Here is a 143303-nt window from a genome sequence, read left to right as displayed (position 1 = left end):
TTTTTTTTATCTGGTCTTCTTGTCTTGTTTTTTTCATATCTCATCGTGTCATATCTCATGTGGTCCTGTTGTCTTGTCATGTCTCGTTTTGTGGTATCCCATCTTGTCTTGACAATCTAATCTTTTGTTGTTGTCTTGTTGTCACTTCTCTCGTCTTTTCTGGTGACAGCTCATCTAGTCCTTTTTTAATATTTCATCTGGTCTTCTTATCTTGTTTTTCATATCTCATCTTTTCTCATCTTGTCTTGCCGTATCTCAATGTCTTGTCTTGTATTATTCTATCTGGTCTTCTTGTCTTGTTTTTTTCTCATCCGGTCCAGTTGTCTTGTTTTGCCATGTTGTGTATGGCCCACTTATCTTGTTGAGTCTTGTCTTGTCGAGTCTTGTTGTGTCTTGCCTCGTCATATCTCAAATTATCTTTTTTCTCATCTTTTTAACCTCTTTTCAACACATTTTGATATTCATAACTCAAACCTTTATTTGTTCTTATCTACACATTACGGATTTTTTTTTTTTCACTTCAACTTACCCTTCCACTGTCTTCCTTTTTTGTGAACATTACCATATCTATTGAAAAAGGACAATATGACAGATGAGCCAGGGAATATCCAATATTTCTTCACCTTCAGGTTTTCCTGCTGTTTCTGTCAAGTTTGTAAAAAATAAGTTTGAAAAAGTAATTACGTGGGATGTTTGTGATGGTGTAAATATGGCTTCTGATATTCTTTATTTTGAGAGGTTTTTTTCTCTCTCTCTATTGTTTGTGGATTCCATTGCTGAGAGGGCAATTATCTTGGAACACTTGTTCACTGATTGTAGAGATTTAACCTCTGTCACATTCCTGATTTGCTGAAGAGCAGGAGGTCATATTGTGTCTGACTCACACATTGGAAAATACTTAAAGGTTGCTTTTGAATCAAAAGGCTCCCAATGGAGACTCAATCTGCCATTTTCTGATCTGTAGAGACTATTTCATAGTGTGATTCTGTAACAGTAATGGGACAGAACTGTTTTTGCTGTCTGGACACAATATCTTTTATTACAAAATTTAGAAATGCTGCAATATCCCTCATACTCATTAATAATATAGACATTTTGTACAATACTGCACAATTTAAACATTTTTAAACAATTTTTAATAAATTAAATTCAATAACTTGAATATTCTGAAAAAAATATACAAATAATTAGATCAAATTACAATTTTTTTTAACATCATATTTAAAAAACACATGCTGCAGGGTCCAGACACATTTGACACATTACTCTTGGGAATGCGCAAAATTGAAATAGCCCAATAAAAACTTGTAATGGAAACACCTGAATTTCGAAAAAACAAATTTTGCTGAAAGGTTTTTGCTAAAAGATTTTTGCACTTTCATGAGGAGGTTTTTCAGATGTTTTGATATTGAACTATATCAGAAAAAAGCATTACACGTCACAGGACGTGACGTACTTGGTCACATGACCACTTCTCTTCGAGGAAATCCACTTTGATCTCATGACATGTCTAGACTGTCAACTGCCAGTTTTTTTTTTTTTTTTCAGAGGTGTCTGCTGATCGCTTTGATGTTTCCTTTGAAGTATCCTTGACTTCTGCATAGTAATTTCAGTAAGATTCTTTTTGTCTTTGCTTTGAATATTATGTTAAGGTTTCATTTATTCAGACAACTGTTCATTAGGAAATCCACTTTGATCTCCTGACATGTTTCGACTGTCAACTGCTAGTCTCAGTCAGAGACATCAGCTGATCGCTTTGATGTTTCCTTTGACGTTTCTTTGACTTCCGCTTAATAATTCTTAATAATAATCAAAGCTTATATCACCCTATATAAATAAAGATTATGATATCATATTATTGTACATACTTGGGCATATTTATGAAATACACAAACTCAAACCTTGAAACGTACCTAAAGATGGGTACGAGTTTGGCCCCTAATCAAAGTCTCAAATAAATATCCCTGCATATTTATAATATGCTTTAAGTGACAAACAGAAATGTGGTGTGGAGAACAGCAATCCATTCATTCCTGACCACAGAAAAACAAAGAAAGGCAGTTTGTTCGTCTCGTGCCAAAAGAAACAAAGCCTTTTCATCCGTGTTTAATATCCAGCTTTATTCTCTCAGCAAGGTTAGGGTTTCATGGGAGCTAAAGTGCAAGTTGTGGGGTTTCTTCATGCTACAAAAATAAGATGAGAAATAGCCATTAAAACCCTTCTCCCCAGAGGTGTGAGTCTGTTAAAGCTTGATCCAGCAGAAGAACGGAGAATGGAGTTAATATATTGAGGTCCATTAAAAGCTGAGGCCCCTCCAGCCCAGAGGTGTGGTTGAGATAAGAGCTCCAGGTGATCTTTCCACTGACTTCAGGCACTCGCCTTCTGTTTTCTCACCTCTCTGTGGATTGGGTGCGTGTGTGCGTGTGCAATACGCTTGTGCACTATGCATGCATGAATGAACGCCACCCTATACCAGCCTGATGCCTCCAAAATTACTCCCACCTTTGACTCTGACACCATTTTAGTATCTTCACACTATTTCCCCATTATATATTAACCATATTTAGCTCCTTAGAAGAAAATTGTCGCCTTTTCACTTTTTGCCATGCATTTTTTAGTGTTTTCTTCCTCAATTTCAGAAGGTGTCGGCTTTGGACTACTCTGGAACGAGTGAGGCCACCTGGTTGTTAGTGAGAAAAAGAAGAAAAAAAACAGATAAAAACTGCTGAGAGTCAGAGGACATATTAGGGGGAAAGCATATGCTAATAATTCATTCAAGGACAGAATCCAAATGGTGTCACTTTAATCCTCCTTTCCTGCCTTTATGTGTTTCCCTTGACCCTCGGAGACTAGCTGCTCAGTGAAATAGTGGTTTTTAATGGATATTATTCAGCAGCAGCCCCAGTAAACACCAGTGACACCTGACTCTACTCAGACAAGAAAGGGCAGGGACTCATTTTTATTTTTTGCAAATCGACGCTTTCCCATAATACTGGTCAAAGTCCAGGTTAATTGGTTATAAGAAACAAAATCCACGTAAAGCAAAATATTAAAGTAGGAGATCTAAATGGACTGAAAGGTAAAGTAATGGATATTATCCGGATTTTAAAATGATAAATAATTAGGTGGATTTATTCATCCATCTTCTCGTGCGTCTGATGTTTCCACAATACCCACGATCCCCAAAATAAAGGTGCCAGAGACCGGGGACCCCCACTGTACCTGAAGGTGGTTGAACACAGACATGAACATTGAAGAACAGTCATGTGGAGACAGGACCATCTATAAGGGGAATAAAGGGGAGAGATTTTTGGGGTTCATCCATAAAGTCAGCAAAATGATGGTCCATTGTTCTATGAATCTGTGATAAACACATTTATTTATTTATCTGAATAATATCCACTGTTATCCAGGAAGATTATTATCATTTGTGTCATAGTATATAGTCATCTTAAAGATCTAAATCCTTGCTTTAATCAGAAATCAAATGGGTTTAAAGTGACCAAAAAGAGTGGAAAAGGTGGTGAAATGAGATTTGAAAAACCACAGAAATTGGTTAAAAAATGCAAATTAGAGTGGCCAAAAACAGACAAAAAAAGTGGTAAAAAAAAATATATATATATATTGTCAATATTGGAACAATTAGTTTAAACTGTTCAATTGTGAATGTGGTTAAATTGGCAGAAAAAGTGGTAAAAAAAAAAAAAAAAAAAAAAACTCTAACCAAAAATTTCAATAAACAGTACTTCTACTTGAGTATATAATATATCAGTTGCTGATTTTAACCCATTTTTTTTTTCTGAATAAAACAAGGAAATACATTTTTTAAATGACTTTACTAATGCGCAATAAATAATAAACTTCCTGTAAAGGTACTAGTGAGCAGCACTTTCGTCCTCCCTCCAGATGTGGCGCTACGTCCTCGTTCTCTCCCTCTCTTCGCAGCTCTCGTTGACTCATTAAAACACAGAAGGAGGAACTTTGATCCTCGCTGTCAGCAGCCGTCGGTGCAGCAGCTTCCCCTGCATCGCTTTATTTAGTTTCCGTGTGTGTTTGTGTGTCGTGCCTTTCACAGAAATGTGGTTTATTTATTTGCTCAGCTGGTTGTCGCTGGTCATCCAAATCTTATTCGTCACTCTCGCGATAGGTGAGTGTGTAACGTGGGAATCTCGGGCAGCTACATTGCTAATGCTAGCGGGCCGAGCTAAAATATAAAAGTTGATCCTTGGGAAGAAAAAAGGGCAGATTTCTGTACTTGTTTTCACACTTAATGTGAGTTATTTTGTATAGTATGACCCGTAGTTTTCCCTTTTAAACGAGTCAAAGGTGGAAAAAAAGGAATAGCTAAACAGTAACTAGCAAACAATTAGGCTTATTATTTGAAGTAGCGACTTCTAAAGCAAACATGCATTAATTTAAATGTTAATACTTTCATCAGATCTGCAGAATTAGCTTTGTATTTTATCGCTGGATTTTTATTTTATGTAGACTTGTGCCTAACAGTAAACAACCTAATTTCTGAGTTAATGCTTTAATTAAATGTTTATTATAATGAAATATTTTCTCCTACAATAACTAATTGATTTGTAAAAGTAGTAATACAAATTTAAAAAAAGCAATAAATCAAAAAAAATAAATGAAAATTTTAGTATATGTCTATGAGCAAGCAACACCAATTCACTGCATAGATCAGTTCAGGGCTTTTATTTTGACATTTCATGTTTTATTTTTAATCTATTAATTCAAACGACTTATAAGGGGAAAAAAAATGTGCATAGTAGGGAAAAAAACAATAATAATAGAATTGAATAACAACCTGCATATTAATTCCCATTTTCAAAAATGGTGCAGTTTCCATTATTGCTTTTCCTTTATTTTAACCATAACCCTAAACTACGTTATGGACTACTAACCCTACCCTACGTTACGGACTAACCCTAACCCTAAACTACGTTACGGACTAACCCTAACTGTAATCCTAACTCTAAACTACGTTACGGACTGATTAACCCTAACCTCCGTCACGGACTATCCCTAACCTACATTACGGACTAACCGTAACCCTAACCTATGTTACGGGCAAACTCTAACTGTAACCGTAACCCTAACCTACGTTATGGACTGGTTAACCCTAACCTACTTTACGGACTAACCCTAAACTACGTTACAGACTAACTAACCCTAACCTACGTTACGGACTAACCCTAATCCTAAACTACGTTACGGATTAACTAACCCTAACCACACGGAATGGTCACCTTCTTTATTTCACTTGCAAAACAAACTACAGTTTACATGCAAACCAGGCTGTTTCTCTCTATCCTGAAGCTGTTTTTTTGGGTTGTTTAAAGTGTTTAGTTGTTGTGTGTGTGTGTGTTAACTTCACTGTAGTTCAGTTACATGAATGATGTTAGGTGAAACCTGTCAGAGCTGCTTTCTGTCTATACACGTTACCTGTCCACGTAGCACCTGGAGCAGCTGCACAGCAGGCGTGTCTGTGTGTGTGTGTGTGTGTGTGTGTGTGTGTGTTAAACTTTAGCTCACGCTGTAGGGGAAATCAAACATCCAAACATCCTCCACCGTCAGGGAAGTGTTGGTTCAGTGCTCTCAAAAACATGAGCTCAGTATTGAAGGTTTTTGTTTTGGTTTTTTAAACTAAATGACAGTTTTGAGTCCACTAAAAATGTTTGTCAGTCATGAAAAAAACTAAAAAATATCAAATGTGTGGTATCTTATCCTGTCATTCATTGCTGTTGGTTTGTTAATGAGAGATTTGTCTAGTGACTTTTTACAACATTCAGTCCCACAACCTCTTATCAGAGCATCCTGCCAACAACTGTTGCAGAGATGAGTGACATTTGTCATTAGCGAAGGCCACAAAAATTAGATTTTATGATCCGAGGGCCAAATGGTCGACATTCATGATTTAGAATAATGACCAACCTGAGCATTAACACATGAAACAAAGAATTGTGCATTTTGGTTTCCTCAGAATTAGAATCAGAATGTTTTATTGCCATTGTTGATGAACAGAATTCACAACTAGGAATTTTTTTGGCTTACAGGTGCTTAAATATATATATATATATATATACTAAATAAATGTAATATAATATATACAATAAAAAATGTCAGTGCAGGTTAGTAAGGACATTCTTTTGTTGTGTATTAGTTTTTTGTTTTGAAGTCATCTTTGTGTGTTTTTGTCATTTACTGTGTTGTCACTCATCCTGTACACTTAAGTTGTTTCTTGGTATATTTTTTGTTTCAGTCAGTTTGTGTATTTTTTTTTTAATCAGTTTTATGTGTGTTTATGAATTCATTGTATGTAGTTTTCCATTATTTTTGTGCGTATTTTTAGTCAACTTGTGTGCTTTTAGAGTAATTTTTGTTTTTGTTGTGTGATTTTAGGAGTAATTTAATTTCTGTGTTTTTGTTGTGGTATTGTATGTTGATACTCATTTTGTCTATTTTTTTGTGTCGATCTCTGAGTTCACACTCATCTTGTGTACTTTTGTTGTTGTTTTGCATATTTTTCTATTTTATTGTTATTTTTGTGCATATGTGTAGTCTTGTGTGTTTTTCAAGTCATTTTGCAGGTTTTTGTTGTCGTTTTGTGATTTCGGAGTCATTTTTGTGTGTTTTTGCTGTAATTTTCTATATTCCTCTTTTTTTTTGTGCATATTTGTCGTTTTTGTTGTCGTTTTGTGTGTATTATTATTATTCTGTGAATTTTTTTGTGGTTTTGAAGTCATTTTTGTGTTTTTGTTATATTTTGTGTTGATAGTAATTTTGTGTGAATTTGTTGTTTTGTCGTGCCTTACTTTTTTATGCATATTTGTAGTCTTTTGTGCTTTAAGTCATTTTTGTGCATTATTTTGTCGAATTGTGTTGTTACGTATTTTGTGTGTATTTGTTGTTTTGTCATCCCTCATTTTTGTTGTCATTCTGTATATTTTTTGGTTGTTTTTGTGCATATTTGTCATTTTTGTTGTTTTTTTGTGTGTTGATAGTCATTTTTTAAATTTTTGTTGTTGTCGTTAGTGTTTTTGTGATCATCTTTTGTGTTCATAGTAACTTTGTGTATGTCTGTTTTTGTTGTTTAGAGCCCATATGAAGTTCCCAGTGTTCCGTGTCTGGCCTAAAAGGTCAAGTTTAAGGCATTTATTCTTATTTAATCGTCGCTCTCCTTCCTTGTTTATGTTCCAGCGGCCGGTCTGTACTACTTGGCCGAGCTGATAGAAGAATACACCGTGGCTACCAGTCGGATAATAAAGTACATGATTCTGGTGGGTGGGTGGATGAGTTCACAGTTGTTACCTGAGCTGTTAGCATGAGCTGCTGTTTTTGACGTGTGTGTGTGTGTGTGTGTGTGCAGTTTTCCACAGGTGTGCTGGCAGGTCTTTATGTGTTCGAAGGCTTCCCCATGTTCATGGTGGGCGTCGGCCTCTTCACCAACCTGGTCTACTTTGGTTTGCTGAGGACGTTTCCCTACATCCTGCTCAGCTCCCCCAACTTCATCCTGTCCTGTGGTGAATAAGTCGCTCCTACACATTAGACTTTACAGACGTCGTCACGGTCCTGCTTCACCTTGTTCTTGTTTTTTTCAGTGCTGGTGGTCGTTAATCATTACTTGGCGTTCCAGTTTTTTGCACAGGAGTATTATCCTTTCTCAGAGGTAATAACTCCATCACATATATGATTCCACAAGTTGTTTCAGACGTGAAAACAAATTAAAACCCCCTTCCTGTGTTCTGGCTGCAGGTGCTGGCCTACTTCACCACCTGTCTGTGGGTGATCCCGTTTGCCTTTTTTGTCTCGTTGTCGGCAGGAGAAAATGTGCTTCCTTCAACCATGCAGCAAGGAGGTACGTTCAGACTGTTCACCAAATACACCCACCAATCCCTTTTAAACGTGGCACCATCTAAGTTCTTGTATCTTACTGCAACTAATTGGCGAGTTGCCGCTGCTGCGCGACATCAAGGGTGGTGGTGAACTGAGTAATGTTGTGAATGTTAAGATTTATTATGTTAATGGGGAAATGGTTAGAGAGAATGATTATTTTCCTTAAGTTGCAGCCACCAGATATTTATTTGGACCAGCATAGGGCGGTGGTAACCCTGTGTTCGGTTGGGATGAAGCTATTCTGTGGAGTGAGGAAGAGATGCTATGCTAGCAGACAGAGCTAATAGAAAAACATCACTTTTACAGATATTCACGTCATATTACAGATATACTTTCTGTGCTAAAGGGGTGAGGAATCATTTATGAACATGTTTAAGAGTAGAAGGCAGCCAGAAAGAGAGTGGTAGGCGATTCCGCCCGCCGCCTACATTTCTGGACATCATTGATTATCGAATCAATTTTTTCTTACACCCTTATACGATTATATGACTTTCTTTGTAATTTCTTAGTTTCTAAGTAAGTTGCTGATAGGCGTAATGGGGGAATCTCCTTCCACATGGATGGGGAACTTTCCAACTTACCGTCTGCGTCTCTTTATTTCAGACGACGTGGTCTCCAACTACTTCACAAAGGGTAAAAGAGGAAAAAGGTCCGGGATCCTCCTGGTGTTCTCCTTCCTGAAGGAAGCTGTGCTGCCCAGCCGGCAGAAAATGTACTGACGAGCTCGGACGTGGCCACACGGCATCCACTCTTCTTTATAGTACGTGTTTATGTGTCGGACACTAATGGGAAAGGACGGAATAGGACCAGGAACAGGAAGGATGGGACTTAAACCAAGCAGCAGCCAAAAAAAAGGAAAGAAAGCACACGGGAGACTGAAAGAAAGACTGATTGACCAATGGATGGAGGGGAGCTTCCTGCAATACGAGCCAATGAGTTTACAGCTTCTGTCTTTGGGTCGTCTGTTGCTACTGACTGCTCAGGATGCCCACTGAGGACGTCCTTATTTTAAAAGCTTTGGTATTAAATCAAACAAACATATGTAGGTTTTGAATATAGCGACCACCACATACCTGTGAATGACTCGGACGGTTCTTTCTTTTCATTCGTTCTTAATTTTATCACTGCACAAGTTTCTATTAAAGGCAAATTCATTTTTAAATGCAACATATCCACTGTGGAAAAATGCCAGAGAAAATAAAATCTGCTAAAGGAAAGTTTTCATATTGACCCCGACATGATCGATTGGTCATTGGCCAACACTGTGCCGTGAATGACTTCCTACCGTCTTCTTTCTGGACTCTTTAAAAAGATTTGTCTATTGATTCTGAAGCGAACTCTGTATTCAAAGGCAAATCTAAACGCTCATGACAAGTCAGAAAACTTCACTGATTTTCCAGTCTCGAAGAGAAAAAAAGCCACTTGTAAGGTTTTCTTCAAACGTGGAAGTTACTCGCCACTGGTTTGCCAACGATGGTGTAATAAATGATTTTGTTGAAAATAACTTTGGAGTAAGATGGTTTTTAATCTAAAAACTGATTTATTTTTCATTATTATTGTTGTTCAGCTTCGTGGCATTGAGGGGAACCTGTTTAATGACTGACCATTCAGTGGCCCTGAAAACGATTCTTTTATAGTATAGGCGTTTGTTTAGATCAGGGGTTCTGAACTTTGGAGTTAGGACCCCATTTGGGATCGCGAGACACTGGAGGAAGGTCGCCAGATGCCTTCAAGAAAGTAAGAATGTTTTTTGAACAATTTGAGCCCATTTTTGCTTATTTTTACCCTTTTTCTGCAACTTTCTTTTAACCTCTCTTAACCTTTTTTTTAAATGCTTATTTTTTTCCATTTTAACCACATTCAGGATTTGTCATGCCCATTGTTTTTATGTTTAAACTAAATATTCCTACTAATGTGCCACTTTTGGCCTTTTCTTCGATAAGGGACATCATGTGTGAGTGAGTTCTGTAGTGAGGCTTGTTTAGGGCAGGGGTTCTCAAACTTTTTTCTGTGCTTTATTTTGGGGGTCGTGGGCTGAAAAGGTTGAAAACCACTGGTTTAGATAAACATAATCAAAAATGAATTAAAAAAAAAAAGTATAATTAATGGGTGCGGGGATTAAAAAAAATCTAGGTAACATTTTAAGGTAACTTTTCCTCCACTTTTGGCACAATCGGGTAGAAATTTTAGGACAATTGCAGTTTGTCGACTCGACTTAAGATTTTTCTGCACAAATTTTCAACAGTGTAGTTCTTAAGGGTGGGGCGAATATTAATTCATGATATTTTGCAATTTTATGTGACGATATAAAACATTTATATTTCTAATCGCTTTGATGTTTCCTTTGAAGTTTCCTTGACTTTCGTGTAGTCATTCCAGCAGGATTCTTTTTTAATGATATGTAAAGGTTTCATTTATTCAGACAATTTTGTTTATTCATGTAATATTGTTCATGGAATTAAAAAATAATCTTGCTGGAATTACTACGCGGAAGTCAAGCCTCTGACGAAGACTGGCAGTTGTCAGTGAAAACGTGTGGAGATCAAAGTAAATTTTCCTGAAGATCAGTTGTCTGAATAAATGAAAGCTTAACATATTATTGAAAAAGAAGACAAAGAATCTTGCCGGAACCATCATACAGTAATTCAAATGTTTGAATCTACACGTTTTAATACACAGAAAATGACTTTCGGAGATGAATGTTGTCGTTGCGGCATGACGTTCTCATTCAGTGTGTGTGTTAGTGTGTATGTGTCACTTTGACTGGCATTATGCATCCTAAATCCCACTTGGCTTTGTCTCAGAGGGGACACCAGGTCGACAGGAATGTGCACTTTGACCCCCACCGAGGTGTGAAGTGCTTCATGAAGGAAAAGAAAAGGACAAACCCACACACACACGCACACACTCACAGACACGCACACGCACACCTTTAGCTGACATGCCACAGCTTCCAGTTCACACTCCTGCTGTTGGCGACTCCTCACCTGGTTCTGGTCCCTGGGGCCAATCAGTCAAAGGTGACCCAGTTCACTGAGATTTTCTCACCTCTCGCTCACCCCTGTGCTCTGATGCAGGAGCTTTGATTTTAATACGTTAGAATATTGGTTTTTCCTCACTGCTTTAAAAACACTATTTCTGCTTTACTGACAATATTAGAGATATATATAATATTATACAATTGTGAGGGGGTCACCAAAATCCATCAAGAGACGTAGAATATTTTTCTGAAAAATGTTCACGCTTTTTCTTCAACTACCAAAACTGCCATATTTTAACCCAATTTCATCACTTTTTCTTGACATATTTTTGCTCCTTTTAAAGCATTTTTGCTACTTTACTCCCATTTCTGTCACTTCATCAAATTTCAATGTTTTTTCTGTACATTTTTTTCATTTTCAAGACATTTTTGACATTTATAAACCCTTTCCACCATTTTTCTACTTAAAGTCACGTATGTTGACCCATTATTGTTACTTTTAACCTCTTTTCACCATATTTAATGCTTATTTTTGACAATTTAACCACATTCATGATTTATCATTCCCATTATTTGCCAGTTTAACTTAATTGTTCCATTATTGACAATTTTAACCTTTTTTTTAAATCACTTTTTCTCTTGTTTTTTGGCCACTCTAATTTGCAACTTTTAATCAATTTCTGTGGATTTTCAAATCCCACTTCACCACATTTTCAGTCACTTTTTAACCCCTTAATTTTTTTATTTAAACAAGGACTTACATTTTTAAGATGACTATATACTATGGTCCAAATAATAAACTTTCTGACTTTATGGATGGGCCCCAAAAAGCTCAAAAACCACCTTCAAGTACAGTGGGGGTACCCGGTCTATGGCACCTTTATTTTGGGGGTCGATGGCTGAAAAGGTTGAGAACCACTGCAATAGATTACACCCCACAATGCAATTAGTAGCATCACCCTACACTTTCAGTGCAACCAAAATAGTTGACTCTGCTAACTTTCCCCACTTATTCTACTGTCTCACCCTGACTCCCTCTCCCCTGTTCCTTTCCCTTTCACCAACATGTAACACTGCCCTTTCTTTTTATATTTAACAAAGTGTTTCTTTCCCTTCCTTAGTGAGGGCTGGTGATGGTCACAATTATGCAATCAAATAAATGTATTTATTTAATTCCAATAATAAAACATGCATAGCTGTCACAACAAGGTTTCACTACATGTAGTGTTGACGTTCGAGAGCATGTGCAGACAAGGTGTAAAAAAACACAAATGGTCATGTGACTTCAACCTTTTGAAAAAGTTTAACAAGTTGCATTGTGGGATTTTGAGTCCCGAAGAAGAATGTAAAGTTAGCGCCAAAGTCTAAAAGTGTTTTTACTTCATTCTTACTGTGATTTCTTTTCTTTTTTCGCCAGAGAAAGAGGACAGTGATTAACTGGAAGCCATTTTTGTTCTGATTTGTTCATGGTGTTCCCTGTTATGACATCACTTTGATTATGGCCGTATTCTGGGTTTTTTCTGTGAAAGCCAAATTATCAACATCTGCATCACATCAGTCAGTGAAAACAACTGAAATGTCTCTTTGGCAGAGTTTGTTGTAGTGGAAGCAAACAGGTTTTAAATGATATACAGGTACGGTTAATAAACTGTTAGTCATCGTCTATTAGGTTCTTTTTGAATTTCTCAGTAATGTCCAGGCTCCAGCACCTCAGGCAGATGCATGGCCACCTCTGTCCATGGGGAGGGGCCCCGGCCCTGAGGGCGTCCTCGGTGCTGGACCTCCTGGATGTCCTGAGGCAGGAAGTCCATCCTTGGGGGGAAGTCTTTGGGGAACAGCACCCGCTGAAGGACATCCTGAGGCAGGTTGGGGGCCGGCCGGGGGGTGTGGTCCCAGCTGGAGGACAACTGAAGCACCTTGTTTTTGTTCCTCCACATGGTGACGCTGGCCCTGAGGTCGGGCTCGTCCAGGGTCTTCTTAATGCCCAGGAAGATGGTCCAGGGTCTGACAGGCTGCCTGAGGGGGGAGCTGATGGACTCATGAGGGTCTCCAGGTGGGTGTTTAGTCTCACTTAGAGTTTCATGTCCATTTTCTGATAAAAGGCACTTGGTGTGGTACTGGCTGAACTCCCCTCTTAAGGTGACCCCCTTCAGAGGAGGCAAACCCTTCTTATGTGTCCACTCTGTCACCTTCTTCTCAACAAGGGCCTGGAAGTGAAAACAACATGCAACATTTATTTGTCCTTTGTTTATTGGAGAGGAAAAACTATAGTGTGTTGATTTAAAAGATTTCAGGTATTGTATATACAGGGATAGGTAGTCAAACACACATTAATGACTAAAACACACACACAATTACAAAAAATATACAAAATAACTCTACATACAGTAACTCTAAAAAATACACACAATAACTACAAACACACAGAAATTAATAAATAATACACAAAAAGATGCAAAAATGAATTAATAATGACTCCAGACAAACAAATGGACAAGTGAAATGCAAAGAATAACTTCACAAATGCACTAAATAACAGATATGTGTATTCAATGACTCCTGACATAAAAAAAAAAGAAAACAAAAACACACAATGAATAAAAACTACACAAGAAACACAAAACATCATTAAATGACTCCAGGCATACAAATGGACAAGAACATTACAAAGAAAATCTTCACAAATAAACAAAAAAATAATAATTTAATGACTCATGACATAAAAAAAAGGAAAACAAAAATACACAAAATAACTCTACAAACACACTAAATATCATGAAATAACTCCATACATAAATGGACAAGAAAAACTTAACAAATGCACAAACAGACTGAAATTGTATTTAATGGCTCCCGACATAAAAAAAAAAAAAGCAAAACAAAAATACAGGAAATAACACCACAAATACACAAAAAGGACTAAGGAATACACAAAAAAACACAAAAATGTATGAATGACTCCAGACATACAAATGGATAAGAGAAAATACAAATAATGATGATTACTCGTACTGTGGGAGTTCAGTATCTGTGTAATTTATACCAAAGAGCAGTAAAACATTTATGAGCTACTTCTAAGTCTAATGAGCTCTTATAATTATATCTACTAAAGCAGACCTTTCTCTTCCACTGACTGTTTTTATCCAGATCCACGAGGTCTCTGTATAAAGCCTGGAGCGACTTCCTCTCGTCCATTTCCTTCTTTTTCTCCGCCTGCCACATGCAGTTTTTCAGATACCTGCCAACACACCACAGTCGTGTCACCCACATGTCACATTTGTAAAAAGTGAACTCCCTCTGACCCCGTGCACTAGTGCGGTGGCCTCGTACGTACCTGGCTGTTTTCCTGTGGCACCAGATACGGGCGATGTCCACAGGTGTGAGACCCATTCTGTCCTTGGCCAACACGTCTGCTCCATGGTTCACCAGCATCTCCACATGGTCCAGGTGACCCTTGGAGGCAGCCAGGTGTAGAGGCGTCTGGCCCGAGTCTGTGGTGCACCTTTTAACCAACAATTCATCTACACTGTTGTATCTTATGGCTAGCATTCCTATCAGTGAAAGGTACTATAAGATCAGGAATGAACGGCACATTTTAGCATCTTTGGTTTATTCAGGTGAGGGGATTTGACCAACCTTTGCCCAAAAATGTGACGATAGTGTGCTTTTATTTTGAGGGTGGTCTATCTTTCATGTTAATCAGACATGGGCAACTGGTAGCCGGAGGATAACATGCAGCCTTCAGTCATATTTTGGACAAGTAAGTCACAAGAAGACACAGAACGACAACAAAAATACACTAAACGACTCAAAAAACGTCAGAAAAATACATAAAATAAAACAAACAATACAGATTACGACAATAAAAATACACAAAAATGACTCCAAAAGCACAATATGACAACAAAATGTACAAAATTCTTCGCAAAACACACAAGACCACTACAAAAGTACCCAAAATGACAGAAAAATATACAGAACAAATACAAAAATATTCAAAATTACTCAAAAAACACACATTACCACAACAAAAATGACCCCCAAAATCCAAAACAACAACCAGAATACACAAAAATAACTCGAAAACCACAATATAACAACAATATGCACAAAACTGAAAACACGCAAAAAGACAAAAAAAAATAGAAAAAAACAACAGAAATACACAGAATAAATCCAAAGACACAAAAAACAACAAACACACACAAAATAGGAGTAAAATATGCAAACATTTTCACAAAAACAGACTAAAACCCTGTGTTCTTTCCTGTATTATTGCTCACATTGGTCATTATTCTAAATACTGGCATGATAATGTGGCCCGAGGATCAGACAATAACATTTTTGTGGCCCTCGCTGTGATGAAAGTTGCCCAACTCCATGTTAGAAGTTGAACAAAGCCTTACGCGTCGACATCAGCACCGTGCTCCAGCAGGAATCTGAGGCAGGCGTCGGCGTTGGAGCTGCAGGAGGACACGACCATGTGGAGGGGTCGGTGGCCCTGGAAGTCACTGTTGTTGACCCACTCAGAGCCAGACTCCACCAGGACCTTGATCTTAGAGAGTTCCCCATACAGGCACGCCACGTGGAGCCTGGAGCGGCCCTGGACCACAAAACATATTGTCAGTGTCTTTACTAATTTGGTATTTTTCTAGGTTTTTTGCTCATTAATTGGTATCCTTTTTTTGTCATTTCCATACATTACAAAGGGCCACATGTTTTGCCTCCCAGTTACATTGATGTATACAGTATATTGCTTTAAATTATTATTATTGGGTTTTTTTTTTTTGAGTCATAAAGTACACTTTTGTAATGTTTTTTATAGTCATTGAATAATTTTGTAGTCATTTTAGGTATTTTTTTGTCATTGTCTTGTTTGTTTTGTGAATAATTTGGTGCATTCTGTTGTCATATTGTGTTTTTGGGATCATTTTTGTGTATTTCTGTTGTAGTTTTAGGGTTTTGGGGGCTATTATTGTGTATTTTTATTGTTGTAATGTTTGTTTTTGAAGTTGTTTTGTGTATTTTTACTGTTTGGGTTTTTTATTTTTTTTTTGCTATTGTCTGATGTATTTTTCTTTATTTACCTGCATTTTAGTCATAATTTTTGCATTCACTGCAGCCATCGGTCTGCTAGTTGCCCAATTCTGATGAATATGAATACTGGTTTTTACTCATAGATCTCTGTCTTACTGGGGGCTTCAGAACTCTAAAATGTGCCTTGATAACAATTGTAATTGACCCCAACCCTGCCCAGTAGCACATATTATTGGACAACCCTCAGTTTGCTGAAGCTGTTGAATGAATTCACATTTTTCATTCATTCACTCATTTTCTGTGTCTGTATATTCTGTCTTATTTGCGACTCTGGACAGAATGCAGGTCAATACATAGAGACAGACAATCACATTCACACTCTAATTACAAACTAACATACTGTCATTAGACCAGACCTCTAATAAACACCCAAAATGACTCCATGAACACACAAAATAACAGAAAAATACACAAAATGAATTAAAAAATACTCCTGCAACTGTGAAAACGAGCAAGCGGGTCAGAAAATGGATGGACGATGGACTCCAAAATAATTCCTAAAATATTAGAGGAAAAAAGAAACACACACACAAAAAAAGTTCATAAAACAACTATGAATGACAGATATATAGACAAAACAAAAACAAATAGTCTAAATGACCCATAACACATAAAGCAACAATAAAAACACACAATATGACTCCGAAAATACATTAAATGTCAACATAAATACACAGAATGACTCCATGAACACAAAAAACATTACAGAAAAATTCACAAAAGGATTTAAAAAAAACAAATATTAAAAGGTAAATACACAAAAGGATGGAGAAAAAAAAACACACACACAACTCCCCCAAAAGCTCATTAAATGATGAATAACAGAAAACTATACTAAACGAAAACAAATATAGTCCGAATGATTCATAACATAAAGCAACAAAAATACACAATATGACTCAGAAAATACATTAAAAGTCAACAAAAACACACAAAACGTTAAATATATATACAAAATGAGATTCAACAATAGACTAAAGGAGGGAGGCAGAATAAGAGAACATGCAAACTCTTTAAGCTAGCGTGTTAAATAAACATTAATGCAACACCAAACCATTATTTATATCTGTATGACTTATTTTATGCCATAAAACGTAGCTTTTATTAGTGGGCCTACATATGACGTCATATGACGTCATAATGTGCCAGATTAAATAAAGTTTATGTTAATTAGCTTCACCTGCTGTCAGCAACAGCTGAATTAAACATCAGCTAAAGTGTAGCCTTAAAGCTCCAAATGTGCACTTTTATTACTTTCCTCTGTTATTACTTCAGTATATCGAAGTTCAACACATTTATTTGACCGTGTTGAGGGTTTTAAACCCCACCTGTCTGTCGGGTTTCCAGGCCTCGGTGCCTGGCTCCACTTCAGCGGCTCTTGCAGCATCTTCAGCCGGGAACAGGCGCCCTCTGCCCGGCACAGCACCGTGGGGCGATGCGCTACGGTGAAAAGAGGCAGATGAACCCCGTACTGTAAGTTTTAAAGTCATTTTAAATGTTCAAATCGCTGATGGACGATGTATTTGTGAACACAAAAGGCAATTAAAAGTTATAGAAAGCTTATTTAAAACAGCTTGTTTAAACATTGTAGCTTTTTTAACACCGTAAGCACAGAATAATATCGGTATTGTTGCCAGTTCCGACAGTTTTACCCATGTTTTTTCCGCCTCCTCCTCCTACCGACTTTGTTGGCTGGCTCCATTGGTTGCCCCGGAAACCTGGTAACTAAGAAACATTGAAACACAATTGTTAAAAACGGACGCATTTTGAGCTTTTAACGGTTTAGAAGTTAATTTAAGTTTAAACTGCAATGTCACACTATAAGATGTAAATGAATAAAAACGAAAATAACTTAAAAATGCATTCGTTTGCATACATCTAACCCACATTTGAACTTATTTGTTTTTATTTTTTTTGTATTTGATAAAGCTTTGGGTTTAATAATTTAAAAAAAAAAAACTGTTCCTGCTTATTAATGCAAGTAAACAATTAAACTAATAATTAGTAGTTTTTACTCATTACAGAAATTTAAATTGTGAATTTTTGGCATGTCTGACAGAAAATTGTAATTTCAGTTGATTCAAATGTTATATCATACATATTTTTAAATTATTTTTGCTGTCTTGTAATAGGGCATGGGGTGCCAAACACATTTTAGTTAACGGGCCCCATAAAGTCCAGTCTTGAGTGGCCAAACCAGAAACACACTTATTTTTCCTCATGTAAACAACTGTATATACACTCCGTAAGGTGGCTGAGCTATGTATTAATTAAGTGGCTCAAACCTCTATTCCCCCCCCCCCCCCCCACAAAGTGTGGAATCGGGATATAGGTTTGAGCTCTGTCCGTCCGTGTTAAAGTGAACAGCTTTTCTCAGAAACCGTTTAAGATCGGATAACCAAATTTAGGGTATCAATACCTTGATGGAGTTCGAAAATGAGAAGTGCGCAAATTTTTTATTCCAGAGTTATTGCCCTTGTGCCGTGCTTGTAAGTCTTTAACCAATGTGAGTGAGCCTCCATTTAGCCTGGAGTCAAATCCAGGACTCGTAAGAACAGCAAGTGTATATTCAATTTTAATGACCAAAGTCTGTATGACTGTGAGGGGCATTTAGCTGAAAAAAATAAACACAAAAAGTTGGAAAACAATTGCTTTACTACATTTTTTTTTTTTTAACCAATTGTTACTGACTGACGTTATATTGTGGTTTTAAACAAATCGTGTGTATTCCTATTCTGCCACCTTTTTTAATTGAAATGGCATTTATTCCAAAGTGTTGTCTCATTAATGTTAATTTACTGAAACTTGACAATATGTAGTAAGGGTGTAAGAAAAAATAGATTTAGTGATACATCGCAGCGTTTCACCACACGATTAATGTATCGATTCAGAAAATGTTCAAATCGATTTTTTTAATCTTGTTTTTTTAACAAACAAAAAAAATCCCAATTTAATCGTGCTAACATATACATAGCAGGTTTACGCCTGGTCACTAGGTGTCAGTGAACCACATCAGACCTTGTTAACTTACCTCAGTCCTCAATGCATTTTAGCTTAATTTATTTTCATAAAACATACTGGGCACATTTATACATGTACAGAGTGTGGTTACATATTTTTTTCTTTAATGAACTTAACAGAACTTTTTTGAAAAATGTAATTGACAGTTTGATACATACCATTTGTTTTTGATATTGGTGCTTGAATTACAGTTAGTTATCAGTTTACTTGTTTTCGCAAGTTTGAAAATTTTTTTTAATTGTATTTCATACAATTTTGTACTTGTAAAGGTGAAATTTGTAATTATTGATACCTCCATATATCGTATTAGGATATGTCGTATCATCAGATTCATGGCAATGCACACCCTTAATATGTAGCTTCCATTACAGTAACTCAAACATAGAGTAGTAGACTGCTGTCATGCTTTTCTTCAATAATCTCTGATTTACTGACATCTCGACTCAAGCCATGGGGGTCACAGAATAAAAGTGTTCACTAGTCTTTTCAACTGAGTTTAAAAGCAGGTTTCTACTTCAATCCGTGTAAAAGCATGTGACAGATAAAGGCGTACAAGCAGCTGCAGGCATGCTGGAAATGGACACTTCATCACGTGGATGCCTGAAAGGCCGTATTGAGCGTGCATTACGCCTGCCTGCACTTGGCCTTGGTAAAGCGGATCAATGGTGTTCAATAGTGGCGAGGCTTCCACACGTGGGCAGAGCCGTTATAATCTCCATGTCTCTGTGGGGCTGAAGGGTCGATGGACTCACTGGACTACAGGACGCCTCCATCGCTGCTATTGACCATCTGACCTCAGAGTGAACACAGTGTGATGGACTGACATTTAATGGAGCCATCGCGTTCGCTCTATGAGAGAATAATCAGACCCTCCAGGAATTTGCGACGTTGCGATCGCAACTATTAATGCAAATTCTTCCGCAATTTTAACCAATTTGACTAAAGATTCTGGTCGATTTGGCAGCACAATGTGGCTGAAGTTTGTCCGCCTTGTGTAAGCCACATCATCATTTGAAGCTGGCAGCCACCACTCGCCGCTGGGTGTCCCCCAGTGTGAGCGGAATCACCATTTAGTCTGGTTACAGACTGTGTCTCAACAGCCAAATTGGCTCTTTCAAGCAAAATAGTGTCTCACGAACGCAACTGTTTAATGAACTTCTGCTGATCTAGAAGGACTTTTAAAGAACATAACCTCTACTAATATGTATTATATTTGATGGAGCTTCATTACAGGTACCATCTAAAACGGTAACAGTGGTGCTTGTGCCCCTGTTGGTATCTCCGCGCGCAAACATACAAATTGCTGAACACGAGACTCTTCTGCAGCAAAAATCATGAGTGCATTGATTAGATTCTCACAGGAAAAGAACCAGTTATTTATTTTAGGATTTTTTTTGTTTTTGTTTCAAAAACTTAAACTGATTCTCTGTAATAACTGTAATATTTTTTGCACCGGAAACCTTTAAAATGTGATGGAAATAATCTATATCCTCACATTTATTACAGTCATTTGTTCATTAGTGGAAGGCTTTTATTCAAATCCAAAGCCATGAACTTCATCATTTTCCTTGTAGTCGCTTTGTTCTTTTCACTGAAAAACGCTCACAGTGGGCCATTGGTTTTTTGCTCTGCTAGCTTTAGCTTTAGCATTAGCTTCAAATACTGCATACTCAGCAGTGTGGTGGTTTCTTAAATGGTGAATGAGGTAGCGTTTTGTTTGGAGCTCCACCGGGACTTATTTCTGCATTAGAGGAATTACAAATTTTGATCCTTTCTTTTTTTTTTTTTTTTTTTTTTGTCATACTACCGAACTGCCGACGACATGCTAAGCTAACCGTGCACCAGGTGGAGTTTTTATCCTGTGTAGTAGAGGCATGTGCTGCACGCACATGCACACATGACCTGGTGGGCGGATTTGTCAGTCATATTACAGCAGATGGGGACAGTGGCGCACTGAAAAGATCGCTAAATCGGCACAGATCGATCAGTGCATCCAATAAAAACTATAAATAATAGTGATGTAACGATTAATCGTAAGGCAGTTAAAAATCGATTCATAGGTATTACGGTTCACATCAATTCTGTGAAAATTGAATCGCAGTACTTTTTTTTAAACAGCAGAGGGCACTATCCAGAAGTGTTGGCGGCGAGCGAAATCTGCTAATACTTTTTTTCTGGCCGCCTTCTACTCTTAAACATATTCATAAATGATTCCTTACCCCTTTAGCACCGAAAGAATATCTGTAATATTACGTGAATATCTGTAAAAGTCACGTTTTTCTATTAGCTCTGTCTGCTAGCATAGCATCTCTTCTTCTCTGCAAGATATCGCATGCCAACCGACCACTGGGTTACCAGCGCCCTCTGCTGGTTCAAACAAATATCTGACCTAAATACAGTGAAATGACTTTTTTTTTTTTTTTAAGTCCAATTGTTAAGGCACACAATACATTTTCAGTTGCACTTTTAAAAAGAAAAATAACTATTATGCAGTTTTGTATTGTTTACTATAGAACCAGAATTTAAATAATAAGCTTCTTCTTCATTTGTATTATTCCTTTATTTATTTCATTCAAGATTTATTTTTAGTTAAATTGCATTGTTTTGAATAGTTTATGAAGGGTTTCTTTTGACAATGAAAAATAGTATCGTATTTTCCCAAAAAAAATAAAGGAATATTTTTCAGTCATTTATATACAGTCCCATTTTGTAAAATAAATCGTGAGAGAATCGTATCGTGAACCCAGTATTGTGAATCGAATTGTATCGGGAGTTGAGTGAATCGTTACATCCCCAATAAATAAAAAAAAAATACATTAAAAAATTCACAAGTTAATGTAAACAGGTCCTTTACAAACACAAATAAATGTGAATACATCAACATTAGACACATTTAAAAAGGCTGCAATAGCTGCTGACTCAGAGAGTTCATGAGCTGATATTTTATGGAATATATTTGTGCATGTGGGTCAATCTATTAGTATTGTTGTATGTACAGTAATTCATTTATTCCCTCATTTAAAATAAAATTTTCTAAAAAAAAAGCACATGAAAAGCAAAAATAACTCCATCCGTGTTTTTACTGTTGCTGAATCTTGTTTCATTTATTTGATAATGAGTTACATAAAGTCATGATTGATCAATAACTCTCTGATTTCCTATAATTAAACCAGATCAAGCTGATGATTTAATCATTCAGTATATTTTGGTGTAATAATCACAATAGTTACATTAGTCTAATGGGACCAGCTTTGTCTGTGAACACGTGAAGTATAATTAAAAAATATTGCATTTCACAAATTGGGATGGATGAATAGTGACATATTTAATTATGCTAACATTTATTTCACACAACGTGTGACATGTTTAGCTTTTATCCTTCCATAGTAAAGTGTTAAATCTGACCATAAACCAGTTGGCTTTATGACAGTAAGACGTGTTCTTTTTATTTGGTTTGTTCCTTATTTGGAGTGGTTAGCATTAGCTCTTAGCTCAATCTGTGTGTCGGTGGGTTAGCTTAGCATAGTTAGCTTTAGTTGAGTTTCCAGTTTATAATCGTTGCTACAGGTTCATCTCTGTCCCCGTGTTTGTGGAACTTTGGGTGGATCTGACGGAGGAACTTGAATCGGTTCCCTTTTGGATGGTTATCTGGTTTTAACAAGTAGTGGTCCATGATGTATCGCAGCACAGCAGCTTCTGGTAGCTGAAACGAGCCCCTCACACACACAGACAGACGGCGGTGTGTGAAGGGGGTGGTGGCGGTGCACATCAGAGCTTCCGTAAACAACGTTCTGCTCCAGAGAATACTAAGTTGACAACAAACAGGGGCAGTTTTGGCCTGCGGAACGCGTTTTTTTTGGGGAATTCTTAGTTAAATTGAGGCTATCGCTAATTTCTGACATGGAAATTTATCGTTTACATCGTGGGATGACAAATTCTTACCGGTGAGGATGTTTTTGATGATAAATCATAAATGACAAAGTATCACACATTCCTACTTCCTATCCTATATGAATGACATTGAATGCAACCAGTAGTGGACAAAGTTAAAGAACTTGGAAGCTCCAACACCTTTAAAAAAATCCTGGCTTTGTACAAAATTTTTAAATTGTATTTTTTCCACAAATCCTAGAATCTTATCAGCCGAAATTATTGTCTCCTTGTTCCTTGACTGTGTGGTTGTGTTCCTGGTGGTCACTGAAGGGTCAAGGACGAGGCAACAGCCCGCTGTGAGCTGTAGTCCCACGACCTTAAGTCTACGTCACAACATTGCAGCTCTGAGCTACTTTGGTGACGTAAGCATTTATGGGAGGTACTAAAAGAGTACTTTAAACCGTGTGTGTGCGTATTTATGTACGTGCACAGCCCTGCTTTGGCCTTGGCAGCTTCTTTATGACCTCCATTTCTAATGTAGCACATTTGATGCTTGGCTTTCAGCTCAAGTGCATTCACATCAACCTTTGATGTGACCTGCTCCTCCTGACAGATGCAGTGTGTTTGTGTGTGTCAGGGTTGGGGCCAATTACATTTTTCAATAACCCATGTTCAATTACAACTCAATTACTTTTATGTTGACCGACATTTTTTAACCCTATATTGCAACAATTTTTAGGGTTAGGGTTGAGGTTAGGTTCACGGTTAAGTTTAGTCTTAGTCACGTGACCTTTAAGTTAGTCATCACATGTTGGACCAGTGTAGCAGCTTTATTAGGAATTCAGATCAGGCACGGGCGACTGGCCGCTCAGGGGCCACAGGTGGTCCTCTGTCTAATTTTATGTTAGCCTTCAAAATAAACTCACAAATTGACTCCAGAAAAGTACACAAAAACCTGAAAAATGCATGAAAGGACCAAAAAAGCACAAATGCACAAGAATGACAAAAATGTACAAAACTCAAAAAATGACAAACTATACAATAAATCAACAGAAACTCCCAAACTTCTTTTTTCTTTCCTGCATTAATTTAATTCAATTCAACTTTATTTATAGTGCTGTTTATTACAACAATAGTCATCTTGTAGCACTCATTACAAAATGTAAAATTCTTAAGAAAAAACCCAACAATTCCACAGTAACAAGCATTCGTGACAGTGAGGAGACATAACCTGAAACAGAAAAAGAAAGAAGGGTGAGGATAAAGCACAGACTGCAGAAAAACATGTTACAGTATTAGCAGGTCTTCCTGCAAACACCTGGTGCTAGACTATGTGTGAGTGTATTAATGTCTCTGATATATATTGATATGTGTGTGATTGTCTTGCCTCCTAATATGAGACATGTGTGACTACTTGCTTTGTGAGCGTGCACACACCACATACACACATGAACTAAAGCTCCTGCAGAGCTGATGCGCAGTAGGCTGATCTGAAGCTGCTCCAGGCGACCATGACTATGAGATCATTTCCCAGCAGCCTCGCAGCAGGTCCGATGTCCACTCGCAGCCCGATCTGCTCTCATTGGTTAATGCCTTTTTAAGTCTCTTACTGTGACACCTGACTACAGGATTAGACGTCAAGCAGGGGAGCAAAGCAGTGGAAATCACATTTGGTCACAGAAACAAAAAACTATCAGTGCTGTGTAACTTTGGGCCAGTGGTTGTCAACCTTTTCAGCCCGCGACCCCCAACATAAAGGTTCCAGAGACCCCCACTGTACCTGAAGGTGGTTGAACGCAGACATGAACATTGAAGAACAGTCATGTAGAGACAGGGCCATCTATAAGCTTTTTGGGGTCCATCCATAAAGTCAGCAAAATGATGGTCCATTGTTCTATGAATCTGTGATAACCACATTTATTTATTTATATGAATAATATCCATTGATATCCAGGAAGTTTATATTATTGCGCCATAGTATATAATCATTTTAAAGATGTAAATCCATTTTTTTTTTAAATTAGAAATAAAAATGGGTTAAAAGTGACCAAAAATGGTGGAAAAGGTGGTGAAAAGGGATTTTTAAAACCACAGAAATTGGTTAAAAATTGCAAAGTACGATAGCCAAAAACAGACAGAAAAAGTGGTAAAGGTTCAATGTTTCAATATTGGAACAATTAGTTTAAACTGTTAAATTGTGAATGTGGTTAAATTGGTAAAAAAAAAAATAAGCATGAATTATCGTGAAGAGGTTAAAAGTGACAATGGGTCAACATATGCAACATTAGTGTTTAATTTGCTATAATGTCTTGAAAGTGGAAAAAATAGGTTAAATATGGCAAGTTTGGTGTAGTTCTAGAAAGGGTAAAATTGGGATTGAATTGTTAAAAAGAAAATCTTAGTTTCTTGTAGGCATGTGGCGACCCCTACCAGTGTCTCAAAAGGGGTCCTGACCCCAAGGTTGAGAACCTCTAATTTAGTCAACATGTTTTTATTATTGTAGTTAGGCTTCAGTTGGTTTTGATGAGAAACATTTAACACTGCACTGCATAAAATATGAAAGAGAGTTGATAGTTTAGTTGTTTCGGATCTCAGGAGTTCATATTTAATTCCAATGACAAGCACAGAGGAAGCCTTTTAAGCAGCAAACGTCGGCCCAGAGCAGTGAAGGCAGAGGGAAGAGTTTGATAATCCACCATCACATTATCTCTGAGGCCTCTAAGCTCCGCCCCCTGTAAGTGCACTGATGTCTTCTTCATTCTCCTCCCTCTTCCTTGGATTCTCTGTGTTTCATTCCTCTTACTCCTCCTCATCCTCTCTCTATCAATCTTTCTATCTATCTCCCTGTGCCACGTGCTCAGCCAGGCGGCAGCGCGCTAATGCACCATGGCACATTCTGTAGCTCGCAGTCACAACGCGAGCGGGCAGGGCTTTACGCAGTGACCGCACGGCGACCTCCCTCAGCATCACTGCTCACTGTGCTGCGCCTAAGCCTGAGAGGAAAGGCTCTCCAACTCCAAGGTGTCAGATCAAGTGACGAGGAGATGAAATAAATGCGAGAGGATAAAGACCGAAGATGGCTTTGTGCCACGCGATTAACGTCCGTCGCGGGCGTGTGTGTGTTTCTGTGTGTGTGCATGTGCAGATTCACCTACAGACGATGAGCAGGGCCGACCTTTACACACACATGTCCTCCTCCTTTTTAACCCCCCTGAGGTCCTGACAGACGGCCCTGCCATCACACCTTCCCATGATCCTCGGCTCCTTTTCCACATCTCCTGGAAGTGTCCTTCTCAGGCTTCACAGCTCAGCAGAAAAGACCAGAGGGGAGGAAAGAGAGAGAGAGCGAGATATGAGGGCTGAGATGGTGAGAAAAGGTAGAGAGGGCCAGAAAGGTCAGAATAGTGAAGGTGGAGGAGAAAGTGGATGTTATCTGAACTCAGCGACCTCTTAAAGAAAGGTGCTTTTCTGGGTTAATCTGTGAAAATGCTCTGTTTATGAAACCACCACCAGCTCCGAGCATCAGAATCACACACCGATACATGCAATATTGAGGAAGAGTTGGCAGTAACAAGATTTTCAGTGACACAAAGACTTGGAAACACTTGTACTTTAGCAGAATAATGACGACTTGCATCACATAATGGTCCGACATGAGAAGCTTCTCTTTGTCATTAAAGCTGTGCAGGTCACGCGGAAGACTTAAAACTGAAACAGGCTCATACATTATCAAGGCTGCTTTTCATTAAGTTATTATTCTCCCTTGTGTTTGTTCCATTATATCATTAGCAGGAATGTCACAAGATTTTGCAAAATAGAAAAAACGCTATTTAAAAGTCAAAGGTTCACCAAATAAAACAAAGTTAAAAGAGAACAGCAGCGCAATGACATTTCCTGCTTTCCATAGCAGCTTAGAGGCTGCAGTGTTTACAAGATGGTGGACAAAGTGGATGTTCCATAAGTCGGTTGTGTATTGCATAAGCCACAGTGCAATGCATAAGAAGAAGCACAGACACAAACAGTGAATGTTCCACCACCACGGTGTACATTTTATGACATCTTTAGGTCTCAGAGTGAGGTATCAGGAAACAAAACCTCCGTCAGATGAAACGACGTCACTTGTCATATCAAACGTCGTCAAATGACACGGCATCAGGCTTCAAAATAAAAGTCATCAGCCTCAGGCCTTAAAACACGACATGACGTATTTTGAAGGAACCGGAAATAAACATGACATCAATATGCGCTGCTTCGGATACATGAATAAGTTGAAATCTTTCAAATTCAGTGTTATGTGTTTGTAGTTATGTTTGTGACTCTGATGTTGTATCATATTTTGTTATTATTGACCTCCCCATGTGTTATGAGTTCAATTATATTGTTTTCTATTCATTTTTAAAGGTTAAGATATATCAGTTTGATTTAAATATGTATGTATGTATTTATTAAACAATACATTGATATACAACTTACTTCATTATGTGTACGTCCGTTTCCTTCAAAATAAAACGTCATGTCGTGTTTTACGGCCTAAGGCCGTCGAGTCTTACTTTTATTTTGAAGCCTGAGGCCGTTTCATTTGATGGCGTTTGGTTTGACGTGACGCCGTTTCATCTGACAAAGGTTTAGCTCATACCTGATACCTCACGCTGAGACCTGAAGATGTCCTCAAATGTACACCATGGTGGTGGAACATTCACTGTTTGTGTCTGTGCCGCTTCTTCTGCATTGCGCTGTTTGGTGGCTAATTGCCCTCACCCCTGCAGGTTTCCACTGACACTGTGACCCTGTGATATGACGGTCTCTCCCTAGCTATCCAGGTCATGGAGCATTGTCCTGTCCTGGTTCATCAGCAGGGCAGCGTTCCACATAGCGCTTTGTTTCCTCTCACACAGCCTGATTATATCATAAATCTCCATGTCGGTTGGAATGATGGGGAGTGAAAAATAAAAAATGCAGGTCGGACAGTGATACCCTCACAGGCGCAGTTTCAAAGCTCAACAAACCTGGTCAAATGCTCCTTTTTATAAAAGACGTCATCCCAGCAAAGCTTTTGAGTCTAAAAACAATGAGAAGTTATTCAATGCACCGCAGTGTCACTAGGCTGATTTCCACCTTTTAAATAATTCAGCCGTACAGCGGTTAATAGGAGGAAAACTTTGAAAATCATTTGTGCTGACAAGACTGATGCAATGCAGCCTGGAAACCTTTTGTATCACATGTTGATCTCTGTATTATTGATGCTGGAGGCCATGGGAGGGAAAAGACTTTTCTTTGACCCTGATGGTTTTACATCCTTTATGCATGTATAAATAAAAACACTGAAAGGGAAGAAGGAAGTTAAAAAAAAAAAAAGCATGTTTAATATCTATCGGATTATGTTTTTTGGGACAATTGAAAGTAAATGTGTTCATATTTCCAGTTTTAAAAGCTTAAGGCGTGGTGATCGTGTACAAAGAAATGTTTGCTTTTCAGGGAGAAAAAACTGGATGAAATGTCTATAGATTCATGATGGTGAGCACTTGTGACATTATCAGGTTAATTATGGGTTCAGGAGTTCAAGAGGTGGGAGTCGAATTCCCCTTACAGCAGATCTATAATCAGCAGCAGATTCAGGCCACAAAGCAAAAAGAGGTGACGCAGCTCTAATGGAGTCCTTCACTTAGGACCATAAACTATCTGACGGGTAAGTTTGCAAGTGAAGGATCTGGAAGTTTCAGTAATCTCTCAATGTTAGAACAGAATCCACCATCTTTAGCTTTAGACCAGCGGGTCATTCAGTACCAGGCTGCAAGGCAGGCACAAAGTTTTCTTTTGAAAAATGCGTACTACTTGTGCTTGATGCTATGCACCTTGAATAGCTTAATGCTCGAGCATAACCCTGTGCTAACAAACCCATCAAAACTAAGGCAAGTATGATTCGGATGATGAGTGTTCATTTCCCACTGAAGTATACTTCCAAGTTTCCCAAGATGCATTTGTGAAGCACACTGAGCCGCCTTTGAAAGTTATGAAAACATTTTAAGTGAGAAAGTGACCAAGTAGAATATCAACATGTGCTCATTTGATCCATTACAGATCCAGATACAGCTTGATATTTTCCTCATAAATGGTCTAAAAAAAATCAGCCAAAAATTAGCCTAAAAAGCCTTCTTCAGACACAATAAACCCAACCTGACAGCGCAGCTTCTATTACGGTTATTGTCTTTTTTACCCTCTGTAAATTTTAAGAACGTAAAAAGACAGTTTTCCAAATGTGAGTAAAAAGCACAGATATTTGTGTAAAAGGAAAAAACTTCACCAAAATAAATACTCGGATACCTTAAAAAGCTAGGTACACAAACAGATTTTGGATGTAACGTCAGTCTTTGTTTTTGTCCAGCTTATGAGCTTTTGTATGGAAGCTTGTGTTTTTCTGTAGAACTCAATATTTGAGCGTGTTTGAATCTTTGTATGTGTGTGTTTTCCTGTATCGTCTGTTTTGGCATCGGTTGCATTGTGTTACAGATACAAATGTGTTGTTGGTCACTGATCTGATGTGTGAAAATGACACGTGCAATGCTATGTGATCTTATTAGACCTGAAAGCGTGTGGATGTGGGACGTGCGTTCATGCGTGCACACAGGTTTGCACACGCGCTAATGTGTTGGGGGTCGTCTCGTGTTAATATGCTTTAACATCCATTGAGGTGGGCTGTGATCTGTGATCGCTCTCAGTCAGGTGAGGAGGTGTGAGACGGCTTGGTCCAAAGTGTGAAAAGAAATGTGAGAAGTCTGTCTCATCTCAAGGGTCCAACCTATGACAGGAAACATGCTTTAATCAAGTTACAGTTAATTTATTTTGGACTGTTTGCTTTGTTTGGTCACACAGTCGATCAGCTAGTTACTTTGTTTTGTTCGAAGACAAATGACAAGCATCCAACATAAACGTTTTGAAAACAACATTTTTTTTTTTGTCGTTTTGTGTATAATTATTGTCCTTTTATTATTGTGTTGGGTTCTTCCAATTTTTTGCATACTGTATTTGGAGTAATGTTGTCGTTTTGGAATCCTTTTATGCATTTTATAGGGCCCTATAAAATCTGTTTTATTTTTTTCCAAATTCAGTTTTATTTTTTCCCAAATTCCGTGTTATCCACTTTAATTTTTTTAATTCCGTTTTTTTAAGAAATATTTACATTTTTTTAAAAGAAAATATTAGTTTTTACCTCCTGTGAGGAAACAAAATAAATACTAATGAATAAAAAAAAACTAAACAGAAATGTATGTTCAAAATAAAGTAAGATACAATTAAAAGGTAGATATAAGTTGTAGTGACATGGATTGTTCTGACTGCTTCTTTTTAATTATTTATGTCATATAAAGATGTATGAGAACAGCATTAATGTCACCTGATTTCCTCTCAGGGATCAATGGTTTACTGAATCTGAGCCATTTAATGATTAAGTTTTGATCACCTTAGTTTAAAATAACTTAATTTAAATGATCCTATCTTCTGTAGCTCTGATGAGATGTTCTAATAATGTTGCTCCAATGGACTTTTAATTTGTAAACTGGAAGTTCCCACTGAAACGGTTGTACTTGAGGTAGCTTGCTGACTGTGAATGTGTATCTACGAGGCACGGACAAAAGGCTGGAATAAAAAGAACTAAAGGACAACACGGACTGAGTTATTCTTAATTAACCAGGCACAACAGTTCTAACACTGAGCAGGGGAAGATGATTAAAGCTGATCACGTTTTCACGGAGCACCGCTGCGCCACGCGTAACACTGACGGAGCTTTACAGGCACAGCAAAGTTAAACGGGCACTGGTGGCTCTGTGTTTAGGTGTCAGTGATGATTTGCGTTGTTTTTTAGACGGTGTGCAGCCAGGACAGGAGGGGGGAGGATGGTCCCCGGAAACATTTCTTGCCCCACGGTGATGGCGTTTCATGCCGATTCTGTCCATTTCCGTGTTTAACTATTTTCATTGGGCGATTCCGTTAACGCAGAATATATAGGACCCTTTATCATCTTTATATGCGTCTGTTATTGTGTTGGGTTTTCCCCTTTGTTTTGTGTGTATTTGGAGTAATGTTGTGTATTTTTTGTCATTTTTGTTGTAGTTTTGTGTATTCTTATTGTCCTTTTTATGTGTGTGTGATTGTATAAACGTAACGTAAAGTTTTTGAATCTGTTAGACCCCAACAGTGTTGTGCAAAAAACCTACAAAGAAGTGCATCACAAAATGCTTGTAACAGGAAAAATACAGTATACCATAAACATGAGGTTTAATGCGATCACCGCAGATGCTTCTGAAGAAGACTGACAGATGACAGTCAAAACATGTCAGGAGATCAAAGTACATTACCTTAACATTTTAATTTAAAAAAGAAGACAAATTTAACTTGTTTTGTATAAGGTAATCGAGTTGAATGTAGCAGCTGAAAAACTCTTCATACTTCTCACTTTTATAATCTCAAGTTATTTAAAATAAAAATGCAAAATTCAGGGAAGTTTGAGGTAAACTGAAGCTTTGTGTAAAAAAAAGAAAAAAAAAAAAAAGCATCCTCTGATCACAGCTAATCAGAAGCTGAAGCTCCTATCATCACTAAAAGCAATTACACACAGCTAAAGAGCTAACGCTGACACAGTGGCTCCATGGATGTTGAGGCCATTTGGAAACATCTGGATAATTCGCTGCCCTTCATCTGTCGGCAGCTGCTGGAGCCTCAGCCTTTTATATCATCGCCGTGCAGAGAGGATACGACATCTCACCTCAGCTGCTGCACAGGCTTTTTAAAAAGCAGCAGTTCCCTGTTCTCCTCTGACCCAACGGGCTATGAAGCCTGGATCCAGGGAGACCAATGACTACCTGTTTTTACCCTCCAGTTCATACATTCATTCCTGTTTGGTTTGTAATGTAGAGTGTGTTCTTTCAAACTCTGACATGATGTTAGGAAACGTGTGAGATGTTAATGGGTCGTCACGTTGCTGTGCAGACCAAGTGGGAGGTGAATTGATTTTGATCTTTTGAAGATGAGGATCATCTTCTTCACATAAAGGAGCAGGTGTTTGTCCATTGCCAGCCCTAAGCCGGTCCTCGCCCCAGGCAAAGATTTTTAGGTGGTCATCACACTGCACAGCCACTTTAGATATCCTCACACAATAACGTCAATATCTTTGACTTTGATCATTTCTTATATTCTTAGAAAACAAGAACCCAATCAAAATAGTTACAGAAAATAAATAACAAAACATGTATTTATTTTTTTTTGATCAACACTTAAAATTATTTAAATGTGTAAATAAATAAATAATCTAAACAAAATGTAAAAAAATTAAAAATAAATTATTCATACAAAACGAATAAGGCACTGCACATAAGATATTGTAGAAATCAGTAAAGTATGAGCGTAATTTCAGAAATTAAATATATTACTATTTATTTTTTGAAAAAGAGAGCTCCAGTGGTGCAGTTAAGGATTAGTTAAAAACAAAACCTTCCCTATAACCCCAGAGAGTAGATACAGTTGTTTATTATTATTATTATTTTAAGATTAATAAACCATAACATCTACTTTCAATGACAGGTAACTATCTGCACACTTAAAGGGATCCTCCACTGTTTTTACTAATGTGGCCTAGAATTTTTGAAATGTACTTATGAGAAAATCTACGTCTAACAGAACACATTGATTTTGCACCATATTTGTTATATTGATTTTTCAAAATGGGACTACTTTGCAGTTTTGGAATCACAGGATTGATGTCACACAGCCCCACTGCCTGTAAACATCCCATTGTTTTCTATTGGAGTGAAACATTCAGCTTAATTTGATTTCAAGATGGCGGAACACAGGCTTTAAAACGGTAAAGTGGTCCCATTTTTAAAAGTTAATAAAATGAATATGGTGCAAAATAATGTGTTTTGTTAGGTAATGATCTTCTAGTAAGTACATTTCAAAGATTTTAGGTAGATTCAAGAAAGTGTCGAGTATGCAGAGGTTGTTCCCAAGTGTCTTTTCTTTTGGAAATCAAAATATGGTCACCCTAATTTTGTGCATCGTTTACTTGTGATTGTTTTGTGTGCTACTATTGTTTTTGTTTTTTTAACGTCCACTTTCATCTCGTCACCTTTTGGTGGTTTTTACACTAACATTTGTATCACCTGTATGGGCATCAGTTGCGGCGTGTGGCGTTAAACATGATGTTGGTCACTGATCTAATGTATGAACATTGCTATCACATCATACATGCAGTGTGATGTGGGTGTGAGATGAGACGTGTGTATTCACCTAAACCAGAGCTCACCATCTTTTCTGAAACTGTGAACTACTTCATAGGTACTGTATCTTGAAGGTCTACCAGTTCGAAAAGCACTTCTTTAATACAAAATGTTCATGGTTTCACTTTAATTAGAGGGTAAGACAATAAGGAAGGCTAGCAGTAACTTAAAAAAGGTAAGAAATGTTGAAGTTAAACTTTATTTATCCTAATTTATGCACTTGTTTAATTTATATTAGTTTTCATACAAAATTATAATCTTCCTATTTCACGAGCTACTAACAACTTTTAAAGTGTAAGTCCACCCCCAGGTTTTTACTGACCTGCCACTAAAGGGAAATTCAAAACAATGCCTAAATTATGGGCATTGCTCCTGGAGTAGTTAAGACACGCCCAGCCACAGCAGCCCCACCCCCACAGCGCTGCACAGCTCTGCATGTTCTGCAAGAGCTACTAAGAAACAACTTTTAACTAGTTGTATAACATGTAACATTTGTATAATGTAACGTTTTAAAAAAAAAAAAAAAAAAAATATATATATATATATATATATATACACATATATACATACCACAACCCTCATATGGTCCATGCGGGCTACCTGGTGCCTGTGTTGGTGACCCCTGACACGTTTTCAGGAGCTTGACACACAGTAGATGGAGCTTTGGTTAGCATGATGCTAACAGGACGCGAGGATAAGATGGCATGAGTATGTGCTTTAGTTACAGATATGTAAATGTAACCATGTCGGAAATAAACTGAATAAATAAATAAAATAAAATATCTTTGGACATGTCATGGTGGCGGATGGAGGAGCATCACCTCAGGTCCAGTAGCAGGCCTCTAAGCCTCTGACTGGAGCTGACAGCGGTTGATACATTTGCTGCTTGGCACGTCGACGTCATTGATCTGAAAAGGAAAAAACGTTCTTAATTTGCTCCCTGTTAGAGCTCCGGTTCACAGCTCGGTCAGCTTTCCCTGATACTATATTCCCCGTTTGTTTCAGTAAAGGTTCTCCCGTCACATCGCATTTAGGTCAAGATGCCTGTGAACTGTGAAAGCACCGCGCAGAGGGACTGGGCCAGGCTGGGGGCTCCTGGGTCCTAAACTCCACCAGGGTCAGGGAGCTGATGATGAGAGAAAAGTGAGATTCAATCACTAAATCTCCTAAAAATGTTCAAATAATCTTGATTTTTATGTTTGGAAAGCAGCAGCAGCACCTTCTTGATGTTTTTCATATTTTAATTTGAATAATCAAACATGAGCAAAAGTTTGCAAGCGAATGCATGAAAGAAGCACAGAAATATTTAGCTCACTTTTAAATGACTATGAATAATAAAGGGTTAAAATCGTACCTGCAGTGAAAGCTTTGGCTGCTCCTTCAGGCTGAAGTCCTCCAAGCAAAGCCAGCGTCCGTCTCTGTCGTCTTTATGCTCATCCCTCCTCAGCAGGAAGGCTCCGTTCTCTCTGTTGGCCCCTGATTTTATGAATAATTAATGACAGTCAGAAGCTCAGCTGAGCTGCCTAATGAGCGCATGCACCATTCACACGTAAGATTACATGAGAGCTTTAATTCCACTTCATTCAGAATAAAAAATGACCTTGTAAACACCTAATTCTGAATGAAAATGTCCATTCTGGATTAAACTTAAATCCGAAGTAAGTGGCTAGTTTATTCCGATTTTAATTCAGAATTTGTGCTACCACGCAGGTTCCACTTTAGTAAAAATAACAACTCGACTCAGGGCAACACCTGTAAAATGATTATAACATGCACAGGAGGGTGCACGACAAACATGATCATTGTACATTGTATACATTTACATTGTATACACTACATACAATCATTAGAAATCGAGGAAACAGAATCAGAACCGGAATCGTTCGAATTTCAAATATGCCCAACCTTATTCTTTGATCTTGTAAATGTTTACTCCACTTTAAATGAATTCCAGTCATTCTGCGCATGCTCGTCTTGTTGCCATGACGCGCTGGTGATGACATAGTTCATGATTGCAAGCGCTGGAACTGGACCTGAGACTATTTATTTAATAAATGTATGAAATATTTAGAATATTTGGATATAATGAAAGGGTGGATGGACAGAAGCATAAACATGTGGACATTCACGGACATCAGCAAACTAAACAGGCTTCATCGGGGGACATGTAGCCTACAAATGTTGATGATCGTCTGAAAGTCTCCTTCCACTCAACATCCTGTAGATGGAGGTAGAGCAGCTGTTGCACTAACCGTTGGCTTTGATTGGCCAAAGTATGGTCATCTGCCTGCCTTTTCCACTTCTCTACCTCCCTTCTCCTCCTTAGCTGCTGAAAGTGCAACAGTATGTTATTGTCGAGATGCTGCTTTAAAAATATCAAAATATAAGTGAAAATAGTTCTTATGTGGTCTTCTATGTTGTACCTGAAAATAAAGGTTTGTTTTGTGTTTTTTTTTTTTTTTTTACCTCTGGTAGACGTGAATACGTCACGTTCGCCCCTTGTCCAATCAGAACCCTTCCCAACCCCCAGACCTAAAGCGGAATTGAATAAAGGCGAATAAACGTGTTTCCCATGTAAACCTCAATTCGGAAATTACTATTTTCATGTAAACACGAAAGAGAATACTTTGATTCTGAATAATTAATTCCAAATTAAAAAAACATCATCTAATTGTGACAACTGTTATTATTATTATCATTATTATTATTATTATTCCTCGTTGTGTGAGCCTAATTTAGAGGAATTAGTTTTGAATCTGTGCTACGGTTTTTGAGGCAAAGATGGAAAATACTCCAGAGAGCTCGTTGGGAGTATTAATTTGCTTAATCGCTCAATTTGTGTGCCAGTGGTGCTACGCTAATGTTTGCTTTCAAACCAGCGTGTGTGTGTGTTGATGGAGTGACTCAACTCGCTCCGTTAGAGGTTTCTTCATTATCACATCGAGGAGCTTTTTTTCCATTCATTGAACAGCAAATTGGTAGCGTGGTGTACACACACACACACTCTGCCTCTGTGTGACTCACAGTGAAGCAGTTAAATGGAGGTTAACACGTGGTGATGCAGAATGCAAACATAATTAGGTCACATTAAGTTTATGAACGACTAATATTTCTCCTGAACAGTTTATTTAATATTTTTTCATCCCCACTCGCCTGATCCACGCTTCTTGTTGCTTTGTGGCTTTTTCACTGAGCTCGAGGATGTTGACATCAAAAGAACACACAGAGTCTTATTTAAAATTGATGGAACTGCTACACTTTCTTCTACTCCTGTACTATGCACAGATATGCTACACACCAGCAGCAGGAAACACTTCATATGTTACAACCTGGCCTTATTTTTTATTCATCCTGTGCTCTTTCAGAAGATAAATAAACCAAGGGTCATTTATTTTATGTTGTATTTATCAAACTATTTATTTTTTTACCGTGTCGTATAAATATATTTTAAAATAAAGGGAAGGCAGTTTCCTGCTGCGTTCAATTGCACTCAGAACCAGGCTAAATCCGACAGAACGAATTGGAAAAGTACAATAAAACGACCCTTGAGCTCGCTACCCTGAATCGTGAATTCGGGAAGGATCCAAGCCTCCAGAGGCTTAGCAAAACGGCGGTGCACACCGTTAGAGGTAAACAGCCACTTTCTCCTCAACTTTTACTTTTAGCAGCATCTAATTTAGCATTTGTTATTAAAAGTGTAGAATAACTTTGTAGTGGCATTTTCATTTGAAGGCAGCTCTGCGTAAGTAGTGATACCTGTATACTGTAGTTTAATGACGCATGCAGGTGCTTTGAACTCATATATTATGTCTCTCTCTGTCTTACTCTCAAGTAGCTAATATGTTTCCCCAGCAGGCATTTTTGCACCTCAATCGAACGCAGCATTAAACCTTAGTATTCATCGAACTTAAAGAGTAACAAAATCATAGGTTTTATTTGCACCCTTCGCAGCATCAAATATAGTCCACAGCATGATTTTAACGAGCAAAAATGACAGTAAAGATATATAATAGTAGGTCAAACCTCATACATTTAGCGCCAGATGTTTAGCAGATTTCACGTCAAAATTCACATCCAAAGTTGCATTTGTCTGCAATTTTGTTACAGAAGCACAGATTTCTTCATTTTTTTAATAAAAAATCTAACTGGTTTTTAGTTTCCTACTCAAGGTAGTTGTTTTTTGGTTGTTTTTTTTGTTTTTATAAATGAGAGATTAGCCATTTTCCATGCTAAAGGAAGTTGTTCCTATTATTGTCTCCTACAGGAGAAGGTTGGATTAGATACCAGGACACAAAAACACAGTTTTGTCTTCCTTCTCTCTTGTCCTCCATCCACCCATTCGACAGGCAGCAGCTGCAGTTGCCAAGGCAACAGAAGCAGATGTTGCGGGGTGTAGCCCATGTGACGGCGTTTGAACTGCTGACCCCCGGCCTTAAAAAAAGAAGTGGCAGTAATGGATATGGATTCCTGTGTGTGTGTGTGGCGTACCTTATGACGCTCTATGCATTTTTTATGATGTGGGTTGACTTGCTCAAAGGCTCTGGGGCTTTGAAGCAGAACACACACATGCATCATCCTCACAGTATAAACATTATACTTTATCTCCACTCTGTGTGTATGTATAAATATATATGGTGACATGCAGGCTGTTTTTAAAGCAACGGGTCTTACTGTCAACTCACTGCTGTGGACATGAATAATACAACCAATCAAAACGTAGTAAACCTGAAGGTAATCCTGTTGATTTGCAGACTTCCATAGGAACAGAATGACCTAACCAGCTAGTTGTGACTCATAAATTTAACCCCAGCCTTAATTTGAAGTGCCAGGGCACATATATGCATTAAAGGCTCAGAGCGCCACGTGAGTCACTGCAACACTGGAGTAACCACGAGGGCCTATAGCTGCATGTTAGCCATAGGCTTTAAAGGCTGACGTACGCGGATAAGTGGTCGACCAACCGTTATTCTATCACCATCTTTATATATGCATCATTTATGTCACAAATGTTCACTGACATGTAGCTCTATATATCGGCTTCTGTCACTGATCAACAAGAGATGGTAAAACTGACCTCTGAATGAACTGTGTGATTAAAAAAAAAAACTGTTAAAATTACTAACAAGCTCTGACCAAGGCTGCATCCGAATAGTCCCTCCTATCTCCTTTCCTATCCACTTTTTCTTAACCCCGTGGATGACGTCACAGGGTTAAGGACAGGTGTCAGGAGACTTCCTAAAGAAGTCAGGGAAAGGAGACCACGTTGTTTTGACAATCAGATGCACTTCCACTAGGTGACGTAATAATCAGACGGCCGCAAAGGTTAGTGACGTCTGCCATGGTGAAAAAACTACAAATTTCCGAAAATTGACTAGAAAAAGCGCATTTATAACACCGTAAACTGATATAATCTCAAAAATCACAAATCAAAGAATAAAAGGCAACCAAGCTACGAGGAACAAAAGTGAAACAGAAGAACGTCACATTGAGGATGGTTGCTGACACTCACCTTCCACTCACAAATCAACATTAGTCCAAAATAAGTATGATTTTATGAAATTGTTACATTTATGCAAGATACAGGCCAACATATTGTCGTAGGCAGACAAATGTACAACAGCACAAAGCATTCCTCGGTGAATGAAATGTTATAAAACGTGACAAACAATGTCTGCCGTTGAAGAAAAAAGGTATCAAAGTGCAGTAGTAACTTACACAATAAGCATCCTTTTGCAGTCTTCATGAGTTTCTGTGAACACTCGGACGAGCTTGTCCCTTTAAGTGTTGTCGCCGCAAGGAATTGTGGGTCAGCATTTTCTGGTCTTTTTTGGTAAAGGATGCATCAGTGTTTCCTTGGCTAAAGGAGGTTATAAAGAAAGCATTGAGCCTGCTTTCCTTAGCTTTTAGAGAATTGGAACGCTCCTTATCATGGCCGCCACTTAAATATTAAAGACAGGAAATGTATAAGAAAGGAGGCCAGGGTCTGCGGCTCTGCCACCTCGGGGCTTCGGTCTGGCTGGGTCACAATTATGCAATCATATAAATTAATTTATTTAATTACAATAACAAAACATGCATTGCTGTCTTAAAAAGATTACACCTTGTAATGTTGACCTTTGACAGTATGTGCAGACAAAGTGAAGAAAAAACAAAAAGGAAAGGAGATAGGAGGGACGATTTGGACACAGACCAAACCTTTGAAATACTCTGTCTATTTGAATATGTGCAGTCCCTCATCCAGATTTTGTTCAAAGTAAAAATTACATCAAAAACATGACTCTATGTAAGTTGTGGATATCTTACTTTCTCCGAAATCAGTAGAATTCCACCAAAAGACAACGGGACTTGCAATACTATAGTATTTGCAGTAATACTGCATCCAAAAAAAAACATTCCACAGATGTTGGGCAAATTACGCAGTAAATTTTAAGAAAAGTAGTCGCAAATTCAAGTAATTTCACCCTATTGCGTAACATCCCGAATATTACATGCAGTAGTAATTTTGTTGACAGACTGTCAGTTTTCGTTGACTAAGGAATACAAGAAATTACTCAACAATTAAATGCACACAACTTGAACAACAAGAAATATCCACAAAATGCCAGAAATGCATGAAAATATGCCATAAACACTAATGAATAAAAAAAAACTCCCAAAATTCCAGATATTTACACAAAAACTGTACAATGACAAAACCACACACGAAGACAACACAGAAACACAGAGCCGCTGTTCTTTCCTGTAAATAATCCTCTATTTTTTTTTTATGCCCTCATGTGAAAATTAGAAATAAATGGAAAAAAAAGTTAAAAGGCAGATAAGAAGATGATTTGTGTTTGCAGTGAAAATGGAATAATAGGAAGAGATAAAGGCAGATTAATTGCTGTCAAGCTTTTAAAAGAGCAATAGGAAGAAGTGTTTCTTAAACCAAATCTAGAATATTGAGGTTTCTACATTAGTGACTGCCTTTAACACGTCTACGGAACAATAGTCCTTCCCCGCCTGACTAAATTATACCTACGCAATCAATCTTTCATCGTCCCCTCACCTCCTTTCAGATCTGTGACTCCCACTCAGTGCAGCAACATTAAACTTTCATGGCAGTAATTGAGATAAAGCCAAAATGGAATCAATGCACTTCAGCCTAATCCCGGAGGAAAGGTGGAGGAAAGTGTCACATGGTGTCAGACCGCTCCCATTATTTAAGGCTTCTGGAAAACAGGATTGCTGGAGAATTATTTATGGATACAGATACTTTGTTTTTAGGAAACCGGAACCAAGTTGTGGTTAATTACATTTTTTGTTTTAATAGTAGGTACTGAATTAATAATAATGATAACATCGTAGTACATCAAAAAAATCCACGAAAAAGAATATCATCGTGCATAAAAGAAATTCTACAAAAAAGAATTATATTATTGTAGTACATTAAAAAAAATCCACGAAAAAGAGTAACCTTATCGTAGGTACATAATAAAATCCACAAAGAAGAGTGAAACCTGAAACCAATAACATCATTCTTCTTCATCACTTTGTTTTTGTGTGTCGCAAGCTTTTAGGGTCACCGTATTTTCCAGTTATTTCTGTGTATATTTATAGTAGTACTTGTGTGTCTTCAAATAATTTTGTCCTTTTTTTTATTTCAGTTTGGGGCCCGCACAAAATCAGTTTGAGGTCCGCCTGTGGCCCCCGGGCCGCCAGGTGCCCATGTCTGTACTAGAGCAGAGAAACGCACAAACCAACAAACAGAATCAGTGAAATAAGCTTAAGCTTTGCCCAGGGGTGCACGTTCATGCATGTGTGCGTCTCTACACTGTACACATCAGATGTATTTAGAGCGCGTTGCCTACAGATGGGACACTGTATGTACCACAATAAGGCGTTCTTCTTCTGTGGTGAACTTTTGACCCCCGTCACATCTGTAACTACATTATACTGCTTTGACGATGAATCGGGTGGTAAATAATCATAGAAAAATAATCTGCTGCTGGACGACTAACAGGAAATGAAACGGAGTGGAAGAGGATGTGATGTGGATTGACAAAGTATAAAAGTGAGGAAAAGGAGAGGGAGGGCAGCGTGGGCGGAGGAGGACGAGTTAAAGTGACAATGGAGTGGAGATGGACACGTGGTGTTCTGACAGCCACCTTCAGTGGGGACGTATTTACAGTTTTCAAAACCCCATTAAGTTCAACAAACATTACATCACAGGATAATTGTACAGTATTTAGAATAATGACCAACATGAGCATTAATACAGGAAAGTATAATGGATTTGTGACATTTTATGTTTTTGGAGTAATCTTGTATATAATGGACTCAATTTTAAAAAAAATCTAATTAATTAGAGACTTTTTAAATTAATCAAAATGAATCTAACAGTATTTGACAGTAAGCAACATTTTTCCAATTTAAATGGATTTTATATTATGAGTGAATTAATGAAAACAATAAATGAGCTTAAACAACAAAAAACTGTTTATCATTTCCATCACCGAGTGCTAACATAAAGTGCAATATGAATAAAAAATATTATGATTGCCCAAACTTAAATTTAAGTAAGTTACAGTATATTCATGCTTTTCCGGATTTTTTTGTAAACTTTCTAAAAATAAAATAAATAAACAGAACTTAGTACAGAACATTGCAGAGAAACTGAACAGTGTAAAATAGAATATCTGTTGCACAATCTATTTTAAACATCAGTTTTTTTACATAGCAGTTGATGAGGTGGGTCAGACAATGCTATCTGTAGCAGCGCTTCTAGCCCCGCCCACATTCTATACCACCATCATTTATCCACTTTGTTCATTTTTCACTCATGCACTCATTTTGGCTCTCTCTTTGTCATCTTGTCCAGTGTGGATTGGAAATACTGTCTGGTCGAACGAGGACCGTTGTTTGTGCTAGCTGCTACATGTTTAGCATTGAGGTGCTAGCTGCTACATGTTTAGCATTGAGGTGGGAGCGGAGCCTAGAAGAACTCCGGGGTTCTTTCTTGCACAATTTGCACACAACTGAGCATTTTTTCTCCATCCGGTGTTCATTTTAAAAACCCAGGAAACAAAGGAATGACTTCTCCTCAGGTTCTCCCATTTGTGCATCAGTATTATAGGTATACAGAGAACTCGTGAAATGAGAACGGTTCCACGCTGTTTGGAATGCAAAAAAAAGGCGATTGTTTTTTTAGTGCGTTATTTTTCAGTAATTAATTAATCGCAATTAAGGCAAGTTCCAGCCCTAATATATATTTTTTTCATGTTTCATTTATTTATTTTCATTGTGCTACTCTCCTTTATCCTTCTACTGCTGTAAAAAAAAAAAAAAAACCTACATGTGGGATGTATAAATCTGGTCAACTCTCTTTGTGGTTGTTTCTCTCCTTTCCATCAATCCTCCATGTTTTTCCCTTTTTTCCATCCTCTTTCTCTTTCTGTCTTTTCCTTTCCCCTTCCTCCACTATTTTAACTTCTAGGGGCAGCTTTCTATCAGCTGATTTTGAATAAATTTCTTGTTTACCATCAGTAATCTGACTTTAAATATAAAAAGAGGATGAAATGACTCTCTGTCACTTTCCCGTCCGCCTGAAGTCACAGGTTTGATCTCCTTCCTTCCCCTCCTTTGCTCCTCACTCCATCGCTATCATCCATCAGCCTGGAGGCTTCTGCCACCATGAGCTGATCAGCCAACATAGCATCTCCTCTTCCTCCTCCTCCTCCTCCTCCTCCTGCTGCATCCTGACCTTCAGCTGAACTTGGCTCACAGCTCCAAGTGCACGTGGCTAAATGTCAAAGGTGGGGTGAAGAAGCAGCAGGTTGAACTTTTACACATTCCTTTGCTCAGGTAAAACGTGTGAACAAATATTGATTTAAGCATCAATCAGAGGGCATGGGTGGTCCTTTTTTAACTTAAAATCTCCAGGAAAACAGGTTAAAGTACTTAATAATAGTGCACGGCTGCAGATATTTAAACCCCTCAGTAAATAAATACTCGGTATGTGTGTATGTCGCAGCTTTTCTTCAAGTGGTGGAAGAAAAGTGAAATTACAGCAATAAAAATAGGACTTGTACTTTTGAGTGAGTTCAACTTAACACTTCACAGCCTGAACAGGCAGACAGAAGTGTTGGCATGCAGCGTTCACTTTTAGAAATAAAGGAAAAAACAGGTCCTAAAAACACATTTGAATTTTGAACTGAGAACTTTCCAGAGAACTATGTGTTTACCAACCATTGGAACAATGGTCATAAACACACTTCCTTTGCTGGCCTGTGGGGGCAGCAACATACTTATACTGCATTTAGTGGACTAGAAGAAGAACAACAACAAGAAGAGGTAGGAGTGCGGATAAGTGCCTAGCTGCAGCCGCTACAAACCACGCTCCGTACAAACCCCCCCCCGCACACACAATACGCCCTATCAATTGCCCCTGATCCATTACCTTTCCACTAACCTCAACCGCTACCGCCTCCACTTCCTGGCTAAATTCGAGGTTACATTGAAAAATTGCTTGTGTGGGCGACGCGTGGTTTCCCCTGTCGCACATGTGGGAATTTTTTAATAGCTCAGCGCATTCTTTACAATGAAAAATTGCTTGCGTGGTTTGTAGGGGGCGTCACTTGTACTGTACCCGCGGTTGCAGGTGGGTATTATTGGGAGTCAGTCCCCAGGTCAGAATCTAAAGCGTAAAAATAAACAACGCCAAACAAATTTCATTAATCTTTCATATGTATGTTTTTTACATTTCTATCATTTTTATAACCATTAACTCTAGTGCTATATACATATAAGTGAACCTTCAGTTCCTCAATGGGTCGTTGGACTAGAGGCGTTCATAGTGCTATGGTTGGTTGTGGATGGCCTCTATAAGATTTTAAATGTCCTAAAATTCTGTTATTAAATGATACTTTAATTAGTTTTAGTTTGGTTTGTAGTTTTCAGATGTTGGCTTAAATATTAATTTCCCTCATTTAGATTCCTTACTGTGTGCCTCGCTGAATGGGAACCTTCAGTTTGACTGGAAACTCACTCTGACAGCCTCTCACTCACAACCCCAGCAGCCAATCGCCTTGCTCTCCACCGGGCTAGCAGCCAATGGGACAGCTCAGCCCCTGCGGGAGCAGGGTCTCATTAGCTAGATTCCAGGACCTGGCTTTGGCCCACTGGACGCACTCAGTCGGAAAGGATGCAGTCCGGAAGAGGAACCGTCATCTGCTGCATCATCTCCTCTTCCTCTGAGGGAGAGGAGGGCTGTCAGAAGAGCAGCTCACGTTTCTTTTCTGCCTTTTCCTAAAAAGCCTGGCAGTGTTTGTTTAACCTTAAGCGACCTTTAACAACTCCACTCTCAAAATTCACTTTAGATAATGGCTAATTGTATCCTACAGCTGCACTGCCATAAGGAACGATGAAGGAACTCTACCCTTCCCTCAGTTGTCTGTCTCTTCCATAACCTTAACCATTGCATAACTGTTCCCAGGCAAGACTTGTCCGAGACCAGAATGCACCAAGATAAAGACAAGACCAAGACTTTTGGGAGTTAGGATTGAGACAAGCCAAGACTGAGTCAGGACCATGACGAGGTTGAACAGTCTCTAATTTCAGTTTTCTTTTAGATATATTGGACAGACAAAAACAAGTCATCACTAACTTTTAAAAAGTTTTCTCCCTCTAAATTCTTGCATAAAGTAAATCCTTGTATGTATTTGAAAGCCACTGATAAGTCCAGATATATTTTAGATCTGAAAATTAGATCTTTATTTTTTCAGGGGAATGAGACCTAAAGTAAGTGATCAAAGGTATTTCTCACTAGAAATAAGATTATCATGTTAATGAAAGTTGAAGAATAGCAGATCAGTGCTGGTCTTCATGGAAAATCCAAAGTCCAGAGGCCAGTGTGAGAACAAGATGAGCCTGAGTAAAATGCTCTCAAGTCCAAGACAAGAACAAGACCTTCAAAATCGGTCTTGAGACCAAGACCAGTCTTTAGTGCTACAACAGTATTCCATAAATCAGTGACAGTCAGTCAGGCAAGTGCCCATTCCTGATACTTCTGTGTGTGTGTATTTAACCTTTGAGAAGTATCTCAAGTCCAGTTGAAGCCCATCAAAGCCTCTCTGACACAGTGGAGCAGCAGCTCTTCTTTGATCTCCTCTCATGCCTGAAATCGGGTTCACATTTTTATACCTATAGACCCAAACATACTTGGGTGGAACTTATGCGGAATGGACTCCGAGGAAAGCCATGCGGAAGGCCACCAGGCCAGTGAGTGCAAGGCTCAAACTTTTATAACAGCGCAGACTCTGCTCCACATACCTGGTGTCACATGAAACACTGCTCGGCATGTATTTTTCTTTTCGACCCACATTAAATGCTACACCGTCTGGTGAAGCGAAGCAGGAGAGATAAAGACAAGCTTTGAGGAGAGACTGGCAGACTAGCTACGAAAGTACCGACACCTTTCATACACGTCCCAGAAGGAGTACAAGGACTACAGAGAAGCACTAAGGATTGCCTGGAATGAGTATGTTTGGGCTTTAAGTCTTTGTCAGCATTTATCATTTACATTCTATATTGTGAATAAATTACCCAGTGACCGTGGCTCAGATGATAGTGGTCATTCTCTGATTGAAATTGGGGAGTTAATTCCCAGACTATACTTTTCCCAGTGTTACATCACTGATGAGGGGATGCTAGGATCTGATAACTGTTAAACAGTTTTCTTCATTACCTAAATTGTTGCTTTATATTCTACCATTGCAGTAATAACTATTAAAACATTTATGACCTGTAAACTATACAGTCCAAACCAGGGTTTTTGTTGGTGGAGTTTCAGAAGTGCATCTTTAAATCCAGTCATGTCTATGAAAACCTGCATAAATCCAATTGAAATGACAACTCACATCTTCTTTGACAGTAAGCAGCTGCACATTTTACCTCTAATGATACATTTCCCTGCAGAAAATGCACAATCAAAACCTGATTTATCCTAAATCACTGTGTTAATTACGTAGCGTCCATAATAAACCGGGTGTATTAAAGCCACTTGAATATTAATGGAGGTGTTAAAGCAGGATCACGTTTGTTTCCTTCTTGGGTCAAGTGCTGCGCAGACAACACAGTGTAGCGAAGACCATTATTCAAATGAGAGTGCACAGACCTTAATAGAAATCAGCCAAACCATTAACTTCTGCTTTCACACAACCCGGTAATTTCCAGCATACGTGGACGTGATTGACTTCGTTGCTGTTGCTGCCAATCGCAATGCATGCAAATGTGGCTCTGTCCACACGGCACAAAGGCCTGATTCGGCACCTTTAAAAGGCTGCAAATAAAGAGAGGTGAGGTTTAGCGTGTCGCCTTAATCTGAACTAATGCCAGCTAAAAGCAAAAGAGCCAGAGTGGTTTTTATCAGCCAATGTTGGCCAGGATTCCGCTCTGAGCCAAGAGCCACGGTGATGGGTTTCAAATGCAAGGAAGAAAAAGTAAGATTGCTTTTAGGATCAAACTTTATCCAGAGGACATGTTCTTTATGTTCATACTTTACATTTTAAATCGTTCTTCAGTCTCAAAGTTAACAACATTAAACCAAGAAAGCAGGAGAGACACTGGACTTCCAGGGGGAGGAGAGGGAGAGGATATTATAGGGATTCTGAGGAGTAAAATTCAACCAAAAACATTTGCGTTGAAGTAGATAAAATGTCGCCAACTGTTCTTTGATAAGAAATGTTAATTGTTGTCTTTTGGCTGCTTCACAAAGACTTATTATGAACATTATCTGACTGAACCCCTAATATTAAACATGATATTTTGATAGAGCTGCGATTAAAGTTAACTACAGGTACTCTTTAACAAGTTAGTAAATTGGTTAACGTGAGCTTGTAAATGTAAAAAGTACATGCAAGTGATGCTGGTTAAAATCAAAACTTATATAATTTACACTTTAGATCATCATCAGAAGCTGAATATTAAAACTTTACTAATTTGTGTCAGAAATGTCTTTGCAATAATCAAGTTTTAGCCTCAAAACACACTAATATCCCTTTGTGGGCATCAGCATTTTGGAGCTTTCAGACACTCAGCTTTCACATGTGATTATTTCTTATTTATTTCCAGTCCATTGTTATTTTACGTTGAAATAGTATTTCAAGATAAGATTTCGTCCAGTTCCTTGAACGTTATGACGTTATGCCTGAATAGTCTAGATGTCATTTTACTTACCCTACAATGCTTATTTCTGGAATGTATTTGTTTTTGGGGTTTTTTTAAAACACGTTTCATATTTGTAGAAGAGTAAAAGTGGCTTGGTTGCTACTTAGGCAACTTTTAGCGTTTCTCCAAAAGTCAAGATGGCCTCATGGATTTTGATCTGTATCCATGATCTCACTGACATCGAAGGTAAAATAAAATCTATTATCCTAGGGGTTTTTTTGCTGGATTTCTAAAGGTATATTGAAGATGGTGTTTAATTCGGTGTCAAATCAAAGGTCATAGGTCAAAAAAAGTATTGCATGACTTTCTATGTCTTCTAGATTAAAGGTTCTAGATTGGCCAAAATCCATGACATTCTTTGACTTTTGGAGAGATGCTAAAGTTTGCCCAAGTAGCCACAATGCTAATTTTACTCGCCTTACTATATAAACCATATTTCAAATAAAAAGCTTTACAGTAGTTAGCGTTACAAGGTCTGAAATGGAAAGTATACGGGTGGCTAGTTGCGACTAGACTAAAGAAGACCAGTTTTTGATGTTGGGGTGCAACTTTCGGCAATCTTCAGATCTACGCGCGCCTTCCAGCTCAACAAGAAAGACACCTTAAAACAGGAAGTCTACGCTACCAGGGCAACCATTGGACACCTTTAATCTCATCAAACCAGTGTGAGTTACGAGAATGGGGAACTTCCTTGAGTAGTCACTACATCAGTTTGTCAAACACGTCAACCTCCACAAGCATGAGTTTAAAGTGTTTTTTATTGCATCTGCAGCTTCTACATCAACTTTCATTGCTACCAGAAACGCTTACAGAGAAGAGTCTTTCAGTTAAACTGTCTTTGTCATTTGGGTGTATATCTTTCAAAGTTTAAGACACACCGATTTATAACTATCTCCAAATTTCTCTCTGATCTAAAGCCCTTGGAAGATTGATTCAAGCCTTCCTGACTCATTAAAGCTAAACCACTTAAAACCAAGCCTTTCATGTTTAACAGAAAACAGAAAGCTAGGCGCTCTAATCAGCCTGAGCTTATAATTAATAAAGCCAGATAGCACTGCTTCGGAGTGTTTGTGTGTGTGTGCACTTACAAGTTGTAAAAACACCACCGCTTGTCAGATAACATGGCCAAATTTCTTTAAAACATTATGCTGATTGTGTGAAAATTATGTCCGCATCAACTGCAATTTGACATCTTTCCCTTCCTTTGATTTTCTCTGCAGACACTTTTGGAATCGGTCCCTCCCCGCAGAGACGATCAAAAGGAGCTGAGATCCATCTTGACAAAACACCCTCTCATCTCGCCTCTGAAGGCGAAGCGCACACTGAATGGACAGATTAAATAAACATTGCAGCCACCTTAGATACAGACCAGCACTCTTACTACATAATTATTAGGCTGATGATTGCACATCAGTGTTTTTTTGGATGCTGCATCTGCCTCCGACGATGATGGAAGTTGTTGTGTGTATCCACATATTTTCCCCCGCCTGTCAAAAATTGCATTCAGGCAGAGCCTTGGTCCTCTCATCAAGAGTCATAATTTACTTGTCAAAGCAGCAGTCCTCTCGACATGCTGCAGGCCCCCCGTTGTTATAATTGCGAGGCAGTTTGGTTCTCCTAAAATGCCTCCAGTCAAGATGCAGCGGCAGGCCCCGCTAGTCAGGCTTTGTGTGGCCTTCTCTTCAAAAGTAACCATTTACACTGGAAAATGGTAAAACACGACTAAAGAAAATCCATTTGACTTGATTCACTATACTTACACCATCAACTACTCATGATCAAAGGCTTTAAGCAGGCAGCAGCTCACAGAAAACCGCACACCGACACAAGGTCCCCATCTGCTGGAGAGAAGAAGTACTGCTCATCAGTGTGAGTAACCCTACGTTTGCTTTGTTGGATGAGTTAAAACGGCTCATATTAATGTGGCAGGTGACTTAAAAAATCAGTTTTAAACTTTGAAAATGGGGAAAATAATCAGATTTAACTTATCATTTTTGTTTAATTAGTTAATATATTTTAAAATATAAAAATGAAAAGCTTCACCTTCCTTCAAAAGATTATAAAAATAATAAATAATTTTGTATAATATGTTCAGGTTTCATTTATTCAGACAACTTTTTTCAGGAAATTTACTTTGATCTCCTGGCATGTTTTGACTGTCAACTGTCTGTTAAGGCATTTACAGAGACCATCTTGTGACAGGGGGCGTGGCCAGCCTGAGACCTCATTAGTTGGTCACGGCCAAAAATAACTCATGACAGTTGACAGTCAGAACATGTCAGGAGATCAAAATGATTTTCTAAAAAAGTTGTCTGAATAAATTCTGTGCCAGGCACATCTTGATAGTAAATTGTTATTTCAGATACATTGAAAACTTGTTATAAAGTCCCTTCCTTTGATGTAACCAACATGTCTATGATTGATGTTTCTTTTGAAGTTTCCTTGACTTCCACATAGTAATTCTAGCAAGAATATGTTTGTTGTCTTTTTGAATATTACTCTATGTTTTCATTTTAAAAAGAAGGCAAAAAGAATTGCTCGAATTACTACACGGAAGTCAAGGAAACATCAAAGCAATCAACAGATGTCTCTGAGGAAGACTGGCAGTTGTCGGTCAAAACATGTCAGGAGATCAAAGTGGATTTACTCAGGAACAGTTTTCTGAATAAATGAAACCTTTATATATTGTAATTTCCATATAGCCAAAACAGAGATCTCAATATATCTTGAATCTCGATATATGGCCCAGGCCTAATTTCCACCCCTAGACAGACCCAGCTCTGATTTTTAGTTCATAATTCTTTCATCAGTGCAGTCAATGTGGTAAATGGACTAAATACATTCCAGGGGAATTTGCTGCATGTCTTTGTCCACCACACACCAGCACTGTTTTTGAAGTTCATGTCTGTCCTAAAATCTGACCCTTCGAACCCGTTGCGATGCTGAGGTTGAAGTTTATTTTGGTTTCCTCTCTCCCTTTTCGCTTCCTTTCTCTGTGCCATCTTGATTCCTTTGAAGGTTGTCACCGATTTCCGCTGACGCTGCTGGTTTCCTCCTCTGATCCTTGCTGTTTGCAGGTTCTCCTTATCTGACTATCTTCCTCTTTCCCTTCTCTTAATGTCCTAAACATAAGCTTTTCTTGCAGACTTCCTTTTTCAGTTTATTCCTGTAGTTTTGTTTTTGAGTTTTGAAAATGTCTTCACTATTTTCAGTTAAGGTGACTTCATAAGGTATGAACTAATCCATTTCAAGTCTCCATAGCCCCCATGGACAAGCAAATAAAAATAGATGATCAAGAAAATAGTTGAATAAATTAATTCAATGGATAATTGTATACATGAATAATAGATTTAATAGATGGATAGATGGATAAACAAGCAATTAAATGAATTAATAAATGGAGAAGTTAATAAATAGAATTCATACATATAATTAATAGATAACTTAAATTAGACAAAATAAAGCAAATAAACTAGCAAATAAGTGAATAGATAAATGTTGAATTAATATACTGTATATATGAGAGATAAACAAGCAAATATAGATCAATAAATGGATCAATTCATACATAAAACATAAATTAAATAGATAAAAACATAAATCGATCCATAATACATTCATATATATATATATATATATATATATATATATATATATATATATATGTAATAGGTGACAAATAAATGCAATGAATATAAAAAGCAAAGATAAAGAATAGACAAGCAAATCAATCTATTAACATATTTAAATAATAGATGATAAATAAACAAGCAAATATGGGTGAATAAATTATAAACCCCCCAAAAAATATAGGTGAAATAACAAAACAATCAAAAAATCAATACATAAAACACACATTGAGCTGAGGTTCATGTGAACTATCTTCATGTATACATTTTCCATAACCTGTGTTTATTTCCAGTATCAGAACAAAAAAAAAATCAGTCTTTTTCTTCATCGCATCTCCTCACATTCAGTTTCTCATTGGTTTCTTTAAATATTCACACCCTTAAATCGTGTTTGTTTTTTCTTCACTGCCATATTTTTGTGCTTCCTCTCAATTTAGGTCTTCATCGTTTCAACTGTTAGACAAAGACTGATTGGTCTTCTTCCTTCAGCCACTTTACTCTCCATTGTGTCCTCTTTGTTTTGCTGGATCATCAGGTTTTCTCACTCCTTCTGTTCTTCCTGTGACTAGTTTCCTGTTGCACTATTTTTTTTTGTAATTTACCCTCCCATTGAACTTTCTCAACATCTTCCTCTTTTTCTTTTGTTCTCCTCATTTTCTTTGATTTTCAGATTTTAAACTTCATTCATCAAGTGTTTTTGTGGCACTCGAGCCGAATGGGACAGATATCTTTAGTTTTTACAGCTCTGTCATCTGTCACTTTCACCGCTCCTTTCTTAATTCTTCTTCTATTCTTTTTTTTTTTTTTTTTTTGGTAGTAGGAGTAGAAGAAAACATTGACTATTTTATTTGGTTTGTGTGGGTTTGAGTACAACATGTACCACATGAGCTGCATCACAAGAGGAAGAACTGTTTCACAAAGTGAAAGTTTCACACTTCCTCCAATTTAGAAACCAATGTGCTAAGAAAGCTCAGCACAAACAAGTGTTTTTAGTTTAGTTTTGTCAAATATCTGATACTGTCCTAAGATATTTAACAGTAGTGTTTCCTGCTTGTAATTCAATCAGATGAAATCAGAATCAGGCTGCACAGATTGACCTGGAAAACAAGAAGAATACTAGATGAAGTCAAAAAAAGATGGACACCGAGAAGAAGAAAAATGAAAAAATAGCTCAGAAGAACTGTTTCCATTATATTTGATTAACTTTTTCCTGAAATTTCAGAAGTCGCTGAGTTGTTATACTGACAGAGATGTTATATGGACTCTTCCATAGGGTTATACCGACTCCAAGGGGTTATACTGACTCTTCCAAAGGGTTATACCAACTCTACCGACTCCAAAGGGTACTGACTCTACCGACTCCAAAGGGTACTGACTCTACCGACTCTGAGGGGTTATACCGACTCTTCCAAGGGTTATACCAACTCTACCAACTCTGAGGGATTATACCGACTCTTCCAAGGGTTATACCAACTCTACCGACTTGGAGAGGTTATATCGACTCTACCGACTGAGGGGTTATACCGACTCTTCCGAGGCATTACTGTATTCGAGGGGTTGTACCAACTCTTCTGAGTAGTTGTACCGACTCTTCCAAGGAGTTATACAGACTCTCCGAGGGGTCATACCGACTCTTTTGAGGTGTTATACCAACTTCGAGGGATTATATTGACTCTGAGGGATTATACTGACTCCGAGAGACTGAATTTGTGCATCCTCACTTGTTTTTCTTTGGGAAATGCAGTTCACATAGTTGAAATAATTCAGCTTTTTTTTAAATTCGGTTATAATTAGTTAAAGGCTGTTACTATTTCACCAGCAGTGTTGACAGTTAGTCCTGGGCTAATGAACGGAGTTGTAACACAGTGCAGAACACCACTAATGATGGATAATCAAGAGCTAATTGAGTGTTTTGGTATAAATGCATCATGGAGTGAAATGGCGGTGCATTAATCCACTAACAGTGGTGTCTTTGTGTGCAGAGCCAGTTTTCTTACATCACATGCGGTGGCTGGCCTGGCTGCTGTCACTGGTTTGGCTGTTTTTCATGGTGCAGTGTGTTCTGGTTCCCACTGCGACTTCAGGTTAGCACATGTTATGATTCATCCCCTCCTACAGCAGCACTCAGTGTTAATGAAAACAAACGCTGTCAGTGGAAAGAAGTGAATCAGCCCCATGGATGGAGCTGTTGACCCAAGCAGAGTTTTCCCCACTACAACATATGTATATTCATGTAAATGCGATATGACTTGCTTTTAAACTCCCTACAGCAGCAGAAGCCTGAATTTATTTTATATTCAATACAATTTTGAAATTTAAATTATTTTTTTGTCACAAATTCACAGTAAAAAAGATGGTATTAATATGTGAAATTTTCTCTATCCACTCACATTTAAAATTCAGAATTTCCATAAAATTACTCCTTCCTCTGCTTTTTTTCCTATGCTTGTGCAGCTGTTTGTTTTGTAATTTATTTTTTTTGTTAAAATTTTCACAATTATTCTGTGAATTTTTTTTTCCATGTACAGAAGTTTTTAAAAAGTCAGGTCGTAATTACTTTTTAATTATCTTTGGCAGACATTAAATCTATAATATTACATTCTTACTGTTGTATAATTCAGACACTCTCTGTAATTTGATTGACCACTTGATCAGTGACAGGCTCTCATCCTACCTGTATGTTTTAGACCAGAGATGGACAAGTTTTATCACAGCAGGTGCTAAAGAACTGTGGTTGTCTGAACCGAGGGCCAAGTTACCAAAATAATGACCAATCTGAGCATTAATACAGAAAAAAACATTCGTCGAATTTTAAGTGCAATTGTGTATTTTTATAGTTTTTTTGTTGTCATTTTGTGTTGTTTTTTTGTTATAGTTTTTCTTCTTTTTCTGTTAAAGTTGTGTATATTTGTAGTATATATTTTTCCATTTTTGGGGTCTTGTGCGTAATTGGGCGCTGCCAGTTGTCCGTGTCTGTTCACGCTCCCATCTTTTAAGGGATTGGGATGACATGGCTCCTTCCTGCTCTATCACGACACACACCACCTTCCATAAAAACATGGATAGAGATGGCACGAAATAAATTGAGCATCGCATTAGTTCAGGTAGGCACGGAAGTCGAGCTGGTGCTTCCCCTTCATCCGTCAGTGGTAAAATGGTAAATGGACTTGATTTATATTGCGCTTTATCACCACACTGAAGCAGTCTCAAAGCGCTTTACATATCAGCTCATTCACCCAATCACTCTCACATTCACACACCAGTGGGACAGGACGGCCATGCAAGGCGCTAGTCGACCACTGGGAGCAACTTAGGGTTCAGTGTCTTGCCCAAGGACACTTCGACACATAGCCAGGTACTGGGATCGAACCCCCAACCTCTCGATCAGAAGACAACCCTCTACCACCTGAGCCACGGTCACCCACGGTGGCTGTTAACAACTGACAGCATCCATTCCCTAATCAGTTAATCATCCAGCGAATCATGTTTTATGCTTCCCATTGGTTAGAGTTGGTCTCAGCGCTGCATTTAAACCATGGCAACCCACCCCAGATTCTCCTTTTCTGTCTAATTAAACTGTCTTTTGTTGCCATCTAAACATCTGTGCTTCTGTTCCAAGGGGTTCTGCTGACCGCTCTCTCTGCTTATGCCATTTCACGTAGTTCATGGAAAAGCGAATTGGAGCTCCTTTGCCTCAGGCTTTCCACGCAGCTGCTGGAAAGGGTCCCAGAACAGAGCCATACCGCTAAATCTAAAATGCATGCTAAATAAAGCTATTTGACTAAAGTGATCCTGACTGAAATACAAAAATACACAGAATAACTACCAAATTACATAAAATGAGTCTAAAAAGACAGAACTACCACAAAAACACACAAATCTACAAATATTTACTCAAAGTACTTCACACACACACTCAAAATGACAAAAAAACAACAAAATGACAACAGATGCACAAAAAATTACCATAAGTTACACAAATATACCTAAAAAACCAGCGGAAAGACAATGAAATTGTACAAAATGACAATTAACACACAATTTAACAATACCAAAGATATCAAAATGAGCTTAAAAACTTACTGAGGATAAAAATATATCAAACCTGTTCATTCCTGTGTTAATGCTCCATTTTATCTTTATTCTAAATGTTGACAATGTTGTTAATGTGGCCCTCGGTTCAGACAATCACATTTTTGTGATAAAAGCTGTCCAGACCATTTCAGATATTGATATCAAGTGTACGTATGTATTAGTATACAATCCAATGTGTATATGAATGACAAATATGTGCTTGTGATGGAACAGGTGATGGTTGTTCTTACTCTTTATTTTGCCCTTATGTTTCTTTAATCTTTTCTTGTTGCTGTTTGTACATTTGTCACATGTTTCACTTTCAGACAAACCTTGGAGTGGTGTGTACGAGTGACGAAGGGTTGTGTTAATCGTGCTTCGTCTCATCTACATCAGGCTAACCAGACTCGCGTACATTTTGGAGAAACCTGTGGAAAGTTCATGTATGTTTCACGCGTCCCAAAGTAGACACAGTGTGAGGCTTCATCTGTTCGACCCTCTGGATTTTACTGAGATGATAGATTCCACATCCTGCTAACAAATGGGTTGCAGCCGTCACACACATGTACACACACACAGTCACTGCTTCCTCGTCTCCTATTGGTTGGTATATAAGCAGCAGCAGAGTTCGTCTTCAGCTTGGAGCAGCAGCAGCAGCTCAGTGACTTCTCTCTACGACTCCACGGGTGAGTTTCAACTTTTATTAACTTTATCAACTTCATCTAACAAACACAAAGACTGCTTTTTATCTTCCTCATGCACAACCACAGGCTTAGATTCACCAAATTGTCATAAATGTCATAAGCATTTCTACTGCGGCTTTAAGTAAAAAAGAAGAAAAAAGTAATAATTGTCCACAGATGCTGCAATGTGAGCCCCAATAGGCAATGCTTTTGTAGTAATAAGTGCAACTTGGCTGTAATTATGCAAGCTTGACGGTTTTATATGAGCACAGCAAAGGCTTTCTAATTTTTACTTAAAGGGATTTTTGGGTCGTATGAGGGGAAATAATCCTGTTACAGAGCTTAAACCAGGCATAAGAAATTGGTGGCCATCAGTTTAATTTAAGTCCCCCAAATAACAGGGAAAAAAATCACAAAATGACAACAAAAATAGAAGAAAAATACAATATTTATTCCAAAAACACACAAAACTACTTCAAATGTCAACAAAAGAAATGCACAAAAATGACTCCGAAACACAAAATGACAACAAAATCACCACCACAAAAATAAACGAGACAAAAGATTTGGACAAAAATATAAATTGACAACAAAATGACTTCAAGAATACGAATTGACGACAAAAACACACAAAATTACTTCCAATAAACAAACTTCATACAGACAAATACACAAAAGGTCGACAAAAACAACAAAAATACACGAAATGACTCCAAAAACCATACACTATACAGAAAAATACACAAAAGGACAACAAACATATTAGGAACAACACAAAAAACACAGAAAACTACTATAAAAGAAAAATGGAACAAGAAAAGAAATGCACAAAAATGACTTCAAAAACATAAAACGACAACAAAAGAACATATGTTATATATTCACAAAAGAACAAAAGAAATGCAGAAAACCACTCCTAGCAAACAAACACAGAAAAACACAGAATGACTTGTTATAAAAGTTTCCACATCTGGCTTTGATCCTTTGAGAAACGTGTACAACAGATAAAATGTTTTTTAGTTTCTAACCTGCGGAAAGAACAAATATATTTTAAGTAAAGTGCATAACTTTTAGTAAAGGTTATTTGAAACCAAGGACGGACCTGTTGAACTGGTAAAGTATATATGTGTATATAAATCGTGTATAAAGGTAGATTAAAATAAATGCAACAAAGACTTCCAGTGTTCAGCTGAAACCACCTCCATCCCCTACATGCAGGGTTACGATTATATAATGATGTGGAAAATCTGATTCAACCATGATACGCAACAGACGTTTTTATAGGATGCAAACACAGGCACTTTATAGGGTAAGAAACACCTGCCGAGTCAGAGCGTTACGTAATGAAGGCGTGAAGACATGAGTCATCACTTTAATACAATGAGAGCAATTTTCACCTGAACCTGCAGCAGCACAGGGGGAGAACCTGTCTACACTTTATTACAGTCATTATTTCAACGTTGGGTGTTTGTAGAGGACGCCACACATGGAGGAGGAAAACAATAAGTGTATTCTTTTATCTTGTCATAGTTTTCCTATATTTAAAAGTCGTTTGTACATTTATTGACATAGAAAAATAAGGCCACTTTAATTTAAATGCTCTACATTGCAAAGTCTACATAATAATAATAATAATAATAATAATAATAAAACAATAATTTGACAGCCACTGATTGGACTGTACCTGCTCTCATTGGTCCGTTTTTTTGACGTGATCCCACAATGCACCAATAGATATAAATATTGTTTTTTTTTTTTTATGTTAATATTTTGTGCATTTATCAAAATGTCTTGTGCTAAAACTGGTTTACATCGATACAATCTTACCTGACTTGATTTTGTCACTTGTTTAATAATTAAACATTTTGTAAGAACTATATTATTTGATTTACTGTATATATATTTTAATAGAGTTAAATGTTAGTCTTAAATTAATTTGAATTTTATATTTTGTGTTCTTCTTTCTTGGTTATTGGTGTGTTGCAACCAATTTGAATAGGTGCATATCGCCACCTACTGTACATGTTTTATTTAATTATCCATCTTTAAGGTAACTATTTTAATTGGGTTCTTGTTTTCTAAAAAAATAAATTAAAGAAATGGTCAAAGACGATAAATATTAAGGTTTGTGTGTGAAGATTAAGTTGGCCGTAGAATTTACTGTGACGCAAAGGGGCGCCACCTTAAATCTTGCCTCGGGTGCCAAATTGCTTTGGTCTTTACTCAGCATTTAATTTTTTCCTACTGTGGCTGTAACGACAGAAAGCAACAATGTCCCCCATGTGGGAATAATATAATATTTTTCTTGCATTGTTTGTATTCCTTTACAAACAGTCAAGGCACTATCTAGACATAGACTAAAATAGAGTACCGGTAAAGGAGTATTCACCCACATTCACACATGAAAACCACATGTAGCATTAGAACACAAAAAGACTGTTGTCTCTGTTTATGGCGTGAACACTGTTTCTCTTTATGTTCCAAATGGTGTCTTTATGTGTTTTATTTCCTCGTGTCCTCAACGAATCTATAGTTTGTCATGACTTTGTCAATAACACATGTTCCCTTAAAGGCAGATTAAAGCGTGAACCCTGATATTTCTCTCTCTTGTGATCTACAGACACTTCTTCAACATTCCGTTCCCGTCATGTCTCATCAAGGCACCAGCGTCCCTCCTGCTTCTCCACCTCCTCCACCTGCCGGACGTCTCCCAAAGACCACCAACCGAGGGCGGAGCAGCGACCCCATCGACAGTTCAAACTCTGCCACCTCTGATTTCCCTGAGTTGGAGTACTTTGGTGTTCCAGGGCCGAGAGGATTTCCACCTCTAACCGGTCAGTGTCTGTCTGTAATCCTAACCATGAGTGGAATAAGAATGAAAAACACATCATTACTTATTCCATAATATATATGATTAGATAAAAAAAGGTATTCTACCAACCTCATTCCTCTGATAGTATTTCATTCACTTTAAATAATAATTTAAGATACACGTATTACAATCATAGATAAAAAATCATTATTTTTTCTAAATTGAACATTGACAGGTTTTGAACCCAATATGAACAGTATTTAACTCTAAAGGGTAATGCTCCTTAAACAGAACCTTGTGGAACTAATTACGCAGTTATTAAAGCTGCCGGAGATTCAATTTTTTACCAGATAAAGACATAGTGTAGGCTTCATAGATCAAAAACTCTAAGATAATTTCCTTGAGAGAAAGATGTGAAAGAATTCGTGTATCATTCGTTCATTTGTTTTTCATTACGTAACAAAAACATGAAAAACAAAAAAAAAACACTCAACGCCTTGTTTTTTAAATTCAAGCTCTTTTGCTTCGGTACAGAAAAACGAAAAACGGAAAAGGAATACCTTCATTCGTTTTCTACATGACCGATTTGCCAAAGTACGTGACCCGGAAGTGTACTCTCATCCGACGCTAACGACTATGCTAGCGGCAGTTCGGCATGACAAGATCGCTGCTTCCAGCTGTGCATCTGAAACGTGTCCTTTTTCGCTTTAGCTGGTGTTGGACACAGAACCTCCTCACGGACATTTCGGAGAGCGAAAGACATCTCGGAATGTGTAACGCTGCACTTATCGGTATCATATCGGAAATGAAAAAGTTGCATCGGCACATCCCCAAAAAAGAATGTGAGGTTGGAATGATATACATGTGTATCATCTGCGTATAACTTTTTGTAAATTGAGATTTTCTATTATCTTACTCTTAAGGGAAAAAATCATTTGCATTGCAATTAATATTTATCTGTCCACTGCATTTAGAGGGTGATTTAGAATGTGTGTTCGGAATGTAAAATGCTTTTTAATAGCAGCTAATTGCAAAACTGTCTGTTCAAACAAGACCACCACTATCATTAAGCACAAGACTTATGAATTGATTAGTTTTAGAAATGACATTGAAAATGAATTAAAATGAGATAATGTACTTAGCCTACTCACATAAGGACAAACATCAGTTAAGAGTAAACAGTAGAATAGCAATAATAGCACAAACAGGAAGTAAATGTGTAAACGGTGGAGAAGCAAGTGTCAAAAGTTACATTGAAAAAATAAAAGTTGACAGTTTAACGTTCATTAATAAAATAGAAAATGAAGAAAAAGTCTCATATTATTGCTGTTGCTGTCCACACTGAGTTAGTTTAACATTTAATTTTTTTAAATTTGATTATTTTACATTATTTTGAGCAGTTCAAGGAAAAAAACAAATAAAAAGGATCAACATAGGAACAACGTGAATTGTCTCATGAAAACAAACAAAAACAATTTGTTTGAAATGGAGCAAGAAGAAGCTGATGCTAATGATGTCCTGCCCCCTTTAACTATCCATAAAACATATAAATCATGTCTATATATTCTTTATTTTTTAACAACTGAGATGTAAATACCTTATCCACAATAGGCTATTATCACACATTTGCATATATACACAGTAATTTTAATTTATTGTTCACCCCTCCATATGCTACTCCTGTACTTAGCACATTTCCTTTTAAACTGGTTTACATTTTGGTATAGTTTTAATTCCACGTTAAGTTTGTTCTCTCATTTTACACCAATAGATTGACATACAAAAAAAAGCTCCTCCTTGTGCTTTTTTTAATGCATTTTCTGGTTTCTCATTGGACAGGCTATATGCTAATGCTAACCATGCTTTGGCATTTCTATTTCAAAGTGGTACAAAGACATTAAGTGATTGGCTATCCCTAAATGAATGAATGAATTGTATTTCCACATCCAGAATTCCTTGACATTACGGACGTTGACATGCTGAAGAGTCGTCATGGGAGCAACATGTCCAAACACCACACCATGTTCTTCAACTCGGACAACCTCATCGTCCGCCGAGGACAAGAGTTTCAGGTCAAGGTCACCTTCAACCGGCCCTACAAGCCAGCCAAGGACAAGTTTGCTCTGGAGTTTGTAATTGGTAAAACACAAAAACATCACTGACATGAGAACAAGGCACAAATGTATCTTTCATTTGAACTTTTTACGTATTTTCATTTTTATCTTCTACGGAGCTTAAAAAAGCTTGCATTTTCAAGTTTCATAACAATACTTTTTCTAAATATAAAACCTGAGTTTAGTTTCGCAGTAAAGTTGTTGGAAAGGTAATGGCAGAGGTGTAAAAAGTACTAATATATCCTAATTAAGTAGATGTGTGGTTACTTGATTGAAATTTTACTCAAGTACAAGTAAAAAGTAGCTCTATTAAATAGTAGTCAAAGTAAAAGTGACTAGTTACTTTCACCCCCCATGTTTATTGTTGGTAATAAATCTTGCCACGGTTCCTTTGCATAGTAAACATCTCATGTATAAACTGAAAAAGGAAGAGACCAAATTTTGCACAATTTGAACTTAATAGATTTTCCACAAAAGCATCTGTGATGTGATGCATTTGATTGTCGTCTGTTGACCATTTTAAAACAAAAAAATGATAATTTATTCAGTAACGGTTGGATGTAGAAATGTAACATATCACTTTACTACTGTGAAAATGTACAAATAAAATTACTGATTTAGAAATAAACTCACAAAAAGTACCCATAAAAGCAACTCATATGCAGTAACGTGACTACTTGTAATCCGTTACTTTCACCTCTGGGTAATAGCCTTTGTATGAATTTTAATTACATCCTAGCACCATGTCATAGCATTAGCATCCGTAAACATCTGAAAAAAATATATGTATACTCTATTAACATGTTTTTTACCACCCAAAAATGTGTTAAGTGGCCTTTTTTCATGTAAACCTACGAATTAGCATGTTAGCTTTAGATTAGCTAAGCCAGTCTGTATAATTAACAATCATAAGAGGTTCACAAAAATACTAGTTTATAAAACCATTCAGTATATGTTCATAATTCAAAAATTTAGGTGGGTTGGAGTTGAGAATTTAACGTTTTTTGTTCTTTTTTTCCTTTTAATGCATTTTTGCCGCATTTCTCCTGTTACTGCCACAATTTCAATTCCTTTTCTGCACATTTTTTCCACTTTTAAGACATTTTCGGCACTTATAAATCCTTTCCACCACTTTCCCACCTAATGTTGCATATGTTGACCCATTATTGTCACTTTTACCCTTTTCACCATATTTCATGCTTATTTTTGCCCATTTAACCGCATTCACAATTTGTCATGCTCATTATTTTCCAGTTTAAACTAATTAATTATGATTCAAAAATTGCGTTAGGGTGAGGTCGAGAGTTTAGTTGGGAATCAGGGACACTTTTTTTTTAACATGTCATATTATAATACAAATATTTAATAGTCAAACGCAACTTTTTAGTTGGTTGGTTGGTTGGTTTTTGCAGTTGTTTTTCCATATAGACTCAGTGACTGTTTTAATGTTATTATTCACACAGGTTCCAGCCCTCAGTTCAGCAAAGGCACCTACATCCCAGTGTTCCCAAACAAGGAGCGTCAGAGTTCCTGGGAAGGCCGAATCACCAACACCTCTGATAACGTGGTCACCATGGGCATCACCCCTCAAACCAGCTGCATTGTGGGAAAGTATCACATGTACGTGGCAATACAGACACCGTTTGGCATCCGCAGAACCAGGAGGGACAAAAGCCGAGACCTGTACATCCTCTTTAACCCCTGGGCCTCAGGTTGGTTACCGTACAGAGAGAACCTGCAATCTCACCCTCGCTACAGACATGATACACAACGAGATGTAACGTGTGCTATGGTCTTAATTATGTGATATTAATCACTAATATTACAGTTATTTAAAGACATTATATAAATCTGAGTTTATTGTAATTCCATTAAAAAACTGGTTTAATGAATTTAAATAAAATGTTAATGTTTAACACATTTTAATTAAATGTAAAAAATGTTAAAACATTTAAGATAAATGTAAAATTGGTTAAAACATTTAAATTAAATGTGAAATTATTTAATACATTTAAATTAATTTTAAAATGGTTTAATACATTGAAATTTGATTTAAAATTGTTTAATAAATTCTAATTTAAAATTGTTTAAACCATTCAGATACATTTTTAAAATGTTTAATACATTTCAGTTCAATTTAGAGTTGTTTAATACATTTAAAATAAATAAAATGTAAAATTGTTAAATAAATAAAATGGTTTGAATGAATTGTTTTAAACTTATTCTTTCGCGTATTTCTTTTAGGTCATGTTGATTCAAGTAGCTTAGTTTAAGCTGGACCAGAAGTTTTTAACTTCGATTTATTATTTTTTACTCATTAAATTGCATTTATTTATTCCTTTATTTATTCACTTGTTTGTTTATAAAATTGATAATATTATATTTAATTATTTTTTAATTATTTGTTCATCTGTGTGTTTGCTTGTTTATTTATTCATTTTTTTCTTCTTTTAGTTGTGATTTAAACCTCAGTGTGAGCCTCTGCTTTTCCCTCAGACGATGCTGTGTATCTGGACGATGAGAGGGAGAGGGAGGAGTGTGTGCTGACGGAGGTGGGGGTCATCTATCACGGCGCCTACGACGACGTGGCCGAGAGATACTGGAACTATGGACAGGTCAGAGAGAGCCACATGCAGCATGAATAATAATAACAATAGGCTTTCTGATGAGTCAGCTGTTTATTTCATGTTTTCCAGTTTAACTACGGAGTTCTGGATGCGTGTCTGTACATCATGGACCGCTCACAGATGCCCATCGCTAACAGAGGAGACCCCATTAAAATCACCAGGAAAGCCTCTGCCATGGTGAGGAAATGTACCTGTGGGTTTTTATTCTAAATAATAAGTTATGCTGTGTTATGTTCTGTGTTTTTATTTTATCTTTTATTTAAAGCAGAGGTTCTCAACCTTGGGGTCAGGACCCCATTTGGGGTTGCGAGACACTGGGAGGGGGTCGCTAGATGCCTTCAAGAAACTAGGAATATTTCTTGAACAATTTGAGCCAATTTTTGCTTATTTTCACCATTCTCGCCATATTTTAACCTATTTTCATCACTTTTTCTTGTCATATTTCTGCTCCTTTTAATGCTTTTTTGCTACATTACTCCCATTTCTGCCACTTCATCATTTCTGCACATTTTTTCCACTTTCAAAACATTTTCAGCACTTATAAACCCTTATGCTGCGTTCACACCAGCTGCGTCTCAAAATGTCCGTGCGACCAGATTACATACAAAGTCAATAGATAGATTTGTCCCAGATGCGAAATCTGTCCTGTGCGGAGGTGCGGTCCGATCCGCACATCAAGAACGTTGGCCGTGCAAGCGCGCTCCCAATTTTACACATATCCGCACATTTGCACATGAGTTGAAAATATTGAACTCCTGCGACTATTTCGCATGACGAAAGCCAGTCATTGTTGACGATGACGTCAGGCCTTCAACACGGACACCAGTCTGTTCATCCATTCAACCATAGAGTAGAAGCTGTGTGACCACCTGGAGCTGTATGACACGGCCTTTATAACCGGGACCGGACAAGGAAGGATTTGTCGTGGAGGAGAATCAGCGAGGAGGTGGTAGTAGCAGGTAAAAGTTCTCTCTGTAGTTTTCATCTTTGAAAGTCGGCACTGAGCTAGGATAGCATTAGCCGCTAATCACACCGGCTTTTTTCACTGGTGGTTTGTTTATGAGAGGAGAAAAAGGAGCCCAGCTCCTCGCTTCAGCAGGCAGTGAAACTCACTGAGTTGGATGTGTCACTGGTGGGCGGGGCTTCGCTTCAAACGCACATATGAAGCGAATGGAGACATTTTTTTGATCCTGGAACACATGCAGAACGTTTCGTACGGCAGATGCGTACGGTGCCGCAGAACACGCATTTGGTGTGAATGCAGAATTAAGGGTTAAGGATTTGTCATGCCCATTATTTTCCAATTTACACTATTTGCTCCTATTTTACTTCACCCCAACCACCCTTCCCCACAATTCTGCCACTTTTAAGACAATATTGACACTTCAAACCTTTTCTTTTTACCACTTTTTCTGTCTGTTTTTTGGCCACTCTAATTAGCAACTTTTAGCATATTTCTGTGGTTTTTAAAATCCAACTTTTGGTCACTTTTAAACCATTTTATTTCTGATTAAAACAACAATTTACATCTCTAAGATTACCATATACCATGGCACAAATAATAAACTTATTCAGAGTAAGTATGCCTGGGTATAAAATCCAAAAAAGCATGGTTATTTTTAAATTTTCCAAAAATATTGTGTCATACATCATATCATGTATCGTATCGCCAGCTCTAATGCCCACACCTACACACATAAAATGACCCAAATGTGTAAAAGTGCTTCTCCTCAAAGGTTTTTACTCATTGTAGCTGAACTCTCGTGATGACGATGGGGTGATGGTGGGCAACTGGAGCGGCGACTACACGTACGGCGTGGCCCCCACCTCCTGGACTGGCAGCACTGACATCCTGCTCACCTACGCCAGCACCAAGTTGCCCGTCGCTTACGCCCAGTGCTGGGTTTACGCCGCCGTCTTCAACACCTGTGAGTCCACAGAGAAATCTCTGATGGACATGTGTCTTTGTCATGTGACTGTTTGTTGTTTTCAGTCCTGCGCTGCTTGGGAATCCCATCCCGAGTCGTAACCAACTATTATTCTGCTCACGACAACAACGGAAACCTGAAGATGGACATTATACTGGACGACAACGGCCGCATCGACCGCAACCGAACCAGAGACTCAATCTGGTATCAGACCATTTAACAATATTTTTAGACATAATTAAATATTTTTCAGTCTTTGATTAACATGGGTTAATTAACATAAGATAATTACTTTGATATATGTAATTAAACAAATGTATTGCTATTAATAGAACTATAATTTGTATCAGAAGGTAATTGTACAAAAATGTAATCATTGGTGTAAATATTTATTAAAAAAAGGTAGAAAATCCTAGTTTAAAAAATATTAAAATTTATCAAATCAAATTAAATATAAAATATCTGAACCTTTTTTGCTAAAAAAAAAAATGTTTCTCAAATCTTTGTAGTTTCAAACTCTGGTCTATTTTTCCTCTAAATATTATTTCATTCTGCAGTAATGAATCTATTGCATTTATTAGTGTACTGCAGGTTTCCTTCTTTAAATTTGAAGAACAAATCTGTACAAACAGACAATGTTATGTTTGTGCACCAGGAACTATCACTGCTGGAACGAGTGCTTCATGTCCAGGCCGGACCTCCCTCCTGGTTTTGGAGGCTGGCAGGTGGTGGATGCAACTCCACAGGAGACGAGTGATGGTAAATATAAAGAAGCTTGAAATATGAACTCTCCAAAACCACAAGCTGGAGGCTTCAAATTGTTTTCCCAAAGCTCGCACGTAGGTGGAATGCCAGTACTTACCTATAAAAATCTGTTTTAGCATCGATTATCAAATATTAACCATAGTTAAGCTCAAATTTGGAGTACATATACTCAACTTTGGTTAATATGTGCGTGAGTACACTTTACTAGTGAAGTAAAAAGTGTTACTAGTACTACTAGTTGACTAAAGACAATCTACTGGTAGTGTGAGTGAGATTTAGAGTGTACTAGTAGTAATAGGCTTTTGTTTTACTCATAAAGCTAATTTTTACACTTGTAGACTATTTTGTGTGACTAGTTGAACAAGTGAAGCTTTTAGTTTCACACGCAGAACATGCGCTGTGCGTAGGGCCCCACTATCCATGGGCGGCCCCATTTTGCGCAAAGGGATGCATTCTCTGCAAATGCACAAAGGATATGCATCGCACGTATAGCAGCCTGAGGCAGGAGAGAAAAAAGAGAGAGACGAGTAATCTGACGCTGCACGCGTTGTTGCAATGATTGACAGTGCAAAGCATCTGACCAATCAGCGGTCTGATGCGCCGGCAGGAAGTTGCTTGTAGGTAAAGAGATCGTTTCCAAACATCAATACGAATCGGGAGCGAGCAAAAGAAAGTAAAAGTCCAAACAAGATGATGGGAAGATGGGAATGCTGTTGAAATAAAAAAGACTTTGTGGCATAAACACCCCCGCTGCTAGCCTGTTAATGCTAATCATGAGACAGAAGAGAGGATAATTCTGTCTAGATGTGGACTGCAGATTACAATTTCAAGCGGCCCTGATTATCATGTATTGGATGTCTTGTTAACTGCATATACATTAACCTCTGTTGAAAAAATGAGTGGTTAATTGACCAGTTGGTGGTCGTATGTTGGCTCAGGTTTATAGCCTATCCATCGATGCTATCAATAGAAGTTTAGGGCTATTTCTATGGAGATAAAAAGTCACCATCTTTTGGTGAATTTAATTCATAACAGTCATACAAGATTAGATAAAATAAGATAATCCTTTATTTGACCCACAATGGAGAATTTTAAAGTCAATATAAAATTAAGCTGATTTGGCCAGGGACGGCCCTGTGAAAGTATAATATTAACAGTTTTTTAGCTTCCTTTACTGTGCCTCCACATTGACCCATTGTTTTATTTGTTTGTAGCGTGTGTGCATTTTGGGTTTTCCAATCAAATGAAAAACAGACAGTGTGAACTTGGACTCCTGATAATTTTCCATGATGTGTGCAGGAATGTACAGATGTGGACCTGCGTCAGTCCAGGCCATCAAACACGGACAGATCTGCTTCCCTTTTGATGCTCCTTTTGTGTTCGCCGAGGTGAGAAACTCCAGGTTTTTCAAAAACAACAAGAAGTGATTCCAGTGTGTGCGCGTCAACCGCCACATGGATTTTATGTTATTTCTTTGCTTTAGTGTTGCTGAGTGCGTTGGTTTCTCTCTTCCAGGTTAACAGTGATGTGGTGTTTTACTCACGGAGGACGGATGGATCCATGGAGCCGGTCAAAGTGAACCGCACTCACGTGGGTCGGATGGTGTTGACCAAAAGTACCGGAGAAATGAGTCGCCGTGACATCACCGACCAGTACAAGTTTCCCGAAGGTTGGCGCTGACACATTGGGAATTAAGTTCAATATCATTCGGAAATATTTGTTAACTATACATGATATTAAACATGACTCCGTTCCCTGTATGACCGGAGTCGAAGCCTGGTCCGCATTGCCAGCAGTAAGTCGAACTTGTTTTCAGTGAGTGTTGGATCCATCAGGGCTGCCTTTTGTCACAGATTCTGTTCTTTTTTTTTATTTATTTTTTTATCTTGTCTACACATGCTGTTAAAGGTCAACACTACAAGAAGTGCAATCATTATGAGACAGCAATGCATGTTTTCTTATTGCAATAAAATAAATTGATTTATTTTATTGCTTAATTGTGACCATCACCAGCCCTCCCTAAGGAAGGGTAAGAAATCTTTTATTAGAGGGAGGATATAAAAAGGGAGAGCAGTGTTACACCTAAGTGGAGCGGGAGGGGGAGGGGAAAGGGAGCAGGGAGGAGAGACTCAAGGTAGGAAATAGAAAGGGTGGGGAGAATAGATTGTTTTACAGTGAGGGTGAGATGTGAAGTTGTAGAATATATTGTGCTTATTATGTAATGTAATCAAGCCAGTATAGTGACAAGTGTGAAGCTTAGCTATAATGGTGGTGGCTGTGGACAGGGGAAATGAGTGAGTGGTAGTACCTAAAACAGGTATTTGGGATTAACCTGTCTAAAGTTTAGCCCAGTATGAGTTTTATCCCACATCCCAAGGCGTGTCAGTGCATCGTAGACCAGTATATGTGCAAAAAACCGCTACCGCAAGCCGGGTTTGCGGTAGAGGTTTTCATAACTGTTCATAAGATTTTTGTAGGAGCAGTCAGGGCATTGAGGGGGTCCCATTTCGGGGCCTCAGGATTGCATCACTGCTTTTTGCAGATGATGTGGTCCTGTTGGCTCCATCATGCTGTGACCTTCAACTCTCACTGGATCGGTTCGTAGGCGAGTGTGAAGAGGCCGGGATGAGAATCAGCACCTCCAAATCCGAGTTCATGGTTCTCGACCAGAAAAAGGTGGAGTGCCTTCTCAGGGTTGGAGATGAGGTCCTGCCCCAAGCGGAGGAGTTCAAGTACCTCAGGGTCTTGTTCACAAGTGAGGGAAGGATGGAGCGAGAGATTGACAGGCGGATTGTTGCGGCGTCTGCAGTGATGCAAAGTCTGCACCAATTCGTCATGGTAAAGAGGGAGCTGAGCCGAAAGGCAAAGCTCTCGATTTACAGGTTGAGCTACGTTCCTCACCCTCAAGAACATGATCCCGGGTACAAGCGGCTGAAAAGAGTTTTCTCCGTAGGGTGGCTGGGCTCTCCCTTGGCGATAAAGTGAGAAGTTCAGTTATCCGGGAGGGGAATAGAGCTGCTGCTCCTCCGCATTGAGAAGAGCCAGATGAGGTGGCTCGGGCACCTAATTAGGATGAGGCGTTCAGGGGGCATCCCGGGTACGTCCCTCTGGAAGGAGACCTCGAGGAAGACCCAGGACACGCTGTAGAGACTGTCTCTCGGCTGGCCTGGGAACGCCTCTGGATCCCTCCGGAAAAGCTGGATGAAGTGGCCGGGGGGAGGGAAGTCTGGGCCTCCCTGCTAAGGATGCTGCCCCCGTGACCCGGCAACAAAAAAGCGAAAGAAAATAGATGGATGGATATTGAACACATTTTTCCGAATTGCAAACATAAGGAAATTATTTAATTATTCCTGAAAGAAAAACAAACTTTATCAACTTTAAAGGTGCGTTCACACCTAACGCGACTCTTGCGACTAGATTACATTAAAAATCAATGTAAATGACATAACGTCAAAAGTGACTAAATCTTGCAATCTGAGTCGCTGGAAGTCGCTCAAAGTTGAAACTTTCAAGCGACTTTGAGTGACGCTCGCAACATCCAATCGGCAATGGGTTTCTCCCCACGTCACTGGGGTAGATGAAGCGAGAAACAGCACGACTATTTTCAAGCAATTCATCACGGGCAATAAAAGCAACTATAGTCACTGAAGTCACGTTTGGTGACCCCCCTTTCAAGCGATGTGACTCATGCGATTCCAGCAACTCAGATTTTGCGATTCAGTCGCTGGAATCGCACAAGTCGATTTTACAGTATTAGTCCTCAGACTTGAAGCGTACTATGTGTCTCAGGCAGCCCCGAGGAGCGGACGGTCCTGGAGAAGGCGGAGGAGTACGGCTGTAAGCGCGAAAGGTCAGATCCTTCCACAGCCGACGTGGACCTGGTCCTCCCCACCCTGGAGGTCAGCCTGGGAGAGGACTTCCAGTTCGACCTGGAATTTGTGAACCAAAGCGATGAGCCTCGCACGGTGGACGCCTACCTGAGCGGCAGCGTGGTGTACTACACCGGGGTCACCACCGCTGAGTTCCTGTTCAGGGACTGCAGTGTGGAGGTTGGCCCTCGGAAGAGTGAGTGAGGGGAACCGGGGAGTTGGACTTTAAACAAGATGTGTGATGTGACGGAGGGGTTTTTTCTTCCAGGTGTGAAGGAGTCAATGACTGTGGATTCAAAGAAGTACATGAAGTATCTGGTGGAACAGGCCAATCTTCACTTTATTGCCAGCGGGAAGATCAGGGAAACCGGCCAGATCATCACATCAATGAAAGTTGTCGTCCTGCACAATCCTAAACTCATCATCGAGGTGGGAAATATGCAGAACAATCAGTTTGTACCAAACACGCAATTTGTCAGAGGAGGCACAAGCTGTGTTTCCATTACAGTTTTTTGCAAAATAAATGCAATGTTTCTTAAATTTCTACAAAGTATACTGTAAATGCCCTTTGAACGTTGTTTTCGGCAGGAGCCTCATAACTGCTGTAAAATCTCATCCTGCGACTCTTTACTGTAAGAAGATAGATGCTAAAAACCTCCTTATAACACTCTGTTCCTTTGTTGTTTGCTGTCTAATATCTAATATTTTTTAGTATAATGATAAGAAATGTCTTCTCACATACCGCGCCATGTTTTCTCAGTGAGAAGTGGTCATGTGACCAGGTACATCACGTCCTGTGACGTATAATTGCGGAAAAAGTGTTTAAATTGCACTTTTGCGATACATTTCATTTTCAAAACGTCTGAAAAACCTCCTCGTGAAAGTGTAAAAACGTTTAGCGATATTTGAGTGTTTTTTCGAAATTTAAGTGCATCCGTTACCAGATTTTATTGCGCTATTTAGATTTTGCGCATTTCCAAGAGAAATGAAAACGCAGCTAGAAATGTAGGCGTAACATTTGGATGTTTAGACGTACATTTTAAGGTAACTCAAAAACCTTAACAAAACGCACAATAAACAGCCACTGCAATCAGTTCCAGCTTCGGTAAATCACATTGCATGTGCAAAATCAATTTATTTGCATATTTTGGCAGAGGCGCCCAGATTACCTATTTATTAGAGGTGCTACATAAATGACTTGTGGTATTATTGTTTTACAGACGCAATCACTGGGTTAATTTTAAACCTTTATAAAGTCAGATCCTTATTATTCCAAGACTCCTTAAGTAGTGAGGGAGGGAGATGAGGCACACCTGGGTGGAAACAGGAGGGACAAAAAAGACTAAAATAAGATCAACTAAATTAAATGTCTGTTTTTAAAGCTGTGATGTTATTTTATTTTGTGCATCTTTCAGATGCCCAGTGTGGGGAAAGTCAACAAAGAGATGGTGGCAAAGTTTGAGTTCACAAACCCATTCAGCTTCAGCTTAGAAGGCGTCTACGTTCGTATGGAAGGACCCGCCGTCATGGCGCCCAAGGTCAAATACTACAGGTGAGACGCTGAGGAGAGACTAAACATCACAGTTCTTCCGATCGATGAAGTGCTCACTTGTTTGTTTCAGTGTGATCACCGGAGGGTCCTCAGTGGTTTGGACCGAGGTCGTCACTCCGCAGAGAGTCGGAGAATCCAGACTGATCGCGACCCTGGACTGTGCCGCCCTCAGGCAGGTTTCAGGACAGGCGTCGTTCACCATCGAGGCCTGAGGAGCGCATCAAGTATAGACACGTGTAGCTGTACGAGAGGCAGGGTTGGGATCAATTACATTATTCAATTACAATTACGTCTTCAATCATCTATGTTCAATTGCAACTCATTTATAATGGTAACTGGCGTTTTTTCCAATTACAATTACAATTTTAGTTATTATTTTCCCCCTGAAACTCCATTACAATTATGTTCTATTGCTAAAGTTAAATTACAATTAATCACAATTACTGAGCCAGAAATAAATAAGCCCATAAAACGTAACCTTCCTCTTGTGTTAGCTTTCTTTAGGGTTCCTAATCAATTAAAATATTGGTATTAAATGTTTTTGGTGTGGGTGTCTAAGCCTTTGTTTTGGTCAGTATACCCCTCCATTTAAATTTTTATTAAAAATTGTGAAATTATTCTCAAGAGAACTGACAGGTCGTGGGAACATTTGAAACTTATTTTAAATGTAACATGATTTCCATAGGTTTGCGTTTAAAATTATAATTGACAGTTTTTATCAAATGTTCATGCCAATTACAATTACAAAGTGAATTATCTGAACTCAACTACAATTCCATTATTATAACAGCAACATATTTTAAAATTATAATTACATCATAATTGTAATCAATGATCAATTACAATTATAATTGACCCCAACCCTGACGAGAGGAGTAGCTTCAGCTTCTAGACTAGAAATTAGTTATAAAACATCCGTCATTAGCTGGAAAATAAACAAGCTCAGAAAGCATGTCGCTATTTCCCATTTCTTTTTATCTGCAATTTAAATTTTTTAAATAGTTTAAAATAAAAATGTTTCTTTTGCCTTTTTAAAAAAAATTATTTCCATTTTGTGACACTAAAAAATGTAAACAATAAACACATTTTCCGAATTTTTTTGTTGAAATATTTTTACAAACTTGAAGTAGATAGTTTTATTAAATGGATCCCCCACTGTTTTTACAAGTTAAACATGCCAATGTAAACCTCTTTTGTTTACTAAAAGAGAATAAAAACCGTTGTGACCCAAAATAAATCTGTGATCACAAGGAGCAACAGTTCCAACTCTGCGGTTTGGTCGTAGACAATGAAGCAGAGAAAAAAGCTCTCCTAAGGGACCTTTACTTCCCCTTAAATGGTGCATGGCTGACACTCTGGGGCTGAAGTTGGCGAGTAAATCATGGACTGTTGAAGTACTTCTACATCTTCAACAGTCTACGATTACTCATCTTTAAATTTTCCTGATCATTAGGTCAACCAAAAGCAGTTGAAGTTGGGATTTTAACTGAAGAAACTGCTAAATGATCTAAAAACCAGGCTAAAGGTTTTACTACAATAGTAAACAAAGGTTTTAGGTCAAACTTGTAAAAACAGTGGAGGATCCATTTAAACAAAACTAACAGCAAAGGATTAAGGTGGTTATGTACAGCTGCTGTGGTATAAATGACCAGTGACATGCAGTCAGGGTAGGCAAGGTAGGCAGTGCCTACCCAAGGGTGAATTGATATTTTATTTGTTTTAATTATAATATATTTATAAATAATTTATTTTTCCACTTCCAATAGCCTACAGTACCTATAAGTTTGAAAGTGTCAGCATTTTGTGCGTTTCATAGCCCAAACTAAACATCGCTATTTCCTGGTACGGCAGAGACGCTGCACAGTCTCACTCTGCTGTAAGGCAGGAGGAGGCCACGCCTCCTCCCAAAAGCACATTGCTACTCTGCCTCTGTTTTCGTAGCGTGTTTTCATGTGTTTGCGTATGCGCAGTCAGTTCCCCTAATCAGTTCCCCATTTACGTAAAAAGGCAGCTCTCTACGCTGCCTTTGGACGTAACAGTGCTATGCTAAATGCTATACGTACCTTTAGAGTGCATTAGTGAATTGGTACAGCGCAGCTGCTGCTACGTTCTCTGGCTAGCGGGCGGGATAACACTACAGGCAGGATGACAACGATAGAGAAACTGTATTTTGAGGAAAAACGACAGCTTTTAAAAGATGGAGACCAACACCTGAGTTACCAGACCTTCAGCAAAGGTAAGGTCAGAACATGTTTCATACTTTCCACAGTGAAAGGAAGGATTGGCTTTGTGGATGAGCCTCACTGAGGCTGTTCTGAGTTGCATCTGTTGTTGTTGTTGTTGTTGTCATTTTCTGACAGTTTCCAACACAAACAACGAATGCGCTGCCATGTCATGAGATATATCTTGTTGGGAGAGTATGGAGACTATATTGAATAATTGTTCGTTTCTTTATTAATGTTTTATGACTTTATTAGATTAACATTATGGAATTGTCGTTGGTGTTGACATTGGTGGTCTCGATTTGCAACGCCCTGCCTACCCAACCCTAGTGCTCACAACACGTCACTGTAAATTACCCTCAAACGTATGAAGTTAGTGCAATTCAAGACTGTAGATGGTAAATAAGAGAATAACAGACAGTTTGAGTGGTAGGTGCTGCTTTTATTTTGACAGTTCAAACACAGAGCAAGTCATTAGATGTGACACAATTTTAAGAGTTACTGATGAGCTTAGTGTAGTGCAAGTTTCACATTGCTACAACGACAAAAATATGACTTTCTTGTTCATTTTATGAACCCTTTCTCAGGACGTTTTCACTGAGTAAACAATAGGTTTTGTCATGACTCTTGATGACACATTAAATGCTACATAGTCAAAATGTGAAAAAGGAGTGGCTACAGCCAAGCCTAGAAGTAAATCAAGTTAGATACAAAGCGCTGTAGAAATTCAAGCAGGAGATTTTAAAAAAAAAACAAAATACATGAAGACCATAAGAAAAGGACACAAAGGAATACCAAAGTGTAAAAAAGCATTTTGTTTTTGTCTTAATATAAACGGTTAATAATCTGATATGAATCGTAATGTTGTTTCACAGTTTCGGTTTAGAATTAGACTTAGTTTTAACTTCTGTTAGCCTAATCCAGCTTCTTGTAACTTTAAAACTCTGTTTTTCATTATCTACAGAACCTTTTTTCTGGCCTTAGCTACCGCCCCCTATTGACATGGAGGCCTATTTTAGACGATCTGCCTTTAAAGAGGGAACACAAAGCTGGAGTTAACGGCGCAGAAGCAAAAAAGCTTCTTTCAAGAAGTGTTTTTCCATCATATTTACCGTGATTTCTTGAGTTTTTTAGCCATACATCGAGGAGAGTGATTCGCTTGATGCCATTTTTGTTGTGGTTTGTTTATCGTGTTCATATTTGGGTTTTTCCTCAGAATCCGCCATTTAGTCAACAACTTTCAATGTGTGAAAACACCAGAAATGTGACTTTGGCAGAGTATTTGGATGACAGGCATATGGATACAGTTTAATACAGCATTGAATGGGTGTTACTTAGGGACAATGATTCTGCCTCACAGCAAGAAGGCCTAGGGTTGGTTATCCCCATAATTGTATGGAGTTTCTTCTTCCCACAAATCAAAAACATGTAGGTTTGGTTCACTGGTGTCTCAGAATTGCCAGTAGAATAAATAGATTGCATGAAGGCCTGTTTGATTCTACATTGGGACGGACTTGCATTCTGCTCAGGGCGTTTCCTGTGCTATGCCTGATGTAAAATGAGAGCATGACGAAGTAAATAAATAAAAACATTGCACAATACTTTGATTTTCACATTTCCCATTCATTTAAGCTTGCAGCCGTCTTTCTCTCACTCTTTGGCGTCTCATTTGAAGGTGATGAGGTAGTCCGGGTAGGCCTGGTTGTCCTGGAACACAACAAACATCTGAGGGTTGTCCAGGTTGTCCACCGCGCTGTCGTATCGGTCCGGGGATCGGTGAGGATCTCGAGGCGGCAGAACCTTCATGTCAATGTGGCCGAGCACGTAGATGCCTGTCAGGACTCTAGCCATGAACATGGACTGAGAGCCGTCTGCGGCCGGTTTGGAGTATTTTGGGTTGGCGGAGTAATTTGCGTTTATGGCAAAATACGTCCCAAGTCCATACGAAGTCGCTGAGGATGACAAGAACATTAACTTTATCCCAAATTCTAATAAACTTGCAAACAAGTTTTATGAATCAAGGGGTATTACCATTTTGTCCTGAATAGCGCCGATCGAACCCGTTAGTGATGATGGAGTTGATGTTTTCCGGGTTTGTCCCGTGAAAAAGCAGCTTTTCGTTATCACCGCTCTTATTGGAAAGGTTTTTCTTCTGGACTTCGTAGGCCCGACGCAGTGGGATGTTCTGCAGGCGTTCGATCTGAGAAACCCACGGGAAACGTCACAATGTTGAAGTACATCATAATATGTGTCTGCTGGATTTGAAAGATGATTAAACACTGATTTCTTTATATTAAAAACCTTCAACAAAAAGGTGATCGACCGATTTTAAAAACAATCAATTTAAACCAGTGCGAGCGATTTTAAATAGCGTACATCAGACAAAGATATTATTAAAAAAGGCCTTAATAAAGAAAAACCTGAATGAAACATTTTGTATCTAAATTTAAAATTGTTTAAAAAATTCAACCATTATTTCCACTGTTAAATGTAAAATAAATCTTTTTAAAGTTGATATTTACTTCATTACATTAAAAGCACAATAAGAAAGAAAATAAGTTTTATGTCTTAACATTAATTTTTATGATTTATGTTGAGCATCTGACAGGTTAAACTGAGTTTACCTTATTTATTTTACATTTAACAGATTTATAGTAGGCGTAGTTTGTTGCCTTTCCTGCAACATTTCTTAAGGATCATCAAAGTCTGTTTTTGATTTAATGTGTGTTTTTTTTTTTTTTTTTTCACACAATCAAATAATAAATCAACATGGACGTACAAAAAACATCCACACTGTTTAAAAATACAATATTTTCTTTGTGAACCCATTTTTTGTAAGATGGTGTAAATTCAAACAGTGCCTTACATTTAGGGAGCGTCACTCACCTTTATTATAGTCGAGGTCTGAGTTTGTTGAAAGGCTGCCTTCACTGTCTGATGCTCCGCTGTAGAGGGCGATAGTGGGACCATCTTCTGACTCTCACCTATCTCCATGTTGTCCCAATACAGAGGATAAGTGAAGTCTGCGAATGTTCAGAAATGGAACAAAAATGTATCAAATTTAAGTTCAATTCAACTTCATTTTCATAGCACAAATTACAAGTCATCTTGAAGTGCAATCAAAATATAAAATTGGTTGGAAAAAAGAAAAAACCAACAAATCCACATTAACAAGCATTTAGCGACAGTGGGAAGAAACAACTCCCTTTTAACAGGAAGAAATCTCCAGCAGAACCAGGTTCAGAGGTGGCAGCCATCTGCGTTGACTGGTTGGGGTTAGTGAACAGAAGGACCAACAGAACAGGATGGAGAGATAGAACATCAGAGTGTCCCAGACTAGTTGAGCCATGAACCACAGATCAAGAACTGCCATCATCAGCTTCAAGACACCAGAGGCCTCATTTATTAAGTGTCCCTAATAGGGAACGTGAGCTGGGATTAGACCGTCGTGAGACAGGTTAGTTTTACCCTACTGATGATGTGTTGTTGCAATAGTAATCCTAATATTTTTTTACGATTTATAAACGAGGGCGCACGTACGTCCCACGCCTGTTTCCGTTTATAAATCACAATCAACTCGAAAGTTGTCGCACGTGAGGAAATGCCTTGCTCCACCCATACGGTGGACCAAGGGGGAAAACGAGCAAATAAAACAAATTTCACTCAGTGCGAGGTGGCGGTATTAATTGTTGAGGTGGACACACGCAAGAGAGCGTAGTTTGGTGACACAGTGCGCATTACAAATGATAGAAAGGCAGATCGCGTTGGTCAGAAATAAAAGCTGAGGAGAAAATGTGTATCACTCTCTATAGGAAGAGCGTCTGTTTAACAGAGCACACCGAAGCTCACCGTCAAAGACAAAAAACTGGAGGGTCATTGGGGAACCCCTCTCTCCCACATTTGTAAGACCATCTTTAGGTTTAGGGCTTTGTTCCCAGTGGTTAGGTTAACACTATTATACGGTATATGCTTTAGCGAATAAGTAGGTTTTGAGTTTAGCCTTAAAGTTGGAGAGAGTAGCAACTTCACGTACTCAGGGTTTAAAGGAAAACTAACCACTTTTTTTCTGCTGAAAACATATGTATTTGGGTATTAAATAGTGCTGTTGATTGATCCTGGTTCAACTCTCAACATTTTAGTCAAAATATTTCAATTTGGCATATTTTCTTTAATGACTGCCCTCCATGGGTTGAGAGCTGGTTATTACAAATGAATTTTGCTATTGGATGAGCATGAGATTCTGTGACGTCATTGGATCATCTGCGGCACTGTTGACTCCACCCCTCTTATTAAAACTATCACCTGTGGACTCTGTAATGTGTGGTGAGGAGGTTAGACTGAAAGAATTGTGAATTGAGAGCTAAAGTAAGTATTGAGTAGATAGTTAGAATGAAATAGATTGTTCGTTGGAGATTTTATAGTATATACTGGGCGTCTTAAATGCTCCAGGAGCCACACCCATAATCAAGGCATTTTTTAAAATTTCTCCTCTCGTGGCAGGTCAGGAAAACGCAGGGAGTTTAGTTACTCTTTAAGAAAGCTGAGGCTTAAACCATGGCTATGTTCTAAATGGCATACTCCACACTATGGACTACAATCTCAATGAGTATACAGGTGCTGTCATATAATTAGAATATCATAAAAAAGTAGATTTTTTTTTCAGTAATTCCATCCAAGAAGCGAAACTTGTATAATGTATACATTCATTTCACACAGACTGGTATATTTCAAGTGTTTATTTATTTTAATGTTGATGATTATAACTGATAACTAAAGAAAACCCCAATTGAGTATCTCAGAAAATTAGAATATTGTGAAGAGGTTCAATATTGAAGACACCTGGTGCACCTGCAAAGGCCTTTAAATGGTCTCCAGTCTAGTTCTGTAGGCTACACAATCATGGGGGAGACTGCTGACCTGACAGTTGTCCAAAAGACGACCATTGACACCTTGCACAAAGAGGGCAAGACACAAAAGGTCATGGCTAAAGAGGCTGGCTGTTCACAGAGCTCTGTGTCCAAGCACATTAATATAGAGGTGAAGGGAAGGAAAAGATGTGGTAGAAAAAAGTGTACAAGCAACAGGGATAACCACGTCCTGGAGAGTTTTGTGAAACAAAACCATTTCAAAAATGTGGGGGAGATTCACAAAGAGTGGACTGTAGCTGGAGTCAGTGCTTCAAGAATCACCACACACAGACGTATGCAAGACATGGGTTTCAGCTGTTGCATTACTTGTGTCAAGCCACTCTTGTACAAGAGACGGCATCAGAAGCAAAAAGGACTGGACTGCTGCTGAGTGGTCCATGTTCTCTGATGAAAGTACATTTTACATGTCCTTTGGAAATCAAGGTTCCAGAGTCTAGAGGAAGAGAGGAGAGGCACAGAATCCACGTTGCTTGAGGTCGAGTTTTGTAAAGTTTCCACAGTCAGTGATGGTTTGGGGTGCCATGTCATGTGCTGGTGTTGGTCCACTGTGTTTCCTTAGGTCCAAGGTCAACGCAACCATCTACCAGGAAGTTTTAGACCTCATGCTTCCTGCTGCTGACCAACTTTATGCAGATTTCATTTTCCAACAGGACTTAGCACCTGTACACGGTGCCAAAGCTACCAGTACCTGGTTTAAGGACCATTGTATCCCTGTTCTTGATTGACCAGCAAACATGCCTGACCTTAACCCCATAGAAAATCTATGAGGTATTGTGAAGAGGAAGATGCGAGACGCCAGACCTAACAATGCAAAAGAGCTGAAGGCCACTATCAGAGCAACCTGAGCTCCAGTGACGTGCCGTCAGGGTAGGCAAGGTAGGCAAGCCTACCCAAGGGTGAATTGATATTTTGATTATTTGTTTTAATTATAATATAATTATAAATTATTTATTTTTGCATTTCCAATAGCCTACAGTACCTATAAGTTTGAAAGTGTCCACATTTTGTGCGTTTCATAGCCCAAATTACTAAACAGCGCTATTTCCTGGAACGGCTTCCGTCTCTCTCCGTTGTAAGGCAGGAGGAGGCCACGCCCCCTCCTAAAAGCAGACGGCTGCTCTGCCTCTCTTCCTATAGTGTGTTTTTTTGTCATTTGAGATTTTTTATTAGTTGTCAGTTATAATCATCAAAATTAAAAGAAATACACATTTGAAATCTATCAGTCTGTGTGTAATGAATGAATATAATACACGTACAAGTTTCACGTTTTGAAACGAATTTCTGAAATAAATCAATTTTTTCATGATATTCTAATCATACGATCAGCACCTGTATACTGTTTACTATATACTATAGTATGATTAAGATGATGACGGTTCCCATTTAAGTATACTTCCAACTTTCCCAAGATACATTTGGAACCTACAACAAAAAACCTGAAGCACACTGGGGCTAAATATCTCTGTTGATTCTCCACCATTTAATTTTTAAGTGAGAAAGTGACCAAGTAGAATATCAACATGTGCTCATTTGATCCATAACACTTGTGGAAACACATTTCATTCCGACATTTCTGAGTTTTCCGGAGACCCACCATTGTGCTACTGACAAAACTTCTGGTTAACTTCAAAACAAGAGCCATATTTACAAAAGTGTTTAAAAACTTATGGAAGACAAGAAGAGATGCTTTTGTTTTGAAAAGGGGAAGTTCAATTTTTAGCTTGAAGCCGGTCCCAGGACGATTTTATGTTCCGCTCGCAATGCATCATGGGGCGGTTGAGTATGACTTGTGTGCCCACCGTGCATACTTAAAAAATGTCCTCATATAGTATACTGTACATCCAGGTATTTCTCACATACTCATTCTTACCATACCATCTAATGTGAATGCAATACCTACTAATGTTGACGTTGTGTGTGGCATGATAAAGGAAGTATTACCTGGTTCGATTCTGAGGCGTTTCAGCGTCTGTTTGTTTCCAGATAAAAGTTTTGTCGCAGTCATTCTCTGCAAATTCGGAATCCATGTGTTACCGTCTGCATCCACGATTGTTTTTTCCTTATCCGGCTTCTCCAGTCTGTAGTTGGCAGTCGGGGGAAGTCTCACCCACTGTCCATCGTTTCCCATGATGCACCAGGCCACGCGCTCGTACATTTCCTGCTTGTTTCGTTCTATTATCTCAAGCTCTAACTGGTTCTGACGACTGTTCTGTATGATGCGCACTGCCTGGTTGACGCCGTCCTTTAACCCGCTCACAATGAGGCTGCCGGATGAGTCATATTTCATACACAGGCCATGAGAGGGAATCAGATCCTTGAAGCTCTTTTCATCGTCCCACGTCAGGCTATTGAGTTCCTCTGCTGTGAAGCTCTGCGTGGAACACTGAGCCTGATACAGATCCTTCAGGTTTATCTGGGCGTTGTTCACTTTCTCTCTGCTCAAACCCAGGACCAGGAATTTGGACTGCTGATCCTCACAGGGGGGGAAAGAAAGTCTTTTGTTCACAGGTGGGGCTAGCGTTGGTTGGGAGGTAAAGAACAGGTAAAAGGGAAAATAAAACAGGTAAAAGAATTAATGATATTGTTAATTAATGATATACACTTTAATTTGGATTTAAAGATCTTGGGGTAACACTTGTATACATACAGGCTGACACTACGCTGTCATTATGACACAACACCTGTTGTTAGAATGAATAAGGTGTACCCTAACGGTTTGATACCCTAACCCTTAACTCAGATGTATAAAGAGTACCAGGGCTCTACACTAAGTTTTCCAGTGGTGGCACTGGTGTGACTAACTTTCTCAGTTGGTCACACCAGCACAGAATATTTTTGAGCAGGGGTGGGGAGAGTGTACAGCATAGCCACACATGCTGAGGAATAGTTGACTTAACTGGTGTACCGTAGTTTTGTATGAAGTAAAGATTGACAATGACTCGAAATATATTTGCTAAATGTTTTAGTGTCAATATTAAGTTTTTCTGCAACAAGCAGTTGCTGAAATAACAGGTCATTTCTTTTAATCAATTTTAATAAAAGACGTAACAATTTTTTTTTTTAATGTATTCTGTTTTTTTATTTTATTTTGCAGAAATGCTGTACTTGAATTAACTTAATAGTAGCATAACCAACTTAGCATCTACATTGCTTCACCTCATGGAATTCAATTCAGAGGGTCCAGCTCTTATAGTGGGGTCTCTTAACCCTCTTCCCCTGGTCAGGGGTCTGCAACCTTTACTCTACTGCCATTTTGCCTCTTCTCACCTGGATTAAAGTCCTCCTGGAGCCAAAAAAATACCTTCTCAATGAAGACATTAGTGTATTAAATTCTATACAGTTAGAATGGTATAGAATAATGTTTGATTTAATTTAATTTGATTTACAGTGGGGCCAAAAAGTGTTTAGTCAGCTACAAATTGTGCAAGTACTCCCACTTAAAACGATGAGAGAGGCCTGTAATGTTCATCATAGGTATACCTCAACTATGAGAGACAAAATGAGAAAAAAAAAATCCAGACCACCACTAAAAGCGGCGCCCTCTAAGAATGCAAGGCCTGATGGGAAGTTTTAACAATGATTCTTGTTTAGAGCTGGACAACCATCACGTGTATCATTTATGAGGTGGTTTGAACTTTGTATATTAGAGTTATATGCATTTTTCTATTATGGCGTGCCATAGTTGCTAACAGTGAACATGACCGTAAATGGCGCCAGTCAAAAACGCAAGGCATGATGGGAAATGTTTCAAGGCAGTCATGAATAGGCTTGGGCAAATGTAATTTGAGGCTGATTGAACTTTGTGTGTCAGAGTTAAGGGGTTTTTTAAAATTGTGGCATGCTTCAGAAATTAGCATTGCAACTCTACGGCAGCGCCACAATCAAACGTTACAGATACGCACATTTTTTGGATGATTTTTAATCTTCAGTGGCTCCAAAGTTTTCTGACTGAGTTTGAAGCGAATCGGATGAAGCCCCTCAGACTAGTTTGCGCAAATGCGTTTCGCCACTTTTTTTTTTAATCTTTGACTCAAGATGGCTGACTTCCTGTTTGGTCTTGGGCATGGGTCATCTGTAACTTTTTGTTCATCTTGGGGTCAAGAATACATGTGGCAAATTTCGTATGAATCGGGCAAACCTGCCTGTCGTGCAGTTCCATCGTATTTTTGGCGTCTATAATGTGCGCCATGCTCTCATTTTTTTAGCAATTTTTTTTCATTGAACCTAAATATCTAATTGTTCAGCAGGCCTGAGGTGCGTGCCAATTTTGGTGAAACTTTGGGCATTCTAAGGGGCAAAACTAAAAATACCCAAGAAAAGCATGAACAATAGTTTCCTACGGCCAGTATGGCCTTCGGACCCTAATTACTGATTTAAAAATATACTCAGAAAAGTACAAGTACCCATAAAAGCAACTCAATCACCGCAACGCAAGTACTTCCGTTACTTTCACCTCTGCCCTAACCGCTAACCCTAGCCCTACCTAACCCCACTAGATCCCTCCACCTAACCCAAAAAATCCCAACATAGCTCCAAAAGTGTCGTAATTGAGCAAACAACAGTTAATGACAGCCTTCAAGACACCTTATTAATGCTAATGACTGCGTAATGTCAGCCTTATGTATAAAACTTCAACTAAAGTGTTACAGATCTGCGTTACCTTTCGTCACATCACAGGAGAAGATCTGCTCCGCCTCCTTCTTAAAGGCTAGAAATGAATTGATCGTATACAGGACGATGCGGATGTTCTTGACCACCTTCAGATTCCTGGACGAGGTCACGGTTCGGATGCCTCGCAGGATCGCTTTCGCGACAACATCAGGAGCCAACCCGCCGACTCCTGCACAAACCATTCATTATCCATCACATCCCAAACCCTACCATCAGATCATCTGACTTTACTAATCAGCAGGACATGGCTTTACCAGCACAGATGGAAGGAATGGCAACAGACTTGTACTGGAAAATCTCACAGTGGCAAATGATATCAGTTGAAAGTTTTTCCACGAGGTCGGCGTTTTTGAAAGCACACACGTGTAAAATGGCCTTGCAGGGGAAGTTTCCTGGCCCGGATTTAAAAATCTCTCCTCGTTGAACTGTTGCTGTAGAATAAGATAATGACACAGGTGAATGAAAGAAAAACCTGAGAGACGGAAAATACAGAAAGAAGATCCAAACGTACCTTGTTGCAGTTCTGCTTTTACTTCTGGTCCAGCTTTGGCTAGGATGTGTTTGCAAACTCCCTCTGTGAAAAACACAAAGGTAAGCAATCAGAATCTAAAGAGATTTAACATCAAGATTACCGTATTTTCTCAGACTCTGGTATCCATAATCAAGTCGCTCCGGTTAATAAGTCGCATGCCAAAATGTGAGGTTGCTTTGAATTGACTCGGTTTGAATTCATGCTTGCGTCTTGTCTTCTTACGTGACACGCTATTATGGGGTGCCAAATTTAAAAACTGTGTCACGTTTTCATAGCTGACACATTTAGCGAACTTTTCATTCATTCGAGACAAATTCATGTACCCTTCGTTCTTTGGTTATTTTATTTCAAAACCAAATTGAAAAATAGAAAAAAACAATTGTTTTACTAATTTAGAACCAGAAAATGGAAAAACCAAAAACCAAACAAGCAGCAATTTTCTGTTTTAAAATTAAATCTAGTTCTGTTTGTGTGATATTTAGTTATTTACGAGGAAACTGGGACGAGAGCTTCATGTTTTAATCTCACCACACAGATGGGACCCACAGACGGACTTTTACTCTGCTACATTTGATAAAAAATGATATTGTATCATGTTTTCCACCTCACACCGTCAATGACGTTTCGTTAAAGCTATTGATGCTGGAAGTCCGAATCTGTGAATATCTGCCAACTTTACCAAACAGTGTTACGTCCAAATAGTAACAAGATAAATTGGTGACTGGGCGGACTTTTGCTCCCGGTGCAGACATAAAAAGAAGCAACGTATAAGTCACATTACTGGTGAATAAAAACGTTATTAATACATAATTAAATCAAAACCAAAAAAATGGATGTTACGTAAAACATGCTCATGATATGTGGAACCAGAGGTGGTGTAATGAATCTACTGGTGTTCCTTGTTTCCTCTGATCAACTTCCGTGTGTGTTGACGACTGCTGTTAGTGGTATTTATAATGAGCAAAATAAACGTGTTCATTGCCCTCAAAAAAGTTGTAATTGTTTTTGCAAAAGTGTCAACAAAACATAAACGTTAGCAGCTTTTTACGTGTAAAAACATCCACACACTGAATGAAAACAGGGGCAGGAGCAGAAAACTGCTGAAATAAATCCTAAACAGCTCTATTGTGTGAGGAGACATGGTCCAGGACCTGGGGAGGGAAACAAGGTGCAGCAGAATTCAGTTCTCACTCTAATTTTTCCATAAATATCAAAATATGTCACACAAACAGAACAAGTTTAAAAAAAATTAAAAAAAAATAAAAATAATTAAAAATCAGAAAAATGCTGCTCATTTGGTTTTTGGTTTTTCTATATTTCTGTTTTGGTTTTAAATCAGTAAAACAAAATTCCACACTGTTTATTTGTTATTTTGATTTTGTTGACCAAAGAACAATGGGTACATGGATTGCAATAGCATGTTCTGTATCAATGTTAGAAATGTGTACACAAAAAATAAATCTAAATGTAAATGTTAAATCTAAAGGCCGGGTGAGTGGAGTGTGGGTGGGGCCGCGTGATAGACAGGTGCTGACCTGCCCACTTTGTGTCATTTTTAAACATTTAGATTTACACTTTGTGAGCGATTTAACGTTTAGATTTAGATTTCACATTTACATTTAGATAAATTTGCTTTTAAATGCATTTGTAGAGACATGTATTTCACATTTCTACTCACTAGATGGTGCTTCAGCCTTACAAATCTAGTGATATTGCGTTAGCACAAGATATCACGTAATCAAGTCATGTAAGTTTTATATAGCCACAAAAAATAGAATACAAATAGGTTTGAAAAGTTTAAATATGTATATAAAATGTCAACAGCTGCATATCCTTGTGATGTCTCCTTACCTAGATCCTCTGTACTCAGCCATGTGCCATTGTCCTTATTTTGTCCTCATTTTAACCTGTGTGTCTGTGTGCGGTGGACAGGATTTGTACGGGGTGGATGTTTTATTTTTTTAATCTTTTTAAAAGCACTTTGAGCTGCATTTTATGGTATGAAAAATGCTTTTTATAGATAAAGACTGATTTGATATCATCTTGGAAAAGTTAGCTCTAAATGAAAAATTTGATTGCGATTAATGTTCTCCATTTTTGCCTTTGTTTTGATATTTTTGATTTAAACAATTTAACAAATTTGTAAGTTTATCCGGGGAGTATTTTTCAAGTGATTCAAAGTTGCAAAAAAAAAAAAAAATTAAATTGATTAATTCCGCCACCACCTATTTTATTTTAGGTAAAATAATAATTAAATGCACACATATCTATATTGGAATAGATACAAGTAGATTTGAGATAGATTAGAGGTTTTTGATTGGTCGATACTAAGCAGTTTGGTTTTAAATTTGTGATGTAGTGTTGTAGAGACACCACTAGAAGGCAGCACTCTCTCCATGCTTTCAGAGTCGTTAGCTCAGCTATGCTAAATGCTAATCTAAAACAATTTGTTATTTGAATGCAGTGAACCTTTTTAAACTCAAAAACCAGTTTCTTCATTGCCAGCATACCAGACTGTTGTTTGTGCCTTTTTTCTCGTAAGTGTTTCAATACTTTATGAGAAGCTAATACGTTTTTTTTTTTTTTTTTTTTTTTTGCTATGCTAGCATAACAGGATTTTCCAGTTTTTCTACATTTCTCTGTAGCTGTGAAGGGGAATCTTGCAAATTTCCTGTGACTTATAAAACAAATACAGAATTTCAATCCATAAGTACAACAAAATAATAATATACAAAATGACACCAAAAACAAAACAAAAAATGACACCAAAAACAAAACAAAAAATGACAAGAAAATATACAAAATGGCACCAAAAATAACAAACAAAATGACATCACACCAACATAAATACACAAAAATGACACCAAAACTCACAAAATGATCCAAAAATTACACTAAACAACAAAAAACGCAAAGGTTGAAAACAAAAACTCACATTTAAATGAAATAAAATGACACAATATGACCAAAAAATTCACAAAACTTCAAGAAAAGTTGTTTTAAAATAATCAACAGACATTGTAAAACTACGAAAAATGAAATGCATCACATCATAGCCGACCAATCAGATTAAACGTAATATACTGCGCCAAAACAACATTGAATGGAGGTTATTTACTCAGTTTTAGAGTTAATAAATGACGCTATACTTACAGTCTGAGAATTTTTAATCTTTAATTGAATTCATTGGTGTTATTATTCATTTTTTCATTGTACATTTTGACAAACTTTTTATTTTATACAGATAGCTTTGTGGAAAAACTGTTAAGTTCCAATTGTGCAGAATTTGGTCTTTTCCTTTTTAAGTTTATACATAAGTTGTTTACTGAATGTAAGGGAAGGGAAAGTAACTCATAACTTTTACATTGAGAACTATTTAATTGAGCTACTTTTTAATTGTACTTGAGAATTTCATGTATGACTCATTTGTTCTTGTGCTTGAGTACAATTTCAATCAAGTAACGGTACTTCTACTTGAGTATTGCAGTATTATATATTAGCGCTTCAAGATGACTGTTGTTGTAATTTGCGCTATATAAATAAAGTTGAATTGAATTACTTTTTACACCTCTGGTTACACTGACGTCTTCTAGCTGCCATGTAAAAACCTTGTTTAGAAGTTACTGATAATGTATGTATGTATTTTTTTTTCTCTGCCTGCTTGGATGTGAATGTACCAAAGTCGAAGGTTTTGAAGTCTGTGGAGTTGACCACTGCGTCTGTTTTCTCATTAGTGATGTCACCGAACACCAGCTCAAGTTCAACGTCTCCTTCCAAGGTCATGCTGGTGGGATCAAGGTCAGTGGCGAGCGATCCAAAGCTGCCTGTGGTGAGGGAGAAAAAAAAAAAAAGTGTATTTATTTAGCGTAGTTTACTTTGCTTTTCAGTTACAAATTAATATCAACCAATGTCAATGTTTTTGATCAATTTCAACCACAAATGGTACTGCTCCAGATTGAGATTCTTTAGATCACATGTGTCAAACTTAAGGCCCGGGGGCTAAATCCAGCCCTTCAGAGCATCCGATTTGGCCCTCAGGAGAAAGTGAAGATGACATTTTTGAGTTCTTGTTGAAAGAACTCCAAAAAGTTTTCAAAAATCCTGCAATTTTTCTCAAATTATTAGACAAAATCTTCCCAAATTAAATAAAATCTTGTCATAAAATCAAAGGACATTTAAGTATCGTTGATGCCTTTCATACTTTATGTCTAATTTAAAAGGGGAAGTGCAAACTTGGGCACATTAATGTTGAAATTGTTTGTTTTCCCACTTAAAACCTGTGGCCCACTTGTGGTCAAACTGGTCTGTATTTGGCCCCGGAAATAAAATGAGTTTGACTCCCCTGATCTAGATAATTGTGACCTATGAGAGCTATATGTTTTAGTCTCATTAGTAATTAAATTAACTCGCAATTATCTATAAATTTACTCATCATTAACTCGAGATTAATTGCATCACTATGTGCCTTTGCCAAAAATAAACATGTATTCAAAAATATACTGCAAAATTAAATTAGTGAAATACCTTGTTGTACAGAAAATGTACAATAAAATTTTAACCAGCAAATGACTAATTTAAATTAATATTACAGTGCTTTTTTTCTGTCATTAGTTGACTTTGTGTAACTTTCTGTGTATTTTCTCTTCGTTTACCTTTGCGTCCTTTGTTCAGTAATGATCTGAGGTGTTCTTGCACGAGGTTGTAGCTCTGTGAATCACAGCACATTTGTTCATTGCGTGTTATTCTGGCATCATGCAGGTGAGTTACAGATGTAGAATGTTAAAGTCACCTCTGCAGAGTCGGGGTGGCCAGGTTTGACGATAATGTTGATGTCGGTGAGCGAACCGAAAGACTTGAACTGACCGATGGTGTCGGTCAGAGCTTTAACAGCGTCTTCCAGAGGATATTTTAACACAATTCCTGGTCCAATGATGGGGAAAGAAACTGAATTCCACTGTTCTTCTTCACAGAGGTTCAGACACTGCTGTAGTCCGTGTTTGAGGGCCTGAAAGGTACACGTTAAATACATTTAGTAACCGGAACTTTTAGGAAGTTATAGAAGCTAAAAGACACACATTCACCTACATTTTCTCTATATTACTTTTCAAAGCTTACATAGAGACACAAAGTTATGGATTTGAAAGTGTAAATGACAAGTCTTGACTTGTTCAAGTCCAATTTTTAAAAAACAATAGGATAGAAAATACTGTTCTGGACATGTCTTCTACATCTATGTCTAGGTACTCTACGGAGTGCCCATTTGGAGTCTTCCATTCACTTTTGTAGAAGTGTTTTGAAATAAAAATTTACATTATTGCCTCTGGAGATACATACAACACGTCCCAAAGTAATACCAAAAATCCTAAATAGGGATTAATTGAGTTAAAGCTAAGATAATACTTTTCTTTTACTATGTTTCAGAATTGCAGGACAAAACCATACACTCCCATTAATCGCAGTGTGAGAATTTGCCGTCTCTTGACCTCATCTTAACACTTGCTACACTTTCAACCACCCGCGTTGAAACATGTAAATGGTAGTTTTATTATTTTTTTTAACAAAATCAAGCAGAAATTGCAACACGACGCAGAATATTTGACCCAAGAGACAGAAATGGCAATTTCTCGCACAAAATCTGACATGATGTGACGTGATCTGACTAAGTTCACCTTCTGGATGTGAAATAGCAATAAGACATAGACTAAATCCTCACCTACATCTTTTGGAACACTATTACGCATTTATATGACTTTTTTTGCTGTAAAATGGGTAGCCTAATGTCCAGCAGGTTTAGCAAACAAACAAAACTCGCTCAACATCTTGCCTACCTTTCGGCTCACAGCTGCAGAATAGAAATATAATAGTTATAATAATAATTAACTCAATTAATAATGTTAAGCATCTTTGGAAGGTTTTTTGTTAGTTTGACAGCCAGTAATGACATCTGATTTGGGAAAGCCGATAAAACGAAATGGAAGTGGGTAAATGGGTAAACATACGGGGAAAAGATGCGGAAAAGGTTAAACTCTCAAACGGAATTGGGAACATTTGAGTCCTAGAGATGTCTGATAGTTACTTGTTTTGCTGATTATGAAATCATCCAATAAATAGCTAAGCTCCCAACAAACTTACATGTATCTCCAATCAAAGCATTTCTTTATTGTTTTTTTATTATAAAATTTGTCAACATGTACCAGTATTAAATTCTTATGCTAATATCAGGGATCATCAGCCATTCCATTTTTCCCAATGGATTGTTCTGAATTTAATGATGCATTATTTCACTGCATTTGGTACTTTACCTTAAAGCTTTTGCCACTATTCTTTCCATCCCAAGGCAAGCATCGTATAAAAATGATCTTGGAGCAGGTCAAATTTGGAGGCAAGTCCACTTGGAGAACTTGTCCCGGGCCGATGTAACCTTTGGATGCCAGTGAATCAAACTTTTCTTTGAGACCGTTTCCTGCTTTGTCCAAGAGATGACTTCCTATTCTTGTGGAGGTCAGTTTAGTGTCCAGAATGGGGGCCACCAAAACATCTACCTACAGAGGGAGAAACATCTGGAAAGTAAATGTTTGCATCTTTTTATTTTTATTGGAGTTATTGGGAGATCAACAAAAATGATCAAACCTGCTCATCTTCCAAGGAGCCCAGCTTGAGTTTAAGACTTATTTTGCTTACTGCTGCAACCCCTGATTTGTTTCCTGCAGGTTTTGTCCTAATAGAGCATAGATGATTTTTCCAAAACTGTCTGGATGGAACTTCTGCAGAATTGCTTCTTCCTCGTTGCTTTGGTGCCTTCTTGATTTTCGTTTCCACTGGCTTTGGCTTCTGACCTTTCTGTTCCCTGATTATGACCTGAAAGGACTTTTCAACCAGCTCCTTGCTAATGCGACCATTTTCCTGGAAGTAACGCAGCGCCCCTAAACCATCAAGAAGCAAAGTTACAGATATCAGTTTCTCAAAAGCTGAAGTCAATATATGTTTGACCTCCTGGACTTCACCGCTTGGACCAGATACAAGTACACAAGGATTTGGGGAACTTGTGGGATCTAAGGTAACACTGGTCAGATTTAAGTCAATTAGGTGTTCAAATTCCTTGAAACATTCAACAAGGTCAGGAATTGGCAGAGACAACACCTCTTTGGTTATGATTTGACTACTTGGATGCTCTTGAAGAATCTCTTTGAGTTTTTTGACATTTATGTCATTGCCAACAAACAGGATATCAGTTGTTCCAGGTGCACTGAGTCCTGGAATGAAGTTTACCTCCACTTTTGGCTCATTGCGGTTTGCCTCGTCCTTGGCTTTCAATAAAATGTCACTTAGATTTTTAAGATCAGTGATGGAACGTTCCACTGTAATCAAAGCAACCTTCAGATCCCCCAACATTGCTTCAGCCTCGTCCATTGAATCCTTGGACAAACTGGACAGAATGACTTCAGATTCCACCTCCATGAAAACAGGATTCTTGAAGCCCTGCTCGAAGCAAGCTTTGTACCTTTGAATAGCTCCACTGGAGGTCAGAAAGTCGATTATAGCGGGAGCAAGGAAAAGTCTTTTTTCTTGTATCTTCTTGATCCATTTTTCAAGTCTTGTAGCCCCTTCCTGAACGTCAGTATCTGAACCTTCCAGGATGATCGCATCACTACTTCTGTTGACTTCCACAGATGGATGATGTGCCAACATTTCTTGACGGAAATTGGATTCTACCAGTTGGTATCGCTTCTCCATAATCTGCATTACCTTCCGTATTGGCACGCTTTGTTGTTGGATTTGCTCCAATGACCAACTTTTCTTCTTAGCTTCAAGTTTTGGTTTTAACAATGGCAGCTTTAAAAAGGATACAAAAAGATGAAGAGTCATTTGTCAATTTAAAGAGACTTTTAGACCTCAGACAGCCTGCTAATACCACTCCTTTCACTCAATTTAAGATGTGTTCATGCAAGAGGTTGCAGAAGTATGCACATAGCCTTTTTTCCGGGGTATACTGTAGGTTGAAACTTCTTATTTTTAAAATTGAGAAACTGACCTGCACTTTGAAATGTGCATCACTTTGTATCAAAGCACATCAAACCTTTTTGTGACTCAATAAACCCAACATTACAATGCAGTTTTTACAGCACCTGGCTTTCCGCATTCTTCTCTATGTTAAATTCTGTTACATACTGTCACACTTTTGTTTTTTTTCCTCCACAGAGTTAAAAAAAAGTTGCCATTAGGCCAAATCTAAAAAGAACACAAATTTGTAAAGAAATGTGAATACTCCAAGTACAGATACTTGAATGACCTACTTAAGTTGTACGGTAACCAAGCTTACATAAACGCTTCATGGTAAATGGAATGCGGACAGATAGGATTGCTCATTGCAGATTCCTGTGCACTGGGTAAACAAAAAAAAAGATGCTGCAGCCGTACAGCTAAGGTAACTATAACACACACACACACACACACCTAGGGTCTGCACACCCCTGTGATACTCACCTTTGGTTTGGTAGTTGATGGCACCCCAGAGGTCAGCGTGCGACTCACAGTGATGGTTAATTCTCCTTTGGAACGCGGAACCGTGTGGAACTTCTTTTGCAAAACTCTTTCTTGTTCTGTGAGTTTTAAACCAAAACAACCAAAAAATACATCACTATGGATAACGGTGTTAAAGATATTGCTTTAAAGACCGTGTCACTGCCTCACCTTCTTGTTTGTTGAAGCTGATTTTGTAGTAGTCATCTTTGACCTTTTCAAGAGGTACCTGAAAATGTTTTCTGATTTGCTCTTTGTCGCTTCCTGTCAAATCTTTGGCCTTGAAAAACAGCGAGTGCTGGTCTTCAGCCATGTTACCAAGCAGGTTCCTCTCAGTCCTTCTCCTCTCATCAAACAGAAAGTGTTTTGATCGGGCTTTGCTTTTGTATTGCCACCTGCTTCCTAGACACACCCACTTGAGGTATTAACCTTCCGGTAAGTAAGTAAATAAATGTGGTTCACATTGAGAAGTACTGCCTAATAATTACATGTAAATCAAGTTATTTTACCAGTTAATTTGCAAGGTATGAATGTTAAATATCAAGAGCAGTAATGACAACATGAACGGACTTCACTTACTATGTATAGCGCCTTATATATACAGATATGTGATTAAACTTCCCAAACTGGTAAAAAAAAAAAAAAAATGCTAAAAAAGGTTAATAGAGTAAATTACTGTTATTCATTTTAAATTTACACCCTACAGAAGGCCTAAGGAAGACGGAACAATTAGACTGTCCGTTAGCTACAATGCTATATAGTTTAACATAGTTTAAAAAAATACCATGTAAACGCGTGATATTTTCCCAAAACATGCATGTAATGTATTTCCGTTTTATTTTGGGCCCTGATTTAAATAAAATTATTTCTTTTTCTGTTTTTGACGTGAATTTAACTTCTTTTCTTTTTTTTTTATCCGTTTCCTCTGATCACAGAATTGGAGTCCCTATAATATTTAGTTTTTTGACTCTCTGACTGCCTCCCCACGTAGAGATGAGTTTAGTCTTTTTGAATCATTTCACTAACTTAAGTAGATATAATGAGAAGCGGATGAATGGGTGGATTAATCAGATATATAAAAATAGAATATAAATACCATATATACACATCAATAAAAACTAAATCAGAATGGAAGTCCTAAGAAGTCATGTTTACAGATGGAAAAATCTAATCTATACAATAAGTACACAATTAAACACACAAGTGTACACAAACAGTGTAAGTTAGCCAAGTGTCTTAAAAGGGCTAAAATCTATTAAATGATACTTTAAAACGGGATTCAGGGCTGCTTTCCCATCATGCAACAGTGTATGCAAGTATTTCACAATAACTCATAAAATCCTTCTCGAAAGCTCATTACATTTGGTGTGTGTGTGTGTGCGTGTGCATGTGCGTGTGCGTGCGTGTGTGTGTGTTGCCCAAGCAACGTTTAGGTGTAACCACTTCTCTGAAATTATAATTATATGTTCGACCAAAACAGTCATTAACACCCTTTAACAATAAGTATCTTCAGATAATTGTAAAGATTAAAAATGTTTTGTTGTAAAACAGGGGTGTGACACTCATTTTAGTTCAGGTGTCAAATATCGAATAGTTTAATCTTAAGTGGGTCACAGATTTTGAAAATGAGCAATTTCAACAATAATTTCCCCATAGTTTGCACTTCACCGTATAAATGAAACGTAAAGTATGTGAGACACCAATAATATTCAAGCAATAAGTGACAGATTTCAGGACTTTCTCTTTAAAACGTAATTGATTTTTTGACAAAGTTTAATTGATTTTGTGGCAAATTTTCATTTAATTTTGAGAAATTGTGAGAATTAATTTCAGGAAAATTGAGTCCTTGGAACAATTTGAGATTTAAAATGAGGCAGTTTTGTCTACAACTGAATTATTTGGTCATTTACACAATAATTCCTGTTTTTTTCTGTCTTTTGTTTTTACTTTCTCTTGCGGGGTACGTGATGGCACTACAGGGGGTATTTGAAAGAGAGAGAGAGAGGAAAATTAACAAATGTAAGCATTAAAAACATGGGATTTCATAATGTTTATTTTATAGTTATAAACGATAAACGCACTAAATATTACCAGTAACACACAAAACGACAATAAAGACGCACTAAATGAGAGAAAAACACAAAATTAAGAAAGAAACAAACAAAATTAACAAAGAAACATACAAAACCAAATAAGAAACAACCAAACGACACTAAGGAGACACTGAATACAGTTTATTTCCACTTATTTACAAATTGATTCTTTAAAATGTGCGTTATCACTCATTCATTCCATCATTATGTTTCATAGTTGTTTTTAGCTCGGATCATTCAATTAGTATAAATATCTCCATATCCATACTGGAGTTTTACTTAAATCTGATAGGATTATGGCAATATTAATACAAAATAACAAATAATACAAAAAAAAAAAACAATATACTTCCACTAAATAGCTTATTATATGTGGACAAAATAAAGAGAGACACAGTTCATGATCATAAATGTATTTTTAGCAGCGTAGCCAAAAGATGGACGTGACATTTTACAGTTCTACAATTTTATAAGTGGTATCACCGATTTTGGAGGAAAAAACACACAAAATGACGCATTAGGAGTAGAATGCCAACGCACGATCTGAGGCCGACATCGGCGAGACGTATGCGTGCTGTCTGGGATAGTGTATTCTGTAGAATTCTGAGCAAAATGTTGTAGTCGGACAAAAGGAGGAACTGTACTTGGATTCAGAAATAAGAGAAAGGAACCATTGGTCTCAAGCGGCGGATATGGCCCCCGGGATCTTGAGTTTGACACGTGTTTGAGAATAAAAACATTGATTTTTTTTGTCGGGGATATATTTCCATAATGAGCTAATAGTTTGTTATGCGTTGTATGTATTGTATGTACCGTAGATTTCCTTAAATATCTGACTTTACTGAGAAATATGCCGACTTCACCTGATTATTCCTGCTGCTGTTGACGTTTTGCTGTAAATTGTTCTCATGCATTTGTACAGTGCATTGTCAGAGTTTCTTGCTAACGAAGCTACTGTAACAGATGGGGACATGAGGGAGTTTCCACCTCGACTACAAACCTTGGGCTTTCCCTAAGAATGCTTTCAGGGAAGTTTAAGGGTCAGGGTTATGAGTGTGAACAGTTACAGTAAATGAGTGCCAGTGTGTCCCCTTTGTGGTGTTTGTGAGGTACTGCATCTAAGTGAGCTTGTGTTTTTGCTTGTCCATTTTTTTTTCTTTCATTTTTCCCCCTTTTTTCCTTTTTTTCCCCTTTTTTTCCCAGTGACTGTAGCCCTGTACGTGTCATCATTGGCCTCGGATTCAAACTTTTTCATCAACATGTTCACATAGAAAGAAAAAAGTGGAAAATAAGTTTACCAAACTAGCCTCAAACATGTGGACAATAAGGCAAAAGAAATGTATTTGTATAGCGCATTTCAATGTGCTTTACATGAACAGAAAACATTTAATAGTTTAAAAATCAATAAAATCCACAAATCACCGGTAAAAACATGATCAAATTGATTAAATATGATTAAAAAAATCTCCCTCAGTCATAATATTTCAAGAATGAAGTTATCATTTTATGAGAATCTTAATAAAATCGTAATTTTTTGAGTATAAAGTCATAATATTTCAAGATTAAAGTCGTAATATTCCAAGATTCTGTTAGTTGTGGATCACATCAGGAGGGCTGTACTGTAAGGAATTTTCTAAGATTCAGCTTTATTCTCATACAATTATGACTATTCTCAAAATATTATGACTTTAATCTCGTGGTGCTCAGATGACTTTATATTTTAATGTGGCCTCAATACGCCATTGTATATATTCACTCACTGTGATTATTGTTTTTAAATCTTACTCATCTTTCTGTTATTTAAAGTGTCTGTTTGGTAATGACTGCTGTTTCTAAAAAAATCCTAACATTTGTTTGACTGTATTTTCTGCCCTATTTTAGTTCTAGTCCTGCGTAACATTTTAAAGTATTCCTATTTTTATTTTCCATCATAATATTTGTGCAAACCATGCCCAATGGTGCCCATTTTATGAAATATTATGTGAATCTTTCTACATCATTGACCCACATGTTTGACCTTATCTTGTCAATTATTCCGGAACATTGTCAACCAGTATTTTAGCCCAACCGTGTTTTGTTTTTCACATTAAAAAAAAAAAAGAAACTTTCCAGGATATTCCTAGAAAGATTTAGCTTTGCAGCCACAAACCTTCTTTTCTTTTCTTCTTCAATGAAGAGTTTAATGGAGTTTCTACCAAGTTAGTCAGGAATTTAAAGTCCAACCTTTATCTCTCCTCAGGTTTCAGTGCTTTGTTATCATTGTGATGCTGCCAAGCAGCTACTGTCAGTACTTCCTGGTCTATTTGTTTTCTCTGGATGACTTCTGGCTCAGGTATTTGTATGTAAACATGAAGACACCCAAACACAATAGGTATGACGTGCTTTTTATTAAATAGTCAATAGTTCATGAAAATGTAAACAAACCATTAGTTTGACAGATTTCAGAAGGAAATCACACTTTTGAAAATCAACAAATCCCCCTGGAAAAAAAGATGAACACCTTTAGTCACGCTTTTTGTTTTTGTTTATGTAAATTTTCATTTTCATTGAAATGAAGCTATATACTGTAGTTCCAGATTTATTCAATAATTTAGAATAATAACCATTCTGAGTATTGTGACAGGAAATATCAAAGGCCTTTGTTTCATTTTCTTGTAGTTTTTGTTGACATATGATGAGTTTTTTGGAGTATTTTTGTTGAATTTTGGATATTTTCCATGCATTTTTTTTTGTAATTTTGTTGACATTTTGTGTGCTGTTGTTTTGGTTTTTTTTAATTCATTTGTGTATTTGCTTTGGAGGCTAAACAGAATTAGACCGAGGGTCACACAGTTGCACATGTCTGTTACAAGTGAATTGGTATCGGTCGATTGCTGAATCATAGTTTCACTTCAATGCAGGGTTAGGTCAATTATAATTGTAATTACAATTATAGCCTAATTGTAATTCTAATTTAAAAGATCTGTTTGCTTGTTTGTACATTTTATGTACAATACATAACATTTATTTAAAGGAGAAAAGGGCTCAAAAGGAGTAGGCAGAAGGAACATACAAACATATACAATGCATATACTGTACATATACATATTTTTTTATCATTTATGTTCATTTGTAACAAAAGTAATAGAAAAAAAAGCTGAATATTCGAAACAAAAAGTAATAGAAAAAGAAAAAACAAAATATTGTCTTTTTTATTGTTTATGTTTGTTTGTAACATAATAATTGGAAGAATAAACCAGAACATTTTCTTTTTTTAATCATTTAAATCATTTTATCATCTGTTGCTGTCATAATCATATTTAAACTGTTATAACCGAGGTCAGAAAATTGACTTGGTAATTGTAATTGCCATGAAAATTCTATGAAAATTGTCAGTTGTAATTTAACGCAAAACTGGGGAACCATGTTACAGTTCTATGTACAGTGTTATATACAGTAAATGTAGTTAAGAATGATTAAAATATGTTTCATATCAAGCTTTCACACATTTTACCAATTTAAAAAAAATAGAAATCAAGGGGTAAACTGACACAAAAAAGGCTCAGACGCCCACACCAAAAATATTACAACCTATATTTTAATTGATTAGGAAACCAAACAAGGTAACCAATAGATAGGAAATAAATGAGATGATACACTGTAAACCCGAATAAGTTACAAGAACTCAAAAAAACTGATTCAATCGATTTGCCTCAATTTTCTCAAGTTGATTAACTTAAAAGTCAAAATTTTCCAGAACTGAAAAGGTTGAATGACTGGCGACTTGTACTTTTTGATAACAGTTAAATAAAGTGCTGTATGAATTAAGTTTATTTTTTAAATAATCCCTATTTAAATAGAAAAAAACCCAGACTTTATCATTCTTTGCATGTAATTATTGATTCTACTATTCTATTCTAATACTTAAAGGTGCAGTCTGCAACTCTTATAAAAGTGACTTTTTGTCATATTTGCTAAAGCTGTCACAAACTAGTTTGTGTGAAAAAAACAGGCTCATTGAGTCCCGCCCCCTGCTGCTCCTATCCTTTGGCAGATTGCCAGAATGCACCGCGACTGAGCAAAAAGAACCACTTAGAGCCGGGATTGTGTTTGATGGGCTGTCTGACTGCTCGCAAGCCCCGCCCCCTTTCCCGGAGCTGTAGCGCCATCATTTTTACAGTGTATGGTCTGGAGGAGTAGAAGATGGAATTGGTGACTTTTCTGCTTAAAAGGTATTTACTGCTGCTTTTTTTACATTATGTTTGATTTGTAATTGTTACACCAGAACTCTGAGGTGCATGTGTTGTTTGTGTGCGCAGCAACGTCCGTGTGTCTGCTGTAAGTGACACTGTGTTGTTGCTGCTGTTGCTGCGAGGTTGGTGTAACTGTGTGCACATTGAGAGAGAGAAGCGCTGCAGTTATATTATTTTAACAGAGCATGTTATATTACTGTGATGTTGCTGTCGGACTGACGTGAGCTTGTTAGCTCCTCTGAGGGAGGGACTTTGGAAATTTTGGAGGCAGGGCAAGAGAGCAGCGGGGAGGGAGGGGGAGGGAGGGATCTGAGAGTTGCGGACTGCACCTTTAAGTTGTGTTTTTAAGTTATACTTACTTATAAACAAACATAGTTCCATTTACTCAAAAAATCTTAAAGTAACTCAAAAAGGAAGAACATGTTTCAACAACTTGACATAATTCATTTAGTAGAACTTTTTCAATAACTTTGAATATAAACTACTGATTTAGGAGCCGTTATCATCAGAGATGCTAACAGAAAGCTAACACAAGACAAAGTTTAGTAATTGAGAACATAACTAATTGACTTTCTGAGGATAAAAAACTATTGTAATTTAATTGTAATCAGAAAAAATGCCGGTCACTGTAATTGTAATTGAAAACGCAATTGTAACTGAAAGATGTAATTGACCCCAGCCCTGCTTCAATGCCAGATTTAATTGCTACGTTTTTGAATCACATCCATCACCTGCTGAACCGCATCTTTCAACCCGCTCACCGTCCACCTCCCTTGCCCACTGGGGTCTTCCTCTACGTGGACACCCAGAACCTGCACCAGCTGCTTTAAGAAGGTCCTGTCGTCAGGTGGGAGGTCCTGGAGCTCCTCGTGTCTGAAGGTCTGTGAGCAGCACTGAGCCTGATACAGCTGTTTCAGTTTGGACATGGCCTCATCGACGTCTCTGCGACTCCCCGTGACTGTGAAGGTGGTCTGTTGTATCGATGAGCTGCTGCGAAGGGTGGACGGATCGAATGTTGCAAACGAGGGAGGAAGGAATGATGAGGGCTGATCTACTACTGTTAAGATAAAGAAGCACAAAAGTATTTCACAAACCCATAAAATTCCTCCAAAACCACAGAAATGAATGAAAAAATAGTAAAAGCAAAGAAAATGACAGCAAAATACAGAAAATGATTCAACAAAAAGCACAAAACAATCCTGATAATTCCTTCAAAACCATAGAAATGACAGACAAAAAGAGTAAAAACAAAGAAAATGGCAGAAAAATACAGAAAAGAACCAAAAAAACTAACAAAGTGACAGAAAAATACAAAAAATTACTAAAAAAAACTAACAAAGTCACAGAAAAATACTAAAAAAAACTAACAAAGTGACAGAAAAATACAAAAAATACTGAAAAAAACTAACATAGTTACAGAAAAATACAGAAAATGACTCAACAAAAAGCACAAAACACTGGAAAGAAGAAGCGAAAACTGTCAGTGAAGAATTCCACTGATGTGGGGTCATTGAGGACAGAAGCGGAATCACCTGTTTTGAATGCAGCTGAATGGAATATTCTTATTGCGTTCTTTTTAAACGCCATGAAGACGTTCATCTTAAACAGAACGAGGCGGATGTGGGTGAGGTCCTGCAGGGGCCCAGACAGGAGGGACTTTTTGATGGCTTGGAGGATGGTATTTGCCACAACATCCGGATCCAACCCTCCTTGACCTGCACAAGAATAATTGTTGGAATAAGAAACTGAAGAGGACATTTTAATGTATGTTAACTGGTAACTCTATATCAGACTAAGGCAAAGCAGGTCCCAAAAAGATGCCAAAAACAAACAAAATGATTGAAAAATACACAATACGACTTAACAAAAAGCACAAAACAATTCGGAAATTTCCTCCAAAGCCATAGAAATGACAGACAATATAGTCAAAATAAACAAAATGACAAAAAAAAAAACATAAATTTGCTTAACAAAAAGCACAAAACAATTCTAACCCCCCCCCCGACAAAAAAAAATTCTTCAAAACCATAGAAATGACAGCACAAATAATCAAAATAAACAAAATGACAGAAAAATACAGAAAATGATTCAACAAAAAGCACAAAACAATATAGAAAATAACTCCAAAACCATAAAAATGACAGCCAAAATAGTCAAAACAAACAAAATGAGAGAAAATTTAAGAAAATGACTCTAAAAATAAAGAAAATAACAGAATAATACAGAAAATGACTTAAAAAAAAAAAAGCACAAAGCAATGACAAAAAACCTATATTCCCCAAAACCATAGAAATTACAGCAAACCAACCAACAAAATGACAGAATAATACAGAAAATGACTCCAAAAACAAAGAAAATGACAGAAAAATAGAGAAAATGACTCCAAAAACAAAGAAAATGACAGAAAAATAGAGAAAATGACTCCACAAAAAGCATAGAACAACTCCAAAAACCCCGACAATTCTTCCAAAACCATACAAATGATAGCAAAAATACGCAACGTGGCACCAAAAACACACAAATGACATCACAGTGTGTGTAACCCTTGTTAAAACATCCCATTACGTGTGTCGTTTTGTTCAACCAGCAAAAGCTCAGCTTGCATCGACTGGTAAAGGTATACTGGTAGCGGAGACGGTTGAAGCACATACCAGTACAGATGGCGGGAATAGCCACAGACTTGTATCCCAGTCTGTCACAGCGTCCAATGATGCCACAAACCAAATCCTCAATAACTTCTGTTTCTTTTTCTCCATTGACGTGAAAAATGGATTTACAAGGGAACGATCCAGGCTCTGTTTGGAAGATGTGGCCTCGGATCACGTTGGCTGTAAAATAAAAACAGAGCTTTTAAGACAAATGAGAAGGAGCTAAAGTTAGGTTAGTTTAAGTCGATGGAAAAGGAGTATTAATTGGTAGAAACAATGAGTTTATGCTCAAGGTGAAATGACACACTGAGTTCATGATGTCATATTGGTTTAGTCGATACGATATTTAGGAGAAAAAAGAAAAGGACCAAAAAAAACTCAGATTGGAAAAATACCCAAGCTTTTATTCGACTTTGAACTCTGTATGAGCATTATGAGTTTCAAATTGAATTTAAAAATGTTTAGTGAAAGTTTGGATTTTTTGTCTTCCTCACCTTTTCTGAGTTCTGCCTCCACTGCTGGTCCAGCCACAGCCAGAATTTCCTTGCACACACCAGCTGTAAATGGCATAAAAACCAATATTTTCTTTCTAACCTTTACATTGTAGTGTAGTTGGTAACTAGAAAAGTGTTCAGAAAACAAACTGTTTTAAAGTCTCCATTGGGAGTTTGAAATCCATGCTCAAGCTTTCTGTACAGTTCCTGTCTGCTGTAGAAAAGAAACAGTTGAAAGACGAGTGGATACAGGATTTGTTAAAGCTGCTGGGGGGCGATAACTAAGATTTTATTTTACAATACCGATAAAATCATAATGTTGGCCTCCTAGATCAATAAATCAAAGGTACTTCTTCCAAAAAACTGGAGAATTTACTTAAAAAGGTAGGAATTGCCACTCGTTAGATCGTTATTGACTCCACCGATAACAATGTCGTCCATCCTATCCAGTCTATTCATTTCCTCCCACTTATCTTTAGTCGGGTTATAGGGCAGCATCTTCAGCAGGGAAGCCCAGACTTCCCTTTCCTCGGCCACTTCTTCCATCTCTTCCCGGGGGATCCCGAGGTTTTTCCAGGCCAGCCGAGAGACGTAGGGCGTACTGAGTCTTCCAGGTCTTCCAGTTCTTCCAGAGGTACATGCCCTGAACGCCTCATGAGAGCGGCTACCGGGGCCTTCCTAAATAGGTGCCTGAGCCACCTCATCTGGCTCTTCTCAGTGCGGAGGAGCAGCGGCTTTACTCCGAGCCCCTACCAGATGACTATCTCTTTCCCTATCTCTAAGGGAGAGCCCAGCCACCCTCCAGAGATAACTCATTTCGGCCATTTGGACCCACCATGTTTTTTTTTCGGTTATGACCCACAGCTCATGACCATAGGTGAGGGTAAGAACAAAGATTGGTAAATCGGTAAACCTACTGGACCACAACGAATTGGTTAAGACTGCATCAAAGCAGATGCCGCACCAATCCACGTGTCAATCTCTCGCTCCATCCTTTTCTCACTTGTGAACAAGACCCCAAGGTACTTGAACTCCTCCACTTGGGGCAGGACCTCAACCCAAACCTGCAGTAGGACCATAGACTCGGATTTGGAGGTGCTGATTCTAAACCCCGGCACACTCAGTTGTGAATCGATGCAGTAAGAGCTAAAGGTTCCTCACAATATTACGTCACAACTATTTTGGCTGTATTCAGGTGTTATGGAAAAGGCAAAATATCAACATCGGTTTTGTCAACAACTACCAATCCATGAAAATACCAGAAATAGCACATTGGCAGAGTTTTTGGGGCATCAGTAGTCAATAAGAACAACTTTCGGGTGAAATATAGGTAGAGCTTAAAAACATGTACTTTATCATCTCCAGCAGCTTTAACCTAAAAGTAGAAAAACAACAGGTCATGAGCTCATACCAGTCTGAAAATTAGCAAAGTCTGTGGTGTTCACCACAACATCTGTAGATTCATCAACGATGCTGCCAAATACCAGCTGTAGGTTTACTCCGCCATCCACACATGCTGTGATGTTCACTAGGTCGCTGCTGACAGATTCAAAGATCTCTGAACAAATGACATTGTTTCATTAGACAATCAATGATACTCATGGATACACTGTAATTTAAACACTGAAAGTCTTTACCTTGGTCTCTAAAGGTCAGGTTCATACTGAGGTTCCTGTAGAGATCTTTGTAAAACTGTTAAGAACTTTTCGTCAGAGTTCATCCGCAAACTTTATGCTGATATAATGAAGTTTTGTATTTCTTACCGTCTCTGAATCTTGGCAGTCTGGGTTTATGACGATGTGGATGGAGGAGAGAGCGCCGCAGTTACCATATGAGCCAAACAGCATGAGTTCATCTCTCAGAACCTGAATTGCTTTTTGTGAGGGGAACTTGAGTGCCTCCTCGAGGCCGATGACCGGCAGAGCTACTGATGTGTAACCCTCTCGTATGCAAAGGTTAAAGCACTTTTTCAGCCCGTCTCGAAGCCCCTGTGGAATTTAAATGAAGTAAAAACATTTATTAGAGGATTTAGTTGTATTTAATCAATCAGTTTTATCAAATCAAAAGCTCCAGATAAGGGATTAATATCAGAATCAGAAAAAAAATTATTTATCACAATGGGGTAATTAGAAAAATACATACATGAGATTCTGAATGAATTGCATTTGCCTTCATTACACTGGTTATTAACTACAATTTACAGAATCCTGCAGTAGCGTATTTTCCAGATTATATGTCGCACTGTAATGTATATGTATCACATTTCAAGAAAGCTACTATTTAACTGAAATACTCACAGTTGCTATGGCCTAAAAGTTGCATGTCTGGATGTTAGGTTTCATTGAATTTGCTCAGAGTAATAATGGTTGGTAGCATTTTTAGCAAATAGAATTCCTCTTTTCCTACAAGGTACGCAATTGATCAAAAAAGGTGCCAGTGATCAATCAACTCAACTAATCGGAGGGATGTTTATCGAACTTTAACAAACACTTAAATGAAACATGAGCTTTTTTATTTTTATGCTTTGGACTGTTGATTTATAATAATAATAATGATAATAGTAGCTTGTATTTATATGTTTTTTCTTAGGAGACTCAAAGCATGTTACAGAAACCATTATTAATTCACACCAGTTAGTCACATCAGCCAGGTGGTGGTAAGCTACATTGTAGCTACAGCTGCCCTTGGGCACCCCTGATCACCACCAATAATCATGCATAATTCATACCCATTCATATGAGGCAATGTGGGTAAAGTGCCTTGCCCAAGGAAATAACGGTTGCTCTATCCTATGTCTGTAATGACATTTCTATTGTACTCTTCTCTACATTTTCACGAGTTAAACTCGCCTGCAAGCTGCGGCCCTTGGGCCCGTCCCATTGTTGGCACTCAATGAAGAAGATTTTAGTGCTGTTCAAACTAGGCGGTGCATCGATGGACATGATGTTTCCAGGAGTCTTCTTTGTCATTAGGTTCTTCTGCAGGTGTTTCTGGGCAGCTTCGTGCAGTTGTTTTCCGTAAGGGGTTAAAAAAGACACTCTTCTGGAGATCATGGGAACCACTAGAACATCCACCTATGGAAAAATATGGCAGATCTTAAGAAGATTTCTTTATTTAATGAATGTAGGAAACATGTTAACACCCGCTCACCTCTTCATCCACCAATTTGCCAAACTTGATCTCCAGCTTTGTTTTGTTGAGTGGGTTTGTAGTTGCACTTGTCTTTTGCCAGGTGCTTTTAGGCATTGTGTATTGGCTGTTTCCATTGTTTATATTATCGTACAAATCGGACACTGGTGCAGTATTTTGAAGGAGATCTTGAATACACTCCTTGATTAGAACTTTACATGTACGCTCAATACTCGCTTTGTCTTTTTTGCCATCACTATCAAAGTAAAATTGCACCCCAGGACCCGTAATAACCAAGTGGTCTTTAGTTAAATTGGATAGATCTCCATCTAAATCTGCCATGACATGTTCTCCCGACCGATTCATGCCAGTCAAGTCTAAGTTTTTATCAGAATAGTTAACCAGTTCAGGATGAGATAGGTTGAAGATTTCTTGTGTCGAGAACTGTTTCTTCTGGAAGTCTTGAAGAGTCTCCTTCAGCTTCTGCACTTCTTTGCTGTAGCCCACCAATCGTACTTTGGTCTCTGTGTTTCCACTCGACGCTGGAATGAAGGCAATTTCCACTTTGAGCTCATCGCGGTTGGCTTCGTTTTTGGCTTTGATCAAAAGTTCTTTTACTTTGTTAAAGTCTGTGGATGCTGCTGTGTCACCCTGCAGAGTGATGACTTCCTCTTTCAGGTCTCGCAGAATGGCTGCCTCGGCCACCGCTATGGCGTCTGAAGACAAACTGGACAGAACGAGGTCCGGCCCAACCTCAAAAGAAACAGGATGTCTCAGGGTCTGGCAGAAGCGAGCCTGGTACTTTGGGACGGCACCGCTGGAGTCCATGAACGCTACTAAATTTGGAGGAAGCTGAATCCTCCGCTCTTGTATCTGCAGGAAAAGTTGTAGAAGCTTTGCAGCTCCCGCCTGCACCTCCCTGTCCGAGCCTTCCAGGACAATCGAACTACCAACCCTGGTTGTTTTAACCTCCGGGTAACGTGCAAGCATTTCTCGATTAAACTCTTCTTCCATGAGTTTGTACTTCTCCGAGATGACCAGTTCCTTACGGAACAGCAAGTTCTTCTGCAAATCTGCTAATTTCTCTTTCACGGCTTCAACTTCCCCCACAATCACAACTTGGCCTCGCTCTGTGTACACTTTCAAATCATCAGTTTCAATGGGAACGTCTTGCAGCAGCTTTTTTATCTGTTTCGGCTCAGTCACATAATGAACGGTGTAGTTTTCAGAAAGATCGACGAGGATCTGGTTAACATCCGGAATGCAAGCTGTAGCTCCTTCAGAGTTCTTCTTGATGCCTTTAACCACTGCCCTTTCTTCATCCAACTTCAACTCCGCTGTGCAGCCGATTGAAGAGAGTTGATTTTGCAACACACTGAATGCTTTGGGCTTGTCTTTAAGGTAATTCAGCAGAAAAATATCAAGCGGGAGAGTCTTCTCAAAAGACTCGTCGGTCTAAAAGAAAATGGATAGAAATTAAAAATATGGCTAGTGTAATGTGAAATGCTAAACGTTTAGAGCAATAAGGACAGCAGAAGTATTTGCATATCTATTTTGTTGCATTTCAAACTGGTCTGATCATATTATTGACAGGAATCTTGAGTAGTTTTCTTACCTGTGTGAGATCCATGGACCTGCGAGGAGTCGCAATGACAGATAAATCCTTTGAAGGTAGACAAACAGCGTGTTCTCTTCTTTCTAAAACTCTGTCACGATCTAAACTGAAAACAAGTGTGACCAAAGAATGGTGAATTCATTCCCAACAAGTAGTCTCATCGTCTTTTTCCCTGAAGCAGATTTTTAAGTGTGGTCTTCGATTTCCTCCACAACGCTACAGTCGCCTCCGCCTCAACATTATGTTTTCTGGAAGACTGTCTTGATTTAATCTTTCTCTTTGTCCGTGAGCAATGCTTGAATGTTTACTCATGCTGTTTCTCTTGTCTCTTAAACTTTATCTGCTTCCTCGTATTTCATCTGTCAATCAACAATGCCGTTGTTGTTGCAAGACTTGAAAATCCTCTGCATGACTTCAGATAAATGGTGACGCATCAGCAAATTCCACCACTAGGTTTGGAATCTATGACGGGAAGTTTGGCTCTTCTCTGAAAACCGGTTGATTTGACACTTTGACCCTAAAGAAGAGCCGGCTCCCAAACGGCTCTTTCTTTAGTATCATTTTTAGCTTAACATTTTATACCGACAAAGTAAATACATCTGGTTTGTTGCTTTTGAAAGGGCACTTTTGCGTTTAATGTTTTTACGAGAAACCTGATATTGTTCATTTTGTGCAGTTACAAAAGCATTCTCACTTCTGCTTAAAACTTTAATGTGCAAACAAACGGAGGTGAAAGTAATGGATTACAGGTACTCACGTTCCTGTAATTGAGTTTCTTTTATGGGTACTTGTACTTTTTTGAGTATATTTCTAAATCAGTAATTTTACTTGTACTTTAGTACGTTTTAAAAGAAATAAAGTAATTTGTTACTATTCTACACCCAACCGTTACTGAGAAAATTTGTATTTTTTATTTTAAAATGATCAACGGACATTGTGAAACGATAAAGAAAAGAAATGACCCAAAAAAAGTAACTAGTAACTTTTAAAGTACTATTTAAATGAGCTACTTTTGATTTATAGTTGAGTATTTTCTGTAGACCTTACTTGTACTTCAATCAAGTAGCAGTACTTCTACTTAAATAGGATATATCAGTAATCTTTCCACCTATGGTTACACAAATGAACAAAACACTGCAATAAAATAAATCGACACAAGCAAAAACAGAACCAAACTCAGATATAAATGTTTTTAGTGCATATTGGCATTCAGGAAAACAAATTTGATGCTTCAGCTTTGACTGGCTGATGAAATTTCTCTGTTTTCTTTCTGACTATTATTTTGCTAATGGTTTTTACGCTAAACACATCTAATAATTCATAATTCAATAGATGCTGAATTATAAATTGACCATTTTTGACTCCTTTTGTCTCCATTTTGCCAAAGCATAGAATACGTATTCTTATCTATTGGCTGGAGAGCCAAATAGTTCTGTACTTTAAAAAAAAAAAAGACCTGTTTTTGCACATTTAGAGACATGGACTCAAATGTTTTTATTACCTCTGCCATAAAGAGAATATTTTCACTTGTGTTTATTCATTTGCTTGTTTGTCTGTTAGCAGGATTACATCAAAAACACTTCATGAAATTTTAAGCAAAGATGAACCTTAAGTCGTTGGAAGATTCCATTAGAATTTGGAGGAGATCTGGATCAAGAAACTGATTCAGGATTGGTTTCAAATCTCCAAAAATTCTGGTCTTTCATCATTGGCAAAATTTTTAAAAATGTGTGTCTCGGTTTGTAATTGTACCATGATCAGGGTCATTGAACCAGATAACTGCCAATATCTGACAAAGAGGAGATTTGGTGGAGGTTTGAGCTTTTATTGTGCATTTTTTCATTTTAGATTTTAAATTTCTGTCCAAATTTCCTACTAAATCTAAAAAAAAAACACACACACTTTTGTTATTGCACTGGTAAAACTGAAATATATTTAAAATTTGATAGAGTGTTCTGGAAAAATGGGTCTTAACAGGACATTTACTGACCATTTTATAGACAAAATTAGATACAATTATACAGGCAGAGATTTTAATATTCTACAGGTGTTAAAGGGTTAATGACGACTGGACCGATATAAAATATTACAATACCTGATTTAGTTACCAACAATCCTCCTGATTGGCTGTAAATGATGCTCGTGTTTGTACGGTGGCTGAGAAGTGCCAAACATTTACAAATACCACAACAAATTAATGTTTTTGAAAACAAATTTTCATAGTAATCTAAAAAATAAACTATAAAAACACTTTTACAAATTCCACAACAAATGTACATGAGCTAAAAAATAATAATAATAAAAATAATAATAATAATAATAATAATAATAATAATAATAGCAAAACACTTTTCCAAAAGGTAAAAACAAACAAAACAAATATGGAAACACGTTTACACGACAATGTGCAGTGTGTTTTGCTATTTGTCATTTTTTGAAGCTGATTACTTCAATTTCTTGTTGTGGCATTAGTAAAAGTGATATACTATTTGTAATTTTTTATTTTTTTTAGATAATTATGTATATCTGTTTTCAAAATTGTACATTTGTTGTGGTATTTATAAAAGTGTTGTGCTCAAAAAATGTAATTTGTTGTGGTATTTGTGTAAGTGTTTTACTATTTGTAATTTTTGTTTAATAATTATATACATTTGTTTTCAAAAATGTAAATTTGTTGTGGTATTTGTAAAAGTCTTTTGCTCAAAAAAATGTAAATTTGTTGTGGTATTTGCAAATGTGTTTTGCCCTTCTCAGTCACATGTCGTGCAGGAATTATGTTTGGTCCAGTCTTGAAATCAAACTTGGTCCAGGACCAAAATTAGTTGGACAAAATATTAGAGCAACAAACGTTAAACAGTAAATACACAAATAACCAAAGCCAGGTTCGCTCTCATTAAAGCAAGAATGTAATCTAATCAGTGTAATTGGACGCTGACCCTTTAAAAAATCAGCTTTATTGTTTGTTTCCGAGTAGCAGTAAAATCTAATCTTCCCAAACACTACAACTCTGTCGCTGAGATGAATCTGATGATTGTTTCATTATCTCAGAAGGCAGCGGTTCCTCTGATTTAGACAAAGCGATAAGAGCTGAGGCCCCTGTCTGACCACAGACACACCACTGACCCCTTCCTGTTCCATAAACACACCATGTCTGAACCTCAGCACAGGTTCCCTGAACACACCGTCCCATGACTATACCTTCTGCTGCAGCACGTGAACGCACCAATGTGAAACCAACACACACACACACTGGTTTTTGTGTTTCCCATAATCATAAGAAGCACATGATCCTGTGTGAGTATAAATGCAGCAGTGAAGAGAGGCTCAGATAAACACATCAGCCTGTGTACGATACGATACGAGCATCGCAGAGAGAAGTCTGGACAAGATGAAGCTCTTTGTCGTCATGGTGATCAGCATCATGTGTGCCGCCATCAACGGTAAGAAGCAACTCTACAGGTAGCTTGACAAACAGGTGATCTGAGGGTTACATTATCAACATTCATGTCAGCATTTTTTTTTATCAATCTGAGCATTAATACAGGAAACAACAAAGGCTCTGTGTGGGTTTCATGATGTATTTTTCAGTTTTTATGTATATTTTTCTGTCCTTTTGTTTGTTTTTGTCATTTTGTGTATATTTCCATTGTTTTGTGTATTTGTCTGTTCTTTTTTTCTGTCACTTTGCGTGTATTTCCCTGTCATTTTGTGTATTTTTATATTTACTTTATGTATTTTTCTGTTAATATGTGTTTTGTCAATTTGGATATTTCTTATTGTTTTGTGTATTTGTTGTTTTTTTCTGTCATTTTGTGTGTATTTCTCTTTCATCTTGTCTATTTTTATATTTGTTTTGTGTATTTTTATATTTGTTTTATACTTTTTTCAGTTTTTTTCTGTCGTTTTGTGTATTTTTTGTCATTTTGTTTAATTTTTGTGTTTATTGTCTTGGTTGTTTTTGTCATTTTGTGTATTTGTTTTCTTTTTTCTGTCTTTTTGTGTGTATTTATCTTTCATTTTGTGTATTTTTGGGTGATTTTGTTTATTTTTTTGTTTTGTTTTTTGTGTTTGTTTTGTTGTTTTATCATTTTGTGTATTTTTTTTTATTGTTTTGTGTATTTGTCTGCTTTTTTCAGTCATTTTGTTTGTTTTTAAATCATTTTGTTTACTTTTTGTTTTCTGTGTTTATCCTATTTTATTTTTTTGGAACAATTAATTAATTAATTATAATTAATTTAATTTAAATTGAGTTAATTACATAAAATTTTAATGTTATGTTAGATTAATCAAGTTAAATTTATTTTACTTTAGGTAAATTCTACTTTATTTGAGTTCAATTTGATTAAGTTAAGTATGATTTGGTGAAGTTAAATTAAAATGAGAGGATTATTCTTGGAATGATAACAGGAAACCTGAGTAATTCTGTGAAGAACTTCACTTTCTGACTTTTCTTTCGTAAGTGTTTAATCACCAGACCCGGTTAGTTTCATGATGACTTTAAATGTTAATGCTGACACCAGCAAGAACACAAAAGGAGGAAGTTCAGTGTTGATGGTTAGAAAAGGAGAAAGTGATGATTCACATGTTTCTTTTTGTTTTGATAAGATTCTGCATTGAACTGATAAATCAAAACTGAACACATGGTTTTGAAAGTGTTGTGTCGTGGTTGTGTGTCTGTGTGGACCAGGTATGCCCCCCATCAACAGAGACTACAACAGCCGCTGTCGCTGTGCTCAGCTGGAGTCCAGGATCATCCCTCCAGACAACCTGAGGAGCATCAAAGTGGTCCCTGAGGGGCCACACTGCCCAGAGACTGAAATCATGTAAGTCACTGAGTCACTAACTAACCCCTCCATTGCTAACATTTCTGAAATGTGGGTGGATAAACAATTGAATGAACATCTGAACACAAATCTCTACACCCTATGCAATTTGGTTTTCGTAATAATCACTCAACAGAGACTGTAAATTGTATGTTTGTGGAGAAGATCAAAGGTCTTCTTGATAAAGAGGCTGTAAATCACGATAAACTCCTTTCTTTTAAAACTGTCCATATTCAATTTTTCACAAGACACCAATGTGATCTGGTTCAAATCATACTTATCTGACAGACAACAACGTGTAACCATCTGTCAACAAATCGCCACACCTCAAGTGTCCAGCAGGGGTCCCCCAAGGCAGCATTCTGGGACCTATTTGTATTTAGCAATTGAAAATTGCACAGATCTGCTTTAAAATGGCACCGGGGGTTGTCTGTAGGGCAACCTTACAAATAGACCCTTTCTTTTTTATTTATGTCTTTGTCTGTGGTTTTGTCAGTTTTCAGTCATTATGTGTGTGTGTGTTTTTTGTTTGTTTTTTTTTTTGTTCTTGTTGTAATTTTGTGCATTTTTCTGTTATTTTCTGTATTTTTGTTGTCGATTTGTGCATTTTTGGAGTCTTTTTTTGTATTTGTTGTTTTTTGTTGTGTTTTCCTGTAAAATGTGGTGCATGTTGGTTGACATTTTCTGTGTCTATGGAGCTATTCTATAATGTGTTGTTGTTGTTCGTGTTTTCATTGTCATTTTGTTTGTGTAAGTGGTCGTTGTGTCTGCTTTTGTTGTCATTTTGTGTTTTATGAGTCATTTTGTGCATGTTTTTTTTTTTGTGTGTACTTTGTGCATTTTGCTGTCGATCTGTGTGTTTTGGAAGTTATTTTGTGTTTTATGTCGGGCTTTATATTTCTTCCAACTTCTTTGAAATACAATTTTTGTGGATTTGTTTTTGGGGCTTCACAAAACTAGACCTATGGCCACATGTGGCCCCCGGGCCACCAGTTGCCCATATCTGGTATAAGGTTTTTCTCTACATTCTTCCCGGATCTTTTAGTTGAACAGTTCCAAGGACAGATGACAAGAGTACTATGATTTTAAAGTGGTTTATTCTAGTTACAGTCACAATTAACCCTCCTATTATTCTCAAATATGAACACATTTTACCCCTGGAGTCAATCTGACCTCTGCATTTGTTCTCAGAGCTGGCCTGGCGAACGGAGCCAAGGTTTGTCTGAATCCTCGGTCCTCATGGGTGAAAAGACTGGTCCAGTTTGTTCTGCAGAAACAAAAGCAAGTTTGATTAAATCTGCATTTGTCGACTGTTTCCAAGCGGATTATTATGTGTTCATGAATTTGTGAGATGAATATGAAAGTTATTTGTATGAAGATTGTGTGACCAGCTAAAAGCATGAATGTAGCACATTAAACATATTGCCTACTTTGTTATAAATGCTTAAATTTGTGCTTTTTACAAGTTTTGTGATGCAAAAGTATTTTGATGGCCATTGTTGTGTTACTTTTCATCCTGAGTGTGTTTCTATGTAGTCCGCAGTGATGTGTATTTTACAATAAAGTATTTTTTCTCCCAAACAACTTTACTGTAAAACAAATAATGACAAACTGAACACATACATTTCAACAGTAAACACAAAATACAACAATACCACTTACAAAACAAACATTTATCCAAATGTCCATTAACGGTATATTAAATGTACCGTTCCAACATAATAATAATTATTATTGTACAATTCAATTAGTTTAAAAACAAGAAAACAAAATGAAGAAATAAGAAAAACTGTAATGAAAGTAAAGAGCACATTTATTTTTACATGTAATACTTTGCAACAATAAAATGGTTTATTAAGGGGCTTTGGACGTTAAAACAATAAGACTGACTGACAATTTCATATTTTTCCTGAGCAAAGATTTTAATAATTAATTATTGAATTACAATTAGGTTTAGGCATACCGTAGTTTGAGAATGTAATATTCTAATATAATATTGATTTTATTGATAATAAATTACGTTTTATTTTTATTTTCATTTTAAAGACAAAATATATTGTTTTACGAATTTTTAAAAGTGTTTTTCTGTAGATAGGAACTTTTCTACGACACCGTTTGGAGTCGGACGACAAAACTACAGCACACTGTTGTAAAGCTGGCTACGGATTTAATATTAATGTGCGTATTTTATCGTTTTTAGTGACATTTACTAAATAATTAAAAACGATGTTTAGTTTAAGAACCAAGTAGGTGAAACAGGTCTATAAATTTCGGCCGAAACTGAATATTTATTATCTTTTTCACCTTTTTTTTTTTTTTTTTTTAAAAAAGCAGATCTGTCACGTGTTCAAGTGTCCACCAATGAGAGAGGCGGAAACGCCACGTGATACCGAAGGGAGTTGTGGGTGTTTTCAAAATCTGTCTTCAAAAGATGATTTCCAGCAAAAACTGGCTTTTTTTAAAAAGAGAAATACTAAAGTACATTTAACTACACACTGTACACAGAGTTACTGCGGATAGTTTGGTGTTAAAAGTGTAAATATAGTAAGTACCATGAGAGAGGTGAACTACCCACGATGACGAGTTCTTAGTACTATGCCCTAAATGCGATGCGGATCGATTGGACGATTAAATTTGATCAATCGATCATTGATGACCGTTCAAATGCGTTTATTCGTTCTTTGAGGGGCAGAGTACATTCAGAGTGGTCGTGGAATAATGTGATATCAAAACCAATTTAACTGGATTAAGATTATTTCGGAGCGGAATTAAAGTTATTACATTAGTTAAACACATGAGTAAATTATTGCAATATATTATATTAAACTTATTTGTGTGTTATTTAGTACTTAATTAGCAGTTAATGCTAAAGAATACTTATTTAGAGAAGGCTGAGCCATATTATATTCAGTATGTTTCAATTTCAGTAAATTGTATATATATGTATATATGTGTGTATACAGCAAAAACAACAATACTATCTATAAAAATAATAAATATTATACAATTCAATTAGTTTAAAAATAAGGAAACAAAAGGAAGAAATAAGAAAAACTGTCTAATGAAAGTAAAGGGTACATTTATTTTTACATGTAATACTTTGCAACAATAAATTGGTTTATTAAGGGTCTTTGGACGTTAAAACAATAAGACTGACTGACAATTTCATATTTTTCCTGAGCAAAAATTTTAATAACTAATTATTGAAATACAATTAGGTTTAGGCATACCGTAGTTTGAGAATGTAATATTCTAATATAATATTGATTATAATGTTGATTTTATTGATAATAAATCACTTTTTATTTTTACTAGAGTGAGTATTTTTTTTAATTTATTTTCCTTACATTAGCATTAGCGGATCTGTCACGTGCCTGCGTGTCCACCAATGAGAGATGCGAAAACGCCGTCAAAAACTGGCTTTTCTATAGTTATTGACTTGAGGAATGTTTAACTAAAGTATCTGTTCTCACTACCCGCGATGGTGAGGCGATGGTACTCTTCCTTGAGTGTGAAGTGAATCGACTATTGATGACTGTTCAAGTATGTTTTATCGCGCTCTGAGGGGCGGAGTACATTTAGAATGGGAGTGGAATAATGTTAAATCAACATGTATAATAACGTAGGACATAATAAAAAAAACAGTGTTTAAAAGTGGAACTAGATAAAAAAAATAGATATATCTAAGGTTGATTAAACATCTAATTGATGAACTTTAGGTGTTTTAGTGAGTTTTACCTCGGATTATTTTGTGAAAGTCTAAAAAAAAAGAAGCTGCATTTAAGACAATTTTATGAATTAATTCATTAACGGTATTATTGCAGTCCAAGCAAATTCAACAATGCACACCCTTGAACCAAGCAGCAGCCATGTTGAAAGTCTCGGCTCAATCTGAGTCTGATTCGCTGAGATATTTGAGGAACACACACACACAGACAGACAGAGGTTCCTTTCTTTTATCCATATGAATAACAATCATTCAGTAGATGCTTTGCTGCTTTCCTTATGAAAGAACTCGTAGGGATACATCAAAGCAATCTCCTCTGAGGAGGACTGACAGTTGGCAGTCGAAACATGTCAGGAGATCCAATTTCCTGGAAAAAAGTTGTCCGAATAAAATTAAACCTTAACATATTATTTCAAAAAAGAAGACAACATGAACTTGCTGAAATGAGTAAGTAATGAAATACTGCCATCTGCTGGATGTATGAATAAACAATCATATTCAAACTACCTTCCTTCACAATAAAAGCACAAACATACTCAATTTTCATAAAAATACATACCTTCACTTTTTTACACTTGTGTAAACTTTACAGACTCGTTCCTCTTAAGTAATAAAGTCCTCTGGTTGATTAATCTTTGTATGTTTTAAGGTGGTCGAGTATTTTTGGCATGTATTTATTTTGTCATTGGGTCTTTTTCAGAGCAAAGTTTAACATAAACCTTGATAACTTAGAATCAAGCTTTTTCTTTTCTGTGGACAGAGTGAATATGAAGGTGCAGGAGGAGGAGTTATTATTATTATTATTATTATTATTATTATTATTATTAAAGGGAAGGTTCTGTTTGCAGCTCGTGAGTGGGCGGGGCCCAACAGGAGGAGAAAGTGAGAGTGACTAAAACACACGCTTTCATTCGCTAGTTGAGCTCAGCGTGATGTCAACAACATGAGACACAAATCATGTTCAACCTTTCATTCTCCAACAACCTGGAGGACTTTGACTCCATCCGCAGCGTTCTCCTCTACAGGTCAGTCTCCATTGATCTCTTTTATTAATAAAGGTGTTTTTGTTTGCACGAGCTTTCCCGGAGGCTCGAGGGGATTTAAAAACCTCGTGCACAGCCCACTGATGTTGGGCAACCACGTTGTATTTTATTTGAAATACATATAGATAACGTCTGTCGTTGTGTTTGTGTAGGTATTGTGTTATTTCTTTAATAACCAAATAACTGCGCAATCTCCTATTTGAACCTAAATTGTGTAATTTATTCGTCTTGGAAAACACAATGTACAATTTATTTAAATTATTATTATTATTTCATTTATTTATTTATTTTAAAGTAAATAAATAAAATTGACGCGTCTTTCCTTTGGTTCTCTCTTGGTTGTCTTTAATTTTCACATTAATTTACTCATCTTGAGGGAAAAAATACAACGTACGATTTAACTAACTAAATATTTACATAAAATAAATACATAAATACGTTTGTGATCATTTTTAATTTTCACTTTAATTTGCTCATCTTTGGGAAAAAATACAATGTACGATTTAACTAACTAACTAATAATAATAAATAATAAAATAAAATAAACATGTTTTTGCTATGGTACTCACCACCAATAGTATTCCGTCTACGTTATCACGACACTATCTACAAGTTTTCGGTCGTTTTTTTAAAAAAATTCACACAGCAAAGGATTTATATTTTTCTTTTTGAAATTTAATTATAAGCTATTAGCTATTTTATGAGGTTCTAATGATTCATTTTAATCCGAAATTTGAAAAAAATCATGTTGATATATATATATAGTTTGTTTGTAATTATTAATAGAACTTGAAAGTTGACAAAACACCCTGATTAGAGCAAAAAACAATGGCTGCACGGAAAGTTTCTGTGTTGTCAAGGGCAACCACGCTTTCCTCCAATCAAATCCATCGCAGGGAATCACGTGACGCCACCAACTAGCTTGTCAACGTTCCTCACGGCGAGAACTTGTAGTCGCTGGTTTATGATGTGTTTTTTTTTGTTGTTTTTGACAAAAATGAGCCGTTTTGTTGTAACCACGTGGAAATTAAGATCAAGTTAAGTTAATTTTGAAGCAAATGGCGCTGGCGAAAGACAAGCAGTGCGTGGAGGAAGCTGTTTGTAGCTCACAAAGAGACGGAGACGTTAAAGAAGAACAAGCTAGTGAATCGAGTTCCCGCGAATCCGACTCCTCGGGGTGAGTTGAGTTAGTCACGTTTAGACACGTGGAGCACTTTGGGGTTTTAAAGCGTCACTGTTTGAAATGTGTCGTTACAAATATGCACGCGAACGTGCTGGCTAATGACAGACATGGAGGGGAGTGTCTCTTGTTCTTTTCATAGCTGTGGGCAAATTCTTTGGAGGACAAACCTTCGTAAATAATTATAAGTTTTCTTCAGCAGGAAATTAGATGTTGCTTTGAACTGCTGACTAAAGATTTCTAGAAATGGAAAACAGAGGAACCACAGGCTGTGTGTGTGTGTGTGTGTGTGTGTGTGTGTGTGTGTGTGTGTGTGTGTGTGTGTGTGTGTGTGTGTGTGTGTGTGTGTGTGTGTGTGTGTGTGTGTGTGTGTGTGTGTGTGTGTGTGTTGCATTGGCTTCTGATCTATTACTACTATTAGATTTTTTACGTTTTACTTAAAAACCATCAAATCGTTGCTCTATGAAGGTGTGCTGTGGGAGCCGGCACTATTAGGCTAATACCTCATCCTTAAAGTCTGTCACAATGTATGAATAGTTTACGGATTCCAATTTTTCAGAAATGGGCGTAAAATAGAGAATATTTACAGACGTAACGCCCTGAAACAAAAATGGCAAAATTGTTATATTTTTAAACAAAATCAAGCCTAAATTAATATATAGCACAGATGTAGGGCTGGGACATTATGCTTTTGTCCCAATTCAATTTTATCGCCATACTTGTGTGCCAATTCGATATATGTTCTAAATCTGATTTTTTTTTTTTTTTTTTGCGATTTGATTTGAACGATTATTGCGATTTTTATTTCTTTATTTTCCTTATCTGAAAACCAAACTTAAGTCATACAGTTCTAGAAACAATATGAGTCATAGTTCCATAACATAAGTGCATTACATTAAATGTAGTGTTAACCTATAATGACATATGCAGACATGTTCTAAAAGATATATTAATCAATTCTGGGGAGGAAATGTCAATTTTTATTATTGTCACACACAGAAAAAAAAACTTGATATATTGACAACCAATATTTTTTCCCTTGGAGCAAATTTAAGCTCCCGTTTAATAGAGAAATGTGGTGAAAATGCCTGATATTCTCCCAAAACATTTAGATGGGGGTTAATTCTGTTTTCACATCAACTATTTCAGGAAGTTAATTCTCGGATTTCCGTGCATTATTTTGTGATAATCAAAAATCAATGAATTTTGGTTGAATCTATTGTTCATTGCTGTGGTGATTTCTCCTCAGTGACCTGGAACCAGAATGGCTTGACGACATTCAGAATAACGGGGAGCTTTTCTACCTGGAGCTGAGCGAAGGCGAAGAGGAGCTGGCCCTCGCTCAGGCTGCACCATCGACCAATCACGTTCACTTCAGCGAGCAGGAGGCGGAGATCTTCACCGATCAGAAAAAGAAGCAGCGCGGCGGGGGTTCACGGCCCAAAGGTGAACCCACATTGAAGAGGTTGGCAAGGATCCTCAGGAGGAAATGTCGGGCCGCTCGGCGCAGACGAGGGAAAGACGAATCGGCTCCACCGGCGTCGATTCTGAAGAACCAGCCGAGCCCGAGGCAGGGCGTTAGAGCCCAGCTGAAGGAGGTGTGCGTCTACCTCAACCCTAAGCGTTTAGGGGCTTCCTCTACCCTGCTGGGGGCTGGAAATGGTCTACTGGAGACTCTTCTAGGGGTGGTTCATCGTCCTGCCTGGAGCAGAGGTCTCAGTGATCCAGCAGAGGTCAGACCGGAGGAGAGGCTGAGGGTGGACGGACTGGTACCAAACAGCCCCGCCTGTAAATCTGATCAAATCCTCATCGGTAGGAGTTTCACTTTATCACGGGTTGTGTGTTCTGAACCAGCTGTAGCTGTTTGATGCTGTTTTGGGGGATTCCTGTGAAAAGACCATTACAATAGTCCAGTCCAGAGTCATTAAACATTTCACTTTCTATAAGTGGTAGAAGCTGTTTTTGTAATAGATTTGATCTGACTGCTGAATGTAAGATCTGAGTCAATCAGAACACCAAGGTTCTTGACTTGGTCTTTAGCTTTTAAAGATCCAGACTCAAGATACTTACGTTTTTCCTTGTTACCAAAGACAATCACCTCCATCTTGTCATGGTTTAATTTGTCCTAAAGGAAGCATATAAAGGCTAAACAGAAGGGATCCAATAAGAGTCCTGAGGAACCCCACAGGACATTGGTAATCTGTCAGATTCAAAGTTTCCAATGCTTACAAAATAACTTTGGTTCTCCAAGTATGACTTAAACCATTGCAACAGTTGGTTTGACTAAATGGAAAAGTGCTGCAATCTGTGCAACAAAATGTTATGGTCCACAGTGTCAAATGCAGCACTTTGATCAAGTATTTTTAAACAACAATAGTATTGTTGTTTCATTCACACCTTGTATGTGTCTGTTGTCAGGTGATGTGATTGTTGCTATGGACGACGTGGAGGTGACGTCTGAAAACATAGAGAGGGTTCTTTCCTGCATCCCCGGGCCCACACAGGTCAGTGATCACTTTTGTTCCCACACTCTCCTTGTCAGCGTGAAATGAGCGGGCTGTATTAAAGTCTCAGCAGAAGGACGACAGATGTTTCTAACGAGCCAAAGTAAGAAAGTTATTTTTGTCTGGTGTTTACAACACTTGCAATTTCCCCCCAATCGTAAATCCATTTTAAGTTCTCTGGAAGCCTAAAGGAAAACCACAAGAATTCCCACAATGCGCACAGCTGTTGTGTTGCATTTTGTGACGTGAATGTAGTTGCTAATTTGGCTTGATATCAACAACAATATCGATGAGAATAAATATTTAGAGACTGTTAAATGTAAAAATTTCTATCACAGTATTTAAAAAAAAAAAAATGAAAACAGTTTCATGGTATAAGACTAGGGATGTAACGATTAATCGTAAGGCAGTTAAAAATCGATTCATAGGTATCACGATTGACATCGATACTTTGAAAATTGAATCGCAGTACTTTTTTTAAACAGCAGAGGGCGCTCTATATTTATCCCTTCTCTTGTCTAGCAGTGTACCGGCGGGCGGAATCTGCTACTATTTTCTTTTTGGCCGCCTTCTACTCTTACATGTTAATGTTAATAAATTATTCCTTTCCCCTTTAGCACCGAAAGAATATCTGTAATATTACGTGAATATCTGTAAAAGTTACGTTTTTCTATTAGCTCTGTCCGCTCGCATAGCATCTCTCCTTCACTGCTACATTAGCTGCATGCCAACCGACCACTGGGTTACCAGCGCCCTCTGCTGGTCCAAACAAATATCTGACGTAAATCAGTGCAATGACGGTTTTTTTTCTTTTAAAGTCCAATTGTTAAGGCATAAAATACATTTTCAGTTGCACTTAAAAAAAAAAAAAAACTATTATGCAGTTTTGTATTGTTTACTATAGAACCAGAATTGAAATTAATAAGCTTCTTCTTCATTTGTATTATTCCTTTATTTATTTCATTCAAGATTTATTTTTAGTTAAATTGCATTGTTTTGAATAGTTTATCAAGGGATTCTTTTGACAATTAAAAATAAAAGGAAAATAATACAGTATTTTCTATTTTTTTCCCCCAAAAAAGAAAGGAATATTTTTCAGTCATCATTTGTCTACAGTCCCATTTTGTAAAATAAATCGTGAGAGAATCGTATCGTGAATCAAATCGTATCGGGAGTTGAGTGAATTGTTACATCCCTATATAAGACTGTTGTTTTTCCAAGAAAAACTGGGTGTTAACCATGTTTTCAAATGGTTTATAGATTGACCTGTTTTACTGTCATGAGAAGTGAATATTAACACATTAATATTGACGCCAAAGTACATTAAAAAACCTGGGACTTTAAACAAGGACCGAGTTGCCTGTAAATGCTGAGTGATGGGGGCGGGGCTCACAGCAGCCTTTGTGTGACAAAGAGTTGCTGAAAACTTGCTGAATATTGCCACAAAGTCATTAAATTGACAAAAAATAATGACGGAAGAATACTAAAAACAGTAACAAAATTGCACAAATTGACTTCAAAAATATACAAATCAAAGCTCAAAACATGCCAAAAACACAGGCAGGATGACAAAATTACACTAAATGACTTCAAAACTACCTCAATGACTTTAAAACTACCTAAATGACAAGAAAATTAAACAAAAGAACTTCTAAAATACACAAAGTTGCTTTAAAACACACAAAATTACTTTTAAACACACAAATATACACAAAATGACTTCAAAAATACACAAATCGAAGCTCAAAGTTACATTAAATGACACCAAAAACACTGGAATGATGACAAAATTACACTAAATGACTTCAAAACTACCTCAATGACAACAAAATTAAACAAAAGAACTTCAAAAATACACAAAGTAGCTTTAAAAACACACAAAAAAAACTTTAATACACACAAATGTATACGGAATGACATCAAAAACACAGGCATGATGACAAAATTACACTAAATGACTTAAAAACTACCTAAATAACAACAAAGTATTGTTACGGCTGAATTTACGGTTGACCTCATTTGGAGACATGATTCATTGCTCTGGTTGAATGATGGAGTCCAGGAGAAGCATTGATGATTTTATATAAAAAAAGTTTATTCTAAACTAAGAAAAAAGGTACAAGATGGAACAAAATGAAACAAAATTAGCGTCCGTCCAGGCGGACGTCCGAAGGAAGTGCCGCGCCCCCTAACAGTTTCAGCTTAAGGTTTTTATACAGATAAGAAAAGGTCCCAACAGTGAGAGACAAAAGGGAGGAAGTCAGATGCCCATAGTGGAAATGTTGGAGGATGATGAAGATGTTATGAGAAGGTTCGGCTCCAGTCTTTATCTGTCTTGATAAGTGTGTGCGTCAGTGTATGTCTGCATGTGAGCAGAGATTCTGGCCTTGGCTCTGTGCACTGAGTACGCTCTGTACTGTTTAATCATGATTCAGCTGTTCAAAAGTGTAAAGAGTAATGGAGTCGTCATGTATTAAAACATGACAAATTGTACACATGAACATACATTTGACGATATGATGATGAATATAATAATTGACCATAACAGAATTAAGCAAAATAGCTTCAAAAATACACAAAGTGGCTTTAAAAACACAAAATTACTTTTATACACAACTACACAAAATTACTTCAAAAATACACAAATTGAAGCTTAAAATGGCACTAAATGACACCAAAAACACTGGAATGATGACCAAATTACACCAAATGACTTCAAAACTACCTAAATGACAAAAATTTGAACAAAAGAACTTCAAAAAATACACAAAGTGACTTTAAAAACACACAAAGACTCCAAAACACAGAATTACACAAAATGACTCCAACAAAATTCTGCAAAACCACACAAAACAATAACTAAATTACACTAAATGACTTAAGAACGACATAATGATAACCAAATTATACAAGAAGACTCCAAAAACACACGAATGATAACAAAATTATACAAAAGAGCTTAAACAACACACAAAATGACTCTAGTGATGTCAACTAACTTCTACAAAATGACACAAAATTGGCAATACTGAAGTCTAACCCTCACCACCGGGAGATTGTGCATGATTTGTGAGAATCAGGGAGACGCTATTAAATCAGCTGAATAAAATAAGTGGTTAAAATGATAAAAAAAAATAATAAAAATGTGAATGGCCTGTGGTAATGAGCTTTAAAATCTCAGTAATATCTAACGTTGTCAGCAGGACAAAGTGTGAGCTGTGTGTCAGACTGTATCATCATCCTTCAGAGGTGTTCTTTCACCACACTGCAGAAGGAATGGAGGAATGTGTAAATGGCACTGATGGAGAACCCAGCGGTGGAACGTGATTGGCTGAGGCTCATCTTCTCGGCCACAGGAAGCTTTAGTGGAATCAGAGTTCAGCTGATTAGAGGATGTAGTCACAGAGTAAATTACACCGTAGAGCAGACGGAGATTAAAGCTCAGCCCTGATGGAGTCTGGGAGAATATTAGCTTCAGTGTGAGCTGAACCACAGCTGAACAGGCGGGACACCCTGGGAACGCTCCAGTCCACTACAACCACATCTTTATTATTCATATAATCCTTTTTCTGCGTTTGATCCAAAGTCTTAAAGTTTTCCACTGATTCCTGAAGGTGATGGTCATTCTGTGGTTTTAGATATTCCCTCAGTCAGGCTCAGATGAGTTCACTAGGCCCTGAGACTGCGCTGGCAGGCGTCCCGGCCCAAGGCGCCTGAAGGAAAAGCTGTGGTTAGAACCGACGGCCACAGAGGCTGCTTTACAAAACTCTTTTCTTCTTCTTTTTTAAGCAGGTAACACAATATTTCCTCTGCAGCTCAGAGGATTAGAGCCTCAATGTATGGCAACACTTCATGAAGATACTGATTTACTTCTGCTTTGCACCATCTAGTGGTGTAAACTGTCACGACTGGTCACATCCAGCAGATGTTAGATTTGTTGTTCCACTTCTTTGTATTTTTAAATTATTTAATTACTTGAAATAGCATCATGCTAGTTAGCTAAAGCAGGTCAGACAAGTGTTTTTCTATTGGGCAACCTCAGCCCTAAGTGTGTTGTTGGAGGGCGATTTAGAAACTGAGTTTTTATAGTCGACATATGCCACAAATTCAGAAAACACACAAAGTTACTGCAGACTAACAAAAACAACACAAAAGACAAAACAACAACAGAAGAACACTCAAAACAACAACAGAAATACACAAAATGACTAAAAAGCACCCAAAATTATGCAAATCCCAAAATTACACTAAATAACTTCAGAACTACATAAACGATAACAAAATTACACAAAAAGACTAAAAAAATACAAAAAACAATGACACACAAAAGTACACATTTGATCAAAACACTCTCAAACACAAATTGAATCCCAGAATTACACTAAATAACTTCAAAACTAAATAAACAATAACAAAATTACACACAGACTCCATAAACACGCAAATTTAAACACAAGGACTTCAAGAATTCATCAAAAACTCACACATGACAACAAAAACACGGAATGACACAAAAGAACTCTATAATGGTCAACAAAATTACTGAAAACGACTAAAATAAAACTGCTCTAAAAACACGCACGACTGAAAAAAACAAAAAAACAAAACAATGACTAAAAATACATTTGGTTCAATTTACGTACACAAACGACCAAACAATTACATGAAATGATGCCAAAAACACACAAATTGTAACAAATATACACTAAATAGCTCCAAAAATACACAAAATGATTCTTAAATACATAAAAATTACAACTAAAACCCTTTGTTTTTAGACTAATGTGTAATTATTCTAAATTCTGACATGAATGTGATAAATGTTCCTTATTTTTGGCAAAACTTAGCTTCTAAATGTTCTTTTTGGATTGGTTTTAATAAAAAGTTAATGTCTTATGTAAATTACAGTTGATGAAGAGGGGTATTATTCCCTTGGAGCTTGAGGAAAATGTGGTTTTATTCCCACACGCACGTCAGGATTTTACTGCAGCTCTGCGTCGGTTCCTGTAAACGACAGCGTGACAGGAAGAGACCAGAGTGGAAATTAAAACCACACACACACACACAGAGACCTCAAACTTTGATTTTAAAATCCCTTCCCTGATGTTGTGTAGCGTTGGAAACACTCAAATGTGACGTCCAGCTTATTCACACACATCGTCTAATCTTTGTGATTTGTTCTCCAGGTGAGGTTGACGTTAGAAACCGTGGCTCCTCTGGGCCGTAGCGGGGGGGACGTCTCCCTGTGTGACCGTGAGCTGAAGGCTCGTCCCCCCGTCAGTCAGCTGGTTCGTCTGCTGTGGGGGGAGGACGCGGCCGAGCTGCAGATGTCCGTCGATCATCTCCCACACGTCGTCATGTTCCTCTCACTACGACTGGACTCCACGTCTACACGGGACGAGGTGAGCATGAGCATGCAGGCAAAGAAGCACAAATCATTAGCGTCGCCAACAAAAATGGCTCCAAAAACACACAAAATTACATTAAATGACTTCAAAACTGCACAAAATTACTCAAAAGGCTCCAAAAACACACAAAATGTCTCCAAAAACATGCATAAATAAATTCCCCTAAAGATATTTTGAATATGGTCTAGAACATACATACATTTGTTCAATAAAATTTTCCAAAAATGAAAGAAAAGTATGTTTGATACATTTTCCATGTTATTTTGTTATTTTTTTGTGTTTCATTAACTTGAATTTTATTTTTCAATAAAATTTTATGATTTTTTTTTCAGCATGTACATTTTATATAATAATATTTTATTACCTATATCAGGGATGTCAAACTCATTTTAGTTCAGGGAGCAGTTTGATCTCAAGTGGGCCACAGATTTTATGCGTGAAACGAATAATTTTAACATCATTGTGCCCCTAGTTTGCACTTCTACGTACACATAAATTACAAAATATGTAAGAAACCGACCATATCCAAACAATGAGTGACAGATATCATTCCCAACAGGATCTTCACTTTAAATTTCCTTGATTTTGTGACCAATTTTTTTTTTTTTCGATCAAGGCAAAATATTATGTCATGGTTGGAGGAAAATTGAAGGATTTTGTAAGAATTTTGAGTTTATTCAACTGTTTGATTTTTAAAAAAAATGCCTGCAATCATGTACTATAGGCACCGGGAGTGTTGAGTGTCATTTACATAATGCTTCATGTCATTTTTACTTTCTTCTTTGACCGATACATTTTATTTTTGCCTGTGTGTGTGTGTGTTAGGAGGAGATCTGGTATCAGTTTCCTCTGTCTGAAGCTTCGAAGCAGCTGAAAGCAGTGAGAGGGATTTTTCTCACCCTGTGTGACATGTTGGACACAGTGACAGGAGGACACATCGTCAGGTACACATCCATCCATCACTAATTTGTCCATGCGTCCACATCACATACTGTAGTGTATACTCTTCTGTCCATCCATCCCTTCATCCATTTTTATACTTTTTTTAAGCTGCGCTCCTTCCCTCCCAAACAATAATCTTACAATAATTTTATAAATAGTTATTTAAATGATTATAACAGTTGTCCTGCCCTCATAGTTCGTCACTTTTGCTTGGCAAACATCTGGTGCACGTTGGATACTGGAAGGAAGGAAACAACCTGCTGGTCATCGGCCTTCCTGCAGAGAGGTCTCACACACACACACACACACACACACACACGGTCACACATGGCAGGTGTATCAGATCAGACGTACGTTCAGTGTAAAAATCTGATGGCACTTTCACACCAAATGCATCAAAAGCATCAGTTGTACATACACAGTATATGGTGGATGCGCTTCTAGGGAGCGTCAGAGTTCCCGCTGCACGTCTTTACACATGGCGGACACTGCACGTTTTGAGATTTCAACGCGGCCGACGCTAGAGTCGGGACTTCTGCTGGAATAGAGCGCCTGTAGTTGGTGTCCTGGTAGGGGATGCGAGCGCCGATGCTGGTGAGCAGGTCGTCAACCTGGGCATGGGAAGTAGCGCTGAAAGCGACTCTCTAATCCGAGCGGAGCTCTGGTGAATCTAGAAATGGTGCCGAGGCACCTTTCAACGATGTTGTCTTTATCAAAAATAGCCAAGTCACTCTCTGGATAATGTAGAGCTGATGAACGGGAGTCGGAGGCGACGTGTTCAGCAATGAACTCCAAACTTTATTCTCCATTCAACCACACTTCTCTATAGCCCTCTGACATCACAGTGCACACACTGAGTCATACCAAAATACATCCGACCAGAAACACCGCCTTCTCAACACAATGTTCGCCACCACTTCGTAGTCACTGGGTGAATTATGAACATAACTAATCCCAACAATATCATCCATTGTATGAACACCACCGGCAACAAAGAAGCCCCTCCCCTAAATGCGCTCTCTTCCCAACTTGTTTGGACGTGGGTCCAGAGCGTCTTCGACGTTGGTGACAAGCGTCTGATTCAATGAGCACAAGCATCCAACTAGAGGCGTGAGGCACGATTTTGATGCCCGAAACACGTTTGGTGTTAACGTACCATTAAAGGAGTTTGTGTTAAAGGGATCTTTCACTGTTTTTACAAATGTGGCCTAAAACCTTTTAAATGTACTTATTAGAAGATTTATGGCTAACAAATTACCTTTTAAAATTGGTCTATTTAACAGTTTTAGAGCCTGTGTTCTGCCATCTTGAAATCATGTGATTGATGATGTCACACGGCCCCACTGCCTGTAAACATTACATTGTTTTTTATTGGAGTGAAACATCCAGCCTGATTTTTAGATCATTTAGCAGCTTTTTCGGTCAAAATTACAACTTGTGCTGCTTTTGTTTGCTCTTAATAATCAGGAAAAGTTGTTTACCGAAAGAGGATAAAAACTGACCTGAACAAAATGTGTGACCGCTGGGGGTTTCGTAGTAGACAATGAAGCAGAGAAGAAGAGCTCTCCTAAGGGACTGCTACTTCCCCTTAAACAGTGCGCTGACACGCTCTGGTGGCTGAAGTTAGCGACTAATCACGGACTGTATAGTTTCCATTAGGAATCAATGGAATGTTTACAGGCAGTGGGGCCGTGTGACATCATCAATCACGTGATTTTAAGATGAGAAACACAGGTTTTAAAACGGGAAAGTAGTCCCATTTTTAAAAGTTAATAAAACAAATATGTTGCAAAAATAATGCTTTTTGTTAGAAAAGTTACATTTGTAAAAAAGGTGGAGGATCTCTTTAAAGTGGTTTGGTAAAAGCTTGTGTTTTTATGTAGATGTTGTGATGTTTTCTCCTCAGGGTTCCTCTGTTCAGTCTGCAGGCGGTGGTGGGAGACGTGGTGCGCACGTTAAAAGTCATGTACGGCTCTCTGGACAGGTCGGCCAATCCCTGTGTGGATGTGAATCAAGCTGTTTGCTAACATTAGCATTTAGCGCAGTTAGCTCACCACAATATTATGTTCTCGTTTCTTATTTTCCCAACACTAATAACACACATAACATTTAAAAAATACACAAATTAAATCCCAAAATGACACCAAAACCATAAAAAATGAACAAAATTACACTAAATGACTTCAAAACTACATGAACAATTACAAAATTACACAAAAAGACTGACAAATGACAACAAAATGAAACATAAGGACACTCAAAATGACTCCAAAAACACATTGTACTGCTAATGTTTATTAGCACAATATACCAATGTACACACTGTGTATACTGTATTAGCAGTTAGCACAATTAGCTCTTCCATCTGAAAACAATGTTTTCATTTCCGGGGTTTAGTTTATTTTTCTGTTCTGTGCTTTTGTGAGTTTTGTGCAGATGTTGACCGTTGCCATGGTAACATTGTTCACTGAAAACGGATGTTATTAAATCCTAAAAAAAAAAAAAACTTTATTAACTCATGAACAGCTTCACAATATTATGTTATCATTCTTTTTTTATTCCTAACAATAACACACATAAAGAAATAAAAATGGTATCCCCTGAGAGATTATAACAAGGACGGTGGCATTAACAGTGACATTTATTGTGAAAACCTCTCGCAATGTTCACTCAAGTAGATGTTTGTGCATTATGTTGTCGGTAACAGTGCGTTCTGTCAGAAGGACCTCGCCCCAAGGTTGGACCACTTCTTCTGCCTTTTCTTCCAGCAGCTCATCCAACCGACACGTTTGAGGCGGAACTCTTCGGCACCGCCCGACGTACCGGGGACACTTTTCCTGGACGGACTGCCGGCGGTCCGATGGCTCACGCTTCCTCCTGAAATCAAGGTGAGAAAATCTACTGCAACACAAACCACTGCTGCTTTTTTTGAGGCGTTTGCTGCTGGTTGGTGCAGTTGTGTCGCCCCCCTGTGGCCAATGTTAGAAACACATTCTCCGTAAATGTTACATGTGAGGCGTTTCGTGTGCAGGTGGAAGTGGACACGATTCTCTCCGATTTTGAGTCATCTGATTTTGGAGAAATGGTGAGCATCAGCACACTGTAGGATTGAGTTTGTTTATTTCTAATACTGTACATCAAAAAGATTGGATAAATTGAAATAATATGCAACAGCGCCTCCTACAGTGGATGGAGAGCTTTTAGGAAACTTTCACATTTCCTTTTTAGCATTTTTTCAGTCTAATTTGACGAGCTCTTTTTTTTCAAACCTGCAGTTTCACTTTTTTATGTTTTGTTTGCCACAGTCGGAGGATCACTTTGGTCTGAGGCGTCTTTACGTCATTCTCGGTTCCTGCTTGTTTTATAAGGTAAGTGTAATGACTTATTTAGGATTTCCTGCCTCGTTGGAGGCAAAATAATGACTTTTTTTTTTTTTAAACGACGGAGCATTTCACCTCAAAATCAAAACTTAAATTTAGGTTGAGGTTTATCATTTGAAATCATTATAATTTTATAGAAAATACAATAAAGTATTTGAGTATCTGCTAGTATGACCATACGGCATACGGATTTAACCGGACATGTCCTCTTTTCACGTCTTGTCCGGACCATCCGAACAGATTTTATAAATGATGAAAGTATCTGGGTTTCCGAGGGACCCTGAACGCATCTCTGGAACATGTTACTCTGCTAATATTTGCTCTGTCGGAGAAATTCCAACAGTTTTTGAAAGCTACGGAGTTGCTCTTTACAGCCAATATCATGTCATTATGTAGTTTTACTCACACGTGACGGAAACATTAAATATACGGCTTTGTTTTGATGAAATTGACAGAGAAAGACTGAAAGAGACCAAATACTGGCTGATTTAATCCAATAATGTGAGTAGTGGATGATAAAACCTCCATGGACGGGGTTTAGAGAGTTATGGGAAGAGAAACGTATCCTATAGGAAGTTAAGTTCACAGTTATTGAATGTATTGTATATTTAATGATTATTTAATGCTCTGTAAGCCTTGAGGTTTTTATGTTCCAGTATTCATTTTTAGCAGGTGACGTTTCTCATTATTTCAATGATTAACATATTTTAAGACGGTTTATATGAGATTTTTCAAGGACAGATTGTTAAAATGTATAATAAAGGAGATTAACTGGAGTCACCAGTGATTTCAGATGTTTTTTTTTTAGAATAAAATAGAATAAATATAACTTTATTGATCCCCAGAGGTGACGTTCACATTTACGGCAACACAATATCAGAGCAGAGAGTAAGAACAAAAATATATACTAACATAGGATAAAAGTGCAAAATGTGTACATACATAAATTAGAAAAACAACAACAGCAGAAAGAAAACAACAAATGTGCAAATTTTAAGTTTGTTAGAAAGAGATAAATTAATTTTAAACCTGTTTTCTCTATTTCTTTACAATCATTCTACTTCTATAATATAAGGGTTTCTTTTGTTTAGCATAAAATAAAATAACAGTTAAATGCTGATGTGCCAACATACCAACAGACATGCACTAGTATCAGTGTTATTGTTAGTATTCATTCCACCAGGGGGCAGCGCTGACCTTTCTCTTCCTTTCTCCTCCCAGTCATACCTGATCGCTAACCACCTTCCTAAGGAGGACCTGCTGGACGTGAGTCTGTACCTCCAGCACTACTGCCTGCTGCCGCTGACCTCTGAGCAACGCGTGGGTCAGCTGGTCGTCTGGAGGGAAGTGTTTCCTCAACAGAGAGCCAATGGGAGCGCAGGAAGCACGCCAGGATACGCCCAGACACGAGGGAGGCACTTCCTGTTAATAGTTGGGCTGGTGAGGAGGATAATCAGCACTTTTTATAAACAGTTTAAAAAGGTTGGAAAGGAAAGACTTTTTCTTTATTCAAACTTAAAGGAACTTAGTTTTTGGTTTGTTTCTGTCTCACTCCCAAACTGGTGAATTATAGAATTATTAGAAACAAAAAAGGGACAGAATTAAACCAAAAAGGTAAATGAAGTCATTTACATGAAGAACTGAGGAATGATTGTAATGACGTGCGTATTTTTAAGATTTTGTGATTTTTATTTTTTTTTTTGGATCAGTTTTCAGTTTGTTTTTAGTCTTTATTGTACATTTTTAGGTTTTTTGTCAGTTTATTGCTTGTTTTTAGTTTCTTTGTCTTTTGAGTCTTTTTTAGTCTGATTGCTGCTATTAGTCTGATTTAGTCATTTTTGTTGGTGTTATTCAGTTTTTGGTCCTTTTTTGCCTGTTTTCAGGCACCTTTTTTAATCTGTTTTTAGTCATTTTTGTGAGTTTATTGCCTGTTTTTAGTCTATTATTTAATCCCAGTCAGTTTTCAGTCTGATATTGGTGGAGTTTGTTCATATTTAGTGTTCATGCGTCTTTATTTAAATTATTGAACTGAAGATAAATGACCAGATTTTGAATACTTGTGGTTGTTTTTACAACTTATGAGACTTGCTTTTATTTATATATTTGTATTTGTTGACATGCACATTTTTTTGTGGTTTTTAATTTATTTTTTTTGTGTTGCTTTAAGTTGTTTTTTTTTTTTTTTTCAGTTTTATTGTAGTCTTTATGTAAGTTTTCAGGTTATTTTTTTGTTATCTGGAGTTCTTTTTGTCAGTTTATTGCTTGGCTTTAGTCTTTTTTTAATTTTTATTTGCAGATTTTGGAGGTATTTGATTGTTTTAAGTCATTTTTGTCAGTTTATTGTGTAATTTTAGTCTGTTTTTTCTGATTTTGGTGGTATTTGTTTGTTTGTTGTCTTTTTTGATTCCGCTAATTGTGGTTTCAGAGACACTTCCTGCAGTGTGTGCTGTTGGAGTCCGGCGGCTGTGCCTCGCAGGCCGTTGGATGTTTAGGTCCAGACTGTGTGTACGTGGACCAGGTGAGAGTTACAGACTGGGACCATGTGCAGGTTAGCTTCCCTCCTGTAGCTTTAAAGCTGGACTGTGTGTCATCATCAGGTCAAAGCCACTCTGCTGCAGTTGGAAACATTGGAATCTGCCGTCGAGGAGCGTCTCAAGGCCCCGTCCACTCCCTGCCTGTCTTGTGCCGATTGGTTCCTCCCCGACTCGCCTTCTCCTATCCTCAGCAAGCTCGCCGGCGCTGTCCGAGGCCGCGGCCTGTTCGGGGAGAGATCCAGGAGGTCCAGCCCTCAGAGGAGCTTGTCAGATAGCGAGGTGCAGGCGGAGATCACGTTAGGAGTTGGATTAGCTAATAGTAAGAAGCTAGGAGCACGGCGGGACTCGCTGGGGTCTGATGGGAGCGTAGCTCACTCTAAGGTAAGATATCTATAATATCTGCATTAAAAGTTTAATTTCACACTAAATCTTTAAACTCACATATAATATGTGCACACGTTCAAAGGTAAACGACACATCATTTTAGCTGCCAAGCTTAAAATAAAATAAGTCTGTTCATTTGTAAACACTGGTGGAAAAATCCGGAAAATTCTGAGTTGTTTGTGTTAAATGAACAAATGTCGTTGCACATCGTCATCGTTCTAAATGTTTGGTTGTTTAGACGCCACGGAGGAAGCCCCCCAACCCGTTCCACCTGAGCTCACCTTCACCAAGGAGGACTCTGACTGAGAGGGAGTCGGAGCAAATCTACCAAACCATGAAGTGAGCAACACCAATCTGTGCAATACCTGCTTACGTACACAAGGGGTCGCCAAATACCCTCAAGAAAAAAATTTTTTACAATTTGATCCCATTTTTGCTTTTTTTTTTACCCTTTTTCTGCAAACTACACCAAACTTGCCATATTTTAACATATTTTCATCACTTTTTCTTGCCATATTTTTACTCCTTTTAATGCATTTTTGCTACATTACTCCCATTTCTGCCACTTCTCCATCAAATTTCAATGCTTTTTCTGCATTGTTTTCCACTTTCAAGACATTTTTGGCACTTATATATTGACCCATTTTTGTCAACCACTTTTTACCATATTTCATGCTTATTTTTGCCAATTTAACCACATTCACAATTTGTCATGCCCATTATTTGCCGGTTTAAACTAAATGTTCCTACTATTTGTTCCAATATTGACACTTTGAACTCTTTTTACTACTTTTTCTGTCTGTTTTTGGCCACCCTAAATTGCAACTTTGAACCAATTTCTGTGGTTTTTCAAAATCCAATTTCACCACTTTTTCTAACATTTTTGGTCACTTTTAACCCATTTTATTTCTGATTAAAACAAGGATTTCCATCTTTAAGATGACTATATACAATGGAGCAAATAATAATGAAATTTCTGGATAACAGTGGATATTATTCATATAAATAAATAAATGTGATCACAGATTCGTAGAACAATGGACCATCATTTTGTTGACTTTATGGATGGTCTGGGTTCATACCAGGTTGTCCTCTGGTGCTGAAAACACTCTGTTCCACTACGTCCTGATGGAGACGATGCAGGGAATCTTCATCGCTCCCACTCACTCTGAGCTCTCCCAGCTCGGCGGTTCCATCCACCCTCGGCTCGTTCGTAACTTCCACCATTGCTGCTTGTCCATACGCGCTGCCTTCCAGCAGAGCCTCCCGCCTACGGTAAGTTCACGATCCTACCATCACACTCTCCGTTCTCTGTGCACACGCCGCCTCACTGTGATCCTCCTTCCTGCAGGGCCGGAGAGCGGCCTATCAGGCGTCAGGTGGCGGCTGGGGTCTGGGTCCGGTTAAGGAACACGGCGTGCTGTTTCAGTGCAAACCTGAGAACTGGACGGACCAAAAGAAACCTGCTCCCACCATGACCTACTGGGTCATAGGGTAACTACAACTACTGATCAGAACCATCACACACTGTATATGTTTTTATCTCTCATACGTGATAAAGAATCTGCAGAGAACTCTAAAAAAACGTTCTTCCTAAAGGTTTGAGAACCTCTAATTTCCTCCAGCATCTCCAACATGAGCAACAATAGGAAGGAAGCCAGGAATGTAACAAGAAACAAAAAATGTAATAAAACCTAAAATGTAATAACTGGTCAATAATGCAACAAGATACGGAGTCCAAAGTGTAAAAACATTTTGGCCAAAATGTAACAACTCGTTACATTTTGGGTTCATTATTACGTTATGGGACAGACAAAACATTTTTCTATGATGACGTGTTAGGGCCACATTAAAATGCACAATGTCTAGTATTTATTAAGAATAAATTATTTAAAAAAAAACGATACTGATTAAAATTATATTTTAAATTTTTAATGTAATTTTTCAAATTAAAACACCACACAATCACGAACAACTGTATTCTTTAATTTTACTTCCTCAAATATAAATCTAGGTAAAGAAAATACAGTATAAAAATTAAATAGTTACATAAATAATTAAATAACAATTAACATTTAAATCATATTTTTGTCATTTTTAAATTATTAAAAAAAAAGTTGTAATATTTCGAGAATAAAGTCGTAATTTTATGAGAATAAAGTCGTTTCTTAATGAAATCGTAATTTTATAAGATTTAAGTCGTAATATTTCGAGAATAAAGTCGTAATCTTATGACCTTTTTCTCGAGAATTAGTTTTTGATATTGTTTGTGACACAGGATTAATGCAACAAAGTGACAAGATGCCCCAGCTCAGATATTTTTTTTACTGCATTTTATTTGAACTATAATTAATACATGAGAAAGTGAAAGTGTAGATGACTTGTGTTTGAGATTGTGTGTGGTAAATACTAATTAAATAACAATTATTGAAAAATACATGATTTTAATCAGTATATATTTATCAATTACTAGCCATTTCAGGCGACCCTAATAGGGTCACAACCCCAAGATTGAAAAACACTGGGTTAATCGGTAATAAAAAGCTCATGTTTATTGATTTTCTGATAAGTTTAGTAAAATCCAAATGGATGGAGGAGTTGTTTTGTTAAACTCTACATTACAAACATGTTGTGGCCCAGTCCCAGAATAACTGATCTGCTGATGTCTCTGGTTGGACCTGCAGGAGGATGCTCCTGGAGCCAGTTCCTCAGGAGTTCTACGTCTGCTTCCATGACTCGGTGCCTGAGGTTCCAGTGGAGATGGCTTTCAGATTGTCCTTTGGTTTGGCCGTGTGACGCCTCACATCAGTGTACGAGTCTCTCAGGAAAGCCTCACGTTTACAAAGTGTAAATAACTCTTTAGGAGAGACGTGATCTGCTGCAGAAGCTGGACTGATGCAGCACAGATAAGATCATTGCTACTAATTTAATGTCTGTACAGTTTTGATATGAGGAGGAACTTCTTGGATACAGAAGGGAACAATAATAATAAAGTGAGTCGACTGTTTTCAGAGCTCTTTATGTCAGTGAGTCTTTAACAGAATGAATCAGAACCGAAGAAGTGTGAAATAAACGGCACAAGTCTCCAAAACCAGCGACTGTTCGGGTACGTTCTGTGACTCAGGCGGCACCTTGCACCAGCTGCAGGTTCCTCCTGTAACACTCCAGACTACACAGGGGAACCCCAGTCTGAGAACACGAGTACTTCTTCACGTTGGTGCAGCCGCTCACGCCGCAGTTCACTGGGGTCAGAGGAGGAGGGCGTAGTGCCGTGGTGGGAGTGGCGACGCCCACTGGGAAGGAGATGACCACCCCCTGCGCTGAGTCGCTATAGCGCACCATGGGGGTCTGACTCAGCTTGGACTTCTTCTCCCTCAGGCTCTTGATCTTGGCCTTGCTGGTTTTGGTGAGCCGCTCGATGGTCTGGTTCTTGCTGTCCTCGGCTTTCTTGGCGGCCTGAAGCCGCCGCTTTCGCGCTCGCTCCTCGCGTTTCTGCATCATCTCCGCCGTCATCTCCTTCTCCTTGTAGCCCATGGGCAGTTCCAGCAGAGGCTGGATCTGCTGCTTGTGGAGCAGAGCTTTCTGAAGGGCCACAGATAGAAGCTCACATTAAACTCCTTTATTATTATTATTATGATAAATAAAGCACATTTTCTATATATTATAGATCTATACATGGGTCAATGACGTAACACCTAAATATTCTGTCTAACTGCATAAATACATGCAAGTGTTTAGCATACACAACGTGAACATATAGCTTAAAATAAGGATGTGGTAAGACTTCATATGTGAATGCTGATTGGCTGAAATGGTGACACCCACATTTAAAGGGATACTACGCATGTTTGAGGCTAAACCTTCATGTTAATATTCCAAAGACATTTCTGACACAAAATTATAAACAGTTTTATTATTCAGCTTTAGAGCGATTATCTAAAGGGTTTTTCAACCTTGGGGTGACTCCGTGTGCGGTCGGCCTGAATTCAAATGGGGTCACTTAAAATGTCTAATTACTGATTCAAGTTATTAAATATTATAGAAATGTTTTATTTTTTCAATTATTATTCCTTTTCAAATTAAAACACCATCAAACAATCTCAAACAACTGTATTCTATACTTTCACTTCCTCAAATATTAATCTAGTTAAACAAAACTGTATAAAAATTGATAATTAAATGGTTACTTAAATAATAATGAAAATTTAAATTACCGTGTATTTTTTAAAATTATTTCTTTTCAGATTAAAACAGCACACACTATCTCAAACAACTGTATTCAAATATGAATTTAGTTTTTTTAAATACAGTATATAAATTAAGCAATTAAATAGTTACTTAAATCATTAAATAATAAGGAAAATTATATTTTAGTATTTTTTTTAAATATTCTTTTTCAAATTAAAACACCACAAACAATCTCAAACAACCGTATTCTATACTTTCATTTACTCAAATATAAATCTAGTTAAAAAAAAATTACAGTGTATAAAATAAATAATGAAAAAGATAATTAAATAATAATGAAAATTTAAATAACATTTCTGTAGTTTTTATAAATTATTGTTCCTTTTCAAAACGCCACAAACATCTCAAACGACTGTATTCTATACTTTCACTTAGAGTTCAGTCGTTTGATATTTATTGTGTGATGTGTTAATTTGAAAAATAATATAAAAATATAATTTTAATCTGTATTGATTTGTTTTTTCAGTATTAGACATTTCAGGTGGCCCCATTTTAATTCCATGCGACCCCCCACATGGGGTCAGGACCCCAAGGTTGAAAAACACTGCCTTAAATGCACTTTAGATGATGGCTCTAAAGCTGAATATTAAAACTTAGTTAGTAAATTGTGTCAGAAATGTCTTTGGAATATTCATATAAATGTATCAAACACACATACTGTAATATCCCTTTAAATGTGGGCGTCACCATTTTGGACATTTCAGCCAATCCGCATTCACATTACAGCCTTGCAAAATCCTTATTTTAAGCACTTTTTAACTGATGTTCACGTTGTGTATGCTGATTCATCCTCTAACTTTAACTTTGTGTGAACTCCTCCTGTGAGCCCTGAGTCTGACCCTGAGTCGCCCTCACCTGTCGCGCCGTCAGCAGCGACTCGTCCAGCTCCTTCTTCAGTTCCCCGTTATCGTCCAGCTCTCCTTTCTCCAGAGCGTCCAACCACCGCTCTTCCTCGTCCACCGGTGCGCAGAGCATGGAGTCCGAGTCCACGTCGGGCAGAGGGGAGGCGGCCATGTTGCTGTCCTCGTCTGATACCGAACAAACGCAAACCATGTACAATACTCACATATTTGGCTTCGATTGGAATTCATTTAACTCAGGAAACTTAAACTGCCAGAACTTTACAGAATTTTTGTGACAGATACTTAAAATGTCCTTTGATTTATTTATTTTTTTTAAGCAATTTGTAATTAATTTGGGGGAGATTTTGTGTAATAATTTGAGAAAAATGGCAGGAGTTTGGGAAAAAATTGATTTACAACTGAATTAGTTGGTAATTTACACAATAATTAATGTTTTCTCTGTCATTCTGCTTGGGGGCCAAATCATATGCTCTGAAGGGCCGGATTTGGACCCCGGGCCAAGAGTTTAACACTTGTGAATTAAATGGGGAGAAAAGATATTTCTTTAACTTTCTTTTAAGCATAATGACATTATTAAAGAGTATTTTGAGCAAAATGAGAGAGCAGATATATCTATTACCAGTGAATTAAATGGTTAAGATTCTCCTAATTACTGTTTTATAATAGTTAAATATATACGTATTTTAACGTTGATAACCATTATTCGTGACATATGATGAGTTTGCAATTTTTTTCTGTTAGACGAATGTAAAAACAAAGCTTTGAAGAAAATTCCATATTTTCCTGTTTTACTTTTGTTCTGGCCATTCTGTACTGGTGGACAATGGAAACGTATAAACCAGTGTTACCCAGCCAAGCTCGATACTGCTCCAAAGGCACAGAGGGAGCTTCGTCGTCATCATCATCCTCATCGTCGTCGTCTTCATCTGGGTCATTATCGATGATCATCAAAGGCGAAGGAGGACAAGCTACGCCGGGATGAACCGTGAAGGTGGGAACGCTGACGGAAAAAGAAGTAACTTGTGTGTTTATGTCTCATAATCTACTGTTATTGTTACTTTTTCATTATTCATTCAACATTTCTTTCATTCTTGAGCAGTTTTTCCTGGAAATTCAGTGCGACACAAAGTTATTTTCCCAATAAAACAAACCCAGATGTTCACCTCTTGGTTCCCAGCGTCTGTCCTCCCAGTTTGATCTTCAGCCTGAGCTGAGGCGGAGCTCGAGGAACCACGACAGGTTTGGGCTCGGCCTCGACTAAGCTGTGATGCTTCTTTTTGTGTTTCTTGTGCTTCTTGTGTTTGCGTTTATGGACGCCATGCAGACTGGAGCTGCCTTCGCCTACAGACATAGAAGCACAGAGAACATTAAGGTATAATATGATGGAGGGGATTTATACAATGTCCTGCTACTCTGTTGACTAAATAAGTTCTATTATTTGAAGTCAGAAGCGACTTAAGTACTGATTTAAAAAAAAAAATTATGCATTAATAATAAAAAAACTACTGCAAAAAAATAATCGAATGATAAACATTTTATTTGTTTGTTTTCATAATTGTTTTCATTCCACTAGCACTGGTCAATACATGTACATTCCTTAAAACATACTGTTATATATTTATTATTTGCTTCAGTCCTGCATGATTTGTATAGTACGGAAGTAGATTAGGGACACTTTTGATGATTAAAAATAGTTTTGGGCAAATGAAGAATAAAGCTGAAAAGTCAAGTTTAAAGTTGAAATTTTGAGAATAAAATCGATAAAGTTGAAATTTCAAAATTACACTAAAAAAACAATATCGTGATAAAAGTCGACGGTTTGCTAATAAAGTCAAATCTACAAAATTCATGAAATTTCAACATTAATCTCAACATTCATTTCGACTTTATTCTTGATTTGCCCGAAATTATTTTCTCCATCAATATTGGCCTTAATGAGTTTCTGTATTAAAAGAGTCATCCTTTTTTCATACAACACAAAAATCAAATAAACCGTGAAAAAAAAAATCCTACAATTTCTACTATTGTAATAAATGTATAAAATAGTTTAACGCCAACATATTAGCCTTTTAGGAAGTGTTTAGCCACATAAAGCTAAAGCAGTTTATTTTACTGTACTTTTCTAGGTCTGATTAAAAATATGGTGAAAATAAAACATTTGACAGAATTGATGTTTACAAGCAACAATTATAAATGTGGATTATGTGACAAACAATAAATAAACGAACAGATACGCCTTTGTTGACTTTTTTTAGCGAAAAAAAAAAAAAAACAACTTTAGTGTCTTGATTGTAATGAAAAGTACCAGGAAATTTCGTGTCCAAAACGGTCCAATCAACAAAATAATGAGTAAATTTGACATACTCACCGAGAAACCTGGGATGAATCATATCTTTCCTTTTGCCCATTGAATCAGAAGAACAGCCGCTCTGCAGCTTCACATCTTAGTATTTTCACGTAAACACAGTAAGACTCGTTTAACAAAACCTAACTGATTTCAAACTAAACTACGCCTCTAGCTGCTTCTTCCACCAATAAATAACAATTTATATTCAAAGTTATACAAACTAAATACATAAACTACCAAACCGCGTTCATAAATGCAAAACCACCTTTTGGAAAACACATCCAACGAGCTTTTTTTAGCGTTAGCACCTCATGCTAATAGCACAACATGGGAAATGGCTTGTGTCGTCATTACCGGTTGACGGAAGTTACGCACCATTTTAATCCACAAAATATTATTTTTTTAATTGCTAAATATTTATTTATCTTGACGTATTTCAAACACACATCAGCAAAAACAATAAATAATCATATTTTGTTTGTAAAGCATAACTGCTGTCATTTATTTATGTGGGAAATGTAGTTTTCACTATCGAAACCAGCCGTCTACTGTTCCTCAGCTTCTGTGCTAGTCGAACTACATTACCCAGAAGACACCGGAGCAATAGAGCGCTGATACGCAAGGTCAGTTTACACAGCTGAACGTGGGCTAGTTATCTTCACTTAATACGTGTAAAAGTACAATTAAATCCTCGAAAACATTCTTTTATCCTCAATGAGTTTCACCATATTCAGAATTCAGCTTTTATATCGGTGATAATACTGGTGGAAAAATGCTTTTAAATGAGTGTGTGTTAAGGTCAAAGTGTTTGTTCTGATAGTAATACAAACGACTCACCGACTGATAAAGCTTCACATGCTAAAGTGAATTATAACGACATTTATGCGGCTTGTTTGTAAATGTCAAGATTACTGAGAGGACACTAAAACATGTGAGTATGGCGTCACTCTGAAACATGCAATGTAAGCAAACAGCAAAATAAAACAAAAACAAAAAAACAGCAAATGCAAAAAAATTAAAGAATAAATAATAATAAAAAAAAAAAGTAGACATTTTGAAGTAAAAATGAATAAACATTGCGTTTATCTCAGGCTTTTATTTTGGTTAAAATATTCATTATTGTTAATATGGTGTACAAAACTTTAAATGTAAACATAAAAATGTCTGCAACAGGTTGAAACTGTGTGAATAAATTCACTTAAATAAACCATCTAACATTTCAGATGTTTTTTTTTTTTTTTATAAAAAAATTTTATTTACAGGAATCATGAATTATGCTCGTTTTCTGACGGCTGTCAGTGCAGCCAGGAAGCCTTCTCCTATCAGGATGCTGAGTGAGTTTCACTTTGTGACATTTTAGATTTTGTTTTACAACTCCAATATATTCACAACATTTAAAAGTCCAACTATTAAATCAGAATTACTCATTGTGCAACTCTGCTGGTTGTCAGTTTTTTCATTGTTGCTTTTTGCTAAAACTCAAGAAGTTCCTTGAGTTATTGTCGTATATGAGATGAGATGAGATAGTCACAGTTAAGAGAAGATGTAGCAAACAAAATGAGATGTGATGAGGTGAAATGAGAAAAGTTATGGTAAAGCGAGTTGAGCTGAAATGAGGTGAGAGTCAAAGTTAAGAAAGAATGTAGCAAGATACAATGAGATAAGGTGAGATGGAATGAGATGTGAGGCGAGATAAGGTAAAATGGGATCAAAATATCACCGACTACCAAGTCAAATTCCTTGTACTGTCCTAAAAACTGTACTTGGCCATTAAAACATTTCTGATTCTGATAAGGTGAGATGAGATGTGGTGAAATTAGATAAGCGAAGGTGAGATGACTCTGAGGTGAGGTGAGATGAGATGGTTATGAGATAAGGTACAGTGAGGTGAGGTCAGATGAGATGGTTATGAGATAAGGTACAGTGAAGTGAGGTCAGATGAGATGGTTATGAGATCAGGTACAGTGAAGTGAGGTCAGATGAGATGGTTATGAGATAAGGCACAGTGAAGTGAGGTGAGATGAGATGGTTATGAGATAAGGTACAGTGAGGTGAGATCAGCTAAAATTAGGTGAGGTCAGATGAAACGAGATAAGGCAAAAATAGATGAGCTAAGATTAGATGAGGTGGAATGAGACAAGATATTGTTCCAAAACATGCATGTGAGGTATTTTCGTCACATGTTGGGGCCTGATTTTTAATAGAGAGAGTGAAAAAATGATAGATTTTTTCATTTCAGAATGTGATTTCAGTTTTTCTGCGATTAATGGAAATCAGAGGTTTTAGATGAGATGCGGTGAAGGTTGGAGGGAGTGAGATGAGATGAAGTTTTGTCATCCACTAAGGGAACACTCTGTGTTTTCCTGTCTCTCCTGAACCTGAAGCTGAGCTTCAGCAGCGTTCGCCTCCATCTCTGATATCATTGGCCGGTGGGGCTCCAAACCCAAACACCTTCCCCTTCCAGTCGGCCTCCATCACCGTGAAGAACGGACAGACGGTGACCTTTGATGAAACCTCCATGAAGAGAGCGCTACAGTACTCTGCGTCCAATGGGTGAGAGCATGAGACAGGAAGACGTCTCTTCCTCCAATCAGCAGGAAGCTCTGTATAACTCTGACTCCGCCTCCTCGTGCAGGATTCCTGAGCTGCTGACATGGATGAAGAACCTGCAGAAGAACCTCCACAATCCTCCCACTGCCAGCTACAGCCCAGAGAACGGAGGGATGGACGTGTGTGTGACCACAGGCAGCCAGGAGGGGCTCTGCAAGGTCTGTGAATAAGACTGAAATCTTTAATCCACAGTAGATTTTGGAAAATAATCTAATTGTGATTTTTTTTTTTTTCCCCGATCTTGCGATTGCAATTTAAAATGCAATTATTTTTTCAAGGGCCTCTTGTCATGTATTTTTCAATAAACACAAGCGATAAATCAATCTGTTTCATAATAAACAATTTCAGATTTATTTAAACTTTAAATAAATATAAAATATAAATTTTAAAGCACAGATTACAACAATAAAGCAGTCAAATTTGTGGCTTTACGTCTTCAACATATCTAATTAACTTCACGTTTCATGAAACATGTAAACATGTGGACTGCACTTCTTAAACACTCTGAACTTAACAAGGCAGGAAAATAAATACATAAATAAATCTCAGCCTTTGCGATTAGAAAATCACGTTTTACGATATAGCGATAATATCGCTAATGCAATTAATTGTTCAGGCCTAAACCACAGACAACTTTAGGGAACATCAAGAGAAAGTTATTAATGTTGTAAAGTGGCATGTCACAGCTCAAGTGGTTTCAGAATTAAAAAAACACAAACGTTTTCTATAAAAACAACAGAAATAGTGGTGTCAGCTATCATGTATTACAACAGGGTCCAACATGTGGCATGAATTACTGTATGTTGGAAAAACCCATTCAGAAA

General features: G+C 37.5%; 9 protein-coding genes and 2 pseudogenes across 14 annotated transcripts in view; 7 read left to right on the top strand and 4 right to left on the bottom strand.

The window, feature by feature from the left end:
• Positions 1-3953: 3953 nt before the first annotated feature.
• On the top strand, positions 3954-9409 carry tex261 (testis expressed 261). Its single transcript, XM_028474326.1, has 6 exons — positions 3954-4147; positions 7210-7289; positions 7379-7532; positions 7611-7678; positions 7765-7867; positions 8509-9409. The coding sequence occupies exons 1-6, from the start codon at positions 4078-4080 to the stop codon at positions 8622-8624; spliced, it is 591 nt and encodes a 196-aa protein (XP_028330127.1). The 5' UTR covers positions 3954-4077; the 3' UTR covers positions 8625-9409.
• A 2894-nt stretch (positions 9410-12303) lies between these two features.
• Positions 12304-17687, bottom strand: ankrd53 (ankyrin repeat domain 53). The gene is made up of 6 exons (XM_028474327.1): positions 17635-17687; positions 17311-17422; positions 15292-15488; positions 14220-14387; positions 14003-14123; positions 12304-13092 (listed from the first exon to the last, which is right to left on the bottom strand). Exons 1-6 carry the CDS (start codon positions 17682-17684, stop codon positions 12571-12573), a joined length of 1170 nt encoding a protein of 389 aa, XP_028330128.1. The 5' UTR covers positions 17685-17687; the 3' UTR covers positions 12304-12570.
• A 35294-nt stretch (positions 17688-52981) lies between these two features.
• On the top strand, positions 52982-71874 carry f13a1b (coagulation factor XIII, A1 polypeptide b). Its single transcript, XM_028474325.1, has 16 exons — positions 52982-53062; positions 55379-55738; positions 58356-58569; positions 60498-60686; positions 62125-62373; positions 63158-63276; positions 63358-63465; positions 65042-65216; positions 65282-65420; positions 65872-65975; positions 67281-67369; positions 67497-67650; positions 69771-70046; positions 70119-70279; positions 71266-71402; positions 71473-71874. Exons 3-16 carry the CDS (start codon positions 58383-58385, stop codon positions 71612-71614), a joined length of 2229 nt encoding a protein of 742 aa, XP_028330126.1. The 5' UTR covers positions 52982-53062; positions 55379-55738; positions 58356-58382; the 3' UTR covers positions 71615-71874.
• Positions 71875-74058: 2184 nt separating this feature from the next.
• Positions 74059-92617, bottom strand: LOC114480859 (protein mono-ADP-ribosyltransferase PARP14-like). 2 transcript variants are annotated; one of them, XM_028475283.1, is made up of 14 exons: positions 92447-92617; positions 92240-92355; positions 90386-91588; positions 90058-90297; positions 88545-88760; positions 88408-88462; positions 87433-87579; positions 83735-83797; positions 83478-83654; positions 83213-83392; positions 80494-81066; positions 76511-76647; positions 75656-75824; positions 74059-75576 (listed from the first exon to the last, which is right to left on the bottom strand). In XM_028475283.1, exons 1-14 carry the CDS (start codon positions 92586-92588, stop codon positions 75290-75292), a joined length of 3705 nt encoding a protein of 1234 aa, XP_028331084.1. In that variant the 5' UTR covers positions 92589-92617; the 3' UTR covers positions 74059-75289. The 2 variants fall into 2 exon arrangements, with proteins under 2 accessions (XP_028331084.1, XP_028331085.1); XM_028475284.1 differs by lacking the exon at positions 90386-91588.
• A 6283-nt stretch (positions 92618-98900) lies between these two features.
• LOC114480027 (uncharacterized) lies at positions 98901-106841 on the bottom strand. The gene is made up of 10 exons (XM_028473809.1): positions 106487-106841; positions 104893-106326; positions 104592-104816; positions 103506-103730; positions 103380-103434; positions 103154-103300; positions 101743-101805; positions 101252-101428; positions 100133-100315; positions 98901-99657 (listed from the first exon to the last, which is right to left on the bottom strand). The coding sequence occupies exons 1-10, from the start codon at positions 106499-106501 to the stop codon at positions 99299-99301; spliced, it is 2883 nt and encodes a 960-aa protein (XP_028329610.1). The 5' UTR covers positions 106502-106841; the 3' UTR covers positions 98901-99298.
• Positions 106842-109787: 2946 nt separating this feature from the next.
• cxcl19 (chemokine (C-X-C motif) ligand 19) lies at positions 109788-112796 on the top strand. The gene is made up of 3 exons (XM_028474454.1): positions 109788-109926; positions 111174-111309; positions 112501-112796. Exons 1-3 carry the CDS (start codon positions 109875-109877, stop codon positions 112598-112600), a joined length of 288 nt encoding a protein of 95 aa, XP_028330255.1. The 5' UTR covers positions 109788-109874; the 3' UTR covers positions 112601-112796.
• Positions 112797-113788: 992 nt separating this feature from the next.
• Positions 113789-114018, top strand: LOC114480913 (uncharacterized; annotated as a pseudogene).
• A 702-nt stretch (positions 114019-114720) lies between these two features.
• Positions 114721-114897, top strand: LOC114480914 (uncharacterized; annotated as a pseudogene).
• Positions 114898-115897: 1000 nt separating this feature from the next.
• On the top strand, positions 115898-135418 carry intu (inturned planar cell polarity protein). Of its 5 annotated transcripts, none has more exons than XM_028474448.1 (17): positions 115898-116061; positions 118509-119071; positions 119678-119763; positions 124950-125165; positions 125997-126115; positions 126310-126399; positions 128020-128097; positions 128821-129001; positions 129145-129198; positions 129419-129481; positions 130715-130933; positions 131919-132011; positions 132091-132408; positions 132650-132750; positions 133497-133686; positions 133763-133905; positions 135096-135418. In XM_028474448.1, exons 1-17 carry the CDS (start codon positions 115994-115996, stop codon positions 135205-135207), a joined length of 2694 nt encoding a protein of 897 aa, XP_028330249.1. In that variant the 5' UTR covers positions 115898-115993; the 3' UTR covers positions 135208-135418. The 5 variants fall into 5 exon arrangements, with proteins under 5 accessions (XP_028330249.1, XP_028330248.1, XP_028330251.1 ...); XM_028474447.1 differs by lacking the exon at positions 115898-116061 and adding an exon at positions 116987-117256; XM_028474450.1 differs by lacking the exons at positions 115898-116061; positions 126310-126399 and adding an exon at positions 116987-117256.
• ino80b (INO80 complex subunit B) lies at positions 135415-140202 on the bottom strand. The gene is made up of 5 exons (XM_028474452.1): positions 139891-140202; positions 138686-138863; positions 138371-138522; positions 137515-137687; positions 135415-135993 (listed from the first exon to the last, which is right to left on the bottom strand). The coding sequence occupies exons 1-5, from the start codon at positions 139928-139930 to the stop codon at positions 135532-135534; spliced, it is 1005 nt and encodes a 334-aa protein (XP_028330253.1). The 5' UTR covers positions 139931-140202; the 3' UTR covers positions 135415-135531.
• A 218-nt stretch (positions 140203-140420) lies between these two features.
• Positions 140421-143303, top strand: part of aadat (aminoadipate aminotransferase) — a 9955-nt gene continuing 7072 nt past the window's right edge. Inside the window, exons 1-4 of the mRNA XM_028475226.1 lie at positions 140421-140492; positions 141132-141203; positions 142254-142422; positions 142505-142637. Coding sequence (XP_028331027.1) covers positions 141137-141203; positions 142254-142422; positions 142505-142637 — 369 coding nt within the window. The 5' untranslated portion in view covers positions 140421-140492; positions 141132-141136. The remainder of the gene's footprint in view (positions 140493-141131; positions 141204-142253; positions 142423-142504; positions 142638-143303) is intronic.

Source organism: Gouania willdenowi, chromosome 18 (genome assembly GCF_900634775.1).
Source record: "Gouania willdenowi chromosome 18, fGouWil2.1, whole genome shotgun sequence".
NCBI lineage: Eukaryota > Metazoa > Chordata > Actinopteri > Blenniiformes > Gobiesocidae > Gouania > Gouania willdenowi.
This window is presented reverse-complemented; position numbering and strand designations above follow the sequence as displayed.

Excerpts from the sequence above, each read along its gene's own strand:
- tex261 (XM_028474326.1), top strand. The coding sequence starts at position 4,078 with ATGTGGTTTATTTATTTGCTCAGCTGGTTGTCGCTGGTCATCCAAATC. Across the intron at positions 7,679-7,764 it reads AGTATTATCCTTTCTCAGAG|GTGCTGGCCTACTTCACCAC; the intron begins GTAATAACTCCA and ends TTCTGGCTGCAG. Across the intron at positions 7,868-8,508 it reads TTCAACCATGCAGCAAGGAG|ACGACGTGGTCTCCAACTAC; the intron begins GTACGTTCAGAC and ends TCTTTATTTCAG.
- ankrd53 (XM_028474327.1), bottom strand. The coding sequence starts at position 17,684 with ATGGAGCCAGCCAACAAAGTCGGTAGGAGGAGGAGGCGGAAAAAACAT. Across the intron at positions 14,124-14,219 it reads TGCCACAGGAAAACAGCCAG|GTATCTGAAAAACTGCATGT; the intron begins GTACGTACGAGG and ends GTGTGTTGGCAG. Across the intron at positions 13,093-14,002 it reads ACAGTCAGTGGAAGAGAAAG|GCCCTTGTTGAGAAGAAGGT; the intron begins GTCTGCTTTAGT and ends TTTCACTTCCAG.
- f13a1b (XM_028474325.1), top strand. The coding sequence starts at position 58,383 with ATGTCTCATCAAGGCACCAGCGTCCCTCCTGCTTCTCCACCTCCTCCA. Across the intron at positions 65,976-67,280 it reads TCCACAGGAGACGAGTGATG|GAATGTACAGATGTGGACCT; the intron begins GTAAATATAAAG and ends TGATGTGTGCAG. Across the intron at positions 67,651-69,770 it reads CCAGTACAAGTTTCCCGAAG|GCAGCCCCGAGGAGCGGACG; the intron begins GTTGGCGCTGAC and ends TATGTGTCTCAG.
- LOC114480859 (XM_028475283.1), bottom strand. The coding sequence starts at position 92,588 with ATGGCTGAAGACCAGCACTCGCTGTTTTTCAAGGCCAAAGATTTGACA. Across the intron at positions 83,655-83,734 it reads AAAAGCAGAACTGCAACAAG|CAACAGTTCAACGAGGAGAG; the intron begins GTACGTTTGGAT and ends CTTATTCTACAG. Across the intron at positions 76,648-80,493 it reads ACGCCTCAGAATCGAACCAG|ACTTCACTTATCCTCTGTAT; the intron begins GTAATACTTCCT and ends GAACATTCGCAG.
- LOC114480027 (XM_028473809.1), bottom strand. Across the intron at positions 100,316-101,251 it reads TATTCCCGCCATCTGTACTG|GTCAAGGAGGGTTGGATCCG; the intron begins GTATGTGCTTCA and ends ATTCTTGTGCAG. Across the intron at positions 99,658-100,132 it reads TTCAGCTGCATTCAAAACAG|TAGTAGATCAGCCCTCATCA; the intron begins GTGATTCCGCTT and ends TTATCTTAACAG.
- cxcl19 (XM_028474454.1), top strand. The coding sequence starts at position 109,875 with ATGAAGCTCTTTGTCGTCATGGTGATCAGCATCATGTGTGCCGCCATC. Across the intron at positions 109,927-111,173 it reads CATGTGTGCCGCCATCAACG|GTATGCCCCCCATCAACAGA; the intron begins GTAAGAAGCAAC and ends TGTGTGGACCAG. Across the intron at positions 111,310-112,500 it reads TGCCCAGAGACTGAAATCAT|AGCTGGCCTGGCGAACGGAG; the intron begins GTAAGTCACTGA and ends ATTTGTTCTCAG.
- intu (XM_028474447.1), top strand. The coding sequence starts at position 117,138 with ATGGCGCTGGCGAAAGACAAGCAGTGCGTGGAGGAAGCTGTTTGTAGC. Across the intron at positions 126,400-128,019 it reads ATCGGCCTTCCTGCAGAGAG|GGTTCCTCTGTTCAGTCTGC; the intron begins GTCTCACACACA and ends TTTTCTCCTCAG. Across the intron at positions 133,906-135,095 it reads ATGACCTACTGGGTCATAGG|GAGGATGCTCCTGGAGCCAG; the intron begins GTAACTACAACT and ends TTGGACCTGCAG.
- ino80b (XM_028474452.1), bottom strand. The coding sequence starts at position 139,930 with ATGGGCAAAAGGAAAGATATGATTCATCCCAGGTTTCTCG. Across the intron at positions 138,864-139,890 it reads GATTCATCCCAGGTTTCTCG|GCGAAGGCAGCTCCAGTCTG; the intron begins GTGAGTATGTCA and ends CTATGTCTGTAG. Across the intron at positions 135,994-137,514 it reads CGCTGCTGACGGCGCGACAG|AAAGCTCTGCTCCACAAGCA; the intron begins GTGAGGGCGACT and ends GTGGCCCTTCAG.